At 38.2% G+C, this 115,672-nt stretch overlaps 11 protein-coding genes across 23 annotated transcripts; 8 read left to right on the top strand and 3 right to left on the bottom strand.

The window, feature by feature from the left end:
- Positions 1-6,968: 6,968 nt before the first annotated feature.
- trim8a (tripartite motif containing 8a) lies at positions 6,969-24,589 on the bottom strand. Its single transcript, XM_056760094.1, has 6 exons — positions 22,329-24,589; positions 11,113-11,208; positions 9,401-9,634; positions 9,122-9,153; positions 8,905-9,020; positions 6,969-8,673 (listed from the first exon to the last, which is right to left on the bottom strand). Exons 1-6 carry the CDS (start codon positions 22,920-22,922, stop codon positions 8,045-8,047), a joined length of 1,701 nt encoding a protein of 566 aa, XP_056616072.1. The 5' UTR covers positions 22,923-24,589; the 3' UTR covers positions 6,969-8,044.
- A 269-nt stretch (positions 24,590-24,858) lies between these two features.
- sufu (suppressor of fused homolog (Drosophila)) lies at positions 24,859-32,873 on the bottom strand. 4 transcript variants are annotated; one of them, XM_056760096.1, is made up of 13 exons: positions 32,508-32,873; positions 32,125-32,259; positions 31,840-31,976; positions 31,111-31,253; positions 30,822-30,907; positions 30,453-30,525; positions 29,942-30,095; positions 29,705-29,807; positions 27,620-27,658; positions 27,127-27,261; positions 26,165-26,303; positions 26,016-26,081; positions 24,859-25,901 (listed from the first exon to the last, which is right to left on the bottom strand). In XM_056760096.1, the coding sequence occupies exons 1-13, from the start codon at positions 32,657-32,659 to the stop codon at positions 25,812-25,814; spliced, it is 1,452 nt and encodes a 483-aa protein (XP_056616074.1). In that variant the 5' UTR covers positions 32,660-32,873; the 3' UTR covers positions 24,859-25,811. The 4 variants fall into 4 exon arrangements, with proteins under 4 accessions (XP_056616074.1, XP_056616073.1, XP_056616076.1 ...); XM_056760095.1 differs by having other exon boundaries at positions 29,942-30,098; positions 32,508-32,872; XM_056760098.1 differs by lacking the exon at positions 27,620-27,658.
- Positions 32,874-38,806: 5,933 nt separating this feature from the next.
- On the top strand, positions 38,807-43,905 carry zmp:0000000662 (RING finger protein 145). Its single transcript, XM_056760461.1, has 11 exons — positions 38,807-39,120; positions 39,370-39,682; positions 39,764-39,872; positions 39,992-40,083; positions 40,285-40,526; positions 40,608-40,777; positions 40,983-41,123; positions 41,208-41,390; positions 41,584-41,731; positions 41,819-42,175; positions 42,258-43,905. Exons 2-11 carry the CDS (start codon positions 39,514-39,516, stop codon positions 42,702-42,704), a joined length of 2,058 nt encoding a protein of 685 aa, XP_056616439.1. The 5' UTR covers positions 38,807-39,120; positions 39,370-39,513; the 3' UTR covers positions 42,705-43,905.
- Positions 43,906-44,860: 955 nt separating this feature from the next.
- Positions 44,861-48,762, top strand: ube2d3 (ubiquitin-conjugating enzyme E2D 3). Of its 2 annotated transcripts, XM_056760462.1 has the most exons (8): positions 44,861-45,196; positions 46,247-46,310; positions 46,397-46,428; positions 46,595-46,672; positions 46,747-46,852; positions 47,152-47,245; positions 47,624-47,705; positions 48,150-48,762. In XM_056760462.1, exons 1-7 carry the CDS (start codon positions 45,173-45,175, stop codon positions 47,670-47,672), a joined length of 447 nt encoding a protein of 148 aa, XP_056616440.1. In that variant the 5' UTR covers positions 44,861-45,172; the 3' UTR covers positions 47,673-47,705; positions 48,150-48,762. The 2 variants fall into 2 exon arrangements, with proteins under 2 accessions (XP_056616440.1, XP_056616441.1); XM_056760463.1 differs by lacking the exon at positions 47,624-47,705 and having other exon boundaries at positions 44,862-45,196.
- A 1,396-nt stretch (positions 48,763-50,158) lies between these two features.
- manba (mannosidase, beta A, lysosomal) lies at positions 50,159-55,478 on the top strand. 2 transcript variants are annotated; one of them, XM_056760706.1, is made up of 17 exons: positions 50,159-50,510; positions 50,592-50,686; positions 50,856-50,961; positions 51,246-51,335; positions 51,412-51,535; positions 51,736-51,905; positions 52,009-52,119; positions 52,204-52,355; positions 52,478-52,595; positions 52,690-52,776; positions 52,878-53,045; positions 53,221-53,439; positions 53,536-53,700; positions 53,792-53,936; positions 54,073-54,218; positions 54,647-54,907; positions 55,056-55,478. In XM_056760706.1, the coding sequence occupies exons 1-17, from the start codon at positions 50,301-50,303 to the stop codon at positions 55,284-55,286; spliced, it is 2,598 nt and encodes an 865-aa protein (XP_056616684.1). In that variant the 5' UTR covers positions 50,159-50,300; the 3' UTR covers positions 55,287-55,478. The 2 variants fall into 2 exon arrangements, with proteins under 2 accessions (XP_056616684.1, XP_056616683.1); XM_056760705.1 differs by having other exon boundaries at positions 51,162-51,335.
- Positions 55,479-56,260: 782 nt separating this feature from the next.
- slc39a8 (solute carrier family 39 member 8) lies at positions 56,261-59,849 on the top strand. Its single transcript, XM_056761011.1, has 8 exons — positions 56,261-56,702; positions 56,808-56,970; positions 57,451-57,620; positions 57,726-57,848; positions 57,938-58,111; positions 58,261-58,465; positions 58,562-58,746; positions 58,992-59,849. Exons 1-8 carry the CDS (start codon positions 56,553-56,555, stop codon positions 59,139-59,141), a joined length of 1,320 nt encoding a protein of 439 aa, XP_056616989.1. The 5' UTR covers positions 56,261-56,552; the 3' UTR covers positions 59,142-59,849.
- Positions 59,850-60,894: 1,045 nt separating this feature from the next.
- Positions 60,895-62,679, top strand: nat8 (N-acetyltransferase 8). Of its 4 annotated transcripts, none has more exons than XM_056760989.1 (4): positions 60,895-60,971; positions 61,121-61,217; positions 61,485-61,557; positions 61,708-62,679. In XM_056760989.1, the coding sequence occupies exons 3-4, from the start codon at positions 61,488-61,490 to the stop codon at positions 62,154-62,156; spliced, it is 519 nt and encodes a 172-aa protein (XP_056616967.1). In that variant the 5' UTR covers positions 60,895-60,971; positions 61,121-61,217; positions 61,485-61,487; the 3' UTR covers positions 62,157-62,679. The 4 variants fall into 4 exon arrangements, with proteins under 4 accessions (XP_056616967.1, XP_056616966.1, XP_056616964.1 ...); XM_056760988.1 differs by having other exon boundaries at positions 61,678-62,679; XM_056760986.1 differs by having other exon boundaries at positions 61,485-62,679.
- Positions 62,680-65,413: 2,734 nt separating this feature from the next.
- On the top strand, positions 65,414-89,789 carry dctn1b (dynactin 1b). 4 transcript variants are annotated; one of them, XM_056760940.1, is made up of 30 exons: positions 65,414-65,451; positions 70,699-70,950; positions 71,069-71,147; positions 71,232-71,263; positions 72,639-72,659; positions 75,420-75,437; positions 76,555-76,575; positions 79,169-79,342; positions 79,442-79,639; positions 79,740-79,944; positions 80,079-80,157; positions 80,249-80,408; positions 80,493-80,597; positions 80,779-80,970; positions 81,784-81,894; positions 82,680-82,832; positions 83,370-83,530; positions 83,709-83,877; positions 83,957-84,025; positions 84,095-84,307; positions 84,385-84,546; positions 86,081-86,212; positions 86,301-86,426; positions 86,559-86,701; positions 86,790-86,956; positions 87,616-87,725; positions 87,810-87,996; positions 88,079-88,152; positions 88,344-88,433; positions 88,516-89,789. In XM_056760940.1, the coding sequence occupies exons 2-30, from the start codon at positions 70,723-70,725 to the stop codon at positions 88,651-88,653; spliced, it is 3,717 nt and encodes a 1,238-aa protein (XP_056616918.1). In that variant the 5' UTR covers positions 65,414-65,451; positions 70,699-70,722; the 3' UTR covers positions 88,654-89,789. The 4 variants fall into 4 exon arrangements, with proteins under 4 accessions (XP_056616918.1, XP_056616919.1, XP_056616916.1 ...); XM_056760938.1 differs by lacking the exon at positions 65,414-65,451 and adding an exon at positions 68,049-68,453; XM_056760939.1 differs by lacking the exons at positions 65,414-65,451; positions 72,639-72,659; positions 75,420-75,437 and adding an exon at positions 68,049-68,453.
- A 439-nt stretch (positions 89,790-90,228) lies between these two features.
- Positions 90,229-91,077, top strand: si:ch211-132e22.4 (lysophosphatidic acid receptor 6). Its single transcript, XM_056761200.1, has one exon. It carries the CDS (start codon positions 90,229-90,231, stop codon positions 91,075-91,077), a length of 849 nt encoding a protein of 282 aa, XP_056617178.1.
- Positions 91,078-91,495: 418 nt separating this feature from the next.
- On the bottom strand, positions 91,496-97,147 carry desi2 (desumoylating isopeptidase 2). Its single transcript, XM_056761540.1, has 5 exons — positions 96,630-97,147; positions 93,065-93,137; positions 92,723-92,816; positions 92,494-92,635; positions 91,496-92,408 (listed from the first exon to the last, which is right to left on the bottom strand). The coding sequence occupies exons 1-5, from the start codon at positions 96,666-96,668 to the stop codon at positions 92,166-92,168; spliced, it is 591 nt and encodes a 196-aa protein (XP_056617518.1). The 5' UTR covers positions 96,669-97,147; the 3' UTR covers positions 91,496-92,165.
- Positions 97,148-99,523: 2,376 nt separating this feature from the next.
- adss2 (adenylosuccinate synthase 2) lies at positions 99,524-112,908 on the top strand. 2 transcript variants are annotated; one of them, XM_056761019.1, is made up of 14 exons: positions 99,524-99,796; positions 105,655-105,757; positions 107,442-107,510; positions 107,595-107,645; positions 108,233-108,299; positions 109,967-110,074; positions 110,221-110,302; positions 110,455-110,581; positions 110,909-111,063; positions 111,340-111,464; positions 111,555-111,652; positions 111,825-111,974; positions 112,070-112,163; positions 112,250-112,908. In XM_056761019.1, the coding sequence occupies exons 1-13, from the start codon at positions 99,605-99,607 to the stop codon at positions 112,120-112,122; spliced, it is 1,380 nt and encodes a 459-aa protein (XP_056616997.1). In that variant the 5' UTR covers positions 99,524-99,604; the 3' UTR covers positions 112,123-112,163; positions 112,250-112,908. The 2 variants fall into 2 exon arrangements, with proteins under 2 accessions (XP_056616997.1, XP_056616996.1); XM_056761018.1 differs by having other exon boundaries at positions 112,070-112,908.
- The last annotated feature ends 2,764 nt before the right edge of the window (positions 112,909-115,672 follow it).

The raw sequence follows: 115,672 nt of genomic DNA, 5'->3' as shown, positions 1-115,672 counted from the left end.
AAGCACACAGTGGGTTTTATGAACAGGGTTTTTCAACACCTCCATTCACAAATCAGACAGTGAGGCACAGACATCGACTGTTTTTTCAGAGTTTGTCCCCTGAATGACACCCAGCCAGAACTCTCCAAATGGACCACCTGGACTGTGAAGGACATGGTGATGATGAGGTCTGTCATTCGCCATTGAGACCGCACCGCTGATTCCTAAATCAGGCACACGGAGACTTTCTGGGTTACATCGAAATGTATACACTACCTGTCAAAAGGTTCAGAACAAGAAAGATTTTTTGATCTGAAGGTGTATGTTTAGATGCCTGAAATTAACTGAAATGTGCAGAAGCGTAATGGACATCTGGTGTTGTCATACGTCGGGATATCAGTTTAGGGTTTATCATGCTGTTGTTTGATATCGGTGAGAAAAAAATATTTACTAATGTTGTTTTCCCTGGTCGTTGTTCAGGTACATAAAGCCTTAAGATAGTTCTTATAATGGACTCATATGGTAGAAAATGCGCAACGTGAGATTATTCACTTTATCCATGGAATAAGAGCTCTTTTTTATAGCAGCTATTGTTTATTAGTGTTTATCATTTTGACAGAAATGTGTTTTTCTCCAGTCGTTGTTTAGATATTTTAAGTTGTTATAAAATAAACAACATTTGAGGTTTGTCACTACGCTTTTAGGTTTTTGCTATTAGTTTCATAGAGAAAAATATAATTGTGGAAAAAAACTTAGGGCTGATTCACACTGATCCAATAAACACCAGCAAAGCATTTGTTGATGTTTGTTGGTGTTTGTTGGATCATTGTGAATTAGCCTTAAAACTTAATTTAAAATGGAACTTATGACTTTGAATAATGAAGAAACAGTAGCCAATACAAGCACAGAATAGATGAGAACTTTGAATATTGTTTAAAAAGCACATCATAGAATTAGAAACAAAAAATGTCTACACTGAAGGTGTTCATATATCTAACAGTTTTGATTGGATTGTGTATATAAATCAACATAATTCCTATAGTTACATTTGTCAGGTTGACAGGTTTGAGACTATTACTCTAAAATATATAAAAAAACAGTATTTTTAGTGAGCAAGTCTTCTAAAATGTTTGACCAGAAGTGTATGTTCACTACAACACAATATGTTTATGTTTAAAACGTATATATCTGTATATTTTTGTTTTTAACATAACTTATATTTTGTTGAATTGAATGGTCAGTATTCAAGTGTGTACTCTCACTCTTCAATGTTACACAAAAATGTGGATATTGCATTCTGTTGACGTCATTTCCCAATTCAATTTCCCAACAAAACAGTTGCGATCCAGTAATCCTCCTGGCCTACGGTGAATCATGAGTGCACAGACAGAGTCATTTACAACAAATACAGTAAAATAATTTGTCAAATATTTAAATGTGAATATTGCGTCGCATAGACTGCTGACATAGTTCTTCATTTAAAGAGACAGAACAGGAGTGAACATCTCAGTGATTCAAGCTCCGGCATAACCACAAGTAATGAGATTATGACATCTTGGGTTTGCCATTTATAATCATATTCAATGTTTCTGCTTGAATTGGATTAATTCTTCACAAGTGTGCCATCATTTTTCTTGAGCTTAAGCAAGTTTGCTCACGTCTGTGTGTGTATGAGAGAGAAAGAATGGGGAGAGAGTGTTCTCCGGTGTCAGCTCATCAGTTTTTCACCTCATTGGTGTGTATTTGCTCATATTCACCGGGGTGTGGTCTGATGAACTTGACAGCTGTGCGTTACCATGGCTCCCGAGTCTGGTGTGTGTGTGTGCATTCCTCTGTGCAGGGGCCTCAGTGAAGGTGTGTTTTACTGCCGTTGTTTCGCCGGGAGTGTGTCAGCTGTTGTGCAGCTGCTGCATGCATTACTGGGCCTGAAACTGTGCGCATTTATCCATCTTTTCCTATGACACATCACACTTCTATTTCCAAAACCCTCAGTCTAATCAAAGGCATCCATACAGTGCGCAGGAGCTGTCAGGTGAGCAAATGTTACAGTGATCCTCTGGGTTCATATTCCTGCAATGAGTAACAGGAGACGAGGGGGAAATCTGCTCCTCTGGCCGCTCTCTTTGTTACCAGAGTATCTCCGAATGATTAACACTGGGGCCTGGGAATTCAGCTTGAAAACACATGCGCAGTGTTTCCTGTAAGTCTTGACACTAAAGAGGAGGAATGTATGCAGTTGTGTGTCATAAGTACTGTATTTACCTAGTCATTAAATACATAAAAGAAGATATTTTGAGAAACGTCTCTCTGTGTCCATATGATGGAAGTCAAAAGGGTCCAATGTTGTTTACCTACGTTATTCAAAATATATTCTATTGTGTTCTGCAGAAGAAAGTCACACAGGTTTGGACTGACATGAGAGTGAATAAATGAGAAGATAACGTTCATTTTCGGGCAAACTATCCCTTTAAATACTCCAAAAAACCCAGAGTCTCGGCCGCTCTCCTGACCCTGTAGCTTCAGGCGTCACCTCAAAGGACCTAAGCGGGATTTCGGATTATCCTCCCTGGCTTTAGGGATTGAAGTTCCAATGTGCTGTATGGCCGAAATCTGCATTCTGCATTGTAAATAGATTATTGAGCATACAGGGCACTTATGAAACTCCAGTTTTCTCAAAAAATTCTTCATCATTTTGTCATCTCAATTTCTTCCCATTTTACGTTTTCCATCGTCCCATCTAGGACATCTGGACATCTATAATAAGACAAATTCTAGTGACCAGCTAGTCTTTGGAGCAGGGACGTAAAGTTTAATGCTGCGTTTTAATTATCAATGGCAAATGGCCACACTACATCAACACAATCTCAAGGCAAACATTTAACTTTTTCACGATGTGGCTAATTTTGATTAAATCGTATGAATTACAATCTCATTCATTTTAGTAGGTTTTGCATTCTTGCCATTGATGTTAGATTTAGGGGGCGGAGTTAGGGGTGGGGCTTCAGCATTGCTTTTTTTCTAGTAATGGTTCGATTTTGTACGATTCCCAACTTACAAATTCATACAAATTATTCACCTTGTAAAAGAGTTACGAATTCCCATTAGATTAAGTTGTAAACACCTGCAAAGACAATTTGTGCCAAACCAGCTACTTGTGCTGAGATCCTCTAGGACAGATGTAAGTACCAGGTGGAATGGCAAACAGAAGACCTGAATGTGTGGCAGCAGTGAGAGGTCAGAAGCTTTGTCCTGCACCGTTTTGTCAGATCACCTCTACAGTTTTTGAAGGTATTTATATTCTTTTGTTTTAAGAACTATATACTTTTCTGGTTTGATAATCTGCAAGTTCACAAACAGGCACCAGTGCAAATGTGATCCAACATCAGCAACCACTGACATCATTCTCTTTACTAAGGGCATGTTTTAATATTTTATTTCAAAGGAAGAGAAAGCAAATATGAGTATTGCTTTTGGACTAGAGGTGGACTGTGTTTGTGCTGGGCTTATTGGGAACATCAAAACAGAAGACCCTGAAGTCTTTGTGCAAATATGTCCACACCCACCTCCCTAACCCCTCACATGTACGTACACGCTTGCTTGAAATTGCTCAAAGAAACACTTTCTTAACCACTAATTTTATGTCAATCTGTCCATTAAATCTCCATTCTTACGCCACGCTCACTCCAGGAAATATGTCCATGTCCCTATATAAGATCACATGAAATGAACCAAGCTGAGCTACTGCCACTGTTGTGTTTTGCAATCGATCTTTCCGGCAGGCTTGAATCCTCCCACGACCTGCAATGAGCCAGCATGAGCAGCCAGCGTGATAAGCATCATGGGACAGCGGTGCTCAGAAAAAACCCATTGTGGTGCGCTGAGAGCATATGGTGTGTCCACCCACAGCAAGCTGAGGGGAATAGAGGACTGAGTCTAGTCAAGTTTCTAATTTGTGAAAATGTGCTTGTGTGTGTATGTGGCTAGCGTGTATGTATGGGGTTTTGGGGTCGAGAGGGGTCGGAACGTTACACTTTATAAATAAATGATGAGCTGTTCTTCAAGCCTGATTACTTCCTACTTTTCCCCAGCACTGCGCCCCATCCCAACTATGCTTTAATGGAAAAATGTGACCGAGTTGACCCAGTATTGCCCCAGTTGACTCATGAGAAGAGCTGAAATGTCTGGCATTACCCCACACCCCTTCTATATTAAGTTGGTTTGTAAAACGTGTGCGAATATTTACTGTAATGTTATAAGTTTAGCTTTAGCTCTTGCCCATAATGTCTGCGCTATCTTAACTGCCTCACAAATGATTAACTCTACTTTAAACAATGTGCTACTATATCTGCCTTATAAGTCTAGTGTGTGATTTTTTGGAGGATCTATTGACCGAAATGCAATATAATATACATAAATATGTCTTCAGAGGTGTATAAAGACTTTACATAATGAAGCGTTATGTTTTTTATTACCTTTGAATGAGCCATTGTTATCCCCTTACATGGAATTCACCATGTTCCTACAATAGCCCTAAACAGACAAACTGCTCTTCAGAGTGCATCTGCTAAATACATTATCTCCTTCGGCAAAGAAGTGAAAACGTTTCAACATCTTTGTTCTTTGAGAGCCACTGTAATGTTTCGAAAGGGAGGGGTGGGAGGGCCATTGGTTGCAAATCGCAACCTCACCACAAGATGCTGCTAAATCAGAGTCCTGCACGTGTTCGGGTACCCGCGGGTATTTGGCTGAAACGGGTGAAAAATATATAACTGTGTTGGATACGGGTGCGGGTCGGTTCGGACACGGGGAAACATGGGTCTAAACACGGGTTCAAAACAGTCACATGTAAAAATAAATGCATATTTTTAGGAACACTTCTACAAAACTATGCCTGTATTTCAAGTTGGTAAAATATATTTTTTGTTTATTTGAGCCCGCACCCTCCCAGGAGTCTCTAGGCCACATTCCATTTTCAAAAAATCACAACCGCGCGAACTGCTGCATGAGTCGTCGAGATGGATCCTGAGGAGTTGAAAAAAAAATAGCTAGAGGAGATTGTAAAGTTGTCGATAATACTTCATCAAAACTTAAGTCCAGTGTGTGGGAGAAATTTGGAGTCATCTCAGATGAAGAAAGCAATATTGTGAAAAGCTTTGCCGCATGCAAAACCTGCCTTAAAGTTTTAGTTTTTGTTAGCCGCAAATGTGGAACTTCGTCGCTGAGGAAGCACGCAGATATCTGTGCCGGTAACAAAGTAATCACCAGTTCTATCGAACAGTATCTTTGAAAAAAGTGTGTCTATAATGTGATTGGCTAAACTGATTTGATTTCGGGTGCGGGTCGGGTGTCGGTTCTATTTTAAGCGTGTCGGGTGCGGATTTTAATTAGTGCTGCTGTCGGAAAACGGGTCGGATGCGGTTTTAAGGACTGCGGGTACGGGCGGGTGCGGATTTACATAATCGGACCCGTGCAGCTCTTTGCGCTAAATTTCATACTCTGGACCTTTAAAAACATGTAATATTTTTGCATTGTAATATCCAAAACCCACTAGCACAGTGTTCAATTTCTTAACTTGTGTAGACCTACTACTTACATTTTCCAAAACTATTAATCCAGAGTAGTTGGCAATTTTAACCAGCGTCCGGTCCATTTTCGGATGAATAAATTACATATTGTGCCTTTAATGTGTTGAAAAATATATTTGTCAGTCATTTTTGAAAATGGAAAGCAAGTAATTTTCATTTTGTCATAGTAAAATAAATAAACAGAATATAAATAAATATAAAGGATTTGAAATAAAATGTTTGCAGATGTTGCCATTGTTGTCCCTTGCTTGTAGAAACATTTACAGAAATATGTCATTTTTTCTTCTGTTTTTAGGATTATTTTAGACCAATATAAACACCGCAATTTTCTATGTTCTCGACATCACTTTCCATCCTTATATGCTATTCTCTTGTAACAAAACTTGTACAACAGATTGTAAAAAATATTCTTAGGTTAACTCAAAAAAGTTAGCCCTGCTGCCTTAAAATTTTTAGTTCATTCAATTTAAAACAGATTAGTTAATTTATTAATCTCATGCAAACTCATTATTTTGTGAACTAAAATTTTAACAATTTGAATTAATTCAAAGATTTTAGGCAGACAAGTTACTTAGTTTTTTTTTAAATTGAACCAACATTTTTTTCAGGGAATCCCTTTTAGAAAACCGAACAAAAAAACACCCAGCTCCTTAATGACATCACCTGCCAGGAAACGACACGTTGAGGAGGGTATGCAGCTGCACAAACGTCAGTATTATGAATGGTCGGGTATTAGCTGGCTTATTTAAAACATTTTCCTGTTTAAAATGACAGTAATGCAAAATGAGATGATCTAAAATGTAAAGCAAGATTCATTTAAATTTAACACTGTCATGAAAGCTAACTCTTAATTTCTCACTGTACGTGGGCTAAATTTAGCTTTGTTTTTGTCTTGTTCATTCTCTTACCTCACCCTGATGTAAATAATCAACTTACAATCCATGTTTAAGTGCTTGAGCTCGAACAAGGGGATATTTGTGAAAACTGGTATATCCTTTTATAGAAAAAATTCCTTAAATTACAAGAATTAGAGCAGAAATATCCCCAAAATAACTAACTGAAACTTGTCCCCTTTGTGGGGTTTCTTTGGATCTGCAACTGATCTTAGACTTATATAAAACCTTCTCGCACAAGAAACATTGTGCAGCAACACTGTTGGGGAAAACCAGTATTTTTTTCTATATGATGAGGAACCCCAGTTTACCATTGAAATTCTTTTTTAAAGCTTAAGGGCTTTACTGATAGCATCTGTGCTCTGGAACGCTCAGACCTGCAGATCAAACATACTGTATATAGGCCTTCTGTAACCACCTATGCATTTTGCTGTTTATTTCAAGGCATTGTAAGATTATTTTGAGCCGTCCTTAATATTGCAAAAATATTTACAAATGACATTGTTAACACTTCTGTTGAAACCAGCATTTAATACTCTGTTAAAGCACACTGATCTTCATTTTCAAATGTATGCAGTCCATTCAGTTTATTCATATAAAACATGTGAAAAAATCCAATAACCAATCTCTACCCTGACTCGGTTTAGTTTTACGGAGTTCAGAGTGCCCAGAAAGAGTTTCCTGCACGCCTACAATCACAGACAGGAAGTTTTTTAGCATGTTTAGCGGACACCAATCATCTTGAACATGCTTACATTTTTTTTGAATGTGTGCTTGAATGCAGGAAGTAACGTTATCCGACAGGAAGCAGAATCCAGAAGTGCTTCAGATGCATAAAATGGACATTCTTTGTTTAAGAGCTCATGCTTGGTGGAACCTCTCTCTGTGTGACACCTCCAAAAGACTTTGTTTTCTTAACCCGTTTTGATTTTCTGTATTGATCGACTTCAACCTACTGTAAATTAATCAAATATATTAATACATAGTTGTAAACAAAACAAAAATCAATCTGGCCTGACAGGAATGTAACACATCTAACCCTAATCTCACAGTTCCAAAATCTCACGGTGGTGCCCCCACCCTCTTTTTGCAATTTCTTTTTTATAACAACAATCCCCATCTACCATTATAAACTATAAGATGTTTAATAGCAATGTGAAAAGGAACATTACCACGTCATATAAATGATTCCAGATACCCTAAAGACAGGAAGTGGGGAGGTGAAAGAAGCTCACTCCTTTCTTACAAGAGATCATTATCTGCTCGGGTCAGCAGCCTCTGCAATTATCCCAAATCTGTTTGGAATTAAAAAAAAAACTTGGTTGGGTCCCGCCTGCACATTTCTCATAGAAAGATAGCCTTATCTTTCTTTACACTGGGACAGACAGGATTTTAAATGCTTAAGCTGGAAGAGATCTGTGTTTCGAACGCCTCGAGGCTTGCGTTACATGATAAAAAAGTGCCAAAACATTTAACTCCTAACTGTGATGTTCATGAGCCTGATTTAAACAAAAAAAAAATCATGCAAAACAGTTCTGCGCATGAAGTGTTATCAAAGATTAACCAGAGATGCACAGCAGTGGAAGGTTAACTGGTGACGTAAGGTTTAGTGGAAGTTTGCCCGTACAATCCATAGAAGTCGGGATGCCTGTGGCTTTGCGAGGCATCGATCCAGTCGTGCATGGAGAGGCCCTGGAGGGGCTGGGACATCGAGGGCGTGGAAGGCAGGGGGTGCGAGTACTCCTGTGTCCAAGGGAAAGATCCAGAGCGCGGGTAAGGAGGGTGGGCTCGGTGGTTCGATATGGAAGGTACGCTAGAGCAGTAGCAATTGTCCATGGTGCACATGAGAATTTTGCGGCCGCCGTATTGGGGCAGCATGGCCTGCTGGGACGAGCTGGCATTAGGATAGTCGGCCGGAGTGAAAACGGAGCTGGAATGATGGACAGACTGAGCTCCGCTGCTACTGCTGAGGCCTACGATGTGCTGGGTGGAGCTACAGGGAACCATGGGCGGCTGGGAGGGCGGCCCATCGGCAGAGCTGGAACCTTGACCCAGGAACTGCTGTTTGCTCATGGGGCCGGATGAGGACTCCAGAAGGCCGGCGCTGCTTTCAGGAAAGGCCGTGGAGTGTTTGCGTTTCTCACCCAAGGAGTTATTTGCAGTGGAGGGGTGGACAGAAACGCACTGGAGGAAGTGGGAAGGGGTGGTAAATGGGGCTGGAAACAAGGAGGCACAGATAAAGAGATTGAAAATGGTTTAAAAGGAAAGTCGGTGGTTCTTATCTACCAGTGCCAAAAATGAATCTTACCAGCCTCAAGTGACGGATACATTTTCGCATCAATTAAAGCATTTTCTCCTCCCCTTTAGAAGCTGACAGCACTATTTATTTTGCTAACCTGACTATGCAGAATTAAATGGTTAGCGACACTACACAATTTCAGACTTACCTTCCAGTAATTTTCTCAAATTCTTCTCCTTCTTCGAGACTTCAGAAAGGAATATTTTGGAATTAAGATGCCCCACCTTGTAAGGAGGCAAAACACTCCCCGAGCACGACTGTGATCTGCAGAAATAGCATTTGAGAGATTATATCCACAAACAAGGTTTAGCAATAGATTGGTATAGATTTCCACTAAACAACACTTTGTCTGATGAACAACTTACCTATCCATTAGTATTTTCACTGGTTTCGTGTTCTGCAATGCAATGCAAAACAGAACAGAATATTAATCTCCCTGCAGTCTACAAGCTCCTTCATGACTGTTTCTTTGTCTGTAAACGCAGACAAATCCGCAAGCGCTGATGTGCTGATAGCAGCCGCACACCGACGAGAAGTATTTCTCACAGGTACGGCCACATTCACACAGGACAACCGCAGTAGATTTACAGAAAAAGTGAGGGAGTGCGAGTTTAAGGAAATATTGATGGGAGAAACAGACTCACCTTCATAATGTTAATATTCTCCGCCTTGTCGAACACGACTTGGACGGAGCTAAGCAGTTTCTTGGCCTCTTGACGGCGTTCATTGAGCTGGAGGGTTTGGGTTGAGTTCTCCTGGCAGTATTTCGAGTGTGCTTTATCCAGCACCTCCAGAGTTCTACCCAGGTCGTCTTCTAAGAGCTGGTGCATTTTGTGATACTGTGCACGCACCTCCTCCTTCAGCTGCCGTACCTTATCCTGCGCAACAAACACATGAGCATAAATGCACAGGTCTGCTGTAAAGAAACTATAGGGCCCCAAGGAACAACATGCTTTTTATGGTGGGGTTGAACGCTGAAGCTTCATTGAAAAGCTCTGTTTGTAAGAGTTAAGAATCATGGGATACTTTTACAAGGCCATCTGGAACCACACAGTATTTTAGAAAAGCTTTTATATTTTGGTTTTGGTCATAGATGTAACACTCATCAAGTGAGCATGAGACATCTGGCAATGTCGTGTACACAAGTAAACTACTTGAAAAAAAATGTGTTAAGCTACTTTTGTTTAGAAAACATCGTGCAAAATGTGACTTTTGTATAGAGATATGTTCTGTTATTATTAGGATTATTATTTACTTGAAATGCTTGAAATATACTGCCTATATTAAGTATACAGAAAAATTAAGAGATTTTCCCATTTTTCTTTTAATCGGCCTTTCTAGATGTATTGTGATCATTTCAGCCAGTGTCTGTTAAACTTCAACAAAATCAAACCTCAGCAGGGACATAAAGCCATTTAACAGCAAATGTCAAAGACTGACCGCATGCCCAGAAAACTGTGATAAAAATCAAGGTAATCACATAAGAAAAATATTTTTTCTAAATACATGATCAAATATTACTGTTGTATTGCTTAAAAGTGTATATGAACTTTTTTTCTTTGCAGTATTTGAGGTCTGAAAAAATACACAGGATCTTTTCTGTTATTTTGACCTGTTTCTAATGCTTTCATTTTCTGAAAATAAAAAAATAGTTTTATTTAAAATTTGGGAGAAATATTTTTAGTTATTCAACGAATGATAAAAACATATTTTAAACAAATAACTATAAATAGTAAATTCTGAAAAAACCCGAACATTATTTTGAAATGGTCTCTTATTTTTCTGCGGCTGTGTATTTTTAAGAGTCATTGTGTATTAAAATCCTTTTTTTCCTTTGGTAAAAATGTATATAATGTGTGATATAAGTCTTCCTCATATAGTTCATCTTTAACAATTTGTGACCTTTGCCAAAACATATCATCAAATCATATTTATGTTTTATTCAATTTATTTCATTTTATTGTATGTAGTATATGAATTTGTAACATGATTCTGCATCTTTTTGTTCACAGGGGCCTAATCTAATTAAAATAAGTTTCAATCTAAATTTTATATAAATAATACATGTGCTTTTATGTGGTCGCCAGGAAAACTTTGCAGAACTAATAAGGATGCAAACATTTAAGAAAAAAGAATAAAAAAATGACGTCTCATTGACATTGTTTTGCAGTATAAATTGTGTTTCCAACAAATTTTCCATAAACAACTGAATGCAAGAAAGAGTATTTTGGCACAGACACTTCCAATGTCACACCAAAAAAAGCCTCTTACATATTTATTAGCTGCAGCAGAGGGTGGTGAGGGTAAGATAGACACACAGACAGAGAGAAATTGACACGCATGTATGTTTTCATACCTCAACCAGTAGTTTGTCAGACTCCAACTTATACAGCTGCTCCTCAATGTCTTTTACTCGATCGTCAATACGATCCTGCTGCTTCATTAACATATGCTGCAAAAAAGCAAAACAGATGAATCAAACCTCTTGTTTTCCCCCACAGCTCTAAGAAATGCCAACCCCAACTACACAGACCGTCTCTTGGATCAAGAACAACCAGAACTGCAGTATTTTTGGAGAAACCATGACAGGCAAAAGTCAAGCCTAAAAACGAGCAGACGTACAAACCCAGGCTTTCGAAAACAACCCATTCTCCATCTACTCTACAGTATGACCCCGAACACCCCGCTGGCTGCCTCTGCATCTCTATGACAACTGATTCCAAAAACCTTATTACTGCAAATGAGGAAAACAAAACATGTGAGCAATGAGACTAATTCATCAGAATCACTCTTATAGCGCAGACGCGTTTGCCGTCTGATTCTGCCTGCTATTAGGTGTCTGGACAGGTTTTAAATTGGGTTCAGAGGAAGCCACTAACCCCACAGCTCCCCCATCCCCCATCCAAATCAAAGCCTGACAGTGTGCTCAAGCTTTTATAATCCCCTTTATTTCACATGCCCACAAAAATCACTGCGACCGAGCGCACACGTCCACACACAGGATGCTAAATAACAAGCCAGTTAAGCTTTAATCGCATAACCGTCTATAAGCCCCGGTGCGCCATAGGTTGATTGCCAACGGAGAACGCAGCTGTCATGATAACAATAAAGCGCATTGTGCATGCCCAAGTGTGCGCATTAATAAGTGTGGAAATTTGACGCGAACCGAGGGAGAGGCAGTCTTGCAGTCGCTCATTTTGCTCACATCTCTCGCTTTGTTTGTACCATTGGCTTCCAGAGTCAATGACATATTGTCACATTATCCCGGCGCAGCGACAGCCGACGGGCATGTGCACGGAATGCTGCGGGGTCGCTGCTTTTATAGGGCGCATGAAAGAAGACACATTCTTGGGGCCTCCAGCAACCGGGCCTCTGCAAACAAACACCGTCAGCGTTCACAGATCGCCATGGAAACCTTGGTGACACCCACAGTGTCGGGAAGTAAAACTCTCGTTTGTTCAGTCTAAAGAGATATAGATTCTAGTTACAACAATGAGCTATGAGGTTGATGTAGGAGGGCCATACTTCCGTAGAAGACACCCGTCAGGATGATTTCAATGCCGTTTTTATATCTGTAATGTTAGTCGGTTGTGTCATTCCTGGTGAAATAATACCCACAATCCTAAAGGAAGACTCTCCTAACAGAGTAGGTGTTGTTACAATAGAAATGGGAGTCATGGGATGCTGACTCAACAGTGACTGTTAACTCCCGTAAGGCAAAGGAAATGATGTCATGGTCTTGTCTCTAATGGTTCGGTCAGAAATTGCTTCACTCTTAGATCTTTACTTGTAATGCCTGGGTTATTCTCAAGAAATCTTGGTTTCAAGATGTCAAACATGATTTTCTGTAAAAGACTCGCATCAACAAATTTCAATTTTGCTTCAATAAAAACAAAGTATGACATGTTCATAAGCATTAGTTGAAGAACATTGACTGACAGTTTAGCCCAATTGTGAATGACCTTCATTACCGCAATCATTTAAATCCCATAGCATATTTGGCTTATAAAAAGTAAGCCATGATGCCTAAACATGTTTTTATAAATCATGAGACATTAATAAAGTATATTTTAATAGAAAACTGTATGTGTACCATTTTTGTAAATGCGGAAAACTACCTGAATCGGTGATGAGAATAAAAAAATTGTGTACACAGAGTCACGAAAGAATTTTAAGCTTTTAAGTAGAAAAATATATAGTAATCTGTTAACCCGGTAGCCATTTTAAAGCTACAGGCAGATGTGTTACTACAAATTAAACCAAGCCTAATGTTAATATCTTTTAATGTTAACATTCCTTTAAAAATGTTACGGAGGATGAGAACATCAGTCATGGACACTTCTTTCTTCCACTTTATATTCATTTTTATTATAAATGAATATTATGTAAATAATTATTTTTTGTCATTTGAGAACATCTTGTAGAACATCCAATTATTTTCGTTCAGATGTTTTAATAAATTACAAGTAATGCACTCAGACAATACATCAGTCTGACCTTTCAACTTACCAACATAAGCGACTGCTCTCATCTCACACGTTGGCATTTGACACACCATGAAAACAGTATCAGACTTAGTCACTTGTTATTACTCACAGTTACAGAAATACAGGAAACTGTATATCTTCAGTTTAACAATGGCAAGAGCCTTTAAAAGGACACTAGCAGGAACTTTTTGTGCCATGTAAGCACAGCAGCAGTCAAAAGAAAACATTTGTATTTCTATATATTTTACCATGTTGGTATATAGATGAATACATCCATGTACTATACATCTGTGCAACTGGCTCCCATTTTAAAACACGCAGATGTGCAGAAACAATCTGTCAATCTCGTTTAATTCATGGCACGGAAGGTGGCGTCTGAATAGCCACAGAATCTTCTTCAGACAAACTAAATGTCTCTATGATAAATAAAAGATATTTAATTGCAGAGATGCAGTCTGATGATAGCTAGGCTTGCCTACAGCTTTTTTGTTACTTTTACGGTGAAGTACTTCAAACTCTGAGACCTGAACAATCTGGTTTCTGTGGGGTAGCGTGAGGGGCGTGTGTGAATTTCACAGCTAAATGCTGGATGGAGTTGATTTATTTCTGCAGTTGTAAGTAAGAGCCTCTGTGACTCAAAACAACCTTCATACATTCAGAGCAAAAACAAAAGGTCAGCCATCCTTGCACTTATGTGAGAAATGTGCGAGCTGCAAGCATAGTGATGATTTACAGTTTGCTTTAAATGGAACAAACCTCACATGTTCCTCATAGTATTCATTCATAATCACAGATGAAAAATGTGAATAATTTTTTAATGAATGGTGCGTGATTTACTAAACCGCATGCGAGTATAGTTCAGAAGAGCTCTCGTTTAAACTCATAATACATAATGCAGGTCTATAACACTCAGTTAAACTAAATCGTGTTGTGTGTAATTTCAATGGCGTGATATACAACCACAGACTTTGTTTTTTTTTAAACTGTTTCAGAAAAATTTGAATTTGACGTTTGGTTGAAATATTGTTAGCAACCTACAAATAGTGCATTTTAAATGGTCTCTTAATTTTCTCACTACTGGTGACGCTCACTGAAGAATCACATTGGCTCCCATCTTCTCTCCTATTGGCTGTTGCTCCCAAAAGTCACTCCTCATTTGCATAAAGTTAAACATCTCTCAACTTTGTCGTGTCTCTAAACACGGCCCATCCGGTCGCCAACAGTTGCTACAACTTGTGTCGCGGGAAGTCGCCATGTTTCCCTTGAAATGAATGGGATCATGTCGCTTGTCCGGGAGATATAAATGTTTAGTATGGTCAAGTCAGAGAGAATTTTACTTGCCTGACGGGACAAGTAACTTGCAAAAAATAAAACCCAGGGCTGTACAGTAAGCCATGTATGTAGATTAATAAGAATAAGTGCATTAGACAGAGTTGCGTGTTTGTGTGAACTGCATTTGTATTGTGTGTGACAATAATCAATGGCACAATTTATTAAATCTATATAAATAAATGCGGACGCGGAATCCTTTAATTGAAATATTTCATCTGGCTGTTCTGCATGTCTGAGGTGCACAGTTTAACGGAATATTTCACTACTTTTACCCATGTTTTATTCACCCTCAAGACATCCTCACTGAATATGGTTTTCTTCTGGAAGAATAATCCAGTCTGAGTTTTAATACCACATCTCATTTTGCTTCCAAGCAGTAGAATGGGAGGGAACGGTGTTCATTCTCTGAAACTCCAAAAAGGACATCCATCGATCAAAGAACTGCTCGACATGACTCCGTGGTCTAAACAAATGTCTTCTGAAGAGAAACGATGCGTTTGTTTGAGAAAAATATCCATATCGACTAGGGATGATGATGAGTCACGAATTTCGAATATTCTATTAGTCTTTTTAGAATATAGAATTTCGAATAGTGTGTGCGATCTAAAAAAATTTGAAGTGTTTTCACACGTAACGTGTTCATGTAACCAAAGGGTGGGTCTGCCAATAAAGATGCACCTTAAACCTAAAGGCTGCCAATCAAGAGACAGTAGAGAACAACATTTTCTCACAACGATTGTAAACGAAGTTACGCAAACTGTATACCCGCGAGGCATAACGGATACGATAAATTGAGACGATGTCAAAAATTAGTTCTGTGTGGGGGTCATGCCGTCATTCGGTTAATATGTTTTAATGCGTTTTAAGTAGTGGTGGGCATAGATTATTTTTTTTAATCTAGATTAATCTAGATTAAAATGGCTCATTTGAATTCTGCCGAAGGCATTCAGAATATGTGTGCTACCCAAATAATGACTAAAAGTAAGTCTTTGAGAACGGGTTTCTCAAGCCAGGTGGCGCATTAGACCAGGGGCTCATCTCCTGTTTCCAAAATGCATCACAAACTGCTTGAGAAAGCTGTTCTACTATGATAATTGGTGATGAAAATTAAATTATGTTCAATAAGATGAACTTGTGTTTACTTCCGCATTAGCTAAGGGATGTGGAAAAATGTATGTGGAAAAATGTACCACTACTGTATAGTAAAAAAAGTAAAAACAAAGAACTTTCAAATTTAGATGAACAAAAAAATGATATGGCCCTAATTTATCCATCTGCATGTAACATTCATTTAATTCGTCAGTTACCTGCCTATTTATGTGATGAACTGCAACTGTTTGGCATGTGCTACAAAACTTAAAACCTCAGTAGCACAAGTGCTGTGTCCAATTAAAGTTATTGTTAAGGCCTGTAATAATTACTTCTTGCAATCATGGAGAGTATAACCAAATTCAAGCAGCCACAGCGGACACTAGGTAAAACGCTTTGAAGCAAACTTGACTTATCAAAATCCGAACAATTATATTGACGCTTCAAATTTAACACCATTCTTTATATTCTGACTGCAAATGACAAATTGACTTCTCTGAAGAACAACCACATGACAATGCTTAATGTCAAGTAAAACACATTAAATAAAACAGTACAGTTCCAACTGGACTTTGTCTTCAGAGGTACAGTGTCTTTATTTTAGATACTCCCTGCTTGATTACACAATATGTTAAACTTGCAAAGTTATCTTATTATAGCGTTCACACCAAAAGCGAACAATCGCGTTCCTTGCAGGAAAAGTTAGTTTTATGTGAGTGATGCGAGCCAAGATTGATACACGTTCACGTCTATACCCGTCTTTGCATTGACTTTGTATGCAATTAATACGCAAATCGCTAAATGCGCGTTTGGTGTGAACCTGCCATAAGAAAGAACTGAAGACATCTGATTATCTTATCCGGAGCATTAAACATTATAAACAGCACTGCACACAGCAATGTAAAGCAATGTAGCATGATACTGTACAAATCTCGTCATCCCTTCATCTGCAGTGGTTTTGTCCAGCTGAATAGCTATCACAAAGAACGTTCCCAGAAACATGCTTACATGATAAGGCTGCACGTGACAGCGTGGGCTTGCTTCTCTTTGCTTCCTTCTTTTCGTCATACTGGACATTCTCCAACACTTCACCCAGGGTTTGCTTTAGCAGAACATTTTTCTGACACGTTTCAAATGATTACAGAATTCTTGTTATCCTCCACGGTATCAAAAGCTTGAACAAATGCCGCTTTCATTAATAATATGACTTTGAATCCAAACATCTGAAGTCATGCAGTTATACTGAACATTTCTCAAGGCCGACTGCAGGAGTCATCTACCGCTGTCTGGACTTGCCTGCGTGCAGTGGTGTGATAAGAATGGCCTCTCAAATTATTCAGTGACACCACAATCAATTTGAGTCTCTATACAGCAAAATCTCGAGGACAATTATATTTAGAACGATCCAGTCCAATTGCAAGCATGACTAAACTGCAGAAAATGGTCAGATTTCGGCAAAGCCCAGCACTCATGCATAATACCATAATGCTAGAGTCCTATATTTAAGAAAATGCAGTTGAGGTTAAAAGCGCTTTTATGAATTGTGCAAGTCAGTATGGACCATAAGAGTAACAAGCTCATTCATGCAGAAACACATGGTCTGGCCCATCTCTACACTATTCCATGCAATTTTGAAGTAAGTAGAGAGGTAAGAGTAGTAAACATGCAAAAGTCGCTGATGACCATAAAAAGCAAAGTGTGGCATGTCAAGACACTTAATGTGCTCAGTCTTCACAGCTTAACAAGGATAGTTCACCCAAAAATCTAAATACGGTCACCATTTACTCACGCTCATGTCATTTCAAACCTGTATGACTTTATTTCTACTGCAAAACACAATAGAAGATATTTTGAAGAATGTCGGAAAACAAGCAACATTGGCCTTCATTGACTTCCACTGTATGGATAATGTAGTCATGTGCAGGTTTTGAATGACACATGGGAAATTAAATTCTGACAAAATGTTCATGTTAGGGTGAACTATCCTACTTTCAGATAAAGAGGTGAGAAATTTTAATTTTACAAAAAAATTTAGTAGGCTTAAACTTCTGTAAAAAGAATATGTGAACGCTTTCCATCATCCAACATCATTTAAACAATAAACATTTTCGGGCAATCGCATAATTCAGGTAAAGACTAGAAGGGATACAGCTACCACCACTGGGTATCGATCAGTTAATTACTGTTTTTATTATTGTAACTCGTGCTAGTTTACGGTTGGGGTAAGTGCAGGCGTTGGCTAATGTAATATGACATTTTGCCACAATTGTTTAGCTAACATGCTCCAGTTAGCATCTCGCCGTTTGAGCCTTACAGTTGACCCAAAAAATAAAAGTCTGTCCCCATTGACTCACCCTTGAGTTGTTCCAAAATATGTATAAATGTATTTGTTCTGAATAAAACAGTGAAAGATATTTTTATATATATTTTACCAAGCAGTTATTGGCCACTATTGACGACCACAGTAGGAAAAATGTGTTTGCCCCTAAATTCTTCCAAATATCTTCTTTGGTGTTCAACTGAACAAAGAACTGCAAAAAACAAAACCTACGGTGGTAGTCAATCTTGGCCAAAAACGATTTGTCTACAAGCATTCGTCCAAATATCTTTCTATGTGTTCTTAACAACAAATACATTTAAATGAAATGGCCACACACAAAGTGTACAGCAAACAATTTAAACCACCACACAAACACTTTGAACCACTCATCCTGACTCCCAACCAGACCCTCTTCCTACTGTAGCAGCACAAAAGAGGGGGAAAAGATTTAAAAAAAGAGGGGAAGAGATAGAACGGTAATCCTTCATAGGATCTCCCATGATGTCATCCCTGCTAACAGAAGGCGGATTATTGGGGACAGAGGAGAGGAGGAAGTGAGGTCACACCCTTCCTGTGTCTGCCTGGAACCAGCGTCCTATTCCTGAACAAGAGGCGAGAGAGCAGAAAATGGGCAGGCAGTTTTACTGTGGGACTACTTGAGTCACACTCTCTAAATGTATGCACTTGCGAAAGAAAGAACAGAGAGATGTGTGTGTCTTTCAACGGCAGCTGTGGGCCCTGCATCCACTCCCCCTCCCTTTAACAGACACTTGGCTGCTTTAGGAGCCATGACACATTGGCCATCTAAAAAGCATTCCTCCACGCATCCAGAAGTTATCTCTGCCAAATCCAGCAGCAGCTCACCTCACAACAGCTCATTATTCTTTAGGAGGCAGCTGAAGGAACAGCGTGTATTTTCACTCCTACACTGCAAAATGGCCCAGCTAATATCACCATTAACATATCCATCACAGTTTAATTGATAGGTAGAAGTAAAGAACTGAGGAGCTTTTAATAAGTACCTTTGAGGATCAAGAGAAGAAATGTTCTCTCTTATAAAGTGAAAACGAGCTGTTTAAAACCATCAAGGCCCTTTCATTATAATATATGGAAGCCTTTATTTCGTCTTCTTTAAATTACATGAAGTAATGCACATTGGTCAAGTCTGTAAATAAAGTGTCATTGTAGTAACAACTTACTTCTGTAATTTAAAAAATTTGCAAAAAGGTTTAATTGGATTATTTTTTTGTGATTATTTACACATCACTCTTGTTAGAAAATGCTAATCAGACAGAGCTTGATTTTAACGAAACTGAAAAATTGTATGACAAATCAATGTAAACATCTATTAAGCATACAGAACAAGCTTTTCTTTGTAAAGCACTACTCTCAAAAGCTCTTTTATGAATACTCAGATTGCACATGGCGTCACGGCACTGCGCAAAGTGCCGTTGGAGGGCAGCAAGTGATTTTTTCCAAAGGAATTCACTATAACAAACTCAAAATACCTGTGTTTGGCGTTATTTATGACTTTTCCAATTGACCAAACCATGAAAGGTGTTTTAATTGTATAGCAAAAGTTGATGTTCACGGAGGGGTAAAAAGCGAGTATTACCTGAGAAACAGATATAAAAGTGGCTGGTAAACCTGAATCTGCAGAGCCGATGACTTTCATAAACACTTATCGAGTTTTAATGTACCTAAACAATGACCAGATGAGCTCAAATTTACTCCTCAAGAACCTTGTCATGAACACTAGCTGCAAAGATCGAGTTCTGATTAAACGTATAAAGTGATAAATCTTGCGTTAAGCATTTCTCCCGTATGAGTGCGTTATAATGAAACCGCTTAACGTGCCGAAACAATGACCACGTACAAACTAATTTCTATCAATCCATAATTTTAATAAACACTAGCCACTGTTAAAAGAACAAGCACTTATTCAAGGGTTAGGTATAGTCTCACGTCATGCTTGTTCTTCAGTAAAGTACATTATAAAGAAACCACACAACGTGGCTCAATGTAGCAACAAACTGAGAACATAAAACTTTTCTATTAACATTTTTATGTTTGATATCAGTGATAAACAAATGTATTTATTTTGGTTGTCCGTGGTTGTTGTTTTGGTATGAGATTTTTTACCTTATATTATCAATTTAAAGGATAATATCTTTATTTGTGTTCCGAAGACCCTGGGAGGTCTAAAAACATGTTAAACATCATGTGGGTGTGTAAAAAAGAACACAATTTTGATTTTGAAATTTACTTTTCCTTTAATAAGGGCTCGATCTTTTAACTAAGGCTAGAATTTATTACAAGTAAGGTTTGACAGAAACTGCGGCTTACATGGCTGTTGTTCTGGACGTGAAACATAGGTACTTTGAGTTTGTGATAGTGAATTCCTATGGAGGAAAATCACTTGCTGTCCTACAGCCGCGCTATAAAACCACGTGATTGCAAACGACCTATATTTCTGTCTACTATTTGACAATGTCACTGGAAAGCAGAAAACAAGTTAAGGTGGAGTTAAACAGATATTTCAAACCAAGTTCACTGTAGACTCTAGAGATCCTCTTTGGGGTCATAATCACACGTAAACTATTATTCATAGACTTACTTGTAACCTTCAAAATGCTGAAAATGTTTCACCTTTCGAATGAGTCAACGAACTGATTCCACTGGTGAGTTTTTTGTAAGAAGTCACAGAAGTCTTTTGTTGTTGAAGTTATTGAGCAAAGCACTGTACATTTTAAAGAATGTCTTAATATAAGACAACAAAGGAGAATTCACATTGTTGTTTTAAAATAAAACTAAAGACAGTTTTTCAAAAGGAATCTTGTCACTGTTAACTTAGTCTCAAACTCCAACCGTTGGCCAAACGTCTGATGCATAAAGCACACTTTTCAGGAAACACTTCAGCACGTTTGAAGTCGTCACCTGATTGGTTGAATTTCAAACGATTTCCAGGAGACGTCCGTTTCACGTTCTCTAACGGTTCGCCTGGAAACATTTTACGCTTAATAGTATGTGAGGTTGACATGTTCGTGAATTTAAACCGGTCGGTTACTGCGGGGACATTTCCACGCCTCTAAGCATGACGCAGCACAAAAACAAACATGATTGCTTGCTTTAACTGTCAGTCATATCGCCTCTTGGGCAGGCCGTGGCCAAAGAAATCGGCGATAAGTTCACGACCTTCAGTATGAATGCGAGACTACCGTTAACTATAAATCAAGCAAAAAATTCTGCTATGTGGCACTGTAAAAAGTATTGATTGTCTCTCTACCTGGTGGTACATTTGGTCTGGACTGCACTAAACTTAAATATGACAGATTAGTCTAGCAACAATGACACAAATCCAACCCAGCATTCAACTATTAAAAGGAAGTCGACAGATAAAGAAGTTCCCTCCCATCCTCAATGCTAGAACTTTCTATTCAGATTGAGGTGTTTACTGTAATGAAAACCACAACTGGTTATCTGGTATACGTCTGTTATTTTCATGTATTGCTATTGAAAAGCATTCTGCTTAATAAAATGTATCAGTCACTGTTAATAGTTCAAAGTTACAATTATTATTTGTATGCAATTGTATTTAGATCAGATGTAATATGTGCAACACAAACTCTATAATGTGCTGTGCTAGCAAAAAAGCAGGTGTATAACCAGACCACGGGTAAGTGGCTATGGCCTAGATTTTTTCTCCATTGTCCTTATTTATTTATTTCAGACCGCAGCAACTTTGTGTGTAGGAAATTAGCTAAATAAACCGAACAGGCATTAATCAAAGCAATCCTCCTTGCTTCCGAGACTATGGTCCAAATACACGTTGACAGAAAAACCCATATCAGTCAGTAAAATATCTGGTATGTCTGTTAATCTTACATTTTAACTTCAAGCTAATACCAAACAACAGAATTACCAAATTTAAAGAACTTCTATCATTTTTGTGTTGTACCTGCTCAGAATATGATCTTGTTCTCTCATATCTGCAGGTACTAAAGGTCAGAATTCATAATGGCTCCCGAACAGACTGTATCAGTTCTGAAATCTCTGCATCACACGTTTTGTGTTTGTGTGTGAAGATGTCTGCGGGTGAAAAGCAGTGGGGGGAAACTACAGCAGAAAATCAAGTTTGATCTGCATGCTCCTACTGAGGAAGCAGACTTGCCATGAAAAATTCCAGCATATACCTGGTTCTGCAAAGTAATTGGTAGGTTACAATAGAATGCGAGAGCTTAAAAAACAAGTTCTCGTCTCCCAAATTAGGTTACTCTCATTACACTCCTGTTGTCTTGAGATTGACAGAGTTAGATTCAAGTGTGATTCGACTAAAAGACTCACCCTGATATCATTGCGTCGTACTTCTACGTCGCAAACTGCGTGGCCGTGGTTAGGTGCACATCTGGAGAAGCAGCAATATTGGCAGACAGCCACCTGTTCCACATCGCAATGATAGAGTCTGTATTCGTCATGGTGTGGACAGCTCCAGGCCCTGACCTCTTCAGCCCCCACTAGTAAATGGCCAGGAGCCGGACAGGGTTGTTGGAGATGTGTCTGAATATGAGACTGGCAACACGGCGCGTTGCAACGAAGACACACTTTCTGCGCTGGAATAGGAGGTCCTCTCCTGCACAGAATGCATTGCAACACCGCCGGAGCTTTCTCGACGTTCAGCGCGTTAAACTTTTCCACGATGTTGTTCAGTTTGATGTTTTTCTCCAGATTCGGCTTCTGGTTGTACGCGTGGTTGCACTCCGGACAGCGCACGTTGGCCGTGTCCTTTGCCCAGGCCTCACTGATGCAGCCCCGGCAGAAGTTGTGTTTGCAGGGCAGCTGCACCGGCTCCACGAACACATGCAGACATATGGGGCAAATGAGTTCCTCCTCGAAGCAGTTCCTCCAGTTCTCCGCCATCTCGGCCATTTGATCTGACATCCGGCTGCGCGGCGCGTGAAAAGGCAAATACCGAGTTCTAGCAGCGTCCTGTCATTCTCGCGATCCCATTCATGTATCCAGTTGTTAAATCAGTTGATAAAAACTACGCAAGCACAGACAGTCCTGAGAAACAGCTGTTGATCAGATCCAAACATGCCAAGCGAGCGTCTCTGTTTCTGGCGGAGTAACGTAATACCGCAGCCGAGCGAGAAAAGGGAATCTTGCGTTGAAATACGATTGCGTGTTATTTATTGCACTTCTGCGTAACGTTAGGTTCAACGTTCTGCTGAAAATAGTTAAGCAAATAGGAACTACTTTAAAACAAACTTCATCCTGTCGATTTATAGCGAGAGCGTACGTGTAAAGTTTTAATGCAATTTACTTGGATTTAAAATGGTCGTAATATGATAAAACAAGAACATAATGATGACACCGTGACAGATGCCTGACCATTCGCTAAAAGATCATTCAACTAGACTACTGCATAGCAAATGTGCTGGTAATAAAAACAAGCATGCCATTATTCACCATCAGGATGAGATGAGTTGAATCATAATCAAAATGCGTGTCGTGTCGTCATCTTCCAAGTTTAAAACAGGAAAAGGGTGACGCCACGAAGTTCAACGAAGACGTCCTTTCGCAAGCACTCCAGTCATTTACTAAAGCAGTCGACCACGTATTTGATTCGTGCCCAGGGCACAATATTTGCCCTGCTGGAATTATAACAGCGTTTTTGAACGCTACGCACGGAAAGTAGACCTGAGCCTCTGTGTCGCTCTTGTATCGATGGGATGTCGTTGCCTTTGAACTGTACGAAAGGCTCCCGGTAAACGTAGAAACAGATTACGCCGCGACTTTGAACGAACGTACAATTTACGCGAACATTACGTATGTCAACATTTGTTGTAGCATAAAAAACAAAGACCCGAGATGTTATCTTACAGCTATTCTCTCGCTATCTGTGTTGGTTAAACATTAAGGAATTATCCAAAACCCTCTCCATGTTTCGCCCGATGTTTACTTGGCCGCACTTATTACCACAGTCCGATCGTTTTCATATTTAGTACCTGATGTCACGTATTTTACTCTTGATCAAGCTAACTCGCCTAAAATATTCATGTATTAACGCCAGATACCTTTCTCGCTCTTAAAGGAGACGATATCGTTTGGCCCTTGTTATCGCTCATCAGCCATCTTGTTTTCCTGTTAATCGCGAATTAAAAACGACGCATCTATTTACTTTTCTTCTCATTTGTACGTCCTGTATATAACGTTAGATGGCACGCGCAAAATCAAAAAAAGATTCAAACAATTCAGCGAAAATCCGTGAATATCACGTCCTATGTATTGTTAGTCCTTATTGAAAAACAGATGTTCCGGCGCCGTATTCCAATTTGCGTGTTATTATTTATGATTTTGTTCCTCTTTCACGCGAATCCTAGATGGGAGGAATGCAGGCGCAAGACTGCAACTCAGGATACAGTTCACATACTCCCCCCTTCCCTGATCACGTGATCCCCTCAGATTCGATGCATAAACTGGGAGGAGTTAATGACCGGGGCGGGGCTTCTTTAAAGGGAACAAACTCTTGCGTTCCGTCACTCCCTGTCTAATAACGTGTTGTTGTACAGACCTGAGTGCATCTCTCCACTGAATAAATTCCTTTACCAAGCTGCAAAGAAAACATTTGTAAATTAAACGTGCCATTGTTTTAGAGGGACAGTTGACAAAACCTGACAACTTGGCACACAAAAGAAGATATTTCGAGAATGTCTTAATGGGTTTGAGTCCATCCATATAGTCAAGGGGGTGTAATGTTTGGCATCAACTGTTCTTTAAAATATCTGTATCGCAGAAGGAAATTCATATGGGCATCTTAAACTGTCTCTAAGGAAACATGATGTATTTGTATCAGTAAGTCAAAACAAGCACAAACTCCCATTTATGTAAATAACTTTAATGCACATAATTGTAACAAAAACACAGGCAGTGTAGTGATTCTCCTGAATATAAAAACGACAGAACACTTAAAATCATATTTTATAAGCACTAATAGATGTTCTTTTTTACATTGACCTATTACCGAGCACATATCTTAGAAAATAGCAAACGCACATTATGCGAAAATAGATTGCTAGTTGGGAACCTGGTTAGCTTGTGTCCCTACAAAGCGACGTGGAATGCGAGTCTCAAGGAAATACCAATACATGTCAAACAGTAAAAAGAAAGTAAAACAAAAAAAATCAATACGGAAGAATTTCGTGCTTCTCATCCTTATATTACACATGGTTTAGAAAATACAATCTCTGTACACAGACTTTGGCATTATGTATGTGAACTAACCAACCTCACCTATTGTTTGTCACACAAAACAAAGAGGCTTAATTTTCCCCGTAGATCATCAACTTTAATTAGGCACTATTGTATTTTTATATCAGCAAATTGTTGAGTAAAGTTGATACTCAGAAATCGCTCACAAAGGCTTATTTCTTAGAATGCTTTCCTTCACATTAGAAGCAGGATCTAGAAGGGCACATTAAAGACACTTGAGTCCATCCTGTAACGAGTTTAGGCACCAGTGCTAACACAATAAGTTGTGCTGCTACAATCTCAATGTAATCTACCTGACTTGTTTCATGTCCAGAAAAATTAGGGAATAAACGTGAAACTCAGGATGCACTTAAAAAGGTGTAAGCCAATAGGTAGACTGATTCAAAAACAATCGGTATAATGGACAAAAATACAATAACACACAATGTTCTTGGAAAGGGGGATGAGTCTCATTATCTATTTCCTTCGTCTGTCTGTAGGCATGTGGGCCTGACAGAAAACCTTGAGTTGAGCTCCTTTCTAGAGATGTTTGTCTGGGGGACAGCTAACTCCCAAGTCTTACTGCAGTGGGCTGTCAAACACCATGTCTGGCAGGACAGAGATCTTTAGCTTCTTATCGGGCCAGCTGTACTCCTTCGGCAGCTTAGACTGATAGAAGAGGTTAAGCAAAAGAAACAGTCATTTAAAATTTCCCAAAAAAATTTTTTTATATACAGCAGACTGTGGAACACAAATTATTTGTAGAAGGGAGTAAAGCCTTACTTCATGGGAGCTCAAATCCTGAATCTCAGTTAGCATATGCTCCACAAATTCCTCAGTAAGTAAAATCTAAACAGAGAAGATCGAAACAAAGTCACACAACAAGATGGCACTGAATTTTGAAGAATGTAAAAGTAATGCCTGTCTATTACCTGTAGCCATGGACCATGAGCTGCATACGGATGCTCTTCTGTAGCAAACGCCCCTTCAACCCCAGTGGACACAAAAGTGATTGCTGTGTCTCCATTAATACTTTTATATGTGAAATGTCTACCATGAAGAAGCCGACCTCTACAAGAAGAGAGTAAGAAAAAAATAAAAAAATCATTTATCATGATATTTATGACTGTTAAAGAAAGTGTACAATGTCCTGCTCTTTGTTTTTCCACAAAGGCCTGTCTGTGAGTCCATGTTCAACAGGTTAAATAAAATGCAAATTCATATTTCACCCACAGACCTTTTTGAATTTCAGAAGACTCATTTGTGCAAATCACAATAGAAAAAAAATAAAACAGTGACTTAACATAACCCATTACATGCTAACCAAAAGTCACTTCAACTAAGCTATTTAAATCCTTATTTAAAACAGCATTATCACCATACACCTGCTTTCAAGAGCAACTATGCCGAGATTTTGGCTATATTACTTATTTTATTTCTCACCATATGACTTATTTTATTTCTTTGCACAACTCCTTCCTGGTGTAACATTCTTCCTAACTCTGTCCGTTCAACCACATCTCTCACAACATTTAAAAAACTACTCAAAACCCATCTCTTCTGTGAATACTTGACAAACAAATTAAGAAAAAAAAAAACACTAACCCTTTCTCTCAGCAGGTAGTGGTCTAGCTTTTGTTGAAACCAGTAACTTTGTATTGGCACCCAATGTATTATGGCTCCTGTATGACATATCGCTTATTGCTCCTAAACTCTTTGTAAGTCGCTTTGGATAAAAGCATCTGCTAAATGTCTAAATGTTAATGTCACCAACTGCACCACCTTTGTCTGGGTAACAAACTATTTGCATATTTCTACACTAATGTTCATATGTCCAAACTGTCCATTTTTTTGTGATCTAAATGATTTCCTTTACAAGAGCTTGAAGTACTACCTGAGGCACAGTGGAAGTAGTGTTCCAGACTCCTGGTTGAACTTAAGATGCACACTTTCCAGCTGTCGTGTTCGTACCAGCTCATGAGGAACAATAGCAGCTGAGCTCTCGCTCTCCAGACTGTCCTTACGACTTCTGTGATTATAAGAACAAAGAAGGTAAACATGGAGAAACAGAATGAAGGCAGTGGGCCAGGTAAATCAAAGAACTCTTCACAGGTGTTTAGTGGCCCAAAAAAAATCATTTCAAATATATTAAACTTTAAATAAATGTTTTTTTTAAATCTAAATGCAGTAAGAACATTTTTTTAAAATTGTGTTTCAAGAGTCCTTCTATTTTCATTTCAAGGGGCACTACAGAAATAAGGAATCATACGACGGAGCAATTGTAACACTCTACTGAACATCCCTTTTCACAGTGGAACACAGAACTGTGTCCAAAACCCATTTTGCTGAAGAAATACATTCAGTTTCTCTCTTTGGTTGACTCTTACCTTGAGTTCTGCTGGGTCTGCAAATGTCCAACTGATTGTCTATGGAGAAATTAGGGGCAGATTTGTACCACAGCGAAGTGAATGAATGCATTTACCATTACTGCCAACAGGCAAATCAATATGATCCTTTTCAACAGCCACTTAAAAAAACCCCGTAAACTTGTCCTCTTTTAAGAGGTCGACTTAGCTTTAAATGTTTCTAGATATTTGCGAGACTAATATTTCAGTGGCTACTAGACGGCCATTTTTTACCATTAATCTGGGACAGATGGACCTTTTAAAACAGTGGTGAGGTGACAGTTTTTCAAAGGAGTAGTTTACCCAAACATGAAAATCATATCATAATTAACTCATCTTCTTGTCGACCAATCTCATTCCATCATGCATTTCTTGTGAATAGTTGTCTTTTCGTCACAAAATTCCCAAGAACCAATAAGATTTAAGGTTAGGGCCTGATAGTGAAAACACATCTGATAAATTGATGCCTTAATGTGATTAAAATTACTATGAGGTATTTAAATACATGTAGAAAAATAAAATGCCTGACTGTCCAATGTCCAACCATTGATCAACTCTCAAACCAACAGTGACATTAAATTATATTGGTTAAGTTGAACTAAACCAAGGTTAACTAAAACTTAATGACATTTTACACCTTTTATGCCTGTTAAAAAAAAGCAAAGGACCTCAAAATGTGGGTGGGTGGTATCAAAGTCTTTTACAAAAGTCATGCCACTCAGAGACCGTGTTTGCAATACATCCAGTCTGTTATTTAAAGGGACAGTTCACCCAAAAATGAATATTCAGTCATTTACTCATCCTTAGATTATTCAAAACATTTATACATTCCTTTGCTCTGATGAATACAGAGAATGTCAGTAACCAAACAGATCTCCCCCATTGACTGCCATAGTGGGTAAAATAAATACCAGTCAATGGGGTGTGATATCTGTTTGGTTACAGACAGTTCCAAACATATTTCTTTGTGTTTAGCAGAACAATGTATTCAGGTTCGGAACAACCTGAGGAAAAGTAAATTATTACAGAATTTTCCTTTTTGGGTGAACTGTCCCTTTAAGTCATAGCAAGACCACAGTCCATTTTACGTGTATGTAAACAGATATTTCTAAAACCACTGGAAAAATTCTATATTAAACAGCATATTTACGAATAATATTTATGAATAATTGACCTGACATCAACTGTACCATAAATTCTGTTTGCAAAGCATAAATTGTGCTTAAAATAGTTTTTTGGGTTTGCTTCAGCTGCTGTGCACGCTTACAGGTTTGCAAGCGCCTCACGAGGGCCCCGCCCCAAAAAATTGTCAGTCTTTATCAAATGACGATTGGCTCTTTCACCTGGAAGGTGGGGCATCTTTTGCTAGGGCAGCCATTTTAAGTATTGCATTCCCTTCTTGTTCAGAGTAATGCCAGTGGGACATCCAGGTGATCAAAATCTCGATATATCTCTGAACTAGGATATCATAACATAGACACAGTATACCATAACACGGTATAACACAGTATAACACGATTACACTGACCTTGACATTTGAAAATAGTTTATGCTGTAATACTTAATTTTTATGTTCTCTATTTAATTTGGAACTTGAACCCAAACCGAAAGAAACGATTACACATAAAAAATGAATGCTCAGTCTGGAACTGCAGAAATATTCATATTATGTTCAACTGAAGTTAAAATAACTAGTATAAAATAAAGTTCTAGCTCAACCTGACAGGAATTCCCCACACAGACATACCTTCGGCAGCACAGGCAGTACTGCAACATAAACTGTGTTGTGTAAAATGTGTCAGAAAGATCGTCATACTGTTCTGGCCCAACACCATACACCTACTGTTGTTTTCCTGAATAACTGTGACTTAGAGAAGCTTCTTTCATACACGCCCCAAAATATGTGGCATGGAAAAAACCCATTTGACAATTCCACCGTACTGTCCTGAAACAAACTCCACAACCTGCTCCCTCCAGATTTAGGTGTTCCCATAAGGTAAACCATATATCCGCCTAAAGCAGGCGGCAGTCCTGACGCACTGATTGTATCAGAAATGCAGGACTTACTGTGGCCGATCGTGACCATGCCTCTGACTGCTGATGGGAGGCAACACAGTCTTGCTATTAATCTCCAGTCCTTTCCGAAGGGCTTCTCTAATCTGTTCAGTGTCTGTGTAAACAACACACAAATTCTCATTAGCCAAAGACACAGAAGTAATACAGTTAAATGAAATCAAAGCTTATATTGCACATATCTGTTGTTGTGGTTTAACAGGGTACGTGGCTGTCCTGAGCATCCCTTACCTTTGTCAGACAGCCTACGGGGCTGTGACCCGATGCAAATGCTCCTGCTGTCGTCCTCGTCCTCAGGAGGTCGGCTCAAGTCATCCCAGGCACACTTGGCACTGACGCCACTCAGGTTAGATCCGTCCGTCTCTATGCCCTTATCCACTCGTTCCTGCTTGGGATGAGCAAGCAACATACGCACAACTCAGCAGGGATGAATGCGGCAGAACGCATGTGTGTGTTTCTACTGAGAGGGCAGAGAACTAACAGCAGGTGGAAGTGTTGAGTTTAACATGTAATTACATTTCACCTCTTCCCAAAGTGTATTATTTCTTAAGCATTGAAGTACTGTATGTGCTCTATAAAATGACCTTAGTCACATGATACTTTTTTATTACTTGAAAAGGGAAAGACTCAATAGTTCACGCTTTATTTTCATTTATCAGTGTTTATCTCATTTGGTCTTGAGTCACTAGGTTTGACAGGTACAGCGTCTATCAGGCACCATGCAAACTACAGAAAGCCTTACTTGTAAGTGTGGATCAATGTCAAATATGGTTTCCCCTCTTCTCATGTCAGTGATCAACCACGGACCCCCAGCACTACAAACAAAGAAGTAGAGGAAACAAACCTCAGTTCAGTCTAAACAGTAACAGTTCTCATGACGGTTCAGCAAACACCATTAAGCGGAATGATGCACATATATTTTAATCATTTATTTAGTGTACACATACATTCAGCCTTTAAACCATTCAGTCTTTCAAAACCAATTTTTGGCGAGAGACACATGACACTGTATTTTAGCAAGAACATGTTTTTCAGCTGGTTTAATCAACCAAACCAGTTGAGCATGAGCATGTCCTTGCTTTGTCTCATGGTTGGCTATGGGATTACTCACATGTGCACCCCTCGCAGTAGGTCCAGAATGCCTTGACCGTTCCACTGCTGCGCTGCCTGCAGCTCCTCTGTGCAAACACCTACAATCTATGGAGCGAGAGAAAGTTAATTTCCTCCAAACACACAATCAGAGACGTATTCATACAAGGACACAGTTGACACACAAAACAAAGAGGTTCATTTCAAATACACAGTAAGATTTAACTGGGCCTAGATGATGAACTGTTCTCAAAAGAATTGCTTGTCTTGCATTGAACACATTTTTTAACTGACGGCATGCTGTACATCACCTGAAGGTAGCTGACATGACCGAAGGGGGTCTGCACAGGTTGCAGCTGGGGGTCCTCTGTGAGAAGCATGTGCTGGATTCTAGACTCACTGTTGTCCAACGGGCAGTGCCACGAAATGTGGTCACCGCTGCAGAATGTGTTTTCTAATACAGAATAACACACATAAATGCTTTTGAAGTTAACACAAACAGTAATATTATGTTCATTTATAGCATATTGACTCTTCATCTGAAGCCACAAGATCTTATTTTCGTGCACAAATCTTGGTTACCATAGTAACTGACTAACATTCATTATTGTGCAGGAAATTGTAAATAGATTTGGCTACTTTTAGAGACAGAAATTCCAAAGTGTATGTTTATTTGCACTTCAAATAAGCCCATCTAACGGAAATAACTTTCAATTTTACATATAATATGCAAAGTAGTGTCTGCTTTTCAGATGTGTGATCTTGTTTAATCTTGTTCCTGATTTTTTTGTATTCACAGCAGTCTTCTTTAATTCACCTTGACACAAACGAACCTTTTCGAGAGCATAATAGCTACAATAGCTCAATTTATTGTAAATTTTCCACATAGACCACATCCCTTAGACTATACAACTTTAATTTTTAATCAATGAAAGCAAGGAAACCACATGAAACACAAATCAGTTTCTCAATATAAGGAATGCCTCTAGCAACTGCAAGAGAATACAAGCCAACTCCTATCCAGGTTCAATGTATTGTACCTGATTGAAACACATATCGAGCCAAGCCTTGCATGAGCTCTGCCGGCCAGGTGGGGGGTGCAGTCTCTCCTGTTTCTCTCTTAAGTCGAAATGTGAGCTCAAAACCAAACCCGCTCGGGCCCTCCAGACCTGTGAATCTATAAAACAACAACTATTCTTTAGCCATCAAACTATGTCAACAAATCTCTCTATCCAGATTCAACATGCATGAGGTGCATAGAAGCGTATGTTAAAGTAAACGACTAACAGCACTAATTCATCCATTCCACAAGGTCTCTTTCTTACTCATGAACTCTGTTGTCCCCATACAGGTCACTGAGACCGAGGCTGACATAGTGCCAATGTTCTGGTATGTCTTGTCCTGGACACCCCACATTTCTGTACATACTAATGTAGTCCAGAGGATCTGGACCACCTAACCTAAAAAAGAGAATTGTGGGAAGGAATAACATAAACATGAACTCAAAGACATAAATTCTATAAGTATTATTTGCATGTTAGTAACGAAGGTCCTGCTTGCTAAATAACGTGTTGTAGAAACTTTCTATACTCCTACAATACGTTTTTATTGAAACTATAAGTATAACGTACATGCCTAGTACAGTGATTCTTTACAGTAAAAATAAAAAGAGCCAGTAGCAAACTTTAAGATGGTTCACACATCTTACCAATACTTCACAATGGCTGTGACTTGCAGCGGATTCGCCTGGTCGGAGTACAGGCGTCTGCATTCCCCGTAAATGGCCTGCAGTCCCGGGGGAAAGATCGACGCGAGGCCGAGGTGCGCTGCTGCTCCGCTGCTAGGCCGCATCTCATCCATCCCCACACGGCCTTGCACCGAAGAGAGTGTGAAAAAGTTAGCAAAAAAATGAAGGAAGTGAGGTCTTCTCGTAAATGTGTGAATCAAAACGACTTTTAAATGACTGATGCTGGAAATACGATATGTTATATTTTCTCTCCTCTATTTAGCCCCGTTGCAGTTTTTCCCTTTGGTTAGACGTCCAGTAAGAGGACGTGGCTTAGCGTTGAATGACACGCGATTCAACCAATCAGAACGGGCGTAAGAAAGAAACGACATGAGAGCTGCACTGTGTTTGGACAAATACATTGTGATCAATATTTTTTTGCCGATGACCCATGGATTTGTTCATGGGGGGCTCAGGGGTCTGCTACAGAGCTTATTTCTTTACTAGATTGTAAATGTCTCCGTGTAAATTATCTTCTAAAAGTATTTTCATGCTTTTATTATATATATAGGAAACATGTTTAACTGTTGTATTGTGTTCTGTTATATGTAGAAATATATGTACGTACACAGACTTTTACTTTAACCAATTGCACTAAGCACATACCGCATCTTATGGTTAATAGTTGTCATGCACATGATGCTTGAAAAATAAATCTATGATTTTGGTGGAAAAAAAATGGTCTGAGATTTAAAAACAATGAATCATATATATTTTAGTGAACATTGAACCACCATATAAAGGACCCTGTTCTTGCTGCTGCATTGGCTGTTTATTCACTTTAACTAGGATTTATTTTACTAGCATATTGCATAATTCTTATGTAGTTTTCACATCCTCTGTGTTTGGGTTTCTGTTTATGTATATAACATTTAGCATATATATTGAACAATTTAAATTGTAAAAGAAATGTTGCAACAAAAACAAGGTTTAGTGCCGCCTGTTGGACAGACCCGCCACTACAACACATGCGCTATACACATGCCCCTTTCAGTGATTTTAGATAGGATCCGGACGGACCTTGATTTGGTATGTGATAAAACCACTCCTGGGAGGTAATACAATGTCATACTGCATCACCTTGGCAGTTTAGAATTAGTATTTTATTTAGATATTAACCCTATTGTGGATATGTTTTTTACAAGTGCTAAAGGAAGATATAATTATTTCAGAAATGAGCAAACTTGAATAGATTATTTATGTAATGGACATAAACCCTGTCTATGGCCAGAAATGGCAGAGGATTCTAGTTGGAGTAATATTCTGTGTTTTTAAACAACAGATGCAAAAAAACAACTATATTTATGATTTGCATAGCATTTAGGCCATTTCGTAAATAGGTATAACCCCTTGAAATTCACTTCCTGGACTGCATTCACTCACATTCCCCCTCATTTCCAGCCTTGATTATGACTGACAAGATGTAGTGGCTATAACCCAAGCCATGTCATGAACATATTGTGGCTATTTGTTTCTTGTATAGCCAAAGCCTTTGTCAGAACATTATAACACATGTTACACACAGAAGCAAAGGAGTCAGGCACACTTTCTTAAAGTTCTTTCGTTTCATAATGAAACTGAATATAACGTAAGTCAATAAAAAGCACATGTACTCAATGTTCTGTAATAAGTTGAAATTGCAGAATTTTATAAAAAAGAATATTTTTTTTATAAAGGGATAGGTAGGCTCTGTACACATTGTTTAGTAGATTATATTTATTTGCTGTTATAAGCACATTTTAGCCGAGCTATTCCAAGTTCACAGAAGCTCTTCACTGGTTCTCTCCGTTTCAGATAAAACCGAAATGTAATTTTTAGTCCTTTTTTTATAACCAGCATCCAAGTCTTCCTCCTCTGCCAAATATCTCTTCACAACAAGCCACCCGTGAGGTGTTTAGTGAAGCATGGCCGGAAGGGTTCACAATGATAGGAGAGTTACACTATAGGGGAACTTCAGAAAGTGTTTGGTGCTCACCGGGTGCTTCCAGACTTTTGAAAGAGGATCTGAGGAGGGTGTATGGCACATACCCCAGTACAGCTGTGAGTATCAGCTATCCGAATGGGGAGTTTTTAGTGTGAGGGGGTGAACAGGAATACAGAGTGGAGGAGAAGATGGTGGGAAGGGAGACAACTATTGCAGAGGTTGATTGTGTGAGTGAAATAGGAAAGAAGACAATGAAGACAGGAAAGAGCTAGTGTTCAATTATTATATATGTTCATCTCTAATTATTTATTTGGAAAGCAATATAATAGTTTATTTAAGTATTATTATAATTAATAATGATTATACTTTGTTATATATACTGTGTAGTACTGTATATTACATTTTCAACCCAGCCTGGTCTTAAACTTTGTATAATTATGATGACTGTTGATCCTGACTAAATTGTTGTCAGTTTTGTCGTTAAGATCTTTTTGGATAGTTTCGGTTAATCCAGATTTCCAAGGAACTGATCCTGAGTCATTTACTGGGAACAGGAGATAAGAGATGCCTGCAGTTGAAGCGTGGGTGTCGCATCATTTCCATGCTTCAACTCAACATTGGCATTACTGTAAATCTAACCATTTTATTTGGCAATGCAGTTTGATCTATGGATTTAATAAATTAGTCCAATCCAAACCCATATGAAAGTTAACTTTTTGTAGAATTTTACCAGTGTTTCTTAGGAAATGAGTTGAAAGAAGACACTTCTGAATCAAGGAAGTAATAAAAAGACTTTGGTCATTTGATAAGCACACCCTGATAAATGTGAGTGTAAATTTTACTACAACTGTAAACATGCTTTGACAACAAATAATATTAAAGAGAGAAGCATATAAAGGTGATTTGAAAACTCATTCAGAAACTTTTATTAGATTAGACACACACGTCAACCAATGTAAAAGACATTGCAACTTGAAAATAAAAATTATACAACCGTAATGGAAACAAAGATTTCATCAATATAAAACAATTAAATGCTTTTTTTGTACATTTTCACATTATTTGTAAATTATATGAAATTTACATTTTTTTGGAAGATAAGGAACCAATTGCCAGAAGAACTGAGCCCATAGATGAACTCTTAATGAACACCATCTATGGAATTCAGTTCTCAGGGCAAAGTGCTCAAGAAAACTTTTGTTTTTTCTAAATAACTAAATAAAAATATACAATAACATTGTTACAAGGGTATGTTTTGTATTGTTTTTTAATTAACCGTGTCCATATTTTAGTAAAATAAATACTGTGATAATGAGATACAATTTAGGAAATTAACCTGGAAATACATTCAAGGTAAATTAGTTTTTTCATGCAAAGCTGAAATACAAAGCATAAACCTTAAAACACGTGAACAAACATCCGAGAAGCGCGAAATCTTCTCTAGTAGTATCAACAACTCAAAGTTCAATTCAAAAACGCTTTTGTTTTTGTTGTAATTTTTCTACGAACCTGAGAGACACAGTTTATAAATTCACAGGTGCTCTGTAAGGGCCAAAGGGCCAGTGATGTAATTTACCTCACGTTTCCATTAATGTTATCGGCATCAAGTATTCGTTTAATGTTTTATCATTACTGAAGTCCCGAGAAAAAACACTGATCCTCATGTCCCTAGCTGAGTACCTGCCACACCTGAGGACTTTCAGGAAACTCTCTCTTCCCAGTAAACAGCACTGAACCAGTCAAACTGCCCTGATGGGTGCACCGTTGAAAACCCCCTCTGAAGTACCTAAATATCATTATTTCTTCCTGTTTTACGATTACATTTAGTACATGTAGCATATATTAATACAAAAACTATATTTATGATAAAACAAAACAAGCCTTTGAACAGGGCTAGGAAATGTCTTTTATACTCACCACACATTCATTGTCATCTTTATCAATTCAAAAAATGCCTAAAGAAGCATGTTATAGCAGAAATTCAACTGATAAGCAGTAAGGGAATGCTTACCCCAGCCTGTCATGATCCACCTCTTATCTCTAGTTCTGTGTCATGACAGTGCATGGATCAAGCCGTTGCTTCAAAATCTATAATCCTCATTTGTCATTACAGGTTCCTAGACAAAACTCACACTCGAAGATATAGGTGACTTCTGAACATATGAGTTCTAAAGTCTCTCAGCTTAAATACCAATCTCTCTCTCACCCCCCCCCCCTCGTTCTATCTCTCTCTCTACCACACACGGTCTCTCATTCACTCACTCCCTCATGCTCTGTCAGTACCGTAAGCCTGCAATCACTTCCCAGTAAGAAGGAAGCAGTGGGAGGGAGTCTCCCACCCCCTCATAATGAATCAATACAAAGCACTTCTGAGGAAAAACATCTCAGTGGTTCAGCCCTCAGTTCCCATAAAACAAAAAAGGAAAAGGGGAGACGGAGAGAAAAAAAAGGGCTCGTCAGACCAGGAACCAGGAATTCCCCTTATTGCAAAAGAATAGTTTCATGACAACAGCAGTGACTTAGCAGAGAGATACGCTGGTGTTGAGAGTTTGTGTTTCCATAAAGGAAGTGGAAATCTGACATGTGTTTGCAAGTCATGTTTACATGTACTAGAGTTCAAATGAAAAGAGTTAAAAAGTTGTCACATGGAATTTTCTGCTGACTGATACATGTATTGCATCATAATGAGGTGTGGTGTTAAAACCATGAATACAGTTGTTCCACTCCCCACACGACTTCCATATATCGCTTACTGTAAAATGAAGTCATTGAAGATTTTTATACCTCGCTTACTAAAACAGTTAGTTTCATTGATGGCTCAATGTTCAAGCTACGTGGGGATATAATGATTGATGTTCATTAATTTAGCATCTAAAGGAAAAATCATATCAACAATAATCAGATAAAATGGAATGATGGTGTAATGGAAATAGTTTCTTTATAGTGACACTAGTCTTGGTGCTATTATAGGCATAAATGGAATAAAAAGCGGTTTTGTATTTTAAATGATATACGTAGAAAATTATAACATAGATTTATATAAGAATATAAATTATGTTTTAAATGAACTGTGTATTGACATCATTTATATAACCTCGACTATAAAAGAAAATAGATCTGGACATTGATACAAAATGTTTTTTTTCAAACGTTATACTGCTAAATGCATCTCGAATTATCATTATTTTGTAAGTTTTCCCTAAAAGCCGTTTTTATACTAGGGTCAAACCATCCAAATGACTTAAAAGCTGACTACAACATTAAGGGATTCTACTTTCAGAGCAAATCCTTCTGCTGGTGGGATAAGTTGCAATTGACATTTTGCACAGACTTCAGAAACAGACCTGGCTTTCATGCTGCTGTTTGAACACAGGGGAAATTGGCTACAAAGGTCACTGAGCCCATTTCCTCTCCCCCTTGCTCATAGAGACTCTTACACCTTTACAGCACACACTGCTTTTCACCTGCACTGTATTTTAATAGTTACCATTCTATGTGTGTGTTCAGCTTTAGGAAAGGTTACGCTGGGTTAGCCATGAGAGAATTTCTCCCCCAAATAGAATGTCTGGTACTGTGCTGGCTTCCCAAAAACCAGTGTCTCACTTGAGACATGACTAAAAAGAAAAATTGAGATGAATTAGCAGAAGTAGACTTTGAGTTTTCCTGTAAACTGCTCGTATTTTAAACGCAAGGTTAACACTACATTGAAACATATTTCTTGTTACATTCTTTATGCTTGCTTTTATAATATTTTTTTTTAAATCAAATTGTTAATGATGAATTGATAAAAAAAGTAATTAAAAAAGGTTATTTAAGTTATTTAGTATAACATGTTCAACTGTCTATTGCCTTGTATTTATTTATTTTACTTTACTGTCGATGTTGTATACCCTATATTATTTCTGGTTATTTTCACAGTTTAACTTTTTTCATGATTGAACAGAGATAGTACTTTAAAAAAAGTAAATACTATCTACTACATTAAAAAATTAGATACATATATTTAGTTTAAGGTTAGCCTAATATTTGATCTTTTAATGTATCTGTCAACATACTTAAATTAACGTTAACACCCCAACATAGAAATAACGATTTTGCTAACCGAACCAAATGATGATAACGTTATGTTTATTCTACGTCTATTCTAGCCTACATTTAGTACTTCGTGAAGTCTGCTGCGCATACCGAATGGCACATGACATCAAAGTACCGCGAGAGCGAGTCGAAAGCAGTGCAATTCGCTTAAGTGTGTCCAACTACATTGTCCCATTGTATCATGATAGTGTTTACTATAATGTGGACACCGCTTTTCTCTTCAATTTAGTAAAATATTGTTAAAAAACTTTATTTTGGGTGTGAACTTTACTCCAACTCAGCAGGTGGCGGCGATGAGCGCAGAATGTTTCAATGCAACACACGGCGGCGCACCACAGGAAAGGGAACTCGTTGTGTACGTTTATTGATGGAGTTTTATTGTAGTTTCCGAGCCGTGTGCGGTTGTGACAGGTGTCAGATCTGTTTAGTATGCGAGGACTGAATTGTGCTGAACTGCTTTTGTTTTGTGAAGACTCGGGGCTGCGAACTGCCATGCTGCCAAAACAAACAGTCGAGGTGGGAGTCAACTGTCTTTGAAACATATATAGCAAATAACTACAAGTAACAAAAGTTAATGTTCTTTTCCAAAGAGTAACGTTAAACCAGGATTGATTGACATGAATTACCTTTTGCTTTAAGCGTGTTCGGATAAATCAACAAACCGGAAGGAATGTTGTGTCATGTACACAATCACGAATTCACTTTTTAAATTTAAATCTTAAAAAACAAGGACCTCTTATCTATTATCTGCCTACTGTTTTTCAGATTGGATCATCTGATTGAACTGGGCAATGTGCTTTATGTTATCAAGCGAACTTCCAAATAGGACAAGAGTACAAGATCATATCAAAATGTCATGATGTGACACGGTCTGTGTGCGTGGTACAAGTGATTTTTGGATGTTTTAAAATGCCACGACTAGAGGAGGTTGCTAATGTTGCCCTTAGGGTGCCCGGTATCTTAGTGCTAGACATGCTCTACAAATGTGACGTTGATAGCTTCACGGATCATCTCAAGGCGAGGACAGAGGACATGCTCTTCAAGTACAAATATGTCATCTGGAACATATATTATTTAGGTATATGACGTTATCAAGATTCAATATATTGCTATGCAATATAAGGGACAACATAATGATTATTCTTTGTTTTTCCTGCAGGTCATATAGTGAGCATGGTGCTACTACTGCTTCCACTTGGGCATATTATTCAGCTGTACCTGCATGTCCTTTGCTCCCTTTTACTTTACATGGGTCATCAGATTGTCAGGTGAAAATGGCAACGCAACAACAATGCATCAACTTCAAATATTGTGAGATATGTAAACGCACAATGTGCGGTAAAGATGAAGTTGGAGGGGTATCATTCTTAATACTTTTTATTAACAGAGACTATGTTCAAGAGGAAGCCAAGTATGGTTATGATGGTGTGCTCTTTCTGGATTCTCCAGCACTGAATCGTTTTGTGACTGCACTCACCAGTATGTTACACATATCAGAGACACAATTTAAAGTTTAACAACCAGAATCTGTTAAAAAAAATGAAAGTAAAAATATTGATTTATTTTAAATTGTCCAGTAGGTTTTAAAGTTCTTGTCAGATTTTAAATTGTGCTTTCATGCCTTTCAATGACCTATGACAGCGTGACTTGTTTATTTATTGAAGATATCTTTGTGTACAGGTCAGATTATAGTCAGCACTCTTTGTGCGTTCCTCATGCGCACTCAACGGGTGTGGATGTTCTCGGCACACTTGCTCCCTCTTCTGGCACGAGTGGTTTCTGTCCCTCTGGACTGGCTCCTCACTCTCTCCTCCATTTCCATGATAATCACAGGGGCAGAGGTTGCAGTTTTCCTTGTCATCAACCTCTTTGTGCCATACAGACTGGCAAGAATAGCATATCGAGAGATCATGCAAATAGAGGTAAACACATAGGCATAATTATTGCTGTGACTGGTTATGAAACGCATATTCTTAGTGTATATATCTCTGTTGTTGCTGTAGGTGACTGAGCTATACAGACTGATGGCAGTTGGAGTGTCTCTCTGGCATGGCTTCGCTGTGCCGGTTTTGTTCAGTGTCTTCTGGTTTGTGCTATTTGGAGTGCAACTGGTTGCCAATGTTGGCACCATCACTGCTGTCCAACAGGGACCTCTGCTATACATCCTTACCAGGTGAGACACTGAAGGGCACTGAACCACGAAATGGATGTATAATGTATGGGGTACAATCCAGAGTGGATTTAGATACAGAATTATTTAGAATTAGGGTTGAAATGATCTACAAAACAGTACGAATGCAAGTTCTCTAGTACTGTAAAGCCTTGTTATTATTTTTCTTTTTGCAATTTGAAAAGTGTACAATGCTTGTTTTTTACAGTGTATCAGAATGCTGTGCTAGCCCATACTCTCTACTTGGTTTAACATTTGTGATATCTTATATGGCGTTGGGACTTCTAAATCTTTGTAAGTTCTACCTCGGAGGATTTGACGCTCTGCAGAACAACAATGTCATGCACAGGTAAGTGAATGTGGCTTATCATTGCTATTTGTCTATGTGCATTTAAAATATTGAATTTCTGGCTCATGTGGGCATTTATTGCAGAGGTGTGACTGAGGGGGTGACTTTGCTGCTCCTGGCCCTGCAGACTGGGCTGTTGGACATGGCAGCCCTGCAGCGTTGCTTCCTGCTCTTCATCATCCTCTTCATCGTCCTCACCTCCACTTTACAAAGCATGAGTGAGATCACAGAGCCTGTTGTCTTAGGTCTGGGAGCCAGCAGAAATAGGTACTGACAAACTCTTTTAAATCTGGGCTCTGATGTTAACCTGGAAAATGCTGTGTGATCTTGAAACATTTAAATGTAAAGAAATCCTCAATATTTCATGATAAGCCCCCACATTGTCTTTTTGTATTTTAGTTTCTCTTAAAATTTCGCTTGATCAGATCCAGTAAATATGGTGACTTTGCTTTCTCCACAGGAGCGTGTGGAAGCATTTGCGGGGATTATCCATGTGTGGGTTTCTGCTGATTTTTCCGGGATTTATGGCCTACAAAATTTCCCAGTTTTTCCACATGGATTTCTGGCTGTTGATTTTGGTTTCCAGCTGCATGCTCACGTCACTGCAGGTATGCTTCATTTAACACAGGGATTTGTACAACTTTTATGAATTTTATAAGCCATCCTCCACCAATCGTCTTATACTTGTTTTCAAGGTGACAGGCACTCTGCTGATCTACTGTCTGTTCATGGTGGAGGTGTGGCGTGGTTCTGCCCTGCCTGCATTGGATGAGATTGTTTATTATGTGAATGGAATGTGTCGGGTGCTGGAGTTCACAGTGGCTGTGTGTGTGGTGGCTTATGGAGCATGGGAGTCGCTGTGGGGTGAGTGGAGCTGGATGGGAGCATCTGTCATTATCATCCACTCGTACTGCAATGTGTGGCTACGTGCCCAGGCTGGCTGGAAAAGCTTCCTGCTCCGACAGGAAGCGGCTCGCAAAATCAACCTGTTACCACGGGCTAACGCAGAACAGCTACAGGAACACAATGATGTCTGTGCCATTTGCTTCCAGGTAAGGTCAAATGCAACACCAGGTAAAATCATCAGTTATGATGCATCAGGATATCTGTTTTAACTAGTATTCTTACCTGTAGGATATGACATCAGCTGTGATAACATACTGTGGTCATATCTACCATGGCAGCTGTTTGAGAAAATGGCTGTATGTGCAAGAGACATGCCCCATGTGCCATGCGTCCATCAAACCCTCTTCAACAAATCAGATGTCAGGTGCAGGTGATCCCCAGCCACAGCAAACTCAGCAACCACCAGAGCAACAACCTGAACACTTTCATCAGGAGGAGCAGGGCTCCCAGGGAGATAGTGCTCACTCTACACAGAGTACCTGTGATGAGTTAAGAACAAAATTCTCAGACTCTGACAGGAATTCAAACAAGGGAGGTCCTCAGAACTTGAATTTTGGTGCAAATGGAGATTCCCAAGGTTTGGAACATCCTAGCTGCTCAACAGAGCGGAACCCTTCACATGAGAAGTCCAAGGATGCATTGGATGAGACTCAGGAACTCGGGGATGCAGACTGAAAAGAAAAGCACAGTCATGGCAGTAAAACAGACTGTGAGTATGACCGACAGAAATCTTTCTCTGGAGGATATGAAGCGAAGCTCAGAGAAAGTGGGACACGTTCAGAGGAAGCCATAACGGTACAGGGTTGCAAATAACGTACAGACAAACAGATTGAGATTACAAGAATATTCTTCACAGAGGACTGTAACATCAAGCTGATTGTGTGCTGGGCCTGGGAAAATGAAATCACAGCTAGTCAACAGCATTAGATTAAAGACATTTATTGAGGATTGTCTTTTCTTGACATGTGAGTCAGAGATAAAATGTCAGACAAGATTGTCCAGTTTAAGTGGAATATATTGAAAAATAGGGCAACTGAGAGTTTACCAAACTCTGGATAAATGTGGTAAAATAATTAATTACAAATTCATTAGGGCAATTATCTTGACTCAGACTTTATTTTATTTGGGGATGTTGTCTAAAGGACTTTCCCATTTTGAGTTTTAACATACCGGTTCTGGTGAGTCAATTTTCATGACTGTCAATTTACATAATGGAGAATTATTGCTAACTGTGCCTCTGTCTTTTCTGTATTGCTCCATTATGTACGTATGTTTGAACATAAGTGCTTGTAGTACAGGTCACGATGAGTATTCTCAGTTACATTATGAATGTGGATGAATGTTGAAAAAATTAATGAATAATAAACAGCTGCACTCTGTGCACAAAGCAAAGATTACTGTTAATGGGGAAATTCCAGTTTAGGCAGTTCCTATATGTGACCCTGGATCACATAACCAGTCTTAAGTAGCACAGGAACATTTTTAGTAAAAGACAGAAATGCATTGTATGGGTCAAAATTATCGATTTTAATTTTATGTCAAATTTCATTAGGATATAAAGTAAAGATCATGTTCCATGAAGATTTTTTATAAATTTCCTAACGTAAATATATAAAAACTTTATTTTTGCGTGTGGACGGCCTGCCACAGTGCCCCTGGCAATTTTCTCAATATTTAGATTTTTTGCACTCTCAGACTCCTGAGTTTTAAATGGTTGTTTCTCAGCCAGATATTGTCCTATTCTACATCGATACACATCAATAGAAATCTTTTTTATTCATTTTTCAGATTATGTAAAAATCTCAATTTTGAAAAATTGACCCATAAGACTGGTTTTGTTGTCCGTGGTCATATATAACCACATTGGATGATACAGGTTGTTTTAATTTGTGGTTAAACTCTTGCCCAGTTTCGCTTCAAATTGTCATTTACTAGACAATTTTATATCCAAAACTCGTTGCATTCCAAACAGTCTATTACCATATTAATATTGGGAATAAAGTATCAAACACCCAAAAATGTGACCACTTTATCCATTAAAGGAATAGTTCGAAGTTAGTATCTCAACAATAGCGGCACCCATTCACTTCTATTATATGGACACAAAACCAGTGCAAGTGAATGGGTGCCAGTTAACATTCTTCAAAAAATCCTTTTTTTTTGTGTTCTGTGGAAGACATAAAGTCATACAGGTTTGGAATGGCAAGAGGGTGAGTAAATGATGACTGTTTCATTTTAATTTCGGGGTGAGCTATCATTTTAAAGGAACAGTTCTCCCAAAATTGAAACTTCTGTCCTCATTGCCTCAGGTTGTTACATATAAATGTATTTGTTCTGAGGAACACAGAGAAAGATATTTGGGAAGAATGCTTCTAACCAAACATTTCTTGGCCACTTTTGACCACCATAGTAGGATATTTTTTATAAATTTCAAAATAAGTTATTTTGAAGAATTGAGGAAAGCATCAGTTCTGAGGCACTTTTGACCTGCCATTGTATTTTTTTCCAATCAATGTTGGCCAAGAACTGTTTATTTACAAGCATTCTTTCAAATATCTTTCTCTGTGTTTATCAGAACAAAGAAATGTATACAGATTTGGAACAAGTTGATGGTGACTAAATGACGACCGTAGTTTTATTTTTTCACTTTAAGGGAGGTTTTATGGCAAACATACACAGGTACAAAGAATATAAATGTAAACGATTTCAAGTATATAAGTGTAATTAATATGACACGATAAAAAACACGTCATGTGGAAAACTAGTTATCCTCCAGGACGCACGATGGCGCTCAAGCCAGTGTTGCGCTTTAATTCTCCATTTAATCAAAGGGATTAGAAGGAGCTGCTAGAAGTGGCTCACAACACGCTCACCGACATCTTGTCAGCTCAGACAAACTGAAAGAGAGTGTACACACATAACGTTAAGGCTGTACTGTCAACGATAGGGATCAAGGCCTGTCTGTATTCACACGTTTTATTTACATATCACTGAACGTTTACGTTTTAAGACATTGAAAGTTTTGACGACATTAATGTCAGGCTTTTAGCTAGGCAGCTGGCTGGCTCTCGGGTTAGCTGACATATTGAGAAAAAGAGAGATATAGTTATTGAAGACCCACCAACGTTACACCCAGTGCGAAGATGGCGCTTAAACGAATCCAAAAGGTAAGTGAAGTGTGATCTAATATAAACTATAAATCAGAACGATTAGAGCCCCGGGTATTATTAAAGATCAGCGTTTGTGTTATTTGGTGTGCGCGAGCGTGTTGGCTAAACACATCGAGTTATAAAACAACGTCAATATATTTACTGCCAACACAAGCTATGGGCGACTTGGCTTTATTGAAAATAACGTAATATCACAAATTTTCCTGTGTTGCGTTTTAATGCCCTGGTACAAATTATGGGGTTTATGTTGAGAGCTTGACAGGTAGCAATTATTACAACTATTTACGGAAAACAAAAGCCATCTTACGTCAACAAGGCTATTGATACGTTTAACTAAACAATTAAATGGGTAGATATTATATGCAAAGTCGCATGCGATATCGTAATTTAACGAATATTAATGGCCTAGTTTTTATTAATCTAAATAGGGGTGCATAGAATGTGAACCATTTGCACTTTAAAGAAATGATACAAAAAAACGTATTCAGACTGTCGATATTTCTTGTGCTTGCTTTATATTTATGTGTACGATCATTTCTGTGTGATTTGACCTCTTTACTGCTGCTGATTCATCAGTTTAGTTCTCCTTTCACGACTACAATGTGTCATTTGGGTTCGTTGTGATCTTAAAACACTTTTACAGCAATTTTGTCAAGTAAAACCTTTGAAACGTAACCTCCATGTGCCTGTTGAGCAATGGAAAAGCTCTAGAAAGATAATACAGCCCAGGTGTCTTCCCACTCACCAGACATGTAAAAATAAATATTAATGCTGAGTGGAGGGGGACATGCCTGTGGACTCGTTCAGGTTGTGTTGCAGACCTTCTCCCTCATGACCCCTCTGGATCTATAAATAAACTGTTTTGCAAAACATTCTATCTGCTGGTTTCATCTTGCTGTCACTAGTGATAAAAGGGCCATGGGCCACTGCTGACGCTTCATCGGTTGTGGAGTGCTTGTTCTATACGTTTTAGAGGATATTATGAAGGAAAAAGGGTATGGTGTCCATATTTGTGCTTGATGAATTCTTCCTGGCTCGTTCCTGTAGGAATTGACTGATTTGGCACGTGATCCTCCTGCACAATGTTCAGCAGGTCCAGTGGGGGATGATGGTGAGATTTCAGACTTCATACATATTGCAGAATGTATGGTTATGCATATCTATTGTAAAATTAAGTACAAACATTCTGTCCCTCAGTTTTCCATTGGCAGGCAACAATCATGGGGCCTGTGAGTAAAATAAAAAATTGCTGTAGAGCATTGTTACAAAATGGCGTAATATTAGCATTCTTAGTTTGATTGTTATATTGCAGTATTATAACATTACAAAATTGTTTTGTTATAAATTGAATGGTGAATTTAGTAATGATGTTTATTTTCCTTTGTGTGAATACAGAATGAAAGTCCATATCAGGGTGGTGTGTTTTTCCTAACCATACACTTCCCAACAGATTACCCTTTTAAACCACCAAAGGTAAGGTTTTCAAAAGTGGTTTCTTTTTGTCGTCTTGCTTGTTTTTTTGTATAACATTCTTATGTTTCTGTTAGGTTGCATTTACTACAAGAATCTACCATCCCAACATTAACAGTAATGGCAGCATTTGTCTGGATATCCTCAGGTCCCAGTGGTCACCTGCACTTACAATTTCTAAAGGTACACAGACAATTTTAAAGCAGATAGGTGCTTTACTTCTGCTTTGTAAAGAACATGACCTGTTTCAACAGAAGGACACTTAGCCCGAATACTTAAGAGTAAATTATTATTTAAAAATATATATATTTTACCAATCAATTATTGAGGAACGTAGGTTACATTTCTCAAAATATATATTTTTTGTCAAATACAGGTTGTGAATGACATGAGGTTGAATAAATGATTACCGAATAGTTGTCTGAACATATCTATCCAAGAAAGATGATGTGCTCACATTATTCTATGTGTTCTCTTTGTAGTTCTCTTGTCCATCTGCTCACTCTTATGTGACCCCAATCCAGATGACCCTCTTGTGCCAGAGATTGCCCGAATCTATAAAACAGATACAGAAAAGTAAGTACACCCTTATTCATGCACACGTCTTGATTTCTTTACTGGACATGGACGATTTCCTGCATAGGTTACTTGTTATATGTACAGATCACTACCCGAAGGAAAAATGTGAACAATTAACCTTTTGCAAAATCTTATGTCTTCCATATTTCTTGAGATGTAGTTGTGGGCATCATTTTAAACCACTAGGATTACTAGGCCGAAAATGGTTTTATTATACAGTATTAAAAAGTGGCGATTTAACTTAAACATTTGTCATGCTGGACATATATGTACAAATAAATAATGCATTCAATCGTCAATCATGCATTTCATCTAGTGTATTCTGACAGAAAGCATTATTTGAAGGATTTTGTCTAACACCACATGCTCTATCAGGTATAATAGAATGGCAAAGGAATGGACAGAGAAATATGCCATGCTGTAGGTGAAGCAAAACTCTGCATTGTGAACATTAGAGGTACTGTAGAGTGAAGCTCTGCAAGCAACGTTGCTTCCTGTGTGGAACAGCATGAGTGTGTGGCAACTGCAGGTGTGCATCACTAATATATGACAGCACATCTTTTCTGAAACAAAGTGCAGAGCACATACAAAAAAAGGTTTAACATGAACAGTCAGATTATCAAACCCTGAACTCGTATGGTTTCTTTTATCTTTCTCAATTGTGGCAGCATCTTATTATTGTTAGGCTAGATTGTTTTGTTACGCCATATAACAAGCATGTTTTTTTAATAAGTTATGTTTTGAAGCAGCATTATTTGTGCAAAAAAGATGGGTAAGTTAAATATAAAAATATAAAAAGCAATGATTTACTAACTTGCTTGAAACTAACAATCTCGGACTGCATTTTGGAAGCCGTGGCTTCATTAAGGTTTCATGTAGTTTTTTTCTGTCTCCTTTGCAGATACAACAGAATAGCGCGGGAATGGACTCAGAAATATGCCATGTGATGTTGGCTGGACACATTTATAAACTGTTTGTTCTCTCATGTTTTGGACACTGTTGCAAGACCATATTTTCCCATCCGTCTCTTATGGAGGCACAAACCCAGTTTTCTGCTCAAATAGGAATGCAGGCCTGCTCCTGGCCTTCCCATACTTCAAAGTCTCGAGAGAGACTCCATCAGTTCAACGGAAACTCTTTTCACACTCAGCTCTGAATCTCTTCGATCGCTCTACCAATCAAGTCCTCTCACTCCACAACACACGCCATGCCTGTATGATCACAGTGTGTTTTCTCTGGGACTTGCGGAGAGAAAATGGCTGTTTCGCTTCAATGGGGTCTTACTCCTGACGTGCATGCTATCGCAGGAGAAAAGACTAGATATTGTACATCGGTGGGAGTTTGGGACCGATTACTATATTCTGTTGATTGTAAAGATTTGCAGCACTCAGATCAGTTCTCGGCCCAACCTTTCACAGTTGTGGCACAAAAATACAACTCGGTCGATTGGCTTAAATGTCTATTTAAAGTCCCGCCACATTTTACTCCTCAATAAAGATGAATAACTCATTATACCATGTGGTTCTGTTTTTTCTGTTCAAATGTGTGTTTTTTTGCTATACACTTTTCTGATTTAATCCATACGTGTTTGATTGAGCAGTTCAGATTTAAAACCTCATTCTGAATATAGATTGTGCATACTTATAAGTTTACCGTTCAGTTCAAGTTATCATTGAGGATGGGATATTATTCAGGATGAACCTTAATAATGGAAAATGCCGAATATGCGGGTTAATGTTAATAGAGGTTATGGACGTGTCGTCACTTTACCACGTGAGCGCAAAAATACTAATCAATCAATGACTTTTCACAATATGGAGTTTGATAGACAGGCGACATGACCAATCCTAACGCCTACATAATGCGGCGGTAAAATTGGATCTTTATGGTAATAATCCCAGTTTCACCCGTTTCCTAAACTTTTCAGAAACCAATGCCGCTATCCAAACGTTATGTTGTTACAGCAAGCAAAGTAGGCCTACGTTAGGCTAGAGTTTTAATCTTTTTTTTGCTCACTTTATTCCGAGTCACTTTCAGATCCTGATAATATACTTTAAATGCATATTGGAGACTTTATTACTGCTTTTGGCCAAAAGTACACGTATTTTTTTCCAGAAATGATTATTTCACGATAAATATAATTTATTTAGTGCAGTGGGAGCGCTTTGGCTGATGTCGAACATAGCAAAAGAGGGCGGGCTTTGCGAAGGGTCAACTCCGCGCATATCAGGGTGCAGGAACACCTCGTTCCTTAGAAAGTCGCAGGGAAGTCATAAGAATCACCTTTATCGAGTCCAGCTGCTTGTAATTTTAGCAAATAAGTGCGTGTTTAAGACCTGGTATGCTTGTTTTATATTCTCCTCAGCCATTTCGCCGGGTGTTTTGCCACCCAGTGGAGCGTGTCTCAGGGCGTGTCACATGTTCACGTGGGAAAGTGACGTCAATGCATACCCTCTATACTGGGTAATATAAACTCCATAACCCTATCCTTTCATTTTTTGTTTGTTTTATATTTCTCTCTCTCTTTGTTATAGGTGATCAGACTCCGGCTTATTTGATTTAACAGTTATATTTGTTTGATATAATGTGAACATTTATCTCATTGCAAAGCATAAACTTTGTGTTTTAAGGTAATTCATGCCACTTGTTGTAGAAAGTACAATATTTTCATTTTTTACTATTACTAGAAAATGAGTTGTAAAAATGATCAGAATTTACATTGAAATGTTTCGATACTGAAACATGGGCAAAATAAAAGTGCCCTATTTTCACTTCTCGTTTTTCTCCCATATTACATGTATATTTGAAAGGTTCGAACATTGAAAACAATATTTCAGTAAATACATATATACTTTTATTTTGTAATATGGTTTAACCGTGTGTCTACTACAATGTAACGTAACCGGATGTTTGCGTTAGCACATGAGAGATCAGCTGATCGCCCTTTAGCTTTTGATTTTAGTCGTGAGCTTTCAGTATTAAATGACGACATCGCGTTATTTCAGAGTATAAACCAGAGATTAATCTGTAATTTTTTCCATGATCTGTAGACATGTATTATGTAGCATGGCCGTTTGCGTGCCTTTATGTTTTGGATTTTCTGCAATTTGGCGCATTTGAATTTGAAATTAAGAGTCCTGGAGTTGACAGCATCTTTTTGAATGGGAAATGGAACCTGATGAACTCAAACTCATCTTTCTCTCTCAGTGCAGATGTACCCGGCTGTGTTCATACAGCTCTGCAGCGTCAGGGATTTATTTCAGTATGCAACAGACATACTTTTATCATTTTGTCATTGATAACAGTCTAAACACAGTTTATAAATGTTCATAACATTCAACAGGATCCATACTACCGGTTTAATGATCTGGTTTACAGATGGATTTCACTTGACAACTGGACTTACACTACATCATTCTCACTTCCTACTCATGTCAGGTAAATCTCATGTCCTACTAAACTCACCATTTCATTTCTAGCACAAACCTATGGCTGGACCTGTTAACAAATTGAATGTTGTGGTTTATTATACAAACAGTCTAAGCATGTTTAAAATAACAGATTTAAGCACGGTTCATAAATGTTACTGCTGTATGTTTTTTTACAGAGGGAAAGCGAAAGCCGTTCTAGTATTTGAAGGAGTCGACACTGTCTCCACCATTTCTCTCAATGGAATCATCATAGGAGAGACAGACAACATGTTTCGTAGATATGTAAATTAATAAAGAATACAGTTTTTTTTTTAAATAAAATGTCCTTGATATATACAGTATTGCTTGCATGTACATCTGCATAAGTATTCTGTTCATCTATCAAACCGTCCTTATTTTTGTGGATAGATATATATTTAACATTGTTGAAAGATGCTTTTTATAAACGTAATCCTTAAAGAAAACATAAACCCTTTTTTTAGGATTTTGAAGTTACTGGATTACTCAAAGATAAAGAAAATCTTCTTCAAGTGTGGCTCACGTCAGCTGTGACTTATGCTTCTCAGAGAAGCCATGCCCACACTCAATACAGGGTGCCACCTGACTGTCCTCCACCTGTACAGAAAGGAGAGTGCCATGTTAACTTTATTAGAAAGGTATACGCCAAATTACATTTAAACGTCTAGAAGGCCATCTCTTTTGTTTGCCTTAAGGTCTGTTTGTGTTTTTCAGGCTCAGAACTCATTCAGCTGGGACTGGGGTCCTTCTTTCCCCACTCTGGGCATCTGGAAGGGTGTTCGTTTGGAAATCTTTAACACTTTAAGGCTACAAAGTTTTACCACCAGTCCGAAATATGGTATGGATATAGATTAATTTGAAAGATAAGGAAAGCAGAAAATGTGACTACACATATACGTGACAAAAATGTTGTGGTTAACAAAAAATAAAAATACTATTTTAAAAAAAAATATTTATTACGGAAGTAGACTGTTTTATTTGTCCAAACATTAAAGAGTGTTAATCTCTGTGTGCATTTTTCTCTTTCTCCATGTCCAGACCCAGATCATTCCAGTTGGAATGTTGAAGTGGAACTGTTCTTCAATGTTTTGGTCCTGTCTAAAGGCTTTGTACGTCTATCCATACCATTATTAGATTCAGAGGCAGAATTTCAGCTTTCTCTTACACCAGGACAGAGTAAAAAGTGTTTTGTTCTTCCGGTCAACAAGGTGAGATGCATTTGCATGATGATTACAATCCATATCATTCAACATTTTGGAGGACACAGTCACATACTGTACATACGATCATGTCTGATGTGCTCTCTATAAGAATGCCAGTATCATGTTTTGGTGGCCTTTCGGACATGGCGATCAGTTTCTCTATGACATGAACATAGAGATCAACTTGGAGGGTGGAGAGACATTCAATGCAGAGAGAATGGTAATTCTTTCTCTGTTCTGTTTATCTTAACGTCTTGTTTTTATCCGCGTCATTTCATCCCTCTGTTGTTTTTTGGTGGTACAGGTTGCTTTCCGCACTGTGGAGTTGGTCCAGGAGCCACTTCCCTCCTCCCCTGGCCTCAGCTTCTATTTCCGAATTAATGGAAAACCAATTTTCCTAAAGGGTTCGAATTGGATTCCTGTTCATGCTTTTCAAGACCAAGTTACCACTGACATGTGAGATAGCAATTTCAATAACCGGATGGAACTATCTAAGCTTATCATTTCAATTTGAAAATAAAATGTGTTCAAATTTTGAATATTTGTAATATTTCCATACGTATGCATTTGTTTTTCAGGATCACGATCTTGCTCCGGTCTGTACAGAAAGCAAACATGAATGCTTTAAGGGTGTGGGGTGGTGGAGTTTATGAACAAGACATCTTCTACACTCTGTGTGATATGTATGGAATAATGGTAAAGCCTTGTCATATGACATCATCAGCCTGTAACATGCATTGAAAGCGTTCTAGATGTGATTGATTTCGTTATTCTTTATCTCTCATGTCAGATATGGCAGGACTTTATGTTTGCCTGTGCGTTGTACCCAACAGAGAAGGAATTTATACAGACAGTGAGGACGGAGGTCACACAGCAGGTTTGCACAATATGGTATATTTATAAACAAGGTATATGTTTACCTTACACATATTGATATGCCAGTGGTTTGCACTCAATACAAAAATACTTGTTATTTAGGTACAACGGCTGAAATCTCACCCATCTATCATCATTTGGAGTGGAAACAATGAGAATGAAGCTGCCATAGCAACCAACTGGTTTAACATAACTGTTGCCGAACGACCACTTTACGTGAAAGATTATGTGAATCTTTATGTTGACAATATCAGAGACATTGTACTGCAGGTTAGAGACATTTCCTCACAAATTCACCTTAATCTACACAATAATAATAATAATGATGGTAATGCATACCATGTTACTGAAATACAAGTACCTTGATTTTAATGTGGTAATATTTTGTATATTCTGGGATATGTATATTTGGTAATAAGTGTATGTCTTGTCTGGTTTAATTCAGGAGGATAGCACTCGTCCTTTTATAGTATCCAGTCCAACCAATGGTAAAGAGTCTGAAAAGGAAGGTTGGGTGGCTCATGACCCCTATGACCCCCAGAACGGGGATACCCACTACTACAACTATACTAGAGATTGCTGGAACTGGAATGAGTTCCCTCGCACACGTTTTGCTTCAGAGTTTGGCTTTCAGTCCTGGCCCTCATTGTCCACTCTGAGTAAGGTAACAAACACCATTTCAAAACTGCAAAACACTCATTCACACAGGGGATATGTGATGTCATATGTACTGTACTGCAGGTTTTTGTGATCTTTGTAGGTTTCAGTGCCTTCAGACTGGGATTTCAAAAGCGATTTCTCAGCTCATCGGCAGCACCACCAAGATGGAAATCAGCAGATGCTAAAGCAAGCAGAACTACATTACATCCTTCCCAACAGCACAGACCCAGTGCAGAGATACAGAGACACCATTTACATCACTCAGGTCACCATGCACATAAATTACATTTAAAAAAATGTGTACATCCTGGAATTTTGCTTTTGGAAAAACACTAGTCATGGGCCGGTTTACACAGGTGATGCAGGCCCAGTGTGTGAAAATACAAACAGAATTCTACCGCCGCAGTCGCAGTACAATCGTAGATGGCGAAGGTCATACAATGGGTGCCCTTTACTGGCAGCTTAATGATATCTGGCAGGGCCCTTCCTGGTCCTCTGTAGGTAAATGAATGTACACTACTACTGTGCACTAAAATGGCATACTTGTTGATTAAGAACTATCTTAATGGTCATTGGTTTGGTAAAAAAAAGTTTCTGAGGTTAAAGAATGCTGTCTGGATATTCTGTTTATTTGCAGAGTTTGGTGGTAAATGGAAAATGCTGCAGTATTGGGCTTCAGATTTCTATGCTCCTGTGCTCTCAGTTGGGGTTGAGAATATTGGAGATATGCTGATATATACCATCTCTGATAGCCATTCTGGGGAGCACAAAGTCAAAGCACAGGTACAGTAGGATGTTTGTAACTTCTATTTGTTCACAAACAGGTTGTCCCTTCAGGGGTCATATGACACGGCTAAAACGTATATTTTCATTTGTTTTAGATGTAATGCAATGTGTATACACAATTTAAGGTTTAAAAACACTGTATTTTCCACAAACAGTGCATGTTTGTATCTCCTCTTTTATATCTCTTTTGTATCTCCTTTTTTTTTTGCAATTTTACGTGTCTTATACATGCATGGGAAACTTATAAAACACCAAAGACACAGACAACACGTATTCGTGCAATATGACCCTTTAAGCTCTTGTAGATTGTTTTTGGCCAGGCCATTCATGTAGTACCAGAAGTGACAGAAGCCAGTTGTTTTAATGCAAATTTATTTTTCAATTATTTCCATATTAAATTGTTGATATTTGTTATCTGTGCACAGGTGGAATTATACAGCTGGAGCAGCTTTGATGCTGTGTGTTCTTTAGAATCTAACTGGACTACAATTAAAGAGGGAGAAAGCACTCTGGTGTTTCAGCGGCCTGTTTCTGCTGTATTGAAAGAATGTGCGAACTGCACTCGACGCTCCTGCGTTGTCACTTTTCATCTCCGTAGTCCTAACGGCGAAATGATCGGCCCTCAAAATCACATGTTCCTCAGCTCTCCACGATATGCCGAGGGCTTTCGGAAACCCAACATCACGGTACGAGACACTTTTTTACACACACCTACAAACAACCCCCCTTCACCAAATGTACCTGTTTACTTCATTATTAAAATGATTCAAAGATATATTTTTTCTAAACGCTAAAACAAGCCTGACTATAATTAAGGTTTGTATTGTTTTACAGTTTACTGTGAAAGATGCTGAAATTGTACAAAATTATGCTGTGACTCTACACTCCTCTTTTCCTGCTGTATATGTTTGGCTGGATGTTGATGATGTTCCTGGGCACTTTAATATCAATGGCTTCTTGATGTTGTCTCCGAGTCGCACAGTAATGTTTGGTGCATGGAGACCCACTACTGTTGAGGAAATCACTGCCAAGCTTCATGTCACATCTCTCAGAGATGTCTACTGATTGTATTTGCGAGAACCTGTCTAAATGTTGGTCTCTAAACTGTTAAATAGTTTTTTTATATATTTTTATACAAAATGGATATATATGTCAAACTATATATATACAGATGAGTTTTTATAAGGGCATATGTTCGTAAACCCATGTAAAAACACCATATGTTATGACAAAATATATTAAAACTTCCTTCCGAGACAGCATTTTGTATTGGTTTTGCATTTGCTTGCTTTTATATTTCCCTCGATTTACACTTGTCTTTAAATATAAATTATGTCTCTTATCTCAGGGATTTCAATTATGAGCAATGTTGTGAAGCAGTATTTTAAAACACAATGAATATGTCTAGATCAATAAAGTAAGTCTGAACATTGACAACTAGGACTATTCAATAAATGATGCTTATATTTGTCATCACTTTTGCCTACAGCTCTTTCTTTGTCTCTGTATCTGCTATGTTGTAAAGAAGTGTTAAAGTGATCGTTCAACCAAAAATCTGTTATCGTTTAATAACCCTTTTGTCATTTCAAACCTTTAAAACTTTCTTCATCAGAACACATAAGATATTTTGAAGAATGTTGGCAACCAAACAGCACTGGCCCCATTCACTTCTATAGCATGGACACAAAACATTTTTAAAGAATGAAATTATTTCTAATATGGGTCAAAACCCTGTAATTGGATCAAACAAGACGTAGGTTGTTTTGGGCAAAAGAAAGACACACAATGTAATTTAAACTGATAAAACACGTGTTACACTTCTATTATATTTTGTTATACTATTTATGTAATTTCATATTAAAAACGCCAAATCATGGTTTGCCAGCAACTAGGAAAGCACTTTGGTAAATAGTGGAATTATGTACTTTTTGTAGAGGGAAGTGACTTTCGTCTACGGTGATGTGAACAGAGACTTACCTGAACACGTTCGCAGGAGTTTGAAAAAATGTATACAAAGACTTCATTGAGGATGGCAGCAGCTCCCCAGCGTCACTTGGCATCACTCGCGCTCGAGCGGTGCGCGCCATCCAGGGGTGTATTGTATCGGTGTAAATGATTAAGAAATCCTAAAAGTTTTTGTTACTCCCACGTCAGGGAGATTGCAGGGTATTCTTGAAAAGGAAATGAAAGAACTGGACTTTCATTTATTAACCTGTGGGTTTTGCTACGTGTTTAACCTGACAACGAATGCGCGCGCGCGGTACTTGTAACTTAAAGCTCGATCGGATAGTTGCGCTTTAATTGAAGCTGTTGAAACCGAAAAACAGGAATATGGAGGAACGTTTTATGAAACGTGTTTTACATTTCTACGTTGACAACAATTCACTTCCCACAGAAAACTTGGAAAACTTCCTGCATCTCATTACAAGCAGACGCGAGGCATCTATCGACAGCGACGCAAATCCACTGAGGAATGTAGAGGTATACGTCTGCGCGCTTACGCGTGTTATGTAGTAGTTTTAAATGAGTAAATAGTGTACCAGGAGTTTTTTTAACCTTAATTTTCTCTTGCTCTTCTCTGTGTAGTGTTTTTCATTGTCCGAGCTGCTTTTGTGGTATGGGTTAGGTAATGCTTCAGCGCTCAGTTTGGATGATCTTGAGTTGATGTGTCCAGCTATCCTCACCCAGATCTTGCTGCCTACCTGCCCCAACACATCTCCATCAGATCTGAAACCCCCTGCCCACAGAGGTGAATACAACACTGCTCTTACCTCCACAAACGCATTCACTGGCATCTAAGTAGATGTGCTGACAGATGTTCTGTATAGAGTGTTGGAAATCTATCTAATGGATAAGAACTTTGAGATTACAATGTAATGTGGAGCCAAATGTATAACCTATTGATCTCATTTGGAATTTACAGAATGCGCCCACCCACTCATTGGTTCAATTGATGTTAACAATGATGTTGTTAAATGGTTTACCAGCTTGATCAGACCTTATTTTGTCAGGGGACAGACCTTTATAAGCCTCTGTCTCTCTTGTAACATTTAGAAAAAGTAACCCTTTGTCGGTTTCCATTTCATATGGTTATGACACGGTCTCCTAGACCTAGACAACAGCTGGTTTGGGTTTCTGTATTGGAACACAGTACAGAAGAACAAATCTTTGCTGTTTTTTGTGCAAAATATGCATAAACCCATCCAAAACTCATGCTTTTCTTCTGCAGTTTGGGGTTATGGGTTCCTGGCTGTGACTGTGATAAACCTTGCTGCTCTGTTAGGGTTACTTCTGGTGCCTTTCACAAAGAAAGCATATTTTCCGAAAATCCTGACCTACTTCATTGGACTTGCCATCGGAACATTGTTTTCAAATGCTGTATTGCAACTGATCCCAGAGGTAAGAATCAGTGACTATGAGATGAAAGGTTTTGATGAAACTTTAAAACATTACCAAGACAATAGGGGTATTCGTAGATCTTCAATTTTCTTTTCAACTGTACAGGCCCTCGGCTTAGATCCCAAAGATGATAACTATGTGCTGAACGCTGTTGGGATTTTTGGTGGGTTCTACGTATTGTTCTTCACCGAACGAGTTTTAAAGATGGCCCTGAAAGCTGATACAGAGGTATCAAAACTGTGACTTGTTTTGATATCTCTCAGTGGATTAGATTCAGCTGGCTGTAGGCCTAACTCAGACATTTTCTCCCTCTGCAGCTTGGGCACAGTCATTTTCCTCCCATGCAGTCAGCTGATGTCCCTATCGCCACCTTCAGCAATGACATTGTCATAAACAACATCAGCAGTGACATCATTACAAACAACACGCCTCATCAAATCAACTGTAATGAGAAGATCAACAGTCCAAGTGAAAGTTCAACCAGTGAACAGGTAACAATGCCTTTATGAACATTATTCACAAAAAAGCAGTCAATTTTTGATTTGCATAGTTATGTTCACTCAGAAATACTTCTCTGTGGTTCTCTTTACATTCCTTTACTGAATATAATACATGTGCTGTTTGTGTTGAATGTGTGCAGAATGCATGCGTGTTGTGGGCTTGCCATTGGCTGAGAGGAGACCGAACGGCTAACATAAAGACTGTGGCATGGATGATCAGTCTTAGTGATGCCCTTCATAACTTTATAGATGGTCTTGCCATTGGTGCATCCTTCACACTCTCCCTGCTCACCGGCTTCAGCACATCAATTGCCATCTTCTGTGAAGAGTTCCCTCATGAGCTCGGTAAAACCATAGAGGATCATTCACCTTCTCAATCTGTACTACTATATACAGTATGAAATATTTTTCCAACTGGACAAATGTGCTGTGTCTCTGCAGGTGATTTTGTGATACTGTTGAACTCGGGAATGAGTGTGGCCCAAGCTGTGTGTTTTAATATGCTGTCAGCTATGTGCTGTTATCTTGGTCTAGCATTGGGGATCGTGTTGGGCAGAAGTTTCGCCCCTAATGTTATCTTTGCTATTGCTGGTGGAATGTTCCTCTACATCTCCCTTGCAGATATGGTGAGACATCGCACACTTTACTGTGCTAGCTTAAAGATCAATTAAAATCTGCTTCTTTTCTTTGGGTCGGTACATTAATTGGGTACTGATGGGATTTTAAGGTTTGCTATGTAGCTCCTGTGTGCTATGGTTTTGTAGTCCTTTTAGAGCATGAACACGTCATTGAAAATAATGACTTGTGCAGTAAATGATTACAGAACTTTCATATTTGGGTGAAACATTCACAAAATTTCCTGTTTTGACAGTTCCCAGAGATGAACAATATCATGGCTGCACATACCAGAGGCTATCGAGGAAAGCTTGTGTTCTTCCTGATCCAGAATGCTGGACTGCTCACAGGATTTGCTATCATTCTGCTTATTACCATGTTTGCTGGAGACATCAATCTGGGGTAGAAAGACAAGAAACATAGAACAATGGCTTTAAGTGCCAGAAAGCAAACTTTAGATAGTTTTTCGGTTTGTATAATATACTATATTTACTGATGAAAATTACTATCAAATGGTACTGAAAGACCCATTTCATAAAACTGTTTAGTGGGAATTTTTCAAACGCACTTTAATGAGTGTGTCCGAGTGTCTGATGGGAGTTGGCAACAATACCCCGCTGTGTGTGGAGGAATTCCTTAGTGGCAGTGACAGCCTAGCACAGAGAATGTGAGGAGCTTTGTAGTTTAAAATGCCAGTACTGTAGCCAGACACCTTTTATATCATGTTTACACAGTATGTTAGTTTGCTTTTCTATTTCTATAGCCTCTGAGTATCCTTGTTTAATATAAATCGTGTTATAGAGGAAATATACTGTGAATTTCAACCTTGCTACTCTATTCTTTGTCTGTTGTAAAATGGTAAAAGTACAGTATACTTTAACCTACTGTTTCTAATCTGCATCATTTTTTTTCTTAGAAACTAAAGTATGATTGGACACAAAAACAAATGCCCAAAATAATGTTACAGATGTCTATAGCAGTATGAAAAGATTCCCGGTACGGCAACATTTAGTGTCTTGTCATAGTGTTGCATAGTACATTCTTCATCTCAATCACGTCACAATGTAACATAATGATTAGAGTGCTGCAGAAATTGAAATAAAGCAGGAAAAACTTGGAAGTCTTATCAAACCCTTCTCAGGTTTCAGTCCACATTCAGTTTAAATTATAAAATTGGTTCAAATACAGCATAATTGATGACAATTATGGTGGTCTTGAGTCAAGGGGAGACTGGTCTTCAGTCAAAGGAAGGTAATCTGGTTGTTCCACATTCATCTTTAAAATTGGTATATTTGTGCCTTAAAATGATAATTTTACTGTGATTTTTGGTTGTAAAACGGATTTTATAAATCCGTTTTGTTTAGATCTCTGCACACAGGCCATGCATTCAGTTCCCAAGAAATTAACATACTGATACAAGTTTTAATTTACGTTCACTGTCTGTTGATTTTGATCAATTTTGATAAAAAGATTTGGTCTGCCAAATGTGTAAATATATACATTTGGTAAACAACTCTGGTGGTTTGACAATTACTTACCAGTTTTTAACCCATTAAAAAATAATCAACTTATACACTTATAAATAAATATCTGAGAGGTTAAAAGGACAACATTCTGATTTATACAGCCACAGACAAAATTACAGACCACTCCAGTTTTGTCTTAAACACCATTTCTGCATGAATTGTGGCAATACCATGTCCAGTGTGTGCTGACAAAAGAGCACAAATCTCAAAGAATCTCTAACCTAATAAATTCACCCAACGACAATGTGAAAGACTGGGACAATGCCAAACACATGAAAGTTAAGAAAATCAGGATTATTCCATTAGGCCTAAATTAACATTTCTCAACGCATCATAAAATAAATCGTGTCATATAAACATGAATTTGTTTTCTTTGCAGTAGGCCTTTAAAAAATCTGAAAACATTGCATCTCTTTTTTGTTATTTGACCAGTTATTACCATTTACATTTTCTGCAAATTTTTCTAGAATTTGGGAGAAATGTTGCAACTAGTTAACAGAAAGAAACAAAAACGACAATTTTACTCAAACGCGTACCAATAAACAGAACTTTCAGAAAAAAATATTTTTCCGCGGCTGAATATCTCTTGACCTTGCCCCTGTCCAGTAGATGGCGGTAGTGTTTTCCCTTCAAGCCTGACCGTCAACGTGAAGAAAGGCAGTGGCTTTACAAGCGTTTGTATTAACACAAAGGCATTATATACGGTACAGGTCTGTTTCTTTATTTATATATTATTAAAATAATAATTATAAAACATCATTTAAAAATGTACATTTTGATTTAAATGTTCTCGACTGCTACCGTGAATGTCCGTTATAGCTGCTCCGAGCGCTTCCGTAAATACACAATTACTTTACAGAACTTACTCTTGCCGGGAAATCCTCAGTCATCGAGTAGAGGTCAACAACTGGAGTCACTTCTTATCAGGAAACTTTTTGATGATCGGATAATTTATTGTAAGTTAGACTGCTCTGTCTTTCTAAGTTAACGTTACATAGATACAAATCATTGATTCTGTCAATCAAATTAATTTTATACTATGCACTGTTTTAGACGAAGTGACACGAGGTTAACACTTTCTTTGTATTTAGTTTATGACATGTTTGACAGGATTTATTAGCTGTTAGAATTCCTAACAGCTTATTTATATACAGAAAGCACAATTCTACTTTTTAGTTGTTTTTTGAGTAACGTCGTGTTATTTCTGATGTCTTGATTTGAAGGTCATGGCTGAGATAAAGATTCGTCGCTACCATGAAGATGATGATGAAGATGTAAAGGATATTTTCACCTTAGGTATGAGCGAGCATATCCCATCGTCCTGCATGCACGTCCTCAAACAGCCCCTTGCTCAGATGTTTCTGGGATGTGTTTTTTTAGCTTTACTGACCAGCTCAATGTCCATTATTCTGCCAGTGTTAGCAGTCACTCTCCTTTTGGCTGCAGGCAGGCAGGCCGTGAGCTACATGTTCACCAAGTACATTACGCTTTCACTTGATCAAGATCTCAACCACATACGACAGACCTACCTGGAGCAACCCAACGCCTGTTTCTGGGTGGCGGAGGTCCAAGAGCGTGTTGTGGGTACAGTTGCATGTTTACCTGCAGAGAACGCAGGGAACTACCTGGAACTGAAGCGAATGTCAGTGAGAAAGTCTCACCGTGGGCAGGGGATTGCCAAAGCACTGTGTCGTATAGTTGCGGAGTTTGCTCGTGAACGTGGTTGTGGAGGAGTGTTGCTTCACACTTCGGTGGTGCAAACAGATGCACAGAAGCTCTATGAGAAGATGGGCTACAAGAAAGTTAGAGAATTTGAGGTTCCAGAGTTTATCGCCAAGATGACAAATTTTACATTATTTGAGTATCGGCTTGACCTGAAACGACGCATTTTTTGAGGTTATGGCTACACCAGATCACCATTTTCCTACAACGCAGACAGTTTTCTAAGGTATTGCAGATCACTGATGAATACCATCATTGTACACCATACCCTTTCTATACCTGTGTCTGAACAACAATAAGAATCAATTCTAAATGATTTTTAAAAGATGTCTACATATGGCTTCTCTGTATTCTTATCATGCTTATTTACAAAATAAGGGTCTAAATCCTTCAATTGTGGATAGATGACCAAAATTGTTCATTTTACTTTATGGAGTAGATTGAAAAATGTGATTGCTTTGTGATTGTAACATTAAACGGAACTTTAGCATGCAGTTAAAGTGATTCGTTCTAATGAGGAAAATGTGATTGTCAATAAAATAAACCAATAAAGACTTAACATAAAATGTATTTTAACTTTTCACATACAAATGTTTGTAATGTTGTGTTATTTCAATGGCTTTCGTTTATTTTTAGGGTTGTTTTGATATGTCATCTGTCTCAAATGGTAAAGAAATAAAGTGATCATAAAATAAATTCATGCCTCAGGTTCTGTTTGTATACAATAGAAAATGCTAATTATTGCCCGGTTTTTAGTTAACCCATAACTTAAAGTAATTGTTCACCCAAAATAAGAATATCGGCAGCTTCAACTGCAAACTTTTTTTGAGCAGGGCATTCAGCTTGGGCTTAATGAGGATCAGTTTGACATCAGGGGATCCTACATGCAGCTGTTGTCCAAGTTGCTTTTGGGTCGCGGACCCTCGGAAGTTAAAGGGTCTGTTGTCGGCATGGTGGGCATTTTGCCCTGTGGAGGATCCAGGTGCCTGGAAACTGAAGAGGATCTCTGTAAAAAAAAAAGATTGGGGTCGCGTCCTTGCGTGAGCTCTTTGCAAAACAGCCCTGGACTTTGTTGCCAGACATCAGGTCAAAAAGGTGGTTCTTTTCACCTCTATGGTCCAGTCTGATGCTCACAAATTAGATGAATTGTATTTAGGAAGGTTGAAGGTTAAAGGAGTTTGTGTGGCCGCCATTTCCTGCTAGGCACTTCTGTTCCTTCAGTATATCAACTGTTCATACTCCGCTGTATTCTTATCATGCTTATTTACAAAGTAAGGGTCTAAATCCTTCAATTCTAGATAGATGACAAAAATGATTCATTTTACTTTGAGAAGATTGAAAAATGTGATTGCTTTTTGATTGTAACATTAAACTGAACTTTAGCATGCAGTTAAAGTGATTCGTTCTAATGAGGAAAATGTGATTGTCAATAAAATAAACCAATAAACACTTGACATAAAATGTATTTTAACTTTTTACATACAAATGTTTGTAATGTTGTGTTATTTCAATGGCTTTTGTTTATTTTTAGGGTTGATTTGATATGTCATTGGTCTCAAATGGTAAAGAAATAAAATGATCATAAAATAAATTCATGCCTCAGGTTCTGTTTGTATACAATAGAAAATGCTAATTACTGCCTGGTTTTTAGTTAACCCATAACTTAAAGTAATTGTTCACCCAAAATAAGAATATCGGCAGCTTCAACTGCAAGCTTTTTTTGAGCAGGGCATTCAGCTTGGGCTTAATGAGGATCAGTTTGACATCAGGGGATCCTACATGCAGACTGGTTGTCCAAGTTGCTTTTGGGTCGCGGACCCTCGGAAGTTAAAGGGTCTGTTGTCGGCATGGTGGGCATTTTGCCCTGTGTGGAGGATCCAGGTGCCTGGAAACTGAAGAGGATCTCTGTAAAAAAAAAATATTGGGGTCGCGTCCTTGCGTGAGCTCTTTGCAAAACAGCCCTGGACTTTGTTGCCAGACATCAGGTCAAAAAGGTGGTCTTTTTCACCTCTATGGTCCAGTCTGATGCTCACAAATTAGATGAATTGTATTTAGGAAGGTTGAAGGTTAAAGGAGTTTGTGTGGCCGCCATTTCCTGCTAGGCACTTCTGTTCCTTCAGTATATCAACTGTTCATACTCAGCTGTATTCTTATCATGCTTATTTACAAAATAAGGGTCTAAATCCTTCAATTCTAGATAGATGACAAAAATGATTCATTTTACTTTGAGAAGATTGAAAAATGTGATTGCTTTGTGATTGTAACATTAAACGGAACTTTAGCATGCAGTTAAAGTGATTCGTTCTAATGAGGAAAATGTGATTGTCAATAAAATAAACCAATAAACACTTGACATAAAATGTATTTTAACTTTTTACATACAAATGTTTGTAATGTTGTGTTATTTCAATGGCTTTTGTTTATTTTTAGGGTTGATTTGATATGTCATTGGTCTCAAATGGTAAAGAAATAAAATGATCATAAAATAAATTCATGCCTCAGGTTCTGTTTGTATACAATAGAAAATGCTAATTATTGCCCGGTTTTTAGTTAACCCATAACTTAAAGTAATTGTTCACCCAAAATAAGAATATCGGCAGCTTCAACTGCAAACTTTTTTTTGAGCAGGGCATTCAGCTTGGGCTTAATGAGGATCAGTTTGACATCAGGGGATCCTACATGCAGTTGTCCAAGTTGCTTTTGGGTTGCGGACCCTCGGAAGTTAAAGGGTCTGTTGTCGGCATGGTGGGCATTTTGCCCTGTGTGGAGGATCCAGGTGCCTGGAAACTGAAGAGGATCTCTGTAAAAAAAATACTATTGGGGTCGCGTCCTTGCGTGAGCTCTTTGCAAAACAGCCCTGGACTTCGTTGCCAGACATCAGGTCAAAAAGGTGGTTCTTTTCACCTCTATGATCCAGTCTGATGCTCACAAATTAGATGAATTATATTTAGGAAGGTTGAAGGTTGAATGAGTTTGTGTGCCTGTCATTTCCTGCTAGGCTGATCAATCTGAAGGTGTTTAAAAATGGAAACAGGATTGGTGATATAATGCCAATGTAAGATATGAAGAAGAAAAGTATGACGTATTCAATATGAAGAAGAAGAAATGTATGTTGTGTTATGTATGTTGTTTCAAAGCAGTGTTAAAACAGACATGTTTATACAAAGACATATGAAGAAATAGGCTATAAAAACATTGTAATATCCAGTTACATTTTCCCTTTCATTTACAGTATATCTGACGTTATGTAATTAACACTAGTGCAATCAAATATTTGCATACGGATACCGTAAATGTTCGATATATCGTATATTTGCTTGACATTTTCATAACCAATGAAGCCTCCCGTGGCCGCTGTGAGCAGCTCGCGCTGTGTGTGACGTAGCTCTGCTCAGGAAGCGGCTGTCATATGCACATTGTATGGGAATAGATTACACGCGCATTGAGAACAGCATCAAACAAACCGTAGTAAGTGTCAATGCATGTTTTGTAATAAAGAGCATAAATGAACACATAAGAGCTCCAAGTCCTCAATTTTCTACGTTTGTATATTACTCATAATTTACTGTGTTATAATATTAAAGCGTTTAGTTTAAATAGGCGGTGGCTGCTGTGATCGATAACAGGATTGCGGGCTGCTGTGTAAGGATTTAACGTCCCACTGAATTTACTGTTTATTATATTTATTGTGAAATCTTTTCCATATGACATTAGTAAAGATGTTATTACTCTATTTGTTTGTTTATATGTGGGGGGAGGGTACGCACGGGCGGGTTGGCAGGTGCCGCCTGGCCAGTTTGCATGAGGAAAACTCATGCCACTAATTTAAAGAGCACTGTCCCCTATTTTTATCTCTATTTTATTTATGTATTTATGCTTAAAGTAGACAAGGTATATCCAGAAAGACACTTTTGATTACTATCATGATGGTTTTTATAGTCTGTCTATTACATAAGCATTTTATGTTTATCTCAAGAATAAATGTGACACATACGTTTGCATCGCTCTATATATCTAGATGGGGATATGTTTTAATCTTTCTAAGCTAGTATTTGCATAAAAAGATCATTTTTAATAAAATAGACTATTAACTCCCAAATTGTAGTCTTAAAGAAAATTTAAGACCAAAAAACTACAGCTTTTGCACAGAATTTCCCCAGTCAAATGTTCTCTATTTGAGGATAGCTTCCCTCAATACTACTTGCCACTGACTCGCATGAAAAAAACATCCATTCATGGCTCACGGCTGTGATGCGACCGAAGGCTATTGGCTAAAGGGATAGCCCTTTCATAAGTCCCGCCCAAACTTCCTGTTTGAACAGGAAATAATAACACAAGACAGAGTTCTGTGCTTCTCTAGTGATTTAGGGTCTTTAAGATGCCTGTCCTGGGAAGAGGTTGAAAGATTGTAACGTTCTCTATCATTGAGATCACACATATATGAAATGGACAGTTTTGCATAAAAGTAAATAGAAAAGATGCTACTCACCCGTAAATATTAAGATTTATTTGTGGATGAAATGATGATGATCTCTCCAGCCGGATTGTTCAGTGGTTTTTGTGAGCAGCACAGCATTTTCAGTTTTGCATCTGTCCCCTCTAACTGTATTACATTAAATAGTGAACATGTTGCACACATCAGCATTTGCTATTTGTGTGCAGAGGCTGTATAAAGCATATAAGCCCAGGGCTTCAGTACTGCTGTAGTTTATAAAGAGTGTTAATCCCCTTTGTTTGTATGTTTGTCAGTGTGCTGAGATTTTAAGCACCTCTCTTCACTGAATGCTGTTTTCAGTTCTGTGTTAGAAGCTGCGTCACATTCAGGCTGGCCAGAGAAGAGTGAATAGAGAGCTGGTCTTAAAGAGACCTGCGGCTTTTAAACACAGTCTTAAAGAGCCATCAGCAGAATGCTAGCTTTTGTGAGTAAATCGTGCCACTTTCTGTTCAGGCACTGGGAACTGCAAGCCAGGGAATGGCTGTACAGCACTGCTTTGAGCTATCCACTGAACAAATAGGAGAACAATGTACTGTCAGATAAACGCTGATAGTTTGATGTTGGTAGTCTTGTATTACCCTGAAGAAATTTATTTAGCGATAATGACCAGCTGACCATACACTACATTATTCCTGCTTGTCAAGTGGTGACGTAAGGAATACAGTTTCCGGGTTCAAGCCTCCACACATTTCAAGTGAGGCCCATTGATTTGAGCACTGTTTATTCATATGGCACTTTTAAGTGAATCCTTTATAAACTCACAGTCTCCAGGCTCACGGAATCTCTGATATCAGTAATAAATTGTGAAAACTGTATTGCTGTCTGGCCATCTAGGATTTCGTTATGGAGATAAAGGTTATGGTCATTATTTTTTTGAGAGTCACACAGCACCCCATGATTGTATATAAGCAGTTTTTGTTGTTTGCCTATGGCATCTGACAGAGCATTTGGACCCGGAAACGGTATATGACCCTCTTAACAAGCGGATTACATGGCTGGTTGCTTAATGGATAAAAAATAAACACAAAGAAACATTTATTTGAGTTTAAATAATTTCAGTATGTGAGAAGAGAGAATGGAATGAGTCACCTGTATCAGTGGTGCAATGCACAAAAAGGCAAAATTATGTCTGAACATAATGGTTGATAGATTACAATGTAGCAAACATTATTGTTAAGAATATTGTTCTAAATTCTTTACCAGTGGGTTTGTCGGTTTCTTATGTTTGCATTTTAACTATAATTGTAAGTCCAGTATAGCTACATTGTAGACCAAGACATTTTGTTCATCCGTTTTTTTTTCAAAAATGCAAAATGATTTATTTATTTTAGGGTTAGGCCATTTGTGTGTACAAAAACAACAGAACTGTCCTTATTAAGATAGATAAGTAAATGTGTGTGTGTCTGTGCGTACATATGTGTGCATTTATAGTAGTCACACATCACCCACACTTGAATATGCACATTTCCCCAAAATGTTGGCCTGATGGAAGGCTCTAGGACCCAGTTCTGCCTTTTTCACTTTCCTGCAGAAGGCAGGCAGCACAGACATTACCGCAGTTGCAATGCTCTCTCTCACCTACCATCACAGAGCAGTCAGACCTACACCCACCTCTGACTCTTATTCCTTTTAAAGCTGTGATCCTTTGGAAGACGTCGCACGCCCACAAACACGTAAGCTCACTCGTCCGGTCGAGGCCCATGTGGAGTATCCGTCTGCATCCTCTCTGGGGTTCAGTCGGGGTTACTGTGCCTCTGCAGGAGCTGTACCCCACCGCACATCTCTGAAACTCATCATATGGACAAAGGGCTGAGTGATGGGTTTTATGAGAGTTAAGTGGGGATAGAGGAAAAGAGAGAGAGGTCGGAGGGTGGGGAGGTGGAGGGGACTACAGTGGTTGCTGAAGCAAGGCATCCGTTGTCAACGGCGACGCTGAAGCAGCATGTCTCAGATAAAAAGATACACGTACAGCAGGGTGAGTGACACAGTGAGTCTCTCTCACACAGATCTGGATATGAATAAATGTATGACGTTTAATTGTATTAAAGCAGAATTTGTATGTTTGTATGAGTGTGGACATGCAGATGTGTTAGCATGCTCGGGATCAATGGGTCTTCTGGAATGTGTAAGGCTCAGCTTTTGGATAAAATGCTGCATTCGCTTGTGTAAAAACTACAGTCTGTTGCAATGTGTGGGTTTGTATATTTGAGCTCTTCCAGCAAGCCAGTTATAGAGAGCAGTCCAATATTTGAGATGTGTAAAAACATGCCAGATATAGATGATGTTAAGCAGTAGAAATGAAGAAGATTAATCCATAAATACTTCATTTGCATGTTTAAATATTTAAAGGAACACACAAAGGAAGAAATTCTTCTAAATGTCTTCGTTTGTGTGTAGCAGAACAAAGACTTTTCTACAGGTTTGCAGCAACCTGAGGGTAAACATTTAAAAAAAAAAAAATTCCAAACCCGCATGACTATGTGTTAAAATGGATAGTTCACCCAACAATGAAAATTCTGTCATCATTAACTCACCATTGAGGTGCTCCAAACCTGTAAAAATGTCTTTGTTCTGCTGAACACAAAAGAAGATATTTTAAAGAATGTCTGTATTAATCTAACAGATCTCATCCCCCATTTACTGCCATGGAAGGGATAGTAAATACTATGGGAGTCAATGGGGGACGAGATCTGTTTGGTTACTGACATTCTTTCAAATATCTTCTTTTGTGTTTAGCAGAACAAAGACATAGGTTTGGAACAATCTGAGGGTGAGTAAATGATGACCTTGACTTTTTGAGAGGTGATGAATTTTCATTTCTGGGTGAACTGTCCCTTTAATAGCTGATGTTATGGCAGAATGCTTGGAAATGTAAACTTTACTCCCCAGTTCCTTGCATTGGGTGGCAAAAGTACACGTGGATAATTAAATGACATTATAATTGTAATATTTGGGTGAACCTTATTATCAAAACCAAACCCTTTTTCTTAACTTTAGTCCCTTTAGCATCAAGAAAATGCGTCAAAGAAAATTCAGCAGCAGCATGTTTAAAATTCATAAAACTGTGACATTCTTATGCAAAACAACACTTTCAGCCATCCGTGACTCAGAAAGAGACAAATTTCTGCTGAGTCACAACTCTTTTATTCTATTACACATGTTATTGTACCAGCAGTCAAATACCTTTTACATGAAATCTCTGTGTATTAAACCAACATGTCATATTGCTGCTGTGAGTATATGAATAGTTCTCTATTTTGGGGTTGTAGGAGAGATCACTTGTGGCACTTTCTATTGTTCAATTGTAACTTAAGAACATTTCCGAACATTTTTTTTTCTATTATAGTCAGCTTGATTAATAACTGCATTCTGAACACTAAAAATATTGCACATTTGGTTTGGCCACTGTTTATTCTTAGTAAAGTTGAAGACATGAACTGATTTACGACCTGAGCCGTTGAGTGATTAGAAAAACGTATTTTAATGGGTAGGTGAAAGTGAAATAGAGCAGGTCTCTTAGGATCAGATTTTATTTGTGCACAGTGTGTGCAGGTAACAGTGTGTACTCTGTTCTGTACTCTCTTCTGCAGTAAAAATCTGTTAAGTCTGCGTCACAAGCGTCTTTCGTCCACGAGTTCTTGACTGAATGCTCCTAAATAGCTCCTATTTGTCTTCTAACACACATAATGAAAGTCTGGTTCAGATAAAGAGGAGCCTTATAATCGGGACTTAAAGGGATAGTTCACCCCAAAATAGAAATTCTGTCATCATTTACTCACCTTCTTGTCATCTCAAACTTGTATGATTTTCTTTTTTCTGCAGAACACAAAAAATATATTTTTGTTAACTTGTTAACGGAACAGCGCAGACACCCATTCACTTCTACTGAACGGACACAGAACCAACGCAACTGAATGGGTGCCGGTTAACAACATTCTTCAAAATATCTTCTTTTGTATTCTGGTGAAGTAAGAAAGTTATACAGGTTTGAAATGACAAGAGGGTCAATGATGACAGAATTTTCCTTTTTGGGTGAACTATCACTTTAATCCACACATAAAATGCTTGAATGTCATTGTATAGATACCAAAATATCACAGATCCACCAAGTTTGATGATGAGGGAGAATACAAATACTTTTTGGGGCCTTCACCTTCACAACTGTTTATGTTTTTTACAACAGTATGTAATAAGAAGTCCTTTTTCTCTCTCGTTGTCAGACCACCAGCAGTGGCAGCAGCAGGATGAGTTCAGACGGAGGCAGGCGGCCTGTGAAGGTGGGCTCTCTAGTTGAGGTGATCGGCAAAGGCCATCGAGGTATCGTGGCATATATTGGAAACACACTGTTCGCCTCTGGAAAATGGGTTGGAGTCATTCTAGAAGAACCTAAAGGCAAGAACGATGGGACCGTTCAGGGAAAACGATATTTCACCTGTCAGGAGAACCACGGAATATTTGTACGACAATCACAGGTACCCACCCACATACTTATGTGTGCTTACAGAGCTTATATGTAAACGATGACAGGTGTACATGTGTAAATCTTATTCTGAGTTCTCGGAAATCATTGTGATTGTCGATCACCTACAGATCCAGTTAGTAGAAGATGGTGCAGACACAACGTCTCCTGAAACCCCTGAAGCCGCCACCTCCAAAATGTTTAAGCGAGGTAGACGTACAGGTTCATAACGTTACCTGCAAGCATGTTTGTCAAATAAAATAATAATCATGTCATTTTATGTCTCTTTCTCAGAGATCATTGAAAGTCCAAAGACAAACAAAGTGGTGAGTGGGGAACGTTTCCTTAATGTTAATGTGTGCAAGTGTTTATACTTGTTGTATGTTTAGTCTCATGTAGACTTCTGACAGTTGGCATTGAAGTCTGGTTTATTTAGCAGCTTATGGTAAAGACACACACATTTAGACAAGTAAATCTAAGTGTGTTTAGATTTATGTGCGATTTGGAGTGACTATATAGAGTCAATATTGTAATAACAGACGATCATGTCCATCCACGACGTGCTGTGCAAAAAAGAAATCAACACAAAATGTGAGAGGTTTTCATCATTTTGACTATTTCAAGGATATATTTTTTAACCAATACGGAATACATGTTAAATGCGTAGATCACCTTCAAAAGGAAAATTCTGTCATTATTAACACACCCTCTTATCATTTGTCTTTTTGACTTTCTTTCTTCTGCAGAACACAAAAGAAGATATTTTGAAAAATGCCGCACAGCCCTCCATTCACTCCTACTGTAACTAATGCAAGTGAAAGGGGGGCTGTTAAAAACATTCTTCAAAATATCTCTTTTGGTGTTCTGCGGAAGAAAGAACTCACTGGTTTGAAATGACAAGGCAAAATGATGACAGAATTTCATTTTGAAGGTGAACTACTCCTTATAAATATATATATTCAAAGATAATCTTTCATCAAATCAAGTTCCACCTTACAACACTTCTTGTGTTAAACTAGTACTCTGTAAACATGACTATAGGTCTCCAGCAAACTGGTAACATATATTCATGGTGCCCAGGAAAAGACTTAGTTTTGGGTGTGTAGCCCAAGACTTCACAATAGAAGACCTTCTTGAGCCCCTTTCATTAAAGTGCCCAGGATAAAGTTTCAGTTTGCCAATCCGGAAGACAGAGCTGAGCTCACAATTTCAGTCAGCACATACCAATATGTGTGTGCAGTATGCATCAGATGATCATTGAACACTCTTTAGGTGTTCCATGGGTCTGCTGCTTCATGAGACGTTTAAATGGTTGTGTATCGCCTTTCCTTTCCAATAGAGGGAGATATAGCAACACTGTCTTGCCATTACCTCTCTGTCTTTTAAAATGACATATTCCTCATTTGTGTCATAAGTGTCTGTGTCTGATTTCATGATTGAGCCTTAATGCTGATCTCTAATATACATTAGTGAAGCATGTCTTTCCTCTTTTTCTCTCTTTTTTTCTAAACCTGCAATAACACAGATTTTACGCTCATTTTATAAGGTGTCAGTCTAAGATCAAACACAGAGAATTCATTGTGTGTGAGTTTGTGACAAATATGCTGTGTGTTGAGAAACCGTGGTCCTTATTCACTCCTCATAACTTGCACACTTACTGATGAGACTCTTTCACCGTTTCCTCCTCCATCTGAGATGCAGCGAGGTACCAAACCCAAAAAGGTGCTGCATGTTTCTCTAACCTGTGTTTCCATAGTGATGGCAACATTAAACAGCTGTGCTGCATGGCATTAAGCGAACAACACATTTCTTGTGTATGTGTTTATATGCCTGTTTGTGCACATTTGTGATAAGTGGTTGTCCTGTATGAAGGTTGTTTCGATTTGTAAATTTCGTGTTTGCCAGGGCTTGGATGTCTTGTTGGCCATGTTCTTAAATGAATGACTGCTTTTAACATACAATATTTGTATGTTTGGTTCATTTGTGTGAGAAAGACCTAGCAAGCTTGTGAAGAAAAAAATCATAAATACTCAATGTTTTACTGTACAGGGGTTTTGCTTGCTTGGCCAAACATTCTTGTGGAAATTGTTCATCATCCCCTGCAGAATGGCTATAGCATCATTAACTATTCGATCATAAGATCACCACTTAAATTTTGGACTTGGAAGCCCTTGTGTCAGTGTCTGTGTTTTCTTCTAAATGTCAGTGCTTGGGGTCAGGAGTATTTTGGGATGTTATCTGGTTCAGGAAAAGAGATTGATTGGTTTGAGATTTAAAGTATAAAGCAAAGCAACTGTCACTCAAAATATTTTTAAATGGTGGTACAATTTGTCTTGTGGTAGTATATCATAGTCAGTTCATGATCATAATGCATAAGAGGCTAAAAAAAAACAATGTATAGAAACTCCATGAAATCATATTATTAACATACAGTATGAACACTGAAAAAAATTGTTGGCTCAACTTAAAAAATAAGTTACAAGTTTTTTCAACTTATATATTAGCTAACTCAAAGATAAATTTATTACATTTACTTATATTTTAAAATCATTTAAAGGAAACCAATTTTTTTAAAAGTTGAACCAACAAAAAACAACAAATACATTTTTACAGTGAAGCAAACAACAGTCCAGATTTATTAAGCATTACACAGCTCTGGAAACAATTGTGAGACCACTCCAAAATTATTTTCAGTTTCTCTGAATTTACTCTTTAGGTATGCGTTTAGATAAGATATTTTGTTGTGTGAACTTCCGACAATGTTACTCCCAAATTTCACATGAAATATTGTTTTATGTTTGCACTTTTTTGCATAAAAAGAAAACCTGACAAATTGGTCAAAATAACAAAATATTATATATTTTCAGACCTCGATTGCTGAAATGAAAACAAGTTCATATTCATTTTTAAACAACACAATACTAATGTTTTCACATGTATTCAATAAGAGTAGAGAAAAAAGATGAAATAAAATATTTTTGATGATTTTTAATCAGCTTTCATGTGGCATTGCATTCTCTCAGTCTTTCACATTGCTATGGATGACTTGATGGTCACACCCGAGGTTTGTTCAGTTAGAACATACACTGGATTGGAATGACTGGGATACATATAGAAATGCTGATCAAATGCAAAACTGAAGTGGTCTCTTTATTTTTCCAGGGATGTATTTTAACCATATTCATTTAAATTGACCAAATAAACTACAAGCAGAATCCACAGTAAATAAACACAGGTACTAGATTGAAAAGACAGCTTCTTTGGTAAAACACATTCAAATCTCTTCAATAATCACACACATGTAAAAATACTGTGTCTTATAAATATAATGAGATTAAATGTGTGACTTGATTTGAAAGATACAAAGATCAAGTTGCAGGTCTAGATTGTTTTGACAATTTCCCTGATATACCTCTGTTCATCTCTCTGATTTTCACTACCCGTCCTATTGTCTCCTTTAGATCTGTAATGTGATACATCACTTTGTTTCTCCACTCTGGCACTCCATCTTTCCCCCTCCCCTGTTTTCTGTAATGGATACTCAAATAGTGATGATGCATCTGCGGACAAAGTGCAGTAGTGCACTTAAAATGCACGATAACAGCATCTGAGACTGTGAGATCAAATCAAATGAAATCACATTACTGTCACTACAACACAAACTGTACACAAGTGTACCAGTAAGTCGAAATCTTGGGTGTGATACATTAACACTACCGTTACATTGCACATAAACAGCACATACTGTACTTTGTGTTTGTTTGTGTGTTTTTAATTTGTCATTAATTTGTGGTAGATGAGAACCAATTAGCATGTACAGCCTACACTCTCACACAGACGTTAGACGGAAAAAGCCAGAGAGAGACACTGCTGTGTTGCTAGGATACAGGCCAGACTCCCATCAATGCAAATCCACCCACCGTCCCCCTTTTACCCTTTTGTTAGAGTCTCTCTCTCTCTCTTTCTCTCTGTGTCTGGAGGGCGGGGTGTATGTGTAGTGATGTAATGTACTTGCTAGGCAGCCGTTGGCACCGCGGAGCATAGCAGTATAGAGGGAGAGCAAGAGGGAGTCAGAGATGGATACAAACAGAAAGACACGGCTACTGTCCATTGGATGCTAAAAATGGAGGATGTTGTGATAAGAGAAAGGTGGTTCAGATGCTTCTGTTCTTTTTGGAGGATAAAAAGGATTTAAACCCTGCAGCAGAAAGACAGAAGAGAACTGGGCAGTCATTTCAGCTGCAGCAGAAATTACCTGCAACACCGTCACCGTGTGTTTGTGTGCTTGTGTGTGTCTGGCTAACACACAGCAATTGCTGCATGAGTGTGTTTGTGGCTTTGCTGTAAGCATCGTCTGCTCTCATCTTGATCTGCTGTATGTGACTGAATCCTTCTCCCTGATCTTTCTCTGCACCCGGTGTGTGTGTGTGTGTGTTCACGTGTTTGTGTCTTCACTCTTCAATCGTCAATATGATGAGACAGACGCCTACCACTCGAAAGGTACAAACAATTTTAGTCTGTTTGCTATTTCTGTGGCATGCAGAATGCTCCATTGGTTTATTGTAGAAATATAGAAGCATATATGTGTGAGTAAGGATTCTGGGATTTATTATGAACTTGGCTTTCATGCATTGTCTTGATGAGCAAAATGACCCAAGAAAATAAGTCTTGTTTTTAGACAAAAAATATGACATTTCAGTCAATATGTGCTTTAAACAAGCAAAACAAATCTGCCAATAGGGTAAGAAAATATTCTTGAATTTAGTGACTAAGAAAAAGGTAAACCCTAATTCAAGATTATTTTTCTTACCCCATTGGCAGATTTTTTTTGCTTGTTTTCAACAAGATCAAATTCGCTGAAATTTCATATTATTAAAAACAAGACTTATTTTCTTAGGTCATCAAGAAAATGCATCTTGTTTCAAGAATCTTAAGCCATTTATACTGGAAAACAAGACAAAAATACTAAGTAAGAAAGTCATTTTTTGCAGTGTGGTTTTATGCATGGATAGAAACTTGACAATATTATTAAATAGTTTACTGTATTGCAGTACAATACAGTTACTAATCTAATAAAACATCTCTATACATTGCAGGATTATATATTAGGCCTATAGTTATATTACATTGTATTCTACTATTAAAGATTCAGATGTTAGCTGACCTTATCTGTTGTGTGCATGCTTGTTAGGAAGTGTTTGGTGCCAGGCACTCTGTTTCACAGGCAGACAGAGAGTGGCTTCACTTTCTAGTGCTTATGTGCTAAAGCATATGTTGTTAGAGACAAAATACAGGATGCTGAGGTTGTTAGTAATTGAGGTTCATACGTTTCAAACACTCTTGGGTATAAGGTATATTGTTTTTCTGCAGCGACATTACAAGAGTATTTTTGGATCAAATCTAGTTAAACTACATTCTTTTTATTGGTTATCAACAGTATGATACATATCCTGTCGATAACCACTGAAAATTATGAATCTCAGTTTGTAAAAAAGTGAGGCTTTACCTACATTTCCCCTAACAATATTTCTTCAACAGTGCTGCATGTTTCCTTTACTGTGACTAATCTTTCCAATCTTACCAATCTTACATGTCTCTGTGTTTCTTTTTTCTTCAGACCACGGTCAGAAGGCCAAAGGTGAGCTCAGTTTTGTGGCCCACAGGTCACTTCAATGTGTGCTGGTTAGTTAACATAAAAAAATGTTCGCATCTTTTGATATGAGAGAAGCTGTTGGGTCATTAGTCTTACTGGTATACAGTTGAAAGAAAAAGTATGTGAACCCTTTGGGCTTACTTGGATTTCTTCATAAATTGGTCATAAAATGTGTTCTGATCTTCATCTAAGTCACAACAATAGAGAAACACAGTCTGCTTAAACTAATACCGCACAAACATACGTTTTCATGTTTTTATTGAACACAACATGTAAACATTCATAGTGCAGGGTGGAAAAAGTATGTGAAACCCTAGGCTAATGACTTCTCCAAGAGTTAATTGGAGCCAGGAGTCAGCCAACCTGGGGTCCAATCAATGTGATGAGATTGGATGTGTTGATTAAAGCTGGCCTGTCCAATAAAAAACACACACCAGTTTTGAGTTTGCTGTTCTGAAGAAGCGTTGTCTGATGTGAACCATGCCTCGCACAAAAGAGCTCTCAGAAGACCTACGATGAAGAATTGTTGACTTACATAAAGCTGGAAAGGGTGTCCATGTGTCCACGGTAAGACAGATTGTCTACAAATGGAGAAAGTTCAGCACTGTTGCTACACTCCCTAGGTGTGGTCGTCCTGTAAAGATGACTGCAAGAGCACAGCGCAGAATGCTCAATGAGGTGAAGAAGAATCCTAGTGTCAGCTAAACACTTACAGAAATCTCTGGCACATGCTAACATTTTTGTTGACAAATCTACAATAAGGAAAACATTAAACAAGAATGGACTTCATGGGAGGACACCACCGAGGGAGCCACTGCTGTCCAAAAAAAACATTGCAGCACGTTTGAAGTTTGTAAAAGAGCACCTGGATGTTCCACAGCACTACTGGCAAAACATTCAGTGGACAGATGAAACCAAAATTGAGTTGTTTGGAAAGAACACACAACGCTATGTGTGGAGAACAAAAGCCACAGCACACCAACATCAAAACCTCATCCCAACTGTGAAATATGGTGGCGGGGGCATCATGGTTTGGGGCTGCTTTGCTGCCTCAGGCCCTGGATGGATTACTGTCATCGATGGAAAAATGAATTCCAAAGTTTATCAAGACATTTTGCAGGAAAACTTAAGACCATCTGTCCGCCAACTGAAGCTTAACAGAGGATGGACGATGCAACAGGACAACGACCCAAAGCATAGAAGTAAATCAACAACAGAATGGCTTCAACAGAAGAAAATACGCCTTCTGGAGTGGCCCAGTCAGAGTCCTGACCTCAACCCGATTGAGATGCTGTGGCATGACCTCAAGAGAGCGATTCACACCAGACATCCCAAGAATATTGCTGAACTGAAACACTTTTGTAAAGAGGAATGGTCCAAAATTTCTCCTGACCGTTGTGCAGGTCTGATCTGCAACTATAGGAAACGTTTGCTTGAGGTTATTGCTGCCAAAGGAGGGTCAACCAGTTATTAAACCCAAAGGTTCACATACTTTTTCCACCCTGCACTATGAATGTTTACATGTTGTGTTCAATAAAAACATGAAAACTTATAATGTTTGTGCGGTATTAGTTTAAGCAGACTGTGTTTCTCTATTGTTGTGACTTAGATGAAGATCAGAACACATTTTATGACCAATTTATGAAGAAATCCAAGTAAGCCCAAAGGGTTCACATACTTTTTCTTTCAACTGTATGTGTGTTTGTATTTATGCATATGATTGACCCCATCCAAAAAATATTAAGATGCTATGTTGTACTTTAAAATATGAGTGAAAAAGTATTCATGTAAATGTCATAAATATATATTAATATATCAATCCAAGAGGCAAACAAAAAGGCAAATGTTCATTTTGTCTAGAAAGACATCTCTGAGAAAAAAGTTACACTCGTATACAGTCACGGAAAAATGTAAGACACCATTTCAACAACAAGTTTCAGTTTTTCAGAATTTTCTAGGATTTATTTTCTAGGGAATTTTGTTTGATTCTACAAACTAGTGACAACATTTTCCGCAAATTTCAAATAATAGTATTGTTTCTATTTGCAGAAAATGAAAACTGGAGAAACAGGTCAAGATAACAGAAAATATTTATTTTCTCAGACCTCAAATATTGCAAAGACAACAAACTCATATTCACTTCTAATGTAATGTACTTAGGAAAAGTAAAAAAAAAATTGAATATGCGATAACCTCGACTTTTCTTGTCATGCTGTCAGTATTTCACATTGCTGTTGGTTGACTTTGTCACTCCTGAGGTTTGTTTTTGTTGAAATTTAACAGACAGTGGACTGGAATGGACACAACACATCTAGAAATCCTGATTAAATGAACATTTGGAATGGTCTCTTAATTTCTTCCACGGCTGTATTTATATTACAGGCACATATTGTTGGGGACACTGTATGTGAACATAAGTACAACCCCAGTAACTAGTCATTAAATACCATTTAAAATTGTCCATCGTCTGAGTTTGGCTGTCATGTTTTTTTTTATTCAGAATTTAATCATAATAAACCTGTGTTTCTGTGCATCAGCACGGTCTTACATCAATGTTCTGTCTCTGTATCGCTTTCAGCAAACACGGACAGGAGTGGGGGTGAAGGTGGGCTCAGGCTCCGCCTCTGCTGGAGAGATGAGCAGCAGTGAGCCCAGCACACCTGCCCAAACCCCACTGGCTGCTCCAGTAATACCTTCACCTTTGGGAACCCTCCCTTCACCTGGGGCTCCACCCATTCCAGGTCCCACCAAGGTCAGATGCTTATTGTGCCTCTACTTCTGTTACATTATCCTTCTGGTTATATTTGTAACTTTTAAGGTTTTTTGTTCTCTCACATGCACTCTTCTCCAGGAAGAGGAGATGCTGCGTGCCCATGTGAAGGATCTAGAGGAGAGGCTGGAGACTCTGAAGATGAAGAGGACCGAGGACAAAACCAAGCTGAAGGAGCTGGAGAAACACAAGATTCAGCTTGAGCAGCTGCAGGAGTGGAAAAGTAAGATGCAGGAACAACAAAATGACCTGCAAAAACAACTCAAAGAGGCCAAGAAGGTATAACAAAAACTTTTACCGCCAACAAAAAAAGATACACACTGTCGTATAAGAAGTGTCCCTCTGTGGCTGTTGATGCTGGCTGTGTTCATCCTCGCAGGAGGCTAAGGAAGCTCTTGAAGCTAAAGAACGCTACATGGAGGAGATGGCGGATACAGCCGATGCCATTGAGATGGCCACACTGGATAAAGAGATGGCAGAAGAGCGAGCCGAGTCGCTGCAGCAGGAGGCTGATGCTCTTAAAGAGAAAGTGGACGAGCTGACGATGGACCTGGAGATACTCAAACATGAAATAGAGGAAAAAGGTACAAACAGATTTTCATTCATTTGTAATGAATAGTCTTTAACCATCATGTTCTCGTTAAAATGAATAGTTTTATAACATAATAAAAATATCATTATATATGGTCATACATGATCTCTTATATCTTCCCTGCAGGCTCAGATGGAGCAGCGTCTAGTTACCACGTAAAGCAGTTAGAAGAGCAGAATGCACGTCTGAAGGAGGCTTTAGTGAGGTCAGTCTGTGTTTCACATGAGTGGTACATGAGTTGATTTTGCTCTGTTAAAATGTATAAACCTGTAAGATCTATATACGTGTTGTACCAGGATGCGTGACTTGTCTGCATCTGAGAAACAAGAGCATGCAAAGCTGCAGAAACAGATGGAGAAGAAGAACTTTGAGCTGGATGCACTGAGATCCCAGAATGAGAAACTCCAGGAGGAAATGAAGATGGCTGAGAAAACTATAGATGAGCTTAAAGAGCAAGTACGTCAAAACTGAGAGAACTTACTGGGTTTGGACCTTTTTGGTACTTGAACATAAGTGATCACTACAGAATGTGTGTGTCAGGTGGATGCTGCCCTCGGAGCTGAGGAGATGGTGGAGATGCTGACAGAACGTAATCTGGACCTGGAGGAGAAAGTGCGAGAGCTCAGAGAAACGGTTACAGATCTGGTGAGTTATCACACATTATGTACAAGTGTGTATATCCTGTGACAAGTCTCATAGACTCATACAATGTATTAAAAAATGCATTTTGGAGAAAATGCACTAATTCAGCGTAGCTGGATATGCTGAGGTCTTCTACGCTTCATGTTGTATGTTGAGCAGTATTTGTGTGAATATGCTGATGTAGGAAGCCATCAATGAGATGAATGATGAGCTGCAGGAGAATGCCAGAGAGACAGAGCTGGAGCTGCGAGAGCAGTTGGATCTGGGTGCTGCCGGTATAAGAGAGGCGGAGAAGCGGGTGGAGGCGGCCCAGGAAACTGTGGCAGACTACCAGCAGACCATCCAGAAATACAGAGAGCTCACTGCACATCTACAGGTACTGCATTTAAAAAACTCATATGCTAACACTAACTGGAAGGTCAATGTAGTTGAAAGATAGTTCACCCAAAAATAAAAATTCTTCCATCATTTACTCACCCTCATGTCATTTCAAAACTTTATGACTTTCTATCTTCTGCAGAACACAAAAGAAGATATTTTGAAGAATGTTGATATCCAAAACACATTGGCCCCCATTGACTTCCATTGTATGGACACAAAACCACTGCAACATTTCTCAAAATATCTTCTTTCGTGTTCGACATAAAAAGGTGTATATTTGTGTCTGTATATGTTTGAAACTACATAGGGGTAATTAAGTGATGACATTTTTATTTTTGGGTGAACTATCCCTTTAACGCAATCGTTCACTTTAAAATGAACATTCAGTCATCGTTTACTCACCCTGTTGTCATTTCACACCTGTGTGATTTTCTTTCTTCTGCAAAACAAAAGAAGATATTTTGAAAAATTGGTTGGTTACCAAAAAAAGTTGGTCCCCATTGACTTCTTTTGTATGGACGCAAAACCAATGCAACGGTTTTCTGTTACCAACATTCTTCAAAATATCTTCATTGTGTTTTGAAGAAGAAAGTAAGTCATACAGGTCTGAAAAACCAGTAAAAGATGATAGAAGTTTCATGTTGAAGGTGAACTATCCCTTTAAGACATCTGCATAACGTGCGTTATAATACATCAAGCATCTACACCACAAGTTGCCGATCAGCTATGCTGTGTTTCTCTCGAGATATGTAATATAATCTCCCATCACAGTGTTTTATTAACGTAAATGAGTGTGTGTGTTGAGCAGGAGGTGAACAGGGATCTGATGAGCCAGCAGGAAGCCAGCACAGAGCAACAGCAGCCTGCTGAGATCTTCGATTTCAAGATCAAATTTGCAGAAACCAAAGCCTACGCCAAGGTTAATCCAACAATCACATGATTTTCTACATTCAAAGATAGCGAGCACTCTGTAAAAATTTAATCCTGCACAACAAAAGAAATCTTGGTAATAATTTCCCCTTGCTTTCTCTTGTTCACTCAACTTTTTGGAATAGAAGTTGTACTGATTTAAAAAAACTCATTGGAAATAAAATTATTATTAGTTTTCTTGAGAGGAAAAAAGATATAAGGTTTAAGTCATTATTTGTCACAGCATAGTCAAGTTTGCCTAATGAACAATGTAACATTTGTTTTTTTTGGCTGAAAATAACTAATATATATTAATTGGTTATTTAAAATTAAATTGCCTTGAACTACAATTGTAGTAAACTTTGGTAACAATGAAAAACCATCATTCATTAAAAAAACTCTAAACACAACAGATAACTAACAGGAACAACGAGATTAAAGCATAAATAATCCAGCAAGAACTAAAACACTAATCTTTAAAAGAAAAACACAGAATTGAACATGCTGCAGTGCATCTTGGGAACTTTCCAACTCTTGTTTGTTTAATGTACATTGACATAACTACATTTTTCCTTTTTGAAAGAACGCGCAAATATTTTTTTAACACAAATCATATTTTTAAGTTAATAAGGAAAATGTTTGGTTACAACGAATGAATTTATAAAAAGAAGTTCTGTGAACTTTTTCATGGACTTTTCCTCGACCAACACAACAAAGTTAGTTGTTTGAACTTTTTTTGAGGTGGGTTTTTTACAGTGTATGCATTTCTTTTGTTAAATTAACGTACGTTTACAGGCTATAGAAATGGAGCTGCGTAAAATGGAGGTGGCTCAGGCTAACAGACAGGTGTCACTGTTGATCTCCTTCATGCCTGAGTCCTTCCTGAAACACGGAGGCGATAATGACTGCATCCTGGCACTGCTGCTCATCCCTCGGCTCATCTGCAAGGTGATGTGATCCCTGATACAGTGGCATAATCTGGTTTTGCACAAACTTGTAGATGGTCATGTCAGATATTGTGTAACTTATAAATGAGTGTGATGTAATTAAAGCAAAAGGAGCTTGTACAACCGATTCGAAACCTTTTTTAGAATATCTTTCCATTCAAATTGTTCTGCTGTACATAATGTTGAAAATAATATGCAATTAATTCATTAAAATAAGAATGCAAAATAGAAACATTTAAATTAATTTATATTACTATAATATAATTTGTTTTACATCACTGTTGCTCTTGTAACAGCTTGTAAAGGTTCTGTGTGTGAAAACTAAATGAAGTCTAGTGATATAATTTTAAGAATTTTTTATTAAATTCTTTTACATTTTTATTTGATGATACAGTTGGGTGAGAAAGTGTTTAGGGAGGTATGAATGGGAGCAGGACACAACGCACTCAACCCTGCATCTCCGAAATGACCACTCCAGATGTGCGTTAACGCAAGTGTTTGTTGAAGTTGTTTGTGTGTTTATGTTTGTGTGTTGCAGGCGGAGATGATCAGTAAGCAGGCGCAGGAGAAGTTTGAGCTGACGGAGACCTGCCCTCAAAAGCCTGGAATGAGAGGAGCTGGTGGAGAGCAGCTCAGTTTTGCGGCTGGACTCATCTATTCTCTCACACTACTACAGGCAACACTTCATAAATATGAATAGTAAGTTTAACCAAACCTAAACACACCGGTCCATCAGAACATTACATTTCAAACATTACAATATTCTCAGTACAGTAGGATAGGGATACCATAGACATTGAGAAGAGAATAAAGCTCCAATTTTCTATTCATTGGGTCTTTGTAAATTGCTTGAAGAATTTCTCTGTGTGTCCTACAGTGCTTTGAGTCAGTGCAGTGTGGAAGTGTACAAGCGTGTGGGCTCGTTGTACTCTGAAATGAGCGTGCACGAGCGTTCCCTTGACTTCCTTATAGACCTTCTGTACAAAGACTTGCTGGATGAGACGGTCAATGTGGAACCCCTTACCAAAGCTATTAAATACTATCAGGTATAGCACACGCATCGTAATGCAGACTTTAAAGAAATAACCATAATTACAAAATATTTACAGTGTAACTTTGTTGTAGCACCTTTACAGTATTCATCTGGCTGAACAACCTGAGGACTGTACCATGCAGCTGGCCGACCACATCAAAGTAAGAATCACACTTCGGACACAAAACCACACGGATACAAGTACTCACATATTACCTGTTTGTGTGTAGTTTACCCAGAGTGCCCTGGATTGCATGGCAGTGGAGGTGGGGCGTCTGAGGGCCTTTTTACAAGCTGGACAGGACGAGGAAAGCTTCTGTGTGCTGCTCAAGGATCTGGACACTTCCTGTAGTGACATACGACAGTTTTGTAAGAAGATCCGGCGGCGCATGCCGGGAACGGATGCACCAGGCATCCCAGCTGCCCTTAGCTTTGGACCACAGGTGATGTCATTTATATACTCTACACACTGAATCCTACCAAAACCTTTAATAACCGAGTTTTTATTATTTGTGTGTAGGTGTGTGAGACTCTGGCAGAGAGCAGAAGACAGCTGGCCTGGGTCAATGCTGTGCTGCAGGAAGTAGCCGCAGCAGCCGCACAGCTCATTGCCCCTCTCAGTGAACATGAGGGACTTCCTGCTCTCAAACTGGAAGACATGGCTTTCAAAGCAGCTGAACAGGTGTGTTTGAAAGAATCTTACATTAAAACGAAATTTAAATATAAATGAATTATGTTTTTCATAAGTTAATTAGGCCCTATGGGTAAGACAATATGGGTTTCTGTTTATAGTTATTTGTATTGGTATGATTATAGTGATGTGTCCACATGTTATACTAATACAGTTTTCTTGAAAAATATTTAAACGAATAACCGAAATTCAGCACAATATATTCCAACCATGTTAATTCAATGAGATTGCTTATTTGTGTACTACATCAATGGGAGTGGGATGTCATATGCATAGTGGTAAAGATTCTCAAACATTTTGTTTTAAAAAAAGATTTCTTATTTTGTCACTATCGGGCAGAAACGTATCTCCAAAACTGTTACTTTGAGGGAAATGAAACTGAATTACTTAATTAAATACTGGATTGTCAAAGTTGACAAGCTTTTTTAAATTTTTAATCAAAGGGGTCATATGGCGTGTCTTTGGTGTGTTATTAGTTGCCAATGCATGTATTAGACACGTCAAATTGCAAAAATTAAAGTGTCGGAACAAAAGATTCATTCTAACTAAAAGCGAATGCTCTCACAGACCTGCCTGAAACGCGTGGTGTAATCACACCCCCACAAATCCACGTCAGTTTGTGGTATGAGTAGACTAAAGCTCAGTTTATACTCGTGCGTAGGCTATGTGTCGGTTTTAATTTATACTTCAGCATCGTTGCCCGCATAGACAGGGAATGACCACTAGGCGTCAGTGTCCACTCACGTGTTGCTTGTGTAACAAAGACAAGAGCCAAGACAAGAATAAGAAGCAGTTCATTTGAGAAGCATTAGCAGTGATCCTCAAGTTAACGATCACTTTTGTTGCAGCTTGAGATGTTAAATACAGAAGAACAAATAATTTATTTAGATAATTCATTCGGAAATGCGTTTGAGTAAACATGATGCTAACGCAGTGTTTTTTGACCTGAGGGACAGGTTCAAACAGACCAATCACAGCGCTTGTGGTCCGCGTTGAGTTGACGCGTTTATATTTTTATTTTTGCAGAGGTGCGCGTAAGGCTACGGTGTAGGTCCTAAGCACGAGTATAAACTGAGCTTAAGACCACCCAAATGTATACGCAAGTCAGTACTGTCTGTACAATTGCTTTGGAACCTGATGTTCCAAATATGGTACATTTCCATCAGTTTTCGACCAATCACTACGCACTGGTTAACTGGCCAATCATAGCACACCTCGCTTTTCAGGATTTGTAAAAAAAGGCACGTTTCAGAGAGGCGGGGCGAAGAGGAGCTACAAACATGCATGTGGAAAATACAGATTTTTTTACCTTAAATCGTTTATACACATCTCAAACAAACGATAATATTCTTTTTAGCCGTGTCATATGACTCCTTTAAAATTTTCAAACTATAAAAAATCATCAGTAGTAATGATTTATGAAAAAAAATGTCATTTAGAGATTGAAGGTTTCTGTCTGACAGCAAAAAGAGTTGTTTATGTCTTACCATATAATTCGATGAAATGTATCTAATATCTTGTTTAGATCTATGGGTCACAGGGCATCAATGCCCAAGAGTGTCTGCGGCAGTCATGCAGTGTTGTCATAGCAACGATGAACAAGATGGCTACTGCTATGCAGGAGGGAGAATATGACTCAGACAAACCACAGAATGGGGTAAGAGTGGAGCTGTGTTGACTGTGTGTCCATTAGTTTACATGTGGGTATAAATCCTTACGTGTATCTGTGGACGTGTGTGTTGCAGATATCTCCTGTGGAAGTCAGAGCAGGCATCCTTAGAGCAGAGATCACCGACGCTGAAGGACTCGGCCTCAAACTCGAGGACAGAGAAACTGTCATCAAAGAGCTCAAGAAATCCCTCAAAATAAAGGTAGAAGCACTTCATCTGCAAAAATAATACACCAATAAACCATACTGTAATGTCTTGCATATTCTTGATCATTTCACGGCTATATGAAAGCACAGGACTTTCTTGAGATCACCTTCATTATCTTATTTTTAGGGAGAGGAGCTGAGCGAGGCCAATGTGCGTCTCAGTCTGTTAGAGAAGAAGCTGGACAGCTCATCTAAGGATGCGGATGAGCGTGTGGAGAAGATCCAAACAATCCTGGATGAGACACATTCACTCCTGAAAAAGAAGGAAAAGTAAGAGGATTTATTAATAACACGCACATTGCATCACAAAATGTCTTATTGGTTGGTATTCATTGAAAAACGCTGTTTCCTTCCTCAGGGAATTTGAGGAGACCATGGATGCTCTTCAAGCTGATATAGACCAATTAGAGGCAGAGAAAGCTGAGCTTAAACAGAGAATCAACAGCCAATCAAAGGGCATGGAGGGAGTGAGAGGAAGTCCAGGATCTGGCATCGCCTCCATTGTGACATGTGGCATAACCTCTGGTAAAAGAACCATATTTAGATGAACACAGAGTTATCATGAGAGTTGTTTTTAGTTTTATTTATTCTATTTAAAAAAATAAAAATATGTTACTAAAACTATTTTAGGTTGCTATATAACATACATTTATTTTTATTTAAGTTTTTGTTTATAATTTTAGTGGTTTAAATTAATTTCGTCTTATTTCAGGCAAAATTTACATTTTTCGTTTAGTTTATGTTTTTCTAAAACAATCTTAGGCCAATATTTGATTTGATTTAAATACACAAACGTTTTCAAAATTGTAATGTTGCTAAAGTAAAATAACCTCATCTCTTCAATGTAAACTAAGGTCTTCCCTTGTTTGTATCCCTTATAGAGGAGCAAAATGGTAAACATAACATCCAGTCTCTTTCCTCCTTCATCCTAATTTCGATTTTATTTTCATGTCATCTGTCCTGGGACCTACAGGGTTCTGCATGTATTATGCGACTGACCTGGATAGTAATAATGCAATATTTGAACGATCAGCTATTTCTAGTTTAATAGAATGCTATAAAAAAACGATGTAGCCTAACACATTTTAAGACATCTTGTTCATTTCTCCTCTATCAGACGTTCTAGAGAATTGTAGCAATTTTCTTCACGACATGTTATTCAATGTGTGTGTGTTTCTTTAAAGATGTGTGTGCTGCAGGAGTCCCAGTAATAGATTCTCCACTGCTGACACAGCAGATTGAAGCTCAGAGACTCAGTATAAAGTACCTGAAGAATGAGAACAACAGACTTAAGGTTTCTTCTTCATACTCAGATAGAAGCTCATATCTATATTAAGGAACAAAGGATTTATTTTCACTGTGTGTGTGTGGGCCACAGGCAGAAAAGATGCGTGCTCAGTTGGCATCTCTCCCTCCACTGAACGTGCCAAAGCTTGGCTGGCGAGAGGGCTGCAGGCCTGAGGTCTTATCTAGCGCCCTCTACCGCAAAACAGACCAACTGCTGGAGACTCTTCTCCAGATGAGCGCCAACGCTAAAGTAGTGGACATCACAGGAAAATCTCCAGGTCTGTCATATTGCGCATAATAACACTTACTACTTAGAGCTATAAAGTATGGTTATAAATGTTGGTATTGTTTTTTTTACAGTGAGTCCTAGTGGTCAGCTGTTAGAGCAAACGGCAAGACTGCAGTCACTTAGAGACACCCTTGACAGGCTTAAGGTAAATCGATAATCTGATTCTGAAAAGACCAAGTCTGGATGCCTTCAAGATATATTCAAGACAAATTGCTTCCGTTTTTAGTTTTCATAGACATGATCGTAACACAAAATAAGTAGATTGGGTTGCCACAAGATTGAATGTGCATATTGTATATGGATTTTTCTTAAGAAATCTTTCTCTTTGTTTTGTAGGATGAAGTCGCTGAACACGTAGTGACTCACAGACCTGGTGCACAAGCGTCATCAGATTTTGCCACTTTTCCCCGCACTTCATTTGTGAAGGTGAGAGCAAGAATCTTTCAATACTAACTCTGTACTCTTGAGTTCAACATCTGTCTGCAAAGCTCTCATTCTCTGCTTTTAGGCAAAGGAGGAAAAGAAAGGAGATGCTGTGTTAGTGGGGCGTGTGATGATGCCCTGCCCCCGAGGACAGGAACAAGTGCATCGGCTGGTCCTTTCACAGGCTCAGCTCCAGAGAGTCCACCGCATACTGCAGACCTAAAACCTTCTGTCCTATTAGTTCCATCTATCCAAAAACCAAACACGCTCGCACCAAATCCATCTCAATAAGGCAGTGTCATAAAAAAAATCATGAGTTGAAGCAAACGCATTTAAGCAGTTCGAGGAGTTGTTTTTGTTGCTTTACAGCCATTAAATTGACAGTTCACCCAAAATTCTGTCATCATTAACTTACCCTCTTGTCATTTCAAACCTGTATGACCTTTTTTTTCCAGAGAACACAAATGAAGATATTTTGAAGAATGATGGTCATCGAACGGCACTGGCCCCCATTTACTTCTTTTGTATGGGCACAAAACCAATGCATGTAAATGAGGGCTAGTTAACAACATTCTTCAGAATGCATTCTTTTGTGATCTTTTGAAGAAATAAAGTCATACAGGTTTGAAATGACAAGATGGTGAGTTAATGATGACAGAATTTTTCTTTTTGGCTGAACTTTCACTTTAAATACGTGTGCTCGGAAGTCAACAAGTTTGCAGATCCAGACTGCTTGGAGTGCTTTTGGTGTGATTTTTTTCTCTCCCTGCGTTGAATGTCCTATCCTTGAAATGATGTTGTCAATTATTTAGCTCACAGGATTAGAATTCAAACCATGTGTATAATTGGTGGCGCTTGCTAATGCATAACAATGTGAACATCTTAGCAGCCGCTTAACAGCAAATCCTAGATTTCCATCTTGAAAACATATAAGATCCAAAACTATCCTTGCCACATCCTCTTTTGAGGTCAGGAATGACAATATTGTCTTAATATGTATTCATATATATAATCACTGACCTATGATGCTTAAATGTGCCACGCCGATCTTTTGAATCTGGCCAGGATAGAAAATATAAATGTTATTTGATTTTGTGCCATGGGGGAGAAAAACAAGTGAATGCTGCTGTAGGGAGAGAAGGACATTAGGAGATATTTAAAACCTTTCACTGTTGTATTTTGCTCAGAGGTGACAGTATTAAAAGTGGTCTTAAGTGAGCAATGGTATGCTTTGTTACTATTGTGATAACTTATGAACTGTGTAACATGCTTACTGTCGCTTATAGTCATGTTCAATGTGCTGGCATATCTATAATGTGACTCCATTCATTTAAATAATAAATAATGACGGTGACTACAGTTCAGATTGTGATTTGATATTTATTGTGACACGTCTGTTAATGCGTCTAGGTTTTCGGTCTGTGGGTCAAAAGAAATTCTGAAACTAGCTTGCAAAGCTAAAACTGAAATGGGAAGTATTTGCATTAAATTCACACGCAGTTAAAACAAGCTTACAGGAAGTTTACTAAAGAGATATAAAAAAGGTGATAACTAAAACTATTTTGAATAAACACACACTTTCTGTGCCTCCTTATTAAAGAGTTGTGTCTAGCCCAGAAAAGAGATGCGCACAGCCCTAAACCACATACTAGAAGTCATGAAGACCAGTAGCCATCTCCATGCAAAGTGGATTAACTGGGATATATCAGTTGCCTTTTGGAAATCTTGTTAGGCAATATGATTTTGGACCTTACGGATACCCCCAAAATATTGGCTGATAATAACACAGCTCTCAACAATGGCACCTGTCAATGTAGGCAACATCTCACAGATCATCCGATGGATCTCTTTTGCTATCGGGCTTCCTGCCATTGGGTTTTCAATTTACCTCATGAGCATGCAGGCAAAGACTGGGAAAGCTGGTCCTGTCTACCTCATCAGTCTTCTTGCATCCGACATCCTCAACATCTTTGGACGGCCAAAAGAATCAACGAATGAATCTGAGCACGCAGTTACGATGAATACAGACATATCATCTCTGATATTTTACTTCGGTATAATTTCCAACATTGTGTTCATGGTTTGCATCGCTCAGGAGCGGTATCTGCTGGTGACCTGTCCTCAATATAATGCTTGCTGCATGAAGCTTAAGCAGTCGAGCATGATTTCGTTGGCTGTTTGGGCGGCTCCGTTTGCCATACTCTTCCTAGCCTACCAAAAATATTTTCTCCTGTTCTCCATAGCACTTCTTCTCCCACTTCCACTCCAGGTGTTTTTCTGTTTGGATTCATTCAGAGCTTTATGGTGTACGAAACAACCAGTGGCTGTGAGTAACAGGAAAAAGATTTTGGCTATGCAGGCTGTCATCTTGAGCAACTACAGTATCATTTACTTGCCCTTTGTGCTGAATATATTGCTGAAGACGTTGTCTTTAAGCTCTTACGTATACTACCTGGGACTTATCGCTGATCTTCTCTTGTATCTTGGACCACTTGTGGATCCGTTTCTCTCGTTCTTTCTCACAAATGGAGTGAGGGACATTTTAAGGGCGTTCCCCTGCTGTTCGCGAAGAAACGTGCAGGAGGACACAGATGCTGTGGACACAGAGACGGTGGAAACTGTGTCTGGTTCCTTAACTCGACTCTGAAAGTTGTGATGAAGACGTTATAAATTGTTCTCACTTTAGGTAATAATTGTGTGTAAATTCATATTCTACGTTGTTGTTTGTATTTTTCATCGTAAGTTAGCGTTTATTTGTACAATTGACCAATTAAACTTTTAATTTACCCCAAAACAATTCATGAGGTCACCAAGCAAACAATTCAAACTTATTTGTTTTTACTTTGTTATATTGTAAACCTAAATGATGTTGGACACACCGTTGATTTTTATTCCAACCGCGGATTTATTGCTCGATTTAAAATGGTAGACTTTTGGACCTAATGCAAATATCTGTCATATAAAAGAGATGTGTGATATACTCCTCAGCTCTAATGTCGATAAAAATAACACACAAATGCCTTCATTCAATTTTCCGGATAGATGTTTCTTTACAGCACAAAAACTTGTATAATTACTTTTAATAATCATAAAATGGAATACAAATGTCATTTGAAATACATAAAAGACCTCTAAAAACTAAAAAGGTGTAAAACATCTGAGGAAGGTTTGTAGGATTTGGCGTCTGCAGCTCAAAGCAGACCAAAACAGGCAGAGAACTGTAGAGAAAGAGTGCAGAGCTCTCCGTACGTAACGGTAAAAATATTCAGGCACGGCCACTAAAGTGTGGGATGTGTGTCATTACAAAAGTATGGAGATTTGGCTTTTGTAATCAGCACACGCAACACATTCACACATGGATCGGAACACAAGAAATCTGTAAACAAACGTCATCGATAAAAACATCTCATATTCACTGACGCTCTCTGTAGGGGGGAGGCTAGCGAGCAGGTCCAGCGTAAAACAAGAAGTTAAAATACAAAAAATTGGTGAATCAAAAGAACATTGTTCAGAATGTTTTCAAGTCCTGAGTTTTTAAAACAAAGGCCAAAAAATCCAAAACATAGATGAACCCATGTCATGTTTAACAGTAAACAAGTGTTGATAGTTTTCAGGCTCATAAAGATCCGCTATTCCGCTGGTGAAATGCTAGTCTCTCAGGAAAGGGAGAATTGGTTTCTATTGGCAGCAGATGCTGTGGTCCAACTCTAAACAGAAATGTCAAGGCATCGGGGTTCATCGCCGTGGTTGGTGTCGGGTTGGTCTGGGAGCGGGTGCCACGGCGCTCGAAGGCGTTGAGGCAGAGGCTGCAGCATCCTCTGCCTCTTCCAGCTCGCCCTGGAGCTCTTGACTAACACTGGACTGCAGGGCTGCCGGGGTCAACCACTCCTTTGGTAGACAGCTCTGCAGGAAGGGCACGCAAGAGCTAAAGTAGGCCAGCCTGTTCACCCAGCGTGGGGTCTCGCGGCCACAGAGAATCTGACACAGACAGAGAAAATGTGAGATTTGGTATTTTTTTCAAACCAGTGGGGATGCCCAACATGCTTCTTTAACTTGACCTTACCTCCGATAGTGCTGAGGAGAAGTGATTGCAATTCTTGTGCATGAGGTGGTAGGCGTTACCCTTATACTCCTTTCCCATTTCCTCAACAATTCTCTCCACATCCTCTTCTGTGAAGTCTGTACTCCCTAAAACAATGGCCTCTCTGACAAGGCAGGTGCAGTGTAAGAGTTGCGAGTTGTTACTGAGTCATGTCTGTACCGTCATATCTTTTCCCTATGATAAGACTCACTTGAATTTGAATGTCTCTCCGAGTTCAGTTGCATCACCAGGTGTTATCTCAAATATACCTGAAAAAGGATAAGGATGTCCTCCATAGGCAAACTCTGTAATGAAATTGAAATAACAATTGACACGGCAACCGGTGTAAAGTATAGACTGGAAATAGTATAAAACACAGTACAAAATGCAATAAATATAACCTGTAGGAAGTCTTTTCTTGTTGCATAAACAAGTCAATGACCGTAATATGTTAGCCAACTGATCTTTCTGTGCTTCAGTCTTGCAAGTTAAGGATTTCTATGTAATGTTTTCGTGACTCCTTTCTGTGTCTGACTCGCAGCACAAGACTTACCTCTGCCATAGATCTCAATTCCTGAGTGAAAGACTCCGATTCCCAGAGAAGTGGTGAACTCATTGATCCAGTACTAGCAGGAAACAAAACAGAAGTTTGAGTGTCATGCAGTGAAAGGATAGTTTCAAGGACAACTGTGTTGCTGTTCACAAATTAAAACAGTAGTGAAACAGTCTTGTGACCGATCCCATGCTTATTCATGGGACTGAAATTGAAGTTACGTAGAAGTACAGTCATAACAAACAGACTGATCTGTTTTCTGATGTAAATTCGGAACGAGTGTAGATTCTGTGTGGTTTATTTCTCATAAGAGCATGATGCCAAAACAACAAAATGCTCTGAATTTGAACGGGATTACATGAATCATCACAACCATTAGAAACAAATTAAGATGTGCTCTTTAAAAAACGACTTTTGTTCACATGTGAAGATGCAAATAGATAAAGCAACGCATATCTTTGAAGTGGACATTTATAAGCCAGTTAGTTGTTAACAATGTTGATTAAGTGGACACTACTGTGTGTTTTTTAATGCAAATGACTGCATCTTTATCAATCTAAATTATGGACATGCATACACTTGAAATGCATGAAGTGTTTGAGCAAATGTTCCAATACGTAGATTCAGATGTAACTGTTACATTCAAAATAATAATTTGGGATGTGCTCAGATATTGTGACCCAATGGTTGAAAAACCTGTGCTCACACCCAATTATGTAATGTTCTTCAGACTCTTACAGGAAGTCTGACGTCTGTCTTGACTCGATAACGTCACCAAAAACTATAATATCAGTGTGTCAGCTGGATTCTAGAGGTAAACTAATGTTTTCTGTCACTAAGCATATTACACAAAATGAACTGCACTCATTGTACTGTCATACGCTGTTACATTAGAGATACTTATCTCTTTGTCCTCAATTGCTTCAAAGCTTATTAAACATACCCTTCATCGCAGGACTGGGGATTACTCTCTTACTGCTTTAACACCTCAGCAACTTGAGATTTTCTCATGCCAACAGAGCTGTGATTAGAAAATAAAATCTACAAGAACATGAATTGAGGGGGAGATCTGATAATAAATATATATATGATATTTTCTTATTGGAATTGCTGGAAGAGGCCCTATCATTGGGATAAGAAGAATAAAGGACGAGTTCAGGACACCAATGTCTAAATACACTTTACATGTTTCACAATAAATTAGGCTTTTACAGTAAAAATGATTTAATAAATAAACAAGATTATGATGGATTACGATGATTTCCTGTTTCGGATACAATACAGCAGCTGTTTATCTAAAACCCATGCGGTTTACTGTATTAATGATGCAGTTAACTTGAAATGCAATTCTTATCTAAAACTAAGATCATTTGTCATCTTAAAAAACCCAGAGCAGCTCAAGTATCTACTTTCAACTATTAAGAGGACCGAAACTGAAAATAGCCCGACGAGGCCTAAGGAAAGTATACATTTTCACGACCCTGTTTCAAAGTGTCAATGAGACACATGAGAGGGACTAAATCTTTAAGGATGGACTCTTCGGGTTACTTGGTCATCAATGACACTGAGAAGGAACACAGTACATTTTTCCAGTTGCTATAAACTTCCCCCCACTCACGGTCATCCATCAGCCCACAGAGTGCTATAACCACACCACTGTGAAAACAAATTTAACTATGCACATTTGGTTTAAAATAAATATGTGCACTGCAGTATTATGGTTTTTGTGCATAGCGACTGTCTTACACCAAGCAGCTCAGGGACTATTTTTGTGGTTAAGGTATATAAAGAATGCTGGACTGAGTTTAAAGAGATACTTTGTGACAAAAATGAAAATTAGAATAAAAACAATGATATTTTGAAAACATCGGTTTCCTTCCATTGTATGGACACAACACCGCAACACACCACAACAAGACATTTATTAAAATACCACATTAACAAAGAAGTCATACAAGTTAAATTAGACATGAGGATGCATAAATGTTAACATATTTTTTTTCTTTTGAGATAAACTATCACTTTAAGTCTCGACTTTCGGATCTTAGCCAAATTCACATTACACAACTCTAAACGTCGGCCGATCGCTGAGCTGTTCAGACTACATGACTTGCTCCGTGTGAAATCTGGAGTCTGTTAATGTGTTCACACTACGTAAATGATCTGCAGCAGGCGGTGACACAACAGCCTGTGAACAATTCTGTCACCCAGCGACTCAATCCCGTCCCAAACCATGTTTTCACGAAAAAAGCGAGAAGTGGAACGGAAAATGACACGAAAAAACATGCGACGCGGGAAACTATTTATGTGAAAATGGCTAGCTCGACGACTTGCAAATCTTATGAAGTGTGAACTTGGCAAAAAGTTGTGTACTGTGAACTTGACTTAAGTCTCGACTTTCGCATCTTACCTACTCTCACCAATTCAAAACGGCTGTTTAAGCCAAGATCCTACAGGTGCAGTCTGACAGTTGAATGAACTGGGTCGCAGCTTACAGGCAGCTGATGTAAATAAGTATACAAAAGGCACAATATACGCTTTGGGGACTTGATGAGTAAAACTTCAGCAAAAAATAAAGACTGGAACTGCATAATAAGCTGCAAAAAAATACAAATCTCCTAACTATTTGTTCTGCACTTTTTCGGTTTTACTTTTCAACACTGACAACCATGGGTGCCGTAAAGGGGTGGAAGGTTAGGGCGATTCTAAGGGCCCAGGCTGATTTAGGGCCCAGAAGAGCAGACCCCCTTTTTATTTTCCTATTTGTAGGGGGCCCAGAAATTTTGGTTTCCATAGGGCCCAGAATTTCTGGCGGCACCCCTGCTGACAACTTTGAAAAGTATCAAAGCCAAGTCGATTGATTAAAAGCCCAATACGCCTCTATGACGGGCACAATGCTACCTAGGTAGGGCTGTACGGTGTACCAGTGCTACGGTAGCATCGCGATGCTTAAGCTTCAAAAAACCCACAATGTCTCAATATTTTGAAACTGTAGCATCGTAGTTAATGTTGCATATGCGCATTATTATTCATTTATCTTAAAATTTAGATGAATCTTATAATTTCCCTTTATGAAGACAACTGTCTCAACGAAATTTGTCCCACATTTGAATGAGTTCCCACGTGAAAAATGATCTTGTGTACTTTAGAATTTACTACAGTAAACTACTACAACTCATAGACACCAGTGTTTTGGAGTCTTACCATAGTACATATTTAGGTATACTACAGTATTTGCTGCAATTTATCAAATTACTACATTTAACACAACAACTTCTAGTACAAAGTAGAATATAGTTTACAATAGTAAATACAAAATGTTTCATCGAAATCTATGTTTTTTTAATAGATTTGAATTATGAACATGGCACAGCATCGCGATACTACGTGGTATCGAGATACTTCAGCTGGTATAGTAACGTAAGACGTGTTTATGGTACCGTGACAACCCTAGAAGGGCGCTCGAAAGATTTTGAGACTCGGTCAATGAATGTTCAAACTAACAGCACACCCGTCACACAAACGAGTGATGTACATTTGAGAGTTACTATTTAAAGTCACATACCATATCATAGACGTTCAGAATAACCGGCTCGTTTGCCATCACACGGATGTCTGTGTTCTCTTTCAGTTCAGCTGCCCTCCTGCTTTTCCCCTCTCGTGTAACGTTACCTCAGCACCCGTGCTCGTCTTTCCCCCGAAAGCACCCTCGATGTGTCTCCTTAAACTTGGCTGGTTTGTAACGGTTTAGAGACATCTAAGAGCTGCTCCTGAAGCGTTTCTTCATGGATGAATTTGTCAGGCCACTTTTCCTCCAGCAAGGGGGAGTAGCGATGCTGCTAAGCTAGCTGCCGTTTAGCTTCATGACCAGTGGAAACAAAACGGTACACGAGGATAAATAAAGAGCGAGCGTGAGGATTCGGCCATTCAGAGGACGAAGTGAAATTTCGCTTAAACGGAAATGAAAGCAGACGTGTCAGATGAAAGGAAACCGTTTTAGCACCCGAGATGAGAGCTGCCTGACCCCGTTTTGTGTGTCTATCTGACGATACTAGTGCGGGTGAACTGTGTGCGCGTGCCTGATGATGCCCAACCTCACAGCAGCATATCACTGCCACTCCAATGCTTCAGAGAACAAAAACAGCTTCCCTTCTCTACACATCTAAACTTTATTGTCAGATCAGTATTTATGTGTGCATGTATGCTTTGTGTGAAGGGAAAAGTAACATTTATTCATTTAGAGATTTAAAACTTTTACAAAAATACAAACTTATATAAAAAAAACATTAATATCGTAAAGAGATAGATCAACATATAGAAAATGTTATCATTTATTCATACTCAAACCTCTAGATGTTTTGAGAAATGTCTCGGTTTTGTGTCTGTACAATGGCAGTCAATGGGGACGGTGTTGTTTGGATACCTTTTGTGTTTTGCAGAAGAAAGACCAAACCGGTTTGTAATATCAGACATAAGTTTGAGTAAATCATAAAATTATTTTCATTTTTGGTAAGCTATTCCTTTTACACAAAAAAGAGCATATATACACATAGTGGATACATTTACATTTGTCGAAAAAGAAAATACGTTGGTTGTGCATGAAAAATGTTTCATAAACAAAATGGAAATATTTAAAATTTTTATTAAAAATTTAAATTCTCAGTCATGTGATGGAGGTAAGAAACAAAACGTGGGTAAGTGCTTGTCATGGCTTGGAAATATTTGGACGGAAAATGCAACACAACTATCACAAAAAGAGAGTCATTTAAATCACATCTGAGAGCCACACGGTTTGTCCAGGAGTACAAATCTCTGAAAAAACTTCAAAACACTCTGTAAAGTTGCCACCAACGCTGTTCATAAATTTCTCTTTAAAAAAAACTCTTAAGTACATTATATACTTTATTTCTCCATAGCAAATACACTTTTCCATAGATTGTATAGCCTTTTAAAAGATTTTAACAGCACATATTTGGCTGTTTTTAGCTTTTTACTCTTAGATTTGTCATTTTACTTGTGTCAAACTCACATAGGCTATCGATGTCTTGGCGCCATGCTGTTTTTTTATTTATCACACAGCCAACTCTCTGCTGTGAGACCTGTGAACTTATGACTATCACCAGTTCACTCACATGTTTTGCTTGAAGAAAAACTTATCTAGCACTCTGTTTTTAGAAGAAAAGGAAAAAAGATCTCGGAAAATGCACTCTGATTCAATAACAGCATGTTTAAATCTAATCTAAATACTAAGCACTGACATGAGTTCACATTGCAAGCAACTTATTGCCAAAATACACAGTTCACTGCACTCTCAAAATGGATCCTCACTGTTATCTGCAGCAGATGGTTTCTGTTCTTCCTGTGTAGCTTCACCTTAATGCTCCTATCTTCAAAGTCTCTCTAGAAATATACAGGAACCAACCTATTATCCTATTATCCTATTACTTGCCATATAGTTCATTCGACTTCTGATGTTCAGGTCATCGCAATATATAGCTAATTGGCATTATATTACATTTATGCATTTGGCAGATACTTTTATTCAAAGCGACTTACACTGCATTTCCTTGCTGTTAGCTATTCAGTCTTTTACATATCCTGTGCGGAAAATTAAGCCATTCTCCAACAAGACAGCTTCAGAAATTGTGTAATAACCCTCAGCTGGCACAAGCAATTCTCCAGAGTCCACTACCTTTACATCATCTTGAGTGATGCCTTTGTCAGACAGGACTAAAGCTTGGTAATGAGAGCATGTCTCCCAGATTTGAGACAATTGACATCCCGTCAAGCAAGCATAGTGATGCTGTTGCCATATGGTGTCTCTGGGGATTGCCCTATAAAATACAAATTGACAAGACATAACAGACCATCCATGGGAAGACAAAGACCTTATATGTGAAAACAAATGATATTCATGCTTATCACGACGTGCTTCAGAAAGTCTGAAATAAATGATCATCACCTTGTTTTCGACTGCAGGTGTCGCTGTTTTCCAAGACCATTTGCCACATTAAATACCAACAAACAGAAATGATTTATTTGGGGTTAGAGAACAGTAAGCAGTCAGTCCAAGCAGCAGAAACATATCTGGAGTGTACTCGACATATTAAGTTTTTTTAAGAAAAGTTTGTACATTTTGAGGCGTATGGAAATCTTGAAAGAATAGACAATGAGCCAAGCTGTTGCCTTGAATAGTGAATGCCAAAACCAAATAATACATAAAATACAACACTAGATTACTAGATTTGTACAATTAAATTAGCAAAAAAATATCTATTCATAGAAAACATGTATTCAGATAGTGGATCATTATACCTTACAAACAGATGAAAATGTCATAAAGATTGTAAACGCTTGTTAATGTGGCCGTAGAGCACTAAAAAAATACACATTATCGCATACGTCGTGGGGTGTGGCTAGACGGCTCGTGACGCAATCGACGCCCCGCCCCGCCCCGGGCGCCCCCAGCGTCCGCTCAGGTGTGCGCGCTGGAGGACCGTTGCAGACAGAGCTACAGATAGAGCTGAGGGGAACACGGTCATGTCAGACAGCGGGAATGTACAGTCGCAGGACGGAGGAGGATCCCACGGCGAGGAGACGACGAGCCGGGTGCCAACACCAAATGTGGGCAACAGAGTGACCGTGGTGCTCGGGGCTCAGTGGGGCGATGAAGGGAAAGGGAAGGTGGTGGACCTGCTGGCCCAGGACGCTGACATAGTCTGCAGATGTCAGGTAGTTCATGAGCACCATTTGATGTGCTTGAAAACACGTGTATCTAATGAGAACACGTTTCGTGTTAAATCTGATTACTTTAGCCTGAATTTCCCTTGGAAGGACAGCTAACGGTAACATTTCTGCTTGAATGGTCACTTGTGTGTATTGTGTAGTTTTGATGCGATGTCTACATCGTTGTTACAACACATTAAAGGGACATTCTCATATCAGGGATTTTACATTCATATCTGATCAATGAGGAGCCGACGGAGGCTGTTGTGATGGAGTACGCACTGTGATCGCTCGTGTATTGTGTTATTTCATTTAGCACTTGTTTGCTGGCTAGGGCTTGTTAGAAGCGGTTAGCTGCTGTTTTATTAAAGCGGAAATAGACGACCCGCCCACATTACAGCACATCCACAGCGCCAGCGCTCCACTTTCATTATATTCACAGACTTATGTCGATATTATTATAGAGCAGACATCGCCTTTCATTATAATGGAGGTGTTGAAGTTTAGCGGCGTCGCTAGCAGGTGTATATGGGCTGTTTGCTAATGTCACCTTGACTATTATGTTGCTGTATTGAAGCTGGCGTGATGACGAGCACAGGACGTTCAAATGTTGCCCTGAAACCTTAATAGATGACATTGAGTTTTGATTTAAGACACACACCCAGGTTTATTTCTGCAGGTAGAGTCAGTCAACTGTTTACAGAACTCCTTTGAAGTCTGTCATGCCTAAAGGTGATTTTGTTTGAACATTTACTTGCAGCAGCTATGTTTCATATTCAATAATACATTTTTATAAATGTATAATTCTGTTAAACGAATTGGGAAGTTCACACTGATAGATTGGGATTTACAGGGCTCGCAAACATATGGAAATTATTTGGAGTCGATTTGAAAGCACATTTTTTATTTCAAATATCATGTTTGTCATTATGTTACCATGTTTTTATTTTGTATTGTGTGTATAAAACAACTCAATTGCAGTTTGATTGATATTCATTTGAATGCACAATAAAAACATGATTTCTCGAAATTGTTAAACGGACGGTTCAGATAAAATAAAAATTCCGGCATCATTTACTCACCCTCTTGTCATATCAAACCTTTGACTTACTTTCTTCCGCAGAACACAAAAGAAGATATTTTGAAAAATGTCGTTTACTTGACCCCATTCACTTGGTTTTGTGTCCATACAATAAGTTAATGGGGTCCAGTGCAGTTGGGTTACCAACTTACTTAAAAATATCTTCTTTTGTGTTTTGCGGAAGAAACTCAACTTAACTTTATTTATATAGCGCTTTTTACAATTTTCATTGTTACAAAGCAGCTGTGCATATGAGACACATTGAATACAAGAAAAACAACTAAAAGCAACATATACCTTTAAAAACAAGAAAAATGTGAAAACAACAAAAGACAGACATACAAATGCTCCACACACACAATATGCATACATACATACACACATTGACATAGACGCACACACGCAAACACAATGGCACACACGCACAGTGAAAGAAAGTCTTAAAGGTTTGTAATGACAGGAGGGTGAGTAAATGATGCCAGAATTTTCATTTTTGGGTGAACTGTCACTTTATAACCAGATTTACCTGTTTTTGCAATTGATCTCTTCATTTGTAAAAATAGAAGAAATTGTTCTTGTAATGTCTAGAATTATATCCAAAATATATTGCAGACAATCTCTGTATAATTATGATTAGAAAAAGAAATTGGGATTAATGTTGGGAAATCGATGGAAAATATCCCTCAAAAGGTTTGGGAATCCTGTTAAAAAGACATAATGCTTCCTCACTATAAATAATCAGATGAGCAATTTTTTGGTGGATTTATGCTGTTATGATTAACCTGTTTTAAAAATCTAAAAGAATATTTATTGTTAAAACAGAGTAAACCTAATCTGCCCTTGCATGATTGCGACAAGGAAATGTTTAGGTTACATACAGTATGCCACCAACCATGTGTCAACACATCTCCCATAGCGTGTCAGAGAGAAACAGGTGTTATTGCATCAGTTACATATGACTTGCAGAGCTTGGCTGTCAATCATCATTTTAACTTTCTCTAAGTGGGGTTCAAAATGATAGGTGTAAAGTTATTCTATGCTTTATTCATTAGTTATATTCTGTAGAGAGGAGCTAATGAAAATGTGAAGGGTTGGTCTTGTTTTTCTCTTCTATTGAATGTAGACTGTCATGTTTAGGCATGCATAATTCCACTACATAATAGTAAGGTTAGTCATGAAGGGACAATGCAAATGATTTGTGTCATACTTCCACCAACGGTTATGTTTTTGTCATGCTACTGTTTAGTGAAGCTGGCTGCTTTACACCCCGTGTCACTATGCAGGCGTGGTATTGATAATAACAGGTTCACATTGCAAGGATTCTGTTTCAAGAAGTTTTAAGAAGTTACAACCTTCTGCCAAGGTTGTAACTGCATTCAAACAAGCCACTCTGTGCTGCAGACTGTCATGTGTGTGTTGTAGAAAGGGTTAGGACAGAAAGCAGATAGTGGTGGGCTTTTTATAAAAAGCGCTGCACTCAGCAGTCTGATTGGTTTTCCTTACGGGCAGATGGAATGGAAAAAGGTCCATAGTGCTGTTCCATGTCACGCCAGTTTGATATGTTAGAACCCTTAGGATTGAACGCCAGGCTGTTCAGTTTATAGTTAAATTTGTAGTTCAACTTAATTTATTTAAAAATCTTTCATCATTTACAACATGACGTTCCTTTGAAAATTCAGGAGTGTACTATAAAAGTCCATTCAAAGCAAACTGTGCCACTCTCTAAGCACTAAAATGACAGGCCATCTGTTGCTCAGGAGAGACGTTGCCTATCACTTAAATCTGACGTTTTGTATAAAGTTTACAAATAGGTTAATATGGTCTCAAATGTTCCACATTTACATGTATTATATTACTGATGGAAATATTAAAGAAGTGTCTTTTTAGCTTCATTTTTTTAATAACAACTTTATAGTATCACTCATTATGCTTAATGTATACAGTATTCCAATGTATGTGTGGTGGAGTCTCAGATTATTTTTAGCCATACATGTCAGACATTTCCAAATCCTTCGGGTCAACACACAGTGTTTAAGTATTTTAATTGTGTAATGTGCAGCAATTTATTTATCATTAAGTGCATGTGTGGTGCTAGTTGGTAGTTAACTTGGCATGTTAAGGCATTTAAAGAAGCAATCCAATCCACGCAAAACAAATATTACTTGTTTACGTGTCAACCCATCTAAAGTAAAAGTAACCTGCAATTTTATCAAACAAAGAGAGTGCAAAAGAGGCCAGAAATGCTGTATCAATTGTTACCAAAATAACTTTGCGCAGTAGAACAATGAAATATATACAGGTTTGTAACAACTTGTGGATTCGTACATGAGGCTTACCCCTTATCTTTTTACAGTTCAGGTAGTTTGTTTGGACAAAAAGAAATCGTTTTTTAAGTTAATTTTTATTGGCCGTGATAAGTGACACGGTGACAAATACAAAAAATCCATTTGTAAAACAAACATAAATGGTTTACAGGTCATGAATGTTTACTGTAAAGCACTTTGTGGCAGTCTAAAGGGCCGGGTATACTTGACTTTCCGCTTCTGTCAGGTGCACAAATGCGTCCGCAAAGCTTCTTGAGCATACTCAATCATGGATAGACAAGTTTGACACATGTACGTGCGCAGTACGTCAATGAGTGGACTCGGCTGATTAAGAAAAATTGTGTTGCGTGTACACGTTCCATCTGATCACGAAAATGATATAGCCCGCGAGGACAGCTGGGCTCTACTTTTGCCTTATATGGTATGACATTCATCTATAGTGCATTACTCTAAATGTCTTCCATGAAATTTTGTATGGCTAGCACTAGCAAGCAAATAACAAAGATAAATATTTATCAAATACCAAGGTATATCAAAATAATTGTAAACTCTCTCTCTTAGATATACACACTTTGTGTTCTATTTCTGAAAAAGTAACAAAACAACCTGAACATCATAACATTACATTCCCACCACAGGTGAAACAGATACTTTTAACCAATAGAAAAAAATATTGCTTGGTGAGCAATATGTGTTTGTTTAATTAGTCATAATTATTCGTTATCGTCAATTGTGTCTTAAAAACAGAATAATCAAAGTGAAACTACTTTTTCAAGATATCCCATTCTGCAGCTCCTTTTCTAATAATTTCTACTTGTTTTTCAGTGGAATTCATGTAAAAAAAATGTTTTTAAATGTATTTGTTTTGATGTTGTTATGTCAGTGAGTCATCATGTTTAACATGATCGATCGTAATCTCAATATTTGCCAAAATAATCATAATTATGATTTGCGTCATAATGGAGCAACCCCAGTGTCACTGTGCTTGATAAAGTAGTAACTGTTGTATCAATTCCTGTGTATAGTACGCCTTTGTCCTTCTTTCTCCTCAAGCAACCTCTGGGACAGATCACACATTTAGCCTGCCAGGTTTGGAATATTTTATCTGCCTCTGAAATCGCTTTCATATTCAGCCAAGCTTCTTGAATCAACTCCTTTTTTTCATCTGTATAGCTATTTTATAAACAAATTTCTTGATACAATTGTTGAAATTTGTTGGATTGCTCTTTATATTTTCAGTATCCCATTATGTATTGTTATAGAAAAAAACTTTAACAGATGTTGAATGAAATAAAATACGTATGTAAATTATTTAGAATGCGTGGACCTTAATATGTAACGAATCTCAACCCTTCACGCTTTTCAAGTTTCATATAGCAAAAGCCAGTGTGTTCATTTATTTCAATCTGTGTTTAGACCGCCCAGGCCGGGCTCTTTGACTCAAAAGAACCTTGTAATCGGATGCCATAATAGTAATGCTCGAGTGCCTCCCGCAACGCTTGTGTTCGCCGTAGGTATGGGAACATCGTAAATGGATCTGAAAAGGAAAGGCATTCACATACACATAGCACTTAATTGGTCAAAGGAGACCTATCCAGAAATAGCTGAAGCCTGTTCCTTGCTGGAGTAAAGACAGATTTATTAAGCACACCTTGAGAAGTGCCTCAGATGTGCTGTGAGGTCAGAGCTGAACGAGGCTATGTTGAAAGCTGACCCATGTGAGGACTCCAACCTGATGATTTTTAATGATGGCAGAGGCTAGAGTTTCACGTGTGTTGTGTGTTTAACTGCTCTGAGGTCACATGACAACAAAAATGCAGTTTGTGTTCTTTGTAATTTTTCAAAAGAATAAATAGACTTCCAACCAATGGAACTGTCTCTGTGTAAAGATTAACATATTAACTTTTTCATTACATTAAGTTTCAATTAAAACCGAGCCATATATAAGTTAATAAAAGGCTGCTGTTTTCCAGCTCAGTATGTTTTAGGGAAAATTCATGATTTGAGAAGTGATGTAACAAATTTTTTGGTCAATAGTCATAGTTGGACACGGTTTGTGGATTTCGATTTCGATTTCAATAAGGAAAAGAATGAACTTCATGGTTAACATCCCCTGCGTAATGTATCTACGTTTATGCATCTGGCAAACACTTTTATCCAAAGCAACTTAAGCTTTAGGCTAAAGACAGGGTGGTTCTCACTTTAAAGGCAAACATAAATGAATCAGTGCTTTAGTATGTGCTTTACATACTGTATTTGGAGTTTTCTATCTCAGTCACATGTTCAAGCACGTCTTTATCATTCAATAGAGGTTGATGTAAATGCTTCTTGCAATAAAGACCGTACAGCAAAGCTGCAAACCCTTTCAACGGCATACACTATTCATTTACTGTCTGATTTGTATGACTTCTTCTCAAGGTCTGATGGTTTCACTAGTCTTGTTGTTTCTCTCCCTATAGGGTGGCAACAATGCAGGACACACAGTTGTGGTTGATTCAGTTGAATATAATTTTCATCTTCTACCCAGTGGGATTATCAACCCCAATGTCACCGCCTTTATCGGTGAGTATGTGCAGTCATGATGCATTTGTCTAATATACTCTATATGCTATATGAACTTGTGTGTTGGTGAGTTTTGAGGATGCCACACCTTACGGATACAGTGCACTAACAGTGTCTGGATGCTGTCCAGCACGAGACTAATAATGTAAAGTGCAATCTATGCGGTTTATTTGCAAAGATCCAATTTTGCTAATGGACCTGACTGTGTTCTGCCAATTTAATGAATATTGCAGCAATATAGAGATTGTATGCGGTGTAGATGTCAGAAACAATGTGCTGGCCTATTTTTCATTTTTACTAATTACATTCTTTATCGTATTAGAAATGAGTTTGCTGAATAAATTTACTGTATGGTTGAATATTCAAGGTTACAGGCATGGACTGTATAAAATATGGACGTAGTGTCCGTGACGTCACCCTTAGGTTTCTGAGGATCTTTTTTAAGCCTAAAGTGGGAGGCTTAAAAAAGCCGCCGGTCGCCATCTTAGCAGCGCGTCAATGCGCGTCACTCCCGGATAATCGAAAATGGGCAAAGAGGTGGGACGTGGTCGGAGCTGAGGCGCCTGGTTGATGAAATAAGGTTCAATAAAAGGAAGGAAGGAGGCGGGAACCGGCAGACATTTAAATAAAGTTTTAATATAAATAATAACAGCCGGCGGCCCCTCACGGACGACCGCCGGCAAAATTATATAAATACAAATATAAATACAAACGTAAAACATGTTTGGGCCCGGTCCTCTCTCTTCGACGGTCCGGTCGCTCGTTTCTTTTATATGCTCCCAATCTCCTACGTGATTCGAGCCCGGTGTGCACACAGCTGGCGCTCATTCAGAATTACTCACCGGTCTCGAACCACGGTCTCGCCCCGCCTACTCTACTACACACTTGTCACTCAAGTGGTCACTCCCTTAATTATGCAGAATTTAAAGGCTCAAAGGGGTCATTTGACTTGGCTAAAACGAATATTATTGTTTGGTTACGATGTAATACGATGTGTATTCATAATTTAAGGTTAAAAAACGCTGTATTTTCCACATACCGTGCATGTTTGTATCTCCTCTTTGCTCCGCCTCCCTGAAAAGCGCTGATATTTTACAAAAAAGCGACGTGTGCTTTGATTGGCCAGGTCACTAGTGCGTAGTGATTGGTCGAATACTGCACGGAAATGTAACGCCTCTTCGAATATTCTGAACATTAGACTACGCCCACAACAATACAATGAGATTTACAAGACCGCCCACATTACTTGCGTGTAGTTTTGGGTGGTTTTAGAATTTACAATTTCACGTGTCTAATACATGCATGGGCAACTTAAAACACACAAAAGACAAAGAAAAACACATACTTTTGGTGAATGACTCCTTTAATATAAGTTAAACGGATGAGTTAAAAAAATTCACCCCCTCACAGTTGTCATGAAAGGCAAAATGTTTTTTTGCTATAAATTTGTGCATTTTAACATTGGGCTCCATTAATTTCTGCTCTCTTTTGGAGCCAGTCGATGAAATGCAGTGTAAGTTACTTCCGTGTTGGCTTCACTTGGTCTCAGGATATAGCCAACTAAATATTAGATAAATAATGTAACACTTTTACAACACCTGTGAGAAACAACTGTTGCTTCTTAACGTCTTCATATTAAATTTTAATGGGATGTGATGAGTGACAGTTCTCTGTGTGATCGCAGGCAACGGTGTAGTCATTCATCTGCCAGGCCTGTTTGAGGAGGCAGAGAAGAATATGTGCAGAGGAAAAGGTTCGTCTGTTTGCCTGTTAAAGCCCTCGGGCTGTATGTAGAGATTGAGGATTGATATGTGTCTAACAGTTCTTCTGTACTCAGGTCTGGAGGGATGGGAGAAGCGGCTGATCATCTCCGACCGGGCACACATTGGTAGGTTAAAGGCTCTATGAAATTTTAAATCCTGCTTTTGAGGAAATACCCCATCCTCATTTAATCAATCTTCAATCATAGCTGCGCAACAAAGCAGCAATGAAAATAACAACATTTGAAATTGAGTTCAATTTATAATTTTTTCGAACATATGGTTAAGATGCAATTGTATATTTTACCAAGTGTACTAATTGAAAACATTTGCATGGAAGGCAGAATTTGATGCAGTTTTAACCTAACTTTAAACAAATCTAGATTTTCTAAAGACATTCTATATTTTTATTGGGATTAAATGAGCCAGAACTCGCTTTTAAACATGGACATAATCAAAAGTCCTATTTAAGCTTTTTAAACAGCCTATTAGTGCTTTATGTTAAGAATAACAATTATGAGTTTGGTTTAGTCTGTTGTTGTAATTCTAGATTCTCAGCAGGGGTCACAATAGTGAATAGCCACTGTGTTTAACTGTAGGTACAACAAGCGTTGTCCTGGTCACCTGTTTAGGCCTGTTGGGTTTAGAGCACAGAGAGATGAGTTCCAGTACATTAGTGCTCTTTCTTGTAATGTATACACTCTCCTGTCCCTAGTGTTTGATTTCCATCAAGCTGTGGATGGAGTCCAAGAACAGGAGAGAGAACAGCAAGCTGGCAAAAAGTAAAATCTTGTTTTATGCACACGCAAAGATCAACACAGACACATCTTTTAACGTCTGTACTGTTTAACAAACATAAAGGTGGAGGGGTTTTCTTACCTCTTTTTAGGAACAGGCCACAGACAGACCACAGTTTTATCGATGCTTTGGATTTAGACACTTAAGATGTTTCAGATGGAGAGAGAAATGTTTCTAGCAATATTTCTGGCCCAGTTATACAGACACTGCTAATGTTAAGCCAACACTGTGTTTTAGTTAAATTAGGAGATTTAAGTTGCTTTTATAAAAATGCCTTAGATAAAAAATATTACCCTTGTGCATCTTGAGACAAAACAATGGCACTGGTATATTTTAAGATACAGTCAAACCAAAGATTATTCAGACATCATATATTTTTAATGGGTGTAGGACACTGTAGTTCATTTATGTAAGTTACGATAGCAAATTTAAGTCAATTTCAGTCAAATTCAACAGTGATTTATTATACCCAACAATTCTTCATACAGCATAAAATGGATAAAAATTTGTGACCAAATAATTCAGACACTTTGACCTGCCCAGTGTTTTTTTTTTGTTTAAAGCAACACTTTGTAAATTTTAGATTTTTTTTTTTTTAATAATTTCAGTGGGAGAACAACTCTTAACTTCTACCTGTGCAGCCTGAAAGTGGCTACAACCACACTCTGTAAGATCTGTGTTCATGTCGGTACACACAACCCCGCCCATCGCCTGCCTGCGGAAGAGTGCCATATGGTTTCCAAACAAAATCTTTGCATTCGCCGGTTTCATCAGTTTAGTCAACAAATTCAAATGTATTGTGCTGATAATGGGGAAGCTTATACAGCGACATTATTTACAACACTGGTAACAGACAATTGCGCTTATCAACCACATGGGGGAGACGTGAGCAAAAGTTTAATAGTGTGTCTTTAATTGTTAATGCAACCTATTAAACCACAGACTGAACAAAATAAAACATTGCTTGGTAATTGTTTGCCCTAAATTGGTATTATCTAATCGTGTACTTCAATTTATCAGCTGATAGCTATTCAACCTTATCCATTACACACCTTTCTATCAAAGTTATCTGACATTATCAAGATAAATTTGTTCTGACACAGTTTAACTCTGAGTTCTTGTCATATTAAACTGTGGTCATAAATAAACTGTGATGATGTGGAAATGTTAAAGGTGTCTGCATAATTTTTGGTTTGATGATTTGTCAGTGCCAGTTAAGTCAGTGCTGTTAAGACACCTCAGACATTTATTTTGATCTGGGGCCGACCTTTAGCCTTGTTCGTGAAATTTTTTAGTCTGTAGGTTTAAAGCTACAATGGGTAACTTTTGCCTCTCTATCACCATCCTGTTTAAAAATAAAATTACAGATTACTACATCTTTAGGTTTATCGAGAAACAATCGGCATTTATAAATGATTATTAAATGCTTGCCCTTGTAAATAGTGGTTTATAGTGTAACACTTGCTTAATTTATCAACAAATCTATGAAAGTATGAAAAATGAAACTTTAACGAAACTTGCTTTCGATTCTGTTCTAGCACACACCCTTTAACCAAGCATGGAAAGTTTTTCCTCTTTTAGCAGCTAATCTCTCTAAGGTGTGCGAACATCACGTCACAAGTGTCACACTTGTCTCTGCTTCTCCACCCAGTTTAGGAACAACTAAAAAGGGTATTGGACCTGTTTACTCTGCAAAAGCTGCTCGCAGTGGCCTGAGGATATGTGACCTTCTGGCTGACTTCCAAGAATTCTCTGAGAGGTAAGGGTGTGTTTACCTCAGCCACCTTACTCATCATCATACCCCATTTAATAGGCTTAAGGGAACCTTCCTCTCTGTTCAAACTGATCTTGACCATGTTACACCTAGCGTATAAAAACCGAAACTCCATATGTCGTTTTTCACAGGTTTAAAAACTTGGCCTCACAGTATAAGTCTATGTATCCCTCACTTGAGATTGATGTGGATGGAGAGCTGGAGAAACTCAGGGTAAAATCACATCAGCAAAATGAAGGGTTATATTGTATTTGTGTTAGATTAAAGTCAAGAGTTAGAAATTAAAGGAGGAGAAATGTCAATATTGAAATATTTTGAATTACAGCAAGTAAAGGATTTCTAAATATGTCTGCTTTTCTTTTTAGTCATATGTTGATAGGATAAAGCCCATGGTGAGAGATGGAGTCTTTTTTATGTACAAGGCACTTCATGGACCTCCCCAAAAAATTCTTGTGGAGGGTGCCAATGCTGCCCTTTTAGACATCGATTTCGGTGAGTAATGTACACACGTATATAGATGACACGTTCTTTCCACTGAGCATGTGTAATGTAAGATTATGCTATATGTGATATCATGCTGGTGCACACATAGCAAACCTTCTGCTTCAGTATATCAGTACATTACATTTATGCATTTGGGAGATGCTGTTATCCAAAGCGACTTGCATTGCATTGTATTATACATTTTGTTCTGACTATGTGTAATCCCCTGGGATCGATCCCTTTACCTTGGCATTGCTAGTGCCATGCTCTAACCACTGAGCCACAGGAAAGCTAGTTAAACTCAGCTTCACGACAGATGTGATGCTCTTGTTACAGGGACGTATCCTTTCGTAACCTCCTCAAACTGCACGGTCGGAGGGGTGTGTACGGGTCTGGGCATGCCCCCCTGGAACGTTGGTGAGGTATATGGCGTTGTCAAGGCCTATACCACAAGAGTCGGGATCGGTGCTTTCCCAACAGAACAGAGCAATGTAAGACGATCGCATAACTTCCTAATTTCTGTTTTGTTTCCACACTTTGTTATATTGTGAAAATTTGGGGCCTTTGCATCACAGTGATAATTAATGTATTCTATAGTAAATGCTATGAATGTCTCCATCTAGTGGGAAAATAGTGTTAAGCAACACAAAAGTTTTGAGATTGTGCATTTTATCAACACAGTAGATCATTTTTGTTGACAGTTTTTAAACGCATTACATCAGAAATTGAAGAGAAGTTTATTGACTTTATTCTACTCCTGTGTGCAGGATGTTGGAGAGCTTTTGCAGACAAGAGGCAAGGAAGTGGGCGTGACCACAGGTCGCAAAAGGAGATGCGGTTGGTTGGATCTGGTGCTTGTCAAATATGCCCACATGATTAATGGCTTTACAGCGTGAGTGTTCAGCTTTTTCTCTGTTTGTTGTGCTACAAAAATGTTGTTCTTCCACATTCGTTTTCATTTCTTTCTCTGTTTTCTCTTTAGTTTAGCTCTTACCAAACTAGACATCTTGGACACGCTTCAAGAGATCAAAGTTGGTGTGGAATATAAAGTAGATGGTGAACCCATCCCACATTTTCCAGGTAAGAAGCTCCTAGATTAGAACCTCACCAATAGATGCCACTAGATACTTTTAAGTTACATAAACGGCAACAGAATGTTACAATGCAATGGATATCATCGATATCAGCATCAAGAACGGCTGAAGGATCAATGCAAAATACTGTTGTTGAACAATATCGTACTTGTTCGCAGCAAACCAAGAGGTTTTACAAAAGGTTGACGTCCAATATGAGACTCTGCCCGGCTGGAATACGGACACATCTGCTGCCCGGACCTTCGAAGAGCTTCCAGAAAATGCTAGAAATTATGTTCTCTACATAGAGAAACGCTTGGGTGTGCCCGGTATGCCTTTTGACTTACATACTTTCGTAGGCTTATCAATGTGAAGCAGATTCAAATGAATCCTAATAATGTTTCCCCTCTTTAACCCCTCTTAGTAAAATGGATTGGTATTGGGAAGTCCAGAGAATCGATGATTCAACTCTTTTGAGATGCTGCTCGACCTGCGTGTAGCACCGGCTGATCCCTCTGGTTGGTGCTCTGGATTCATCAGGACCTTACAGTATGTGTGCCGGGGACATGATGCCTCACATTTCTCTTCTTCCACCTCACTACAGGTTCTCTGTGGCAAGAAGGTTGGATGCTCCATCATTCTGTGTGCTTCAGATATCATCTCGCAGCTCTTTGAAAGCCTAGATACTTTTAGTTGGCAGCACTGAAAGGTCTCTCATCTGTTCTGCATTATTTCTTCTCTAGTATGGGCATCTTGAGTTTTTAAGCTGTATATGTGCTACAAGAGTCAGGCGTCAGCAATGATGTATATTGTTGTTAAACTTTGTTAGATATCAGTTTTTCAAACGGGTTGAGTAAAATAATTACGTATACATGTTATATATTTTTCTTTTATCATACAAGAATCAACTGTTTTGCAATGTGTACTACTGTACTACACTTTGTCCTTGTTTTAATGGACTGTATGATTGATTTGTTCATGTATAAAAGCGGTTTTTAAAAGAGGGTTTGAATATTTCTTTACCATAAAAATTAATAGCTCGGCTTTTGGGATTTTAAATGAGATGTTAAATGCAATACTATAGTGTTATTTTATTTATAAAAAAGCAGTTTATCAAATCATTTTCAGATTTTAAATCACAATAAATACTAATATGAATAAACTTGTTCAATACATGGAAGCATGCAAGATGTTTCCATAGAGAAATGTAATATTGTGCATTTATATGAATGTATGGATAAAGTTTCTATTGTTCCCTAATAACCCACTGCTCAGATTTCTTTGTGAATGGTGAGATTCATTGTTTCACTCTACACCATTTCATTCAACAAGCATATTACATCAACTTAAATGAATCACATGAGGAGATAATGGGATGTTTGATTTTCAGAATGGATTGTTTAAGTATAGATAGACGCAGATGAATTATGAGACATACGACACACTGTACACATCTTTGGTAGCAGCTGCTGTACATTTACAGAACCTTACATTTGAAATATGATCTAAACAGTTGAATGTAAGAACCACTGTTGCGTGTTAATATTAAAGAAAGCTACTGTATTGTTCTGAAACCATCTTAAAGGGATAGTTAATCCAGAAATGAAAAATCTTTTATCTTTTATTCACCCTCAAGTTGTTTCAAACCTATATAAATTTCATTGTTCCAATGAAATATATCTGGGACATCATGCACTACCATTGTAGGAAAAAATGTTGTATTTTTTTGTTCTGTTGAACACATAATGAGATATTTTGAAGAATTAAGGAAAACAAAGAATTCTCGGGCACCTTTGACAAACATTTAATTCTTCCCGAAAATGAAATTGAAGTGAAATTATAGGAGCGTGGGTAAAAGGTGACATCATTTTCCTTTTTGGATGAACTATCCCTTTTAAATCGTTCGTTATTCCTCACGAATGGTTGTGCCAGTGTTGTATTTTAGTCATATTCTTAGTACTGCACTTTCCAATAAACAAGTAATTTAGGGAAAAGTGTGCCTTCTCAATACAGATAATGAAACTTGAATACTTTATATTTTATGATATTAAATGATTAACCTCAACATTTGACTTTTAAAGGGCATTCGTGCAATTGCCATTTGCCAAAAGTGTTTGTTATCCACAGTGATGCTGTGTTCAATGAATGCTGTGCTGTAAAAAGCTTTTGTAAATGACCCAGAATGATACCTGCTTTAACTGGCAGAAACCTGCTCAGTTTTTGATTTACGATGCTGTGATGCTTCAAATTTTCTGTTTCATTCTTCACAACGATGATGTAACCTGTTTATTTGTTCAGCAACATCTATTACACCCCATTATCATGTATTTCCATAACACTTCTACTGAATGAAATAAACCTAGTAGCTATTAGAGTACCACAATAGTCTTGGACAGTTGCAACATTCAGATTACATTTTTGCTCATATGTAAGGTTTGATTGCGCAAAATATGAATTTTTCCGTTCTTTATGATGTATTGTGTTGCTGCTGATTGAGTTTTCATGTGTGTATATATACAGAATACAAAGCCATATTTCCTGGATCTTATTGTAACTGTATACAGTGGTATTTAGGGGTGGGTTTGCATGTTGATTAATGGCAGGACGTCAGTTACTTGTAATTAAAAAACACGTTCGGATGAATGTCAGACACCTGTCATGAGACTCAAGTTAATAAATGAACATGGTGAGAAATATTTTCTTTCTTGTCTTTGTTCAGTTATTAGTGATATTAAATTTTGATAACGAAAAACGAAGTATCATGTATCTGTACAAAACTTGGTGGTGCAAATTTGAAGTTCAATTTTTTGTCACCAGGGGGAGACATTTACCTTTTTAAAAGCGCAACAAGCCGTGATCATACTGTGCAAAAAAGTGTGAGATTCAAGAAACACACAACGCGGTGTTTGCGTGTTGATGCGTAAATATTGTCAACTAACAACGATTCACAAACCTTATTAAAAGAAAATGTTTTGTTTTTTATTATCATTGTTATTTATAACACAATCTAGTAGCTATAATATAATATTTTTTTATGTTGCTAGTTATTATTAACTTATATTCGTGGACTAATTTAAATGTTAAGACGACATCCATCTTATAATGTTAAAACTGCCGGATTGAGCAAGAAGGTTTCTACCATAAAATAAAATAAATATTTTGAATGTAATATGCTTAAATAAATTAGTTTTATCTATGTATAAATAATCGGAATCACTCCTTGCGATCAAGTGAACAAAACGGTACAATAAACACATTCAATTTTGGGAAACATATTTTATAGATTTTTATTTTGATAGTTTTTAACTATTACTTTTTACTATTACATGATTGTGTATAGATTTAACATATAAATGATGCATGAAAAAAAGTGTATAAATTAGAACATTTTAACAATGATGCATAATTGTACTGTAAATGCAAAACATGTAAAAAAATAAACAAGAACAAGACAATAAAAACACAGTTAAATAGAAATCATCGAAGACATTCCAATGGTTATCGAAGCAGTACATGTAAAACATTTCACACAAATATAAACAGGTTCAGAAATGTGTTTTTAAAGAGTGAAGAAGGAACTGACTTCGTATGAAGAAGGGAAGCAGAGATCTTATCATTCTCACCATAGTCCTCACCTCCTACTTCATCGCACATATGTGTACATTTATATCCAGACACTTTCATCAGCCAAACATTGAACTACCATATAGATCATGACTGTACGAGCAAAACATTTCGATATGACAGCAATGTGGCTAAGATATTTCAAAAATTATAGTTTTTAAATATTGTATTATTTGATATGATTTAATACTACCAAAAATACTAACTAGACAGAGAGAGAGAGAGAGAGTCAGAGAGACAGAGAGGGGCATTTAGAGTAACTGATGAGTTTAAATGTCATTGCAGGTCTTACTCCTGTCACAGCTGACTCATTACAAAGCACAGCTCTGAAGTTTTCAATGAGCACCCGCACAAACACTCTCACACACAAAGACCTCCATTCTGGCCTGATGGTCTGGTGAGT

The sequence above is a fragment of the Triplophysa dalaica genome, chromosome 11 (genome assembly GCF_015846415.1).
Source record: "Triplophysa dalaica isolate WHDGS20190420 chromosome 11, ASM1584641v1, whole genome shotgun sequence".
Taxonomy (NCBI): Eukaryota; Metazoa; Chordata; class Actinopteri; order Cypriniformes; family Nemacheilidae; genus Triplophysa; species Triplophysa dalaica.
Note: the sequence above shows the minus strand (reverse complement) of the source record. Positions and strands in the feature narration are given on the sequence as shown.

What these genes read in the sequence shown, in the direction of transcription:
- trim8a (XM_056760094.1), bottom strand. Translation starts at nt 22,922, where the DNA reads ATGTCAGATCAAATGGCCGAGATGGCGGAGAACTGGAGGAACTGCTTC. An exon ending in CTGACAAACTACTGGTTGAG is followed by an intron (nt 9,635 to 11,112) that starts GTATGAAAACAT and finishes TTTGTTGCGCAG; the next exon opens with GATAAGGTACGGCAGCTGAA. An exon ending in GTGAAAATACTAATGGATAG is followed by an intron (nt 9,021 to 9,121) that starts GTAAGTTGTTCA and finishes CTATTTCTGCAG; the next exon opens with ATCACAGTCGTGCTCGGGGA.
- sufu (XM_056760095.1), bottom strand. Translation starts at nt 32,659, where the DNA reads ATGGATGAGATGCGGCCTAGCAGCGGAGCAGCAGCGCACCTCGGCCTC. An exon ending in CTACTGCGAGGGGTGCACAT is followed by an intron (nt 30,526 to 30,821) that starts GTGAGTAATCCC and finishes CTTTGTTTGTAG; the next exon opens with TGCTGGGGGTCCGTGGTTGA. An exon ending in CAGACCCAGCAGAACTCAAG is followed by an intron (nt 27,262 to 27,619) that starts GTAAGAGTCAAC and finishes TTATAATCACAG; the next exon opens with AAGTCGTAAGGACAGTCTGG.
- zmp:0000000662 (XM_056760461.1), top strand. Translation starts at nt 39,514, where the DNA reads ATGCCACGACTAGAGGAGGTTGCTAATGTTGCCCTTAGGGTGCCCGGT. An exon ending in ATGGGTCATCAGATTGTCAG is followed by an intron (nt 39,873 to 39,991) that starts GTGAAAATGGCA and finishes TTTTATTAACAG; the next exon opens with AGACTATGTTCAAGAGGAAG. An exon ending in TTTTGTGACTGCACTCACCA is followed by an intron (nt 40,084 to 40,284) that starts GTATGTTACACA and finishes CTTTGTGTACAG; the next exon opens with GTCAGATTATAGTCAGCACT.
- ube2d3 (XM_056760462.1), top strand. Translation starts at nt 45,173, where the DNA reads ATGGCGCTTAAACGAATCCAAAAG. An exon ending in ACCCTTTTAAACCACCAAAG is followed by an intron (nt 46,673 to 46,746) that starts GTAAGGTTTTCA and finishes TGTTTCTGTTAG; the next exon opens with GTTGCATTTACTACAAGAAT. An exon ending in TATAAAACAGATACAGAAAA is followed by an intron (nt 47,246 to 47,623) that starts GTAAGTACACCC and finishes ATGCTCTATCAG; the next exon opens with GTATAATAGAATGGCAAAGG.
- manba (XM_056760705.1), top strand. Translation starts at nt 50,301, where the DNA reads ATGTATTATGTAGCATGGCCGTTTGCGTGCCTTTATGTTTTGGATTTT. An exon ending in ACAACATGTTTCGTAGATAT is followed by an intron (nt 50,962 to 51,161) that starts GTAAATTAATAA and finishes CCCTTTTTTTAG; the next exon opens with GATTTTGAAGTTACTGGATT. An exon ending in CCCTTCCTGGTCCTCTGTAG is followed by an intron (nt 53,937 to 54,072) that starts GTAAATGAATGT and finishes GTTTATTTGCAG; the next exon opens with AGTTTGGTGGTAAATGGAAA.
- slc39a8 (XM_056761011.1), top strand. Translation starts at nt 56,553, where the DNA reads ATGGAGGAACGTTTTATGAAACGTGTTTTACATTTCTACGTTGACAAC. An exon ending in AAAGTTCAACCAGTGAACAG is followed by an intron (nt 58,112 to 58,260) that starts GTAACAATGCCT and finishes GAATGTGTGCAG; the next exon opens with AATGCATGCGTGTTGTGGGC. An exon ending in AGAGTTCCCTCATGAGCTCG is followed by an intron (nt 58,466 to 58,561) that starts GTAAAACCATAG and finishes GTGTCTCTGCAG; the next exon opens with GTGATTTTGTGATACTGTTG.
- nat8 (XM_056760986.1), top strand. Translation starts at nt 61,488, where the DNA reads ATGGCTGAGATAAAGATTCGTCGCTACCATGAAGATGATGATGAAGAT.
- dctn1b (XM_056760938.1), top strand. Translation starts at nt 68,421, where the DNA reads ATGTCTCAGATAAAAAGATACACGTACAGCAGG. An exon ending in AGCTCACTGCACATCTACAG is followed by an intron (nt 80,971 to 81,783) that starts GTACTGCATTTA and finishes TGTGTTGAGCAG; the next exon opens with GAGGTGAACAGGGATCTGAT. An exon ending in CTCCTGAAAAAGAAGGAAAA is followed by an intron (nt 86,702 to 86,789) that starts GTAAGAGGATTT and finishes TTCCTTCCTCAG; the next exon opens with GGAATTTGAGGAGACCATGG.
- si:ch211-132e22.4 (XM_056761200.1), top strand. Translation starts at nt 90,229, where the DNA reads ATGGCACCTGTCAATGTAGGCAACATCTCACAGATCATCCGATGGATC.
- desi2 (XM_056761540.1), bottom strand. Translation starts at nt 96,668, where the DNA reads ATGGCAAACGAGCCGGTTATTCTGAACGTCTATGATATG. An exon ending in TTCTGAACGTCTATGATATG is followed by an intron (nt 93,138 to 96,629) that starts GTATGTGACTTT and finishes GTTTCCTGCTAG; the next exon opens with TACTGGATCAATGAGTTCAC. An exon ending in TCTCCTCAGCACTATCGGAG is followed by an intron (nt 92,409 to 92,493) that starts GTAAGGTCAAGT and finishes TGTCTGTGTCAG; the next exon opens with ATTCTCTGTGGCCGCGAGAC.
- adss2 (XM_056761019.1), top strand. Translation starts at nt 99,605, where the DNA reads ATGTCAGACAGCGGGAATGTACAGTCGCAGGACGGAGGAGGATCCCAC. An exon ending in CAATGTCACCGCCTTTATCG is followed by an intron (nt 105,758 to 107,441) that starts GTGAGTATGTGC and finishes GTGTGATCGCAG; the next exon opens with GCAACGGTGTAGTCATTCAT. An exon ending in CTCCGACCGGGCACACATTG is followed by an intron (nt 107,646 to 108,232) that starts GTAGGTTAAAGG and finishes TCCTGTCCCTAG; the next exon opens with TGTTTGATTTCCATCAAGCT.